Source organism: Platichthys flesus, chromosome 19, assembly GCF_949316205.1.
Source record: "Platichthys flesus chromosome 19, fPlaFle2.1, whole genome shotgun sequence".
NCBI classification, from domain to species: Eukaryota; Metazoa; Chordata; class Actinopteri; order Pleuronectiformes; family Pleuronectidae; genus Platichthys; species Platichthys flesus.
The window spans coordinates 15,845,873-15,967,768 of record NC_084963.1 but is presented as its reverse complement, the minus strand read 5'-3'; the positions used below and the strand labels follow the sequence as shown (position 1 = coordinate 15,967,768).

The window sequence follows — 121,896 nt, the reverse complement described above, 5'->3', positions numbered from 1 at the left end:
TGTTAACCACAAATGTGCCAAAGGTGGCCCAGATTTGTTTTGTGCTATTTAGGCCATTCACCATATACCACATGGCCCACCTATTTGGTGGGAAGTAACGAAGGGCAAATACTTTGTTAGAGTACTCAAGTATATTTATCAGCTATCTGTTATTTAATTGAGTATTTATTTTTCTGCAAGCTTTTCACGTTTACTACCTAAAAATACACACATTACATACATCATGGAGCGCTGGCTTTCAGATATCAAGACAGATTTTTACCTGGATGGAAAATAACACTTCTGTGTATATCAAACACAACATATGTTACACGGCGTAAAGAAGAGGGAGACTCATGCACAGAGAAGAGGCACAAATATGTCCGTGAACTACATGGAAGCAAGTAAAGAACTGGCCAACATTAGTGATAATGTCCATAACATCTCTGACGAAGCAGAGCAACACATTTTCCGTCCCCGGCCTTATTAATATATTTAGAATACTTCATTAAGTGACATTTCTCTGAGTTTGCTTTTCACAGATACAGCACATAGTTACAGGATATAGTTAATTTAACATCTCTGCAAAAAAAGAATACTGGGCCACATTTGCTATTTAACAAGTGGGCCACGTAAGTCCGGTGATTCAATTTGGACTCCAAACGGTATCATCCGTACCACTTTTGGAGTTATAGGCTGAAAACATGGTGTGGGCTTCCGGACAAATTGGATGAAACCACATGACCAACAGTTTGTTTCTGTTGTTTTTTTTACGTTTTAAGAAGTGGTCCCCATTTTCTTCAGCTGTATTGGATTTTGCTGCAACTCTGTTCACACCTCAAACTCCCAAAAGTGGTTTTGGGACTCACACACTTCACCCCACCCTCCATCGGCCCAGTAGTGGGTAGATAATCAGTGAATTTTCATTTTTGGGTGAACCATCCCTGTTGGGCTAACATTCATTTTGCACAGGGACCCCACTTCTTTACCTGAAGTGGCCCACATCTCCGGTGACAAGTCAACAACTGCAAATCTTACATCACCCAATGGAGTCATCCAAACCAAAGAAACGACTCCTGGCCCCCAAAGAAAAAATTATTCTGTGGTGTGTGTGTGTGTGTGTGTGATGTAGAGTATAGAGAACAGACCACTATTGTCAAAGAGTGTGCTGTATGTTTTTTGGGGGAAATGTTCATGACCCACTTAAATTGAGCAGGACTGGTGATGTTTTCTTCCACGTGAAGAGACCGCCCCTCTCCCAGTGGAAATGTGCGGACTGTGAGTTGGTCTGTGTGCGTCAGGGAGGGAGGGGGTTAACCCGGGCAGCTCTCAGCAGCGGTCTCTGCTTTCTGTCCGCTGCATTGAGCGGAAAACATCTGACTCCTGCTTCGTTTTTCCCGAAGCTGGCTTTGATTCCTTTTTTTTTTTTTTTTGCTGCTCACTTCGCACCGGGGGCCGCGGAGGCATCACGGGAACCACACGCGAAAAAAATCAAGCCACAAGCAGCGAGTCCCACAAGACGGACAGCAGGAGCCCACCATCCCTCCTCTGCGCGCATTCACACAGGTACCGTGTTTGTGTTGTGTTTTACCATCCGTGCGTAAAACCTAGGATTCGTTCGTGGTGCGCGTGCGAGATCCGCGGTGTGACTCGCACGTAAGTTTGAGAAAGTTGAGTTTAAGACCTTCGAACCGACCTCATCGCGGCGCATCATTCCAACTTTATTCGCTGTTTCTGTCTCATCTGTGACTCAGATCCTGGGTCTGTTCCTGCCTCCGCTGCAGAAATAACAAACACTTTCCCATTTTTATAATCACTGCTTCCACCTTTAAATCTATTCTACACTTGTGAGTTTGAATGTGCATCTGATCTGATATTCCAATTGTGTTCAGTGTGAAAGAGCTGGATTGCTCCCTGTCCACAGTGGGCCTGTGGTATTTCACCATCTCATTCACTCGCAGACTGAGTCATTCCCTGATTTCCTCCAGATGTGCACTAGTTTACGTTTCCTGACGGCCCTGGATTGTGACATTTCTGCCTCTTGCTCTGCAGCCGTTCTGCTGACAAAGAAGAATTCACACTTGTTCCTGTAGCCTAAGGTTTTCCTTCTTTTTTCTGACACTGGCTGGATTGCTGTAAAACAAACAAACCTTAATGCGGGAGCTGGAAAGGCCTCTTGTTAAAAAAAGTAACCCTTTAACTAAAATCTGCAATGAAGTGCTGACACTTTGCAGATTTTTATTAGCCTTTTCCCCCCAGTGAGTGGGACTCTAACACCACTGCCCTGACTGGACCAGTGCAGTCATGTGTCCTGATCGTGTAAATGGAGCATCAACAAGTGTTTACGGTCTTGTTTTTTCATGCTTGCTTGCACAGCAAAAAAAAAAAAAAACAGCACCAGAGCCTGGCAGGGATTTAAATGTCACCATGGGGATCTTGCCCCGAGTTTACACTGCTTCTCTCCTTCACTTCAAAACTGGCACTGAAAGATAGAATGAAGCTTTTATTGTTTTACAACTCAGCTGTACAGTAGCTCTTGTGATGGGGGCGGTGTGGCCAAGGGGGTAGAGTGGGTGTCTCCAACACGTAGGTTGCCGGTTCAATCCCCACTCTTCCCCATCTGCATGCCGAAGTGTCCTTGGCAAGATAGCGAACCCCATAGTGGCCCCTCATAAATGTTGAGTGTACTAAAAATGTAAGTCGCTTTGGACAAATGACATGTGATGCAATCCTCTTAAAAAACAGCGATTTAAAAAAAAAAAAGGTGACTTCTCGATTAAAAAAACATTTCCAGACACACTATCTCCTCAGCCTTGGTTTGGAATTTACAGTTCCTGCATAGTTGTATAATCCTAGCATGCAACCTAACTGGGAAGCACTGGTTGACCTGGACGTTCACACGTGTTATCTCATCCTGTTCAGCTCTCATTTCCTTTATAACTCAAATGAGTGGCCTGCTGGATTCATCCATCATGAGCAGCCGCAGTGTTTTTTTGACAGTTGTTCAGTCTTTTAGAGGAAAACAATCCAGAATTGTCACACAGGTGCCTTTGCACTTTCTCATGATTCCAAATCGCCATTGTGTCCAGTACAATGAGATGTCTTAGGTGTCTTGATAATGACAACATTATGAGTAAATGATCATTCCTGAGGCTACAATTTCTGTTTATAGTTAGCTGGGCATCACGGGACCTCTTGCTTCGCTAGCGTAAGATTAACCTCAGGTAATTGCTCAACCTTTGCCCACTGACAACCTTTGGTCTCGTCCCATACTACTCACAACCTCATTCCACCAGTAGTTGAGCCAGGGCAGCCGGTGCATGTGGTGCTAAAGGTATGTACGTCCCTTTTATAGTGCACTGGTTGTGCAGAGCAGGACTCGTTTGTGGCTTATTTTTCCCGGTCTGAATTTGTGTGATTGTCAGCATTTACTTGTGATGGTTTAATTTATGAAGTGAGCAAATGGCGATAGTGAAATATCAATATTGTTGAGTTTTATCGTAGCTGGGAAGAAGTAGGTGAATCTGTGACAGTGTCTAGACTTTCCTGCACATTCTTTTGTGGCCGTCACTTAAATTGATGATATTATTGTGAATGTGCAGATACATATGATTAGCATGTCGCTTGTTCGAGCCGCAGCTTTGCACAGCTCACTGGATTTTTACGGGGTAATGCATCACATGATGTGGCCGTATGATTTGCAAAATGTGTTTTCCTTTGTTCATCCCTCGCGTCTGCAGTGATACTGACTTGTTCCATGTAAGATAAATAAAGAGTTCAGTGATGTGATTCATGTACATTCACGAGGAGGTCACCGTATTTCGGGAAGTTTACTCCTTTACGAGGCTGAACAACTTGCCCAGCTTGTATAAAGCTGGGTTAAAGTGTGAGTTTTCTGTGCTTGTGTCCGCATGAGGCCATGATGTTTTATTGGTCATGTGTTCTGTTATGCTTCTCCCTCTGAAGGATGTTTCTGAGGTTGTAAATGTTTACTGTGGATTATTAAAGGAATATGATTCTGAGAAAATTAGCTGCACATCACAAACAAAGTATTTTAATTCTAGTTATTTACAGTCCAGCACCAGGAAGTATTGCGTATTAACCACACGTATTCTCCCTTTTCTTCCTTACTTCCCATATTGTCCACACTTCACTTTTTTCTCCACCAGACAAATAAAAAGAGAAGCATGTGTGGGTGTTGAGAGTCATCTGCTCCCTTTAACCTCACTGCCCCTGAGAACGCCTCTGTCTGCTCTACCTTGCCTGACCGTCCACTCGTCCAGTGAGGCTCACTCCCTGCCATGTCAGCCGAGGTGGCGAACAGCGTGCCCGTCCCTGCCGATGCCGGCGCCACCTCCCCATACGCAGGCTCGACCTCCAGCACTCCGCCGGCCTCCCCTGCTACGGCCACATCCAAGGTCCCGTTCAAGAGAGAGAAGAAGAAAGGTGAATGGTGAAAGACAACACGCTCATGATCATACCCTCTTCTATTTTAAACTAAGATCCGGCACAAATCCCACTTGTCTTGATTTTTTTCTTTTTAACAGCTCCAGAGAAGACAGATGAGTACCTGCTGGGCAGGTTTCAAGGGGATGGCGTGAGGTACAAGGCCAAACTGATAGGCATTGATGACGTCCCAGAGGCCCGGGGAGACAAGATGTGCCAGGACTCCATGATGAAACTTAAGGTGCTGCCTGAGACATTGCTTTACTAGCTTTAAGATTCCTAAAAGTATGAAGAATGGATATATAAAGGTGGTGTCTGTGATGTTTTCAGTTAATCGTGACATCTGTTTGGAGGGTATCATAGTCAATTAGAAAAACATCCACATATCCTACTGTTACCTGCATTTGAAAAATGTTGCTGATTCAATTCCAAGCCTGCTTTCCACATTTGGAACCATGTTTGCTGATGATGTGTGCTTCCTGCAGAGGGCGACAACGTGCAGGAACTTGCAGCACTTCAAATCTTCTCATGCTTGGTTTGCTTATATGTCTTTTAAAAACCCTTTTTATTCCAGGGCATGGCTGTAGCTGCCCGGACCCAGGGTAAACACAAACAGAGGATCTGGGTCAACATTTCCATGTCGGGAATAAAGATCATTGATGAGAAGTCTGGGGTGAGTCTGATCGTTTCCCTCCACGTCTCTTAGATCAAACACTGGAGATCCTGAGATTTTGTTTTCAGTGTTGATTTATACTAAAACCTCCTCACACAGGTGATTGAACAAGAGCACGTGGTGAACAAGATCTCCTTCATCGCCAGAGATGTGACGGACAACAGGGCGTTTGGATATGTGTGTGGTGCCGAGGGACAGCATCAGTTCTTCGCCATCAAGACTGGACAACAGGTAACACTCAGTGACAAAAACACAGCCGATAAACTCTGCTGACCTGGGACACCGCAACACCGCTCTGACAGGACTCTTGTGAATATCATAAAAAAAGATCGGGAAAGGAAGAAGGAAAAATGGTAGGAAATTTAAAAGGGGAAAGGGATAAGGAAAAGGAAACAAAAGGGGGGAAACAGCACTTACGCCCGTGCACACACTTAGGCACGAACACATAAATGAATTCGCAAAACGAAATTTCCCTAACATAACCGACAAGTAATATATGAAAATAATAAAAGCCCAGCAAAACAACAACAAAAAGTGATCGATAATGTTTTGAGAAGGATTCAACATGATAAAGACCACAACACAATATCATGTATTCCCACTCTGTTAAAGGCGTTTGACTCAGTGCTGTCTGTTATTTTCAACCCCAACAGGCAGAGCCGCTGGTGATTGATCTGAAAGATCTCTTCCAGGTCATCTTCAACGTCAGGAAGAAGGAGGCAGAGGCCTCACAGAAGGTGAGAGGCTCAGGAGCTTTTCACTTCACACTGGAAAAAGTTGCTTTTTTTCTTTTTTCAAGAGTTGGACAGTGAGAGCATTTTCTTTCTGAAAAGCTTTTATGTGTTCATGTGGGAGGACTGACAGGAAACACTGTATATACCTCAACACTGCCTCTCTGTGCTCTCTCAGGGAATCACATCTTCCCATGAGACGACATGAATGACACACGGCTCAGGAAATTACGAAAATAAGTACAATCATTAACAGTCTACTTGTGTTTACAGGGTGAAAATGGCACTGGGGTGGTTGAGGTAAGCGCTTGGAAGAACTGGATTTTCTTCAAATAGTTCGCTCCCTTAATTCAACCTTAATTTCATTTCTGTTTTGTTTCAGAATGGAAACGATGCCTTGTTAAATATGGAAAGACAAGTAAAAACTACCCAAGTAAGAGTTCCTGCACTGTTTTAAAGCCCAGCATGGAGTAACGTATCACTGTAATTGTGGTTTTAGTAGCTGGATAAATACAGTATGTTTCTGTTTCTTTTTGACATCCAGCCAGTGGAGCAGCTTGACCTTTTTGGAGACATGTCAACCCCCCCAGACATCCAGGCTCCAAATGTAAGTGTGGTGCCACAGTGTCAAATGTCCCCTATATCCATCGTGTAGTGGAATTATACTTAGCCAGTGTTGTGTGGCTGTGTATTAACAGTCTTATACTTACTGTGTTCTTTTAACACATCTGAATCATTACAATAGGCTTTTTATCCAGTGTTTTCTCTTTAGCCAGCAGAAAATATGTGATAATATTGATACAGTAGGTGCAATGGTAGAAATCTGTTTTGCTATGTGCGCCACCAAATAATCTCAGCAGATCATTCTTTTGTTTGTGTCTGTGTGAGTAAACTCAATTCTTAAAAGATGTAAGTTTTGTAATCAATATCATTCTTATGTATAAATTGGCAATTTTAGGATTAGGGCAAACAACTCTCTTAAGAATTGAGTTTATTCTTCATGTTTACCAATCTCATTTTTGTTCATCAAACCTTTAAAGCTGCTACAAGTTGAATTGAAAGATGTTTTCAGACATGATCTCTGTAGAAGGTCTGCGAAAAAGGGGTCCGGACTTTCTCCGGTGTTCAGGGTTTGTCTGAAAGCAACTTAAAACTGAATATTTTTGTTGAATTTGGGGACCCCCTCAGGTCAGTACTGGTATTGCTTTTGCAGCACTGTTGTGACAGCACTCCTTCTTGAGTTTTAAAGGGATAGTTCAGTTGTTAAATAGCATACGTGGCCCAGTTTTCTTTTTTCAGAGTTGTTCAAATTACACCCATCCTTTAAGTATACTATTTACTTCATTTGGATTGGATTTGGCTTCCATGCTGTTTTGTGGACTCAAACACTCCACCCCTCTATTGGCAAAGTGGTGATTTTCATTTTTGGGTGAACTATCCCTTTAAGGTCAAGTTGCTAGTGCTGACTACCTTGCTCTTTTTGACAGTATTCGTTCACTTAATTTTCCAAACTGGAAGAAAGTAAATTTCATTCCATCAATTTCAATTTAAGACTTATAAGAAATATTCAGGTAGCAGGTTTAAATCTTAACATCCTCTCACACCATGTGATTCGCTTTTCATTGTGATAACACATATGTTTACCTCCTTTTTGCAGACATGATTTATAAATCCTTTTTTTTCTCTCCCACTGTCCCTCACATATTAACCAGGACTCAAATGATATTCTCTTGCTGGACTTTTCCGCTGAAGTTGACAGCAATCAGAATTGCATAAAGGGGAGCTCCTTTGTAACGTCCTATGATCCTGACCATGGGCTGTATTCCCACACAGAGAATCCCTTTTCCTCCACCTTTGGTTATTTCCCAACTCCAGTCAGTGACCCTTTCAAAGACGACCCCCTCTCTAAATCACCTGATAATCCCCAGGTATTCCTCTCCAGCAGCCCCCTAAACGGCACCGCTGGCGGCACTAGTCAGACAATTATTAACGGTCCTTCGAATGGAAACTCTGAACACCTTAGTCAGCAGATGAATGGGTTAACCAGCAAGAATATGATCCTTGCTCTCAGTAATGGACAGTGGCCACTAGGGGGCAAAATATCTCAAGGCAGCACCACTACCATGATGGACGGAAATGACTCTGGAGTCCTCTCGACCAAAAACCCTTTTTTTGACTCATCTTCGAACACTTTGCCCGTCACTAATGGCGTAACTCCTCACCCGCAACCCCCTGTGACTCATAGCAAGGACTCAGTTGTCATAAGCCCCCCTCCGCAGAGCTCTAAGGCCGGACGAGGTCGACGGAGTGGAAAGGTGAAATTTCATAGATGAAGTATAGCTGCATGTGCGATGCCTGAAAATGGACTGTCTGTACGTATTTTATTTTTTTCAAGAGAACAATAATAATAGTTGCTAACAACTCTCACTGAGCATTTGGGTGATGCACTGATGTCAGACAGGGCTTGTTATGCTGGAGAATGCATTGGCCAAAGCCTGTAATTTCGACCTGCGGTTAGGGGCCTCGTTGTTTGGATCCGTTCTGTCTTCATGCATGCTCAGGTGGTCTCGTGCTTCTCTAACTGGCTTTGGTGAATGCCACTTTAACTTTGAATCAACTTCTCTCTGTTTCCTCTGCTCACAATCCCTTTTCTAACATTCATGCTACAGTGAAAAAAACACTGGTGAGTGAAAAAGCATGCGTTTGTATCAGTATTCAGGTAGATAGTATATATTTCTGACATATACATATTTATAGTAAAGTATTTGTTACTGTGGTTTATGAGTAACCATGTATATTTGCCATGCTGCTTCATATTTGTGTTGTTTTTATGGGACTAGTCTGCATCCAGTGACCTGTTTGGAGCAGAGCTGTTCGCTGCTCCTGCTCCATCTGAGGGTTCATCTGCCCCAAGTGACTTTTTCAGCAGTGCACCTGCCAACTCCGCTCCCTCCTCCTTAGCTGCCCTGGGTAACACACAACAGGGCAACTTATGCAAATGTATTTCCCAGGCTATATTTGTCATTCCCTCTTAATTTCCATATTCGGTTCTTTCCTCATTCAGGGAATCTTCATCTAAGTCATCCAGCTACCACAAGTATCCCTGCTGCAGGCATGTGGGGAGCCCCCACTACAGCGCCCTCCATGTTCCCAATGCAAGGAATGACCGCTCCAGGCCCTCTGCCTAACTTCCCACAGCCGTCTGCCTTCGGCGGTCTACCCATACCACCCACAGCCTGGGGCCAGCCAGTGCCATCCCAGTTTGGCGTCCCGCCCCAAGCCTGGGGCCAGCCTCCACCACCTGGCCAACTCGGAGCTCCAGGTTGGGGTCAGCCTGCAATGACCAATCCTTTCCACGCAGGCCAGTTCTCTGCGATGGGCGAGCAGCAAGGTCCGTCGCGCCCCCCTCCCAGGCCACCAGTAAAAGAGGCCCCTCCAAAGGTAGAGAACAGCGCCTTCACAGCTTTGGACCCTCTCGGAGATAAAGAGAAGAAATGTGGAAAGGACATGTTCAAGGACTTCCAGATTGCCAAGCCTCCAGCCATCCCAGCGAGGAAAGGGGAGCTCGGGACCAACTCTGCCCCCATCAGCAGTGAGCCAGGGTCTTTCGATCAATACTTTTCCAATAAAGTGGGCCTGGCTCAGGATGTTGCAGATCATGATGACTTTGATATCCATCAAATGTCAGCAATTAATGGTAAACCAGTGGACTAACGCATGGAGATGTACCAGTTGGTGTTTGAATGACCCTTAGATTTGTCTCTAATTTTTTCCTCTGCTGTATTGTGTTTGCTCAGATGTCCCCAAACCCGCTCCTGCTCCTGCTGCAGCTCTAGCTCCAAGCTTTAATGCTGGCCTCCTCGATGCCTTCTCCTCGGCCTCCATCTCAAATAACTCAGCACCAGCCCAGGGACAAGGCCCCAATCAAGACATGTTCGATGAAGCATTTGGGTCTCCAAACCCGAGTCTGTTCGGGGGGCCGCCTGTAACTTTGGTACGGAGATATTCACCTAGAGTCATATTTACACAATAACAAGCAGCTTGTAGTAATTATGTTTTCATGTGTCATGTTTTACTTTATCTTACAACAGATGGCCACTGTTGGTCAGACATCTGGTTCAACGGCTGCTTTCGGGGATCCCTTTGGAAACCCCTTTGCTTGACCGCAACTTTATTCCCAGGTAAGTGTTTTCCTAACTTCTTATCTCACTTCGTCTGCTTTAGTTGGTGACAATATTGACAGTTTTCTTTTCTTTCTCACAGAGGATTAAATGGAAAACGGAGATCTTCACGTCCCACCTTTGGGACAATCAGCCGAGACAATGCCCGAGACAATCCAACAAACTCTTTTCCCTGATGTTTTATTTCTATCCAATCAGTAGTGCCCTTATTTTTGAAGACCACTGATCTGAGAAGTAAATGTTGTGTCATGATCTGCTGAAGATGGAAACAAGGTGTGTGTGTGTATGTGTGTGTGTGAATATATGTCAAAAGAGGCTCACTGCTGAAGCTGTGTGTATTAAAGAAATAAAATAATTCAACCATGATGCTGCAAAGTGGTGACAACTTCATTGTTTCCCTCAGATTGAGAAAGTGACTCAGCAGCTAATTGCTTACCAATTGGCTTCAGCTATCAGGCAGATATACTATGTAAGGGAGAACAAAAATTTACGCCCCTACATGATATCAGCAAGTGTAATGTAAATGTAAATGAGGACCTAGCATTAGCTGAATACATGGAACCTGGCATGATTACTGGAAATGACGTGTGTTAGGTTCCCAGAAATATTAGATCAATTGGTCAGATGGTGGTGCCGTAAATAAGGATCCAACATTTACATTTTTTAAATGGCTATGCCCCTCTCCCTGTGTCTGGCTGGCTTGAAATTTTACAGATAATCCAGCTCAATGTTCTGTACAAAAAAGCTTCTTGGACAATAAGAGTACTCTAATAATCCAAATATCATCGAAAAGGCAAGGCTTGAAAATTGTTGGCCATAACTTACTACCTTCTGTTAAACAAATCTTGGTAACTAGAGGCTTTGGTTAGGAATACACCTTTTCAATTCAAGGATTGAAGACATTATTTTTGTCACATGCACAGATAGACAAGGTACAAAATACTGTGAGATGTAGGGGTTGCTCTGTTTCCGTGTGGCCATATCAAGGGATCAACAACAAAAGATTAAATAAATAAATAAACAAGATTAGAAAATAAATTATTATAGAATACTCGTGCAGGGGAATATGTATATATCTTTGTTAGTAAATGAGGATAAACATTTTACATACAAAGATAAAATGGGCTCTTCTCAATAAATGTTATGGATTATCAGCAAAGCTGCCCAATCAACATTAATTTATGGAGACATAATGAAAAAACTTGAATGCATGTTTTATTTTTTTCTCAGTATGCTTGTTATTATTTCCATTAGAAATATACCTAACTGAACCAAAGCAGATATGGTAAAGTATACTTATTAAAATAAGTAAAATAAAGGATGTACAGCATAACAAAAGCCGAGGAGTACTCCAAGAACAGAACTAGCAAACAAATTAACTTACATTGTTCATATATAACGATTGAACAAAAAATTTAAGAATACAAATAAGAATAAAATACACTAAAAAATACAATAAAATACATACACTGATTTAATGTTATTTTAAATTAAATCTCTAAATATGTCTCTAATGCAAAGCTCCTATAGACAGTGAGGACCAGTCTTACTCATGAACTGAGTAATCTTGCCTCATGTGGCTCTTTACAGCCAACCTGACTACATTTCCCACAACCCCTTTCACCCACGAGTGTAGCGCGTCATATAATTAAACATGGCGTCGGTATGTGTGCGTGAAGTCCGCTGTTTGTCACTCCTTGTTGAATGAAAGCGCATTTCTCGCCGCGGAGGACATATCGCGGAGCTGCTCCGTTATCGTAAGTCACACTACACACGAAGACGTGGTAAAAGAGGGAAATATGGCCGCCACAGCTGTCTCCACGTTGACACGAGCTCAGTGGGACTGTGGACTCGCAGCAGCAGCAGCAGCAGCTCGGGTCGTGTGTGTGTGTTTGTAATTGTTTGGTTCAGAATGAGTCCGTTCACTGCGTCTCGCCCTCGTTGGAACAGTCTGCGTCTCTTTGTTCAACTTGCTGATGGTTCCTGCTGATTGTTTTCTGTGCAGCCGGAGGTGACGGCTGTCAGCCCCTCTCGTCCTGTCACAGGTCTGCACCACGTAACGTAAATAACGTATCCTGGCTGGGGCGCCACGCATGAACCGTTTCTGGCTAACGTCACAATCACAGGGTGAAAACTTCTCTAGCACTTCTTGTACTGTGTGTCTGTGTCTGTCTGTCAGTCTGTGTGTGTGTGTGTGTGTGTGTGTGTGGGGGGGGTGCTACTTAGGTATCAGGTCGATTTTGGACCATTAAAGATCATTGAGGACATTCTGTCTGGTCCTCATAATTGAGGCTTGAGACTTGGTGGCAGGGTTAGGGTAAGAATTAGGTTAGGGTTAGGAATTTAGTTGTGATGTTTAAAGGGAACCTTCACCCCTACATTAAAAATCCACTGATCGTCTACTCACCACTCTGCTGAGCGAGGGGTGGGTGAAGTATTTTAGTCCACAAATCGCTTTTGGAGTTTCAGGGGTAAACAGTGTTGCAGCCGAATCCAATACAATTGATGTAAATGGTGAAATTATTCTCTGGAATTTCCTTCTTTATCATGCAATTTACTCTCATAATATTACTCAGGTTAGGGTCTTTGGTGCAGGAAACAGACGTTTTAAAGTCCATGAATTTCCATTCCCTCTGAAAACCTACATACCTGAAAGCTGCAAACAGACTTGATCAACGCATGCAGGCACTCGATGGACAGGATGGATGTGTAAACATTATGTCTCTGTGGTTTTTACATGAAGACAGCGAGGGCCTTAATCCACAGAAGAACTGTGGCAACGCCTCTAAGAGGCTTAAAACAACTTGCCTTACGATTACCTTGAAAAACTGTGCCAGTGTAGCTATAGGAGAATTGGTACTGCTATAAAAAAAAAGGTTGACACTCTTAATGATGACCTGATTGAGTTCTTTCACTGTCTATCATACATGTATAGAGTTATTGACTTATAGAAATGATGGTACAATAACTACACAGAAACAGCAGTGTATGCCAGACAAGTCATCTATCACAACATTTTAAACAGTTGTTTGCTGTCAAACAGCGACTCATTCTAATTTCGAGACTGCATTTGCCATTTCCTTGAAGTTATACTAATGGTAACAAGAACACATATTCAGTTATATGCAGAAGTGAATATTTAAATGTGAAGAATTTAGAATTACTTTAGAAAACCCTTCACGACAGTAAATTAGTCATTAAGGCAAAATAGGGAGAGCATCTTGTACTTCAGGACATTGTTCTTACTTTTGGAATACTAATGCAGCTTTTACATTTTTAGGTCAAAATGTTTCGTCGATCGAGGTTTAGTATTCGGCCTAATGTCGGTACGGCAGGGAGAACAGCAGCAACACCTCAGGAAGCACCTTCATCAAACCAGGAGTCCAGTGAGACCCCCAAAGACATCAGTGAGAGCATTGCTGTGACAGATGTCAAATCTGACGGGACCCCATCTGAAAAAACAACAGCCCCTGTGTGAGTAACAGACATTAAAGGACTTCTGAATGACATTACTCACATTAGGTATAACTAAAACAACTTCTCTCCCTGCTTTTTAGGGATGGCAATGACCAAAATGCGGAAGGGGCCATCTCCTCGGCTGCAGTCCAGAGAAGGAAGCGGTTTTCTGTCAAGCCTAAAGTGGCTCCTGGCCGCCCCTCCGCCCTCGCTCGGACATCGAGGTCCCTCGCCAAGGCAGATACTGAAACTCCTGTTGAAACCCCCGCCTCAGACCTTGAAAAGCCATCAGCATCCATCCAAACTGGGACAACGTCTGCCCCTCAAGGACTCCAGTCCCCGAGGCGAAGAAGGCGTTCGGAGGAAAGCAAGCAGCCCAAAGCGCAGCCTAAACCAGCCCCTGACTCCTCTGAGCCTTCAGCTGTCCTTCTCCCTGAGGATTCACTAGAACAAACACATCTGCCCGTTGACAGTGGCCTACAATTGAAAAGCAAGTCAGGCAGCCAAGTTGAAGAGGTTCCTCCCAGACCACCTGATAAAGTGCTCTTCTCTATACCAGACAGAGAAGCAGTTGAGTTATCCGAGAGGGCCAAGTCTCTCGTGTCATCTAAGAGTGGACATTCATTGTCCCAATCGGCGCTCTCTTTGAGTAGGCTCCTGAATGACCCATCCGATCTACAGAGGCTCGCCAAGGCCCAAAAACTTAGAGAGCTACTCAGACAGGAGAAGCACAAAGAAAAGGTGAGTTCACATTGTTCTTTACTTATCCTCACTCTCAGTTGATCATAAATGTATTCAATATCGTCACCCTCTTCAACTAATTTATATAATAATAATTGTCAATATTTTCAGAAAACACAAACAAATTAACATAATATTGAATATAAGATTTTTATTAACAATTTCACTCAAAAATGTTTTGACAATAGATGACTATTGACATACTTACAAAAATGTCTGTCAATTATGTAACATAAGAGGAATAAATGACTTAGACAAATTTTTTAATATGCATTTGTGACTTAAGCAATTTTAAAACTTTAACTCTCAACAATAAAGCATAACTAACAAACTAACTAAACATATTGCTGGGGAAACATGTGCAGCTCCTGTTGTAAAGAGGATCCTTTGTGATTTTTTAGTTATACACATGATTTCCAGCTGTTAGATTACAATACGGTATTCAAATCTTTCTTAATTAGATCATGTAACGTGGAAAAAATGAAACAAAAACTGTAGATGAAATATTGTTTGAAAGGAGTTAGTAGAAAGCCATCACTTGTAACAGCCACAGATTCTGGAGCTTTTCCACTCTTTGTTAAATGCTAGCTATACTGACCTAGCTATTTTGCTGACTAAAGTGCTTACTAACAAAAGACGATAAATATTGTCTGTTGCAGAAACTCAAGAAAATTAAGCCGCATGTAAAGGAATATACTCTAGATCCCACCAAAATGACCATGAGGGACCTGATCCATTATCTTCCGCTGTCCAACCCCATGACGTAGGTCTCTTCAGTGTCTCTATTGTTTATTTTTGATTAACATTTAATCCAGTTATTTGGAAAAATAACATTTGTGGTTCCTCATCTTATGTGAATATAATTTGCTTTTTTTCCAGATCGACTGTGGAAGACATTACTCAGGAAAATGAGACTGTGCTCCCACCCTCACCAGCAAGAGAACCGTAAGGATATCTCATCCTCTTATAAATACCTTTTCATTTTAAATTTTTGGATATTGTACTTATTGGGCAGCGAAATTAATGTTGGGTCCTTTCTGGCTTTCCCCGTTTATATCTAGCGATCAAAAATGAGTTGTTCTTTAAACGAATATAGCAGAAAGGATTCGGATACAGTATTTGTTTCAACGATTGCAGAAGCAGCATTAGCTTTTCAAAAAACTAATTTCAATATCTTCAGCAGTTCTAAATGATTGACTGAAAGACAGAATAGTCTGGATTATCTTCATTTATTGCACATCGCAATTAATGAGTACATATTGAAATTAGTTTTTGATTGTTTGCCTAATTTATAAAGCCCTGGATAAAATACAGAAATTATCTAGAGGTGCTGTAGGTGAGAACATAAAGGTCCAACTTAGAGGCTCCGTAAATACACAGTTTTTCCTTTCAGTCACCAAGTAAACTCCCCACAAGTGAGTGGATGTGTTGATGACGTTTCTAACACGTGAAATACTGAAACATACAAAAACGAACAAAAGAGCCATACACATAGAAGTCACCAACAAAGACATCAACTTGCAAGGAGGATGAGATTGGAGAGGTTTTGATAATATTGGCTGATGAAGACACATGAGTTTGCTGTAAACAAACTCATGTGATCGCCGCAGCAGAATTGACATGTTATGACCGGCCTCCTGCATGCTGCACCACCCCTCGCCTGAATGTTCTGTGTTGCTGTGAATGCGTCCGATAGGAGAATGTCCTGCTGCGTTCTTTATTTACGATAAGCAATCTCTGGACAAAGCCCTGACCCCATTGTCCAGACATCTTCAGCAGTTCTAAATGATTCACTGAAAGACAGAATAGTCTGGATTATCTTCAATCGTCAAAAACCAGTACAGGTTGCTTGTCCATTTGTAAAGCCAGACCTATCAGTGCTGTGTCATTGCTTGAGAATGGTGTGGCTGCCCCCATTATCTTTCTGCCTTAAGAGCAAAATATGGCCAGGCTTGTTTGTATATCTTTAAACCAATCACAAATGTCCTGGTTGATGCATTGATTCTGCCTTTGTAAAATGGTGTGGGGGGGGGCCTGTTTTGGTGGAATATTTGCATATAGGAAGAGAATCTGTATTATTAAAAGTTAATGCCAAATATCAAAAACAGTCAAATATATGTCAGCTCTGTGATTGCATGATTCAAATTGTTGTCAAAATATTGTTCAGATGCTAGTGGGGGGGCTGCTGTTGTTGTTTCCTGTACTGAAGTAGATTTTAAAGATTGTGAAAGGAGAGCAGAATGTGAGACCTGAGGCCAATGATGTGCACATTCCTTCTCTCTGATGTTTATAATTTATCGTCTGCAGGTCCCCAGAAAAAGTGCCGGAACCCGAAGCTCCCCCTGAACTGCCGAGCACTGTGGAGGATGAAGAGGAGATGGCAGAGGAAGAGGATGACTCACTCATGGTTCCTCAGGTCAAAGTAGCAGAGGACGGCTCTCTCATCATTGATGAAGAGAGGTCGGTGCATTCCCTTCATTTTTATTGACCCCTTCATCTTTATTGACTTATCTTGATAACTAAAAATGCATCCAAACTGTCCTCGTAGATGTGAATTGTGATTTTAGAGATGATGGAACCAATTGGCTGTTTAATGATATCCTCTTTACCTGCATCTCAGCTTGACGGTGGAAGTCCAGCGAGCAAAAGGACCAAACCCAGCACAGGATCGAGATCCCATCTTTGAGCGTGGCTCAACGACAACGTACTCGAGCTTCAGGAGAAGCAGCTATTCAAAACCCTGGTCCAGTGAAGGTTGACATAAATAATATTAAAGATCCAGAATTACAGTACCTTTTTATAACAAAGCTTTTTCTCTGATGCCTTGTTCATTTGTTTTTAATTAGTTGAATATTTTGTTTTCGACAGAGACAGAAATGTTCTACCTGTCAGTCAGTATGGTGGGGACAGACTTCTCCATGATTTGCCAACTGTTTCCTCACAGAGCTCGATCAGAGATAAAGGTCAGAGATGTTTACTATGACCAGGCTATGACTACACACATACATACATACATGTTTTGTATAGTAGGACAAAGAAGAAGACAGTTTCAGTAAATTCATTCAAACTATTTAAACTGTATCTCAACTTCCAGAACAAATTCAAAAAAGAGGAGCGAGAGAATTCCTGGAGGATTGACAAGGCGTTTAGTAAGTATTCAGTAGCACTTTATTTCGCTGGCTTAATATGACATTAAATGAATGGCCCCTGTGTGTATTTTGATGCAATATTTACTGCCAGTTGTTTTGTAGGAGAGAGACGCAAGCTGGATATCGAGTATTTTTCTAAGCTCCTCGAGAAAATTTTGGAGGTTCAGCAAAACAGGAAGAAACTCAAGACACTTGTTAAGAAGAACTCCCCGAAGAATTCAAAGAGAAAGGCAAAGGGTATTTATCTTGTCTTTTTTTTTCCCCATATTTTATGCTCAGGGTTGTGGATTACAGTCTGGAGTACAGCAATATTCTCATTCCCTCTACAGGCAAAAAAGCTGAAAGCACCCTGAGTGATTTGGAGGAAGAAAATGAGGACGATGCCAATGAAGTTCCCAACCTGGAGGATGAGGATGAGGAGGAGGAGGAGGAGGAGGAGGGAGAGAAGGAGAAGGAGAATCTCTGTAATGAAGGAGGAACCCCTGTTTCCAAGCCTAAGAAACAACGCAAAAGAAAGGCTAAACAGGCAGCTGTGAATGAGGAAGCAAATGATAAGAAAAAGAAAACTGGTGAAAAGAGCAATGAACAAGGTACAGTAGCGTTTACTTATTTCAGGAAAATGTTCACGATTTCTAGATAACCCGGTAGAATTAAATAATAAATAATGCTTTGTAGATCCATGGGAGATGCCATACAGTTTTACCTAATTGGTTTAACAAGATTTGTAGAAATGCAATACAACAGGCGTTTTTGACTTCCAGGCTGATCAATGTAAGATCAAGGTAATGTGTGAGTTACAGAAGAATTTATAAAGACTACCGCATGGACCCGTTATTTATTCAGATTTTAGAGAAAATATACCATCCAGTTTGTTCCTATCTGATTCCACAGCAGAGTCAACTGACATTCCTCTTTTACTCCAAAATTAGCCGGTATACTTTTTTGATTCTTGTCATCCTGGGTCTTTACCCTCGGGGTTGAATGCACTTATTGTAAGTCGCTTTGGATAAAAGCTTCAGCTAAATGAAATGTAATGTAATATATATCCAAGTTTTTTGTAAACACAAGTGAAAACTAAAAAATAGAGTGTTAATTTTCCTTTATCAGTATATGAGTTTGTCTTTTAGTTTTTTCTGAGTCTGAGAAGCTCTCTCACGTCACTCTCTTGCCAAATTGGGGCTTTCACCTTGGTTTCTCATTTCCATCACTGTCAGAGCAGATAAAACCTCGGCCTAGTACAGAGTAATCTGACCCAGGAGTGAATGCCAATTTAAATTATTCCCATTGTAGACAAAAGCCAACCTTTGTTTGACATGGGGAAAATGCACATCTTGGTTGTCAATAGAAATGCCCCATCCCAGTCCAATTGGGCGCTACTCTGTCAGTCATTGTATCAAATATGCCTAATTTTAGAGAAATGGTTGTGATTGGCTCAACCACTCTCAGAATGGATGGGAATCATCATAAACTTGCTGATTGATCTGGTTTCCAGGCTATAGAAAGGGGCCATGCAGCCCCAGAAAGTAATTTGTGATTTTTAATATGCTCAGGTGAGGCCTGCATACCTGAAGACCCTGAAGCCACTCTTGCCGAAGACCAAACAACTCCAGCCATGTAAGTAAACTGTAAAAATGTTCCCTAAGTAAAGAATTTTTATGTATATTAAGATTGAATTTAAATTCATTGTTTTTTCCGAATAATTAGGTCTGAAAAGACTGAGAATGTGAATGCTTCCAAGGACACAGCGATCAAGCCAGCTAAACTTTCCAGAGGCAGAGCGCCAAAACCGCTACTGCCTTTGGGACGAAAGTGGAGTAAAAAGCTTCCACCAGACTCAACAAAGGCCAAAGATACTGCCTCAGATAAAGAAGACGAGAGTGTGACTGATGAAGCCTCGGAGGAGCAGGTTATTACCTCAGTTTCAGTTCACAGTCCTCACATTTTGCGACATTTTTTCTTAACTGTATCTCACAAAAAGCTATGTCAAACCTTTAGGTAAATCAAGATTCATCAGCTTTAAGAGAGGATGATAAGAGGAAGTCAGACGATGTTGACATTTCCTCTGAAGAAGAGGATGTCACTGCTCCCCCTCCGAAACCTACCAGGTACCTTAATGTCTTGAAAAACACTCTCATTCAAAACTGTAACCAGAAACACTGACATTCCCAACCCTCAAAGAAACTAATATCTAATAAAATAATGGAGTATCAATATTAGAAAATAATACTTGTTTACTGGTTTATAATTATTCTGACTATGTTTTGTAGGTATGGAAGAGTGCCCAAGCCCACCAACCTTCTGAATTACCCTGCCAAAGAAGAACCCACCTCTGCGTCCAATTCCTCCCCTGCCTCACCAGTGATGTCTGCTGCTTCTGCTGCCAAGCCTAAACCCAAATGCACAGCCAAGAGGGGACGGTCCTCAAAGCAACAATCAGCCCAACAGTCTAAAAAGCCCAAACTAGTCACGCTCAGGACCTCTCGGTCAGATTTCAGCGATGATGATGAAGAGCAGCAGGATCAGGAAGAGGTAGAGGAGGAGGAGTACCCTCTGTGTAGCCCCGGTGAGGACAGCACTGCCCCTGTGTTTGTGCCGGCCAGCCTGCGCTCCCCGCATCCAGTGATTTCAGAGGTGGAAGAGACTATGGAGGAGGTACGTGAAACTGTTTCCCTTTCACAGACATCTTGGACAGCTACCATTCATTTGATTTAATTTGACATAATTCATAAAACCCGCATTTTTGTATTGTTTTTTGCATCCGTGTCTCTTTGCGCATGGTTTTGCATTCCATAATTCACACCCTCCACTCTGACTCCCCCCATCCCATCCATAGCTTGATATTTTGGCCAATATGCCTGATGTGTTGGGCCTCTCCCAAGATGTACTGTGCCCTGATTCCTCATTCGAGCTGGCACACACTGACACAGGATCAGCTGAACCATGTGAACATCAGTTGGACCTGCTGGTTGTAAGTCTCTCAAGTCTAAAATGTATTGCCGCTGATATTAAATCATTAAACCCTGTTACAAAAAACTTTTTTAATTTTATCTATATTGATGAAATGCAATTTTATATTTCTTTTTTTGCAATGTTTGCCTTTTTCAGTTTTAATTTATGTATTTTTTTGTTGCTGGATCACTATGATATTATGAGTTATGACCTCATGTCAACGTTTTGTTTTAGCACACATTAAATGAAGAAACTGATTCTTCCAGCTTTTATATTTTATAATTTGCTAAGCTGGATGAACATATTGCAGCATTTTATTATCCGGATGTAATCAACTTTTTAAAGAAGGCTCATACAATGATCAATAATAATCACACTATTTGTTTCCTTTGCAGGACGTTATAGATTTCCTCTCTTCAGAACACCCAGAAGGTATGTTGAATAGGTAGTATGACTACTTGCCAGTGGATTACTCATCATTTAGTTTTATTTCATACATTTTTTGCGGTGTCTTTTCTTTCAGTAACTGAAGACGAGAGCTACAATGAAGCTGCTCAAACTCTGTTGACCATTGGCAACCTGACTCAACTCTCAGAACAGAGTCAAATCGTCACAGAAGACCACACAACAGGTAAGAGACCGATGCTACAAGATTTCCACGAGTGTTTTTAATTTTTTTAGTTCAGTGAATTTAATATGTGCCATTATCTTAAAATGCAGGGACAACATCAGTAAGTGCAGAAGAAATGGAGCAACACCAGGGAGATGCTGACCAAGAGGAAAACTGTGAAATTCATATCATGTTTGATCATGGAGACACAGAAATATCAGAAATGATTGCTACTGTGGAGCCACAACAAGGCACAACAGACAGTGGTGACGCTCCAATGGTTGAAGCCAGTGAGCAGTCGTGTGGTGGGCAGAAGACTGTGTCTTATACAGATTTTGGCCCTCAGCTACAGTCAAGTCCAGAGAGTGCAAAGAAACAGTCTCCACAGACCAGGAAAGGACGCTTGTCCAAGGTTAAACCCAAGCCTAACCTAGGCCGAGGCTCCAGGACTGAACAGCCCAAACCCCGACCAGATACATCAACAGAACAGACAGCGGGAGGGACCAACATAGAAGCTTCCAACATTCAAGTCACTGAATCACTGTCAGCTCCTGAAGAAACAACCCCGAAGATACTAGAAAATACTCCAACATCATCAATAGATGATGATTCCTCTACTAAAGTTAAACACACAGAAGAGATGCGTGTCACTCAGGACAGGTCAGGTGCAGCAGCATTAGACCAAAGTGCCTCAGAACACCAGAGTCACTGCTTTTCTGATGCCCAGTTGGAAACCAGAGACACAATATCAGATCAAAAGCTGAAGTCTCATGCTGAAATAATTCAGAGTTTCTCTAGTAATTTAGCAACATCTGAAACATCAGATTCTGTTCCAGTTCACGAAGGGAGTCAACATCCTGCTGCTTTCGTCACACCTGTAGACGATGTACCTGTCGGTCAGAAAGAAAAGAGTGAAGCTGCATCTACTAGCCAGATCAAGAGAGGGCGATCTCAAAAAGTCAAACCCAAACCAATCCTTGCACAGACATCAAGAACTGCTCGATCTAAACCCCAAACTACAAAAGCCACAGTACAGAAAGACGCCAGCCCAGCTCCAGACCCCCAAATCCATGAAAATACAAGAGAAGTTGAACCAGAAGCAACCAGCAGCACCTGTCCTGAAAACCCAAGTCAGAGCACTGGTCCTGCTGCAGCTTTGATACCATCATTTGATTTAGGCTCTACCCATACACCCGCAATAGAACTGTCTACAGCTGAGGAGAAAAGGACAGTAGGTGGATTGGATCAGAGTGTCTCACAAAACCAGATCCTCTCTGAACCTTGTAACAGAAACACAGGGTCAACATCTGGATCCACAGATGAAAAAATGGCAACATGTGATGATGCAACTGAAAGTAGGGACAACCCAGCTACATCTGTCACAGTAAAACAAGTTGGGCAAGACTGTGCACCAGTCAAAGAAAGCAGTGACCATCCTGCTTCATCTGTTACACCTGTAGACGCTGTAGCTGTCAGTCAGAAAGAAAAGAGTGAAGCTGCATCTTCTGGCCAGATCAAGAGAGGGCGATCTCAAAAAGTGAAACCCAAACCAATCCTAGCAGAGACATCAAGAACTGCTCGGATCCTCTCGGAACCCAGTAACAGAGAAACAGCGCCAACATCTGGATCCACAAATGAAAAAATGGCAACATGTGATGGAACAGCTGAGAGTAGTGATAACCTGGTAACATCTGACTCAGCTTTCACAAAATCACAAGTTGGGCAGGACTCAGCTCCAAAGATCAGTGACCATCCTGCCTCATCAGTTACACCTGTAGACGATGTACCTGTCAGTCAGAAAGAAGAGAGTGAAGCTGCATCGACTAGCCAAATCAAGAGAGGGCGATCTCAAAAGGTAAAACCCAAACCAATCCTAGCACAGACAACAAGAACTGCTCGATCTAAACCTCAAACCACAGAAGACTCAGAAAAATACTTCAGCCCGACTCCAGTCCCCAAAGTCAATGAAAAAACTAAAGAAGAATCAGAAGCAATCTGTGGCACCTCTGATGAAAAACCCAGTCACAGCACTGGTCCTGCATCAGTCTTGGTACCACTGTTTGATTTAGGTTCTGCTCTTACAGCCACACAGGAGCTGTCTACAACTGAGGAGAGAAGGACAGCTGATTCTCTTGTTGGTCAAGTGTACTTGCAAAACCAGAGCATTTCTGAAACCAGTTACATAAACACAGGGTCAACCTCTGGATCCACAGATGACACAATGGCTACTGGTGATGCAGCTTCAGTCCAAGAGAGCACTGACCACCCTGCTTCATTTGTTATAACTGAAGATTTACCAGTCAGTCAGAAAGAAGAGGGGCAAGTGGCATCAACCAGCCAGATCAGGAGAGGGAGAGCTCAAAAAATCAAACCTAAACCAAACCTAGCAGCGACATCAAGAACCGCTCGGTCCAAACTTCAAACCACAAAAGACCCTGTCATGCAGGTGCAGCTTGTGGAGACACCCTCCAGCCCAACTGTAAAGCCTCAATCCACTAAGAAGACAACAGCAGAGATGGAAGCTCCGCGAATTTGCAGCATCTCGCTTCCAATTCAAAGTACTGACACTGCTACGGTTTCTGTACCATCACTGGAATTATGCTCTACTCATAAACCCTCAGAGGAATCATATGCAACTATGGAACAACAGACAGAAGTTGGACTCAACTCAATCTTAAAAAGTTCAGAACCAAATGTACCCCATAGAAGACAACAGTTTTCCAAAGTCAAACCGAACTTAGGATCATCCACCAAAACCACACGGATAAAAGTGCAGCCAAAGACAATCATTGAACCCTCAGTTATGGACACCTCTTCAAATGTAGCATCAGAACCATCACCTGTGGACAATTCCCAAACAGAAGTGAAACTGATAGAGGAGGACTTAAAGGTCTGGACCTCCTCGCAGGGTCCGTTAAATACAGACCTCAGTTTGAACAAATCTGTGCCTGCAGAGTCGGAAAAGCCAGAGGCTACATCTTCTGATGGTATTGTCATGGCAACATCATGCGTTGCTGATAATCAGCCCTTGTTGCCAGACACAATCACTGAAGGTGAAATCAGGGAAGTGTCCACGTTTGAGAGGAAATCCACGGGTGGCAAAATGTCAAATAATGACAGCGTGGAGGCTGGACCTGCTTCACAAGTCCCGGATCCAATTACGGCCTCAGAGTCTCAGTCTCCAGAAGGTGGCTCCACAGAGTCTAAAATATCGTCGGTTTTGGCAACGAATGTCTTCTCCATAACAACCGTCCATCCAACTGAGAGCTATCCTCAGTCATGTCCAGAAAGTGACTCTGAAGTAAAAAGTCAAGATGCAGCCCAGCAATGTTCAGAAACAAGAGAAACTCATCAAACGTCAAAAGACAAAACTCAAACTGCCTCAAGGTAAGATATGAGTTCTTTATTCCTGATTCTATGAAAACGTTTTGTCCTTTAATCCAAATACTACTTTAAGCCTTGGAACGTCATGTAATATATTTAAAGTAGAAAGTTATCTTGTAACTGTTTACTTCCACTTATAGAACTGAGTTAGAACTCACAGACTCTTCCAAGTCTACAAAAAAAGGCCCTCAAAGTCGAAGAGGAAGGCTTATTATTCCCAAACCCAACCTGGGACGCAGCAGTCGGCCTCAACAACCCCAACAAGTCCGGTCCCCAGCACAAGCACAAGCAGGTTTGAAACTCTAAAAGAAAAGTTTTCTTGTCTCCAATAATGGTGAGCAGTTTTTTTTAGAATTACTGTCACTTATGGTTCTTCTGTTTTCACAGATACCGGTGCCCAATCAGAAAGTTTGGACGCTTCAGTTTCCCTTAACCCTGTGTCTGAACTCCCACCCGACATTCCAGATCCAATAGGGGGAGCTGTTGAATCACATAGTCACCAAGAGTCCTGCCCAAATGATGCTCAGTCCTTGCTGGGTTTGACGCAATTGATTCATCAGGAGAGTGACTCCCATTCAAATGATGCTGTTTCCTCTATGGGTTGTGTGACACAAGCAGTGGACAATTCTTCTCAAGTAAGATATTTATCAACATGTTGCCCAGGAGGCGTATCATGTGAGATTAGATGTATGATTGCAGTGTCCTTTGTCTTGAAATGCTTGTTATATTGGTATTGTCCAGATATTTAACATCATGCTAATGACACATGCTAAAAACGTTATTCTTATTGTATAATTGTATGATACAGATTCCTTACCATGCTTGTACTCTGCAGTTGACAATTTCTTACAGTGTTATGAATGCTGTATTTTAGTTTAACAGTATCCACTGTAATATAAAGAATGGTGCTTCTCACCAATCAGCCACATTTAGAGGCTGATTTATGCTGCCTCAACATATAAAAAGACATCTGTCTGTTTTACACAAAACGTCCTTGCCCTCATAGAGCTCCTCCATGCATTCAAGGGAATAGATCACATGAATACATCCACTAGAGGGCAGCGCAAAGTCACGAGTGTCTGACAACAACAAACATGGCAATGGTGGAAAAGGTTGTGTGGATCTCCTAAGAAAGAGGCATCTTCTGTTGATCCATGTGCCCAGGAAAAGTAGCATCATATAAATTCCTGTAGTTTCTTACCAACTTGCTTTGCTCAGAATATTCCGCTTTCGTCTTGCTTGAGCGATTGGCTCCACTGCCCCTCAGGATTTCCAGTGTAACTGCTCCATTTCGTCTCAATCCATAAGCTTACAGAAGACGTTTACAAGATGAATGCAGAGTATAGATAGAGGACTACATCTAAATCTGTTTACGTATCCAACAATGAGTTTTATAGCCTTAAGGAATTATCCTGAAATACTTTTCTCTGATTCCTTAAATCCTAGAACACGTCCACATTAGGCACGGAGGGGACCCAAAGTCATCCATGTCTCACAATATTCCCAGACTGTAAGTCAACCATGGATCACGTTCCACTCACATCAGATGATTTGTGTTGTGAAATGTGTGATCATTATGGTATTTGTGAAAACCTCTCTCCCCCTGCTCCTCAGTTACGTCCGAGCCGATGCCTCCAGGTTCAGATATACCGTTTTTCATCCTTTCACTGAGTGAAATCCCAGTCTGCTCCTCGGGGGAGCTGATGGACAGTGCAGCAGGGCACCTACCTTATCTTCAAGATGGAGATGCACCAATACAGCAGCTGAGGTTTGTGCAAACCTTTCTTCAGCTTTCTAACCAGGCAGACTTTCAGCCTGTTTTGTAAAGCGTATGGATCCTCAACCGTCCTTTTACTTCCCTGCAGTGTTCCTGGAGAGAGTCTGGCACCAGCGGATGACACATCTCTCTCTAATGTCCCTGTGTCAATGCGGCTGGAGGGTAGTAGTGAAATGGGCTTCCTCGGTGTAAAAGATGATGAGCAAGACTCGGCTGTACATAAAGTGAGTGAAGCTGAAAGGTCCCACTTGTGTTAAATGTCAATTGTTATCTCACATTTATTTTTACCCACACCAGGTCTCGGTCATGGAGAATCCAGAGGATCCACAGGGTAGAGTGATTTCATCATATATATATATTTTTTAACAAGTGGTTCATCTCATGTATCTGATTTTTAATGTTGATCTTGTGTGTTTTTTGGAACAGAGACAGTCCAGCCCCCCACATTACCAGAAATTGTAGAGAATAATGCCAAGACTGAAACCCACCTTGCCAAGAAGAGGATATCAGGAGCTGGAAGACGAGGTATGCAGGGGAAACACAAACTCTTCATAAACTCATCCCATGCACTCTTAAATGGACACGTGTATTTCATCATGTACTTGTCTCTCTTCAAACCAGCCAAAGTGCAGGTGAAGCCCAATACTACAAAGAAGACTCAAGCCAGTAAGACGGTTGCTGCGAACACCAACCAGGAGTCAGGCCTTCCCGGGCCTTCCACGCAGACAGAAGCCTCGGATGCAAAAACAACCGCAGGAAAGGTCGGTGTCGCTGAGCCTCAGGAGAGAAGTGGTGAGCATGGGGACATAGGAAAGGAGACTCTGTCGGTTGGGGAGAGTCCAGAGGATGGAAGTCCAAGAGCACAAACTAAGACAAAGACCAGAAGAATGATCACTCGGGCAAGGTGAGGAAAAGACATTTAAAATAGTTTAATTTAACAGAACTAATGAGTCTGTAGCACGTGAGCAGCTTTGCAAGGCTGTAATTAAATGTCAACATTAGAATGATAACACAACATTACATATCATTGACAATTGTTAATATTGATGTTTAACAGGTTATATTCCAGGGGTGTAACTCAACAGTATTTATCACAATATGATTTGATATAGATTATTTCGATAATGTTATGATGTTTGCTGATATCACAAAATCTGCCACAATACAATTTAATTCAGTATGATTTAGGGGCATGTGATTGTAACGGGACGATATTTCATGTCCATTTTACAAATTTACTTACATATCAACTCGAAAAAAGCAACTGAAATATGATTTGAGTTCAGTTTTGACTTTGATTCCATTTAAATTAAAACCATGTCGCCTTTTCTGAGCATTTCATTGCGTCTGTTTCAAGAGCCTTTCCACATCTCCTCTTTGTCTGTGGTTACGAAGGTGTGAATCGATGTTTATCAATGTTTGATTGTCTCCAGGAATTGGGTCATATATCCCAGTATTGGCCAAAATTAGATGTCCTCATGGTGATGCTGGACAGAGAACAACCATCATGATAATTCGACATGTCTGATGAGGATCATTTTTTAAAGTTTTTTCTTATTCTGACAGAAAACCAGATGATTTCCCTTCTTTCCTCTCGGACGCCAACACCAGCGATCCTCCTTGTGGCAAAGCAGCTTCCAAGGGCCCTAAGGTCCAAACTCCACGCACAGGAAAACACTCCACCTCGACACCTGCAGCTTCAACCTTCACTGTCGCTCCCTCACCTGGTCAGACAGAGCAGCCACAGAAACTCAGCCGTTCAACCTCTTCTACCACATCACCAGCACTGACCAATCCCAGCACGTCTCAGTGCACAGCTGAGGTAAGGAGGGCTACAGGCTACAGAGCTACGTGGCCAGTCATCTTTCTTCAGTGGAATTGTTACATTGATTACAGCTGATCCGTTATTCTTCTTTGTTGTAGGTTTCAGCTCCACAGCAAGGTGACTGTGTGGAGAGCAGCGCAACAGAGGTGGAGCCCACCAGTGTGTCTCAGTACTTCTTAAGTGATATTTTTACTGAAGTGGAGTAGGGATGAAAGGGGGAGTGAGAGGGAGGACCTGCCAGCGGCTCAGCCTTTTCTTCATTTTGTTGTGTAAAGTTATCTCTGTAAAGATTTATTTATAACTAAAAGGCTTTTCTTTTCCCTGTAGTGAAGTCAAGCTGAATTTACTATGTTTACAAAAACGTTTTCACTTTCACAAGCATTTTGAACGTTTAAACATTATACAATTGTATGTTTACAACATTTAACTGCATATAAAGATTCATCTCCACGTCCTCCCACTCCAGAAACAAAGCTAAAATGACCCGGATCTGAATGCCACCATCTTACAGAGAAATGAGCACTTGGACAGTCATCAGTGTGACAAGGATCACCTAAAATGACAGAAACCATCTTTTAGAAAAATGTGTTCCATTCAGGAGTTGCATCCTTTCGAGGACATGGTCTGAGATGGTCTCGTCTACAGAGGATTTCGGTGCACCAGCCCGTCCCGCCCTTACTTAGCAACAGAGCTGTAGTTGGACGTGAAAGTGTCAATGTCCCTCCGTGTTTTAACACATGAACTTGTTGAACTTGTTGAGTTGAAACATGATACTCAAGCATTGGACGTCTGGGTACCATAACCTCCACGAAAAACATTTTGTCACTGAAGCTCAATGAATCCTGGGACAGTTTCGGCCGGGAGTGATACACCCATTACTGCTTTGGATTCTCATTGTTAAGGATGCATTTGTTGGCAACATTTGAAGGAGCCTCCGAAGTGAGACAGTTTATCCGCGCCGCTGTGACACAAACGCTCTTCAAATGCAGCCTTCGAAGGATGCTGCCCCTGAGAGACGCACTGTTTGACTTTTATTTTGGTCCACGACCTATCCATCAAAGAGGAGACGGCAGCCAGCCACCAGGTGGTGATCAGGATGCTTTGGCTTCACTTTGTGGGAGCTGCAGTGTCGTCCATCTTTATTTACTGTCAATGGTTAACTTATTCAGTGTATATACTACTTGTGCTTGCCAAGATCTGTTGGTCAACTACATTGCAAACATCCGTACATAACCAGTTTGAGGGATAGAGGCGGCAGCTTTTTCTCAACAATTCATTGTGTTTCGAGCCTCACATTTCTCACTTTTTTTATTTACAGCTATAATAATGTAAATATTGTAGAATAACAAAGAGTTCTTTAAATGTTTCTCCATAATGCTTTCCATACCACAACATGGGTGACACGACTGGATTAGGTGACAGTGTACAGCTGTACATTTAAATGCGCTACGTTTTTAATGTTTATGCGCATGTGTATTTTTGTAATGTTTTAATTTATTTTTATCTCAAACAATTTTGTCTTCGTATTTGATTTAAAAAGAAAAAAAGTGTAGCTTAAAACTTATTTCATTTAGAAAACTCTAGACAATGGATACAGAATGCAATTGCATTAATATATCCCCATTCTGAGCAGAGGTAGTCAAACTTTTTTAGTAATGACAAGTTACTTTGTAATATTGTGAGGTCATTACACACAGCGTTCAAAGTGCTTTTAATACTTGAATCAAAACACCGTGTCCTTAAATATTTCATTAAGAAATTGAAAGTAAAAGATTGATTTTTATAGCATGTGAATAAAACATTCTTCCACCACCACTGGAGTGAGAGTTTACTGTGATGCACTAGCAATATTCAGAAAATACTACTCGTATATAATACTATTGTAGACAGTATTGTGTATCGTATTTCTAAGATGATGATCACTTTGAGCTGTAGAACATGCTGCAGTTTTTGAAGACTGATTGTCAGTTGTGACCTGTTGTCACGGGGCTCACGTGAAAGGCTGACGTCACTCGAATGTTTTAATGATTCTGCTTTGAATGTTCACAACACCGCTTACGTGCTGGTTGTGCACCACATGAGGGATTTACACTCTGAGGGTTCAAGCTATTGCACCATACAATAACCTAATCGGATTCACGCCGTCACACCTCATGACCTCAGAAGCCCTCAGACACCATCACTTTATATGCTATAATCAAAATGTACTTTAATCTTTTACCGTTAAACTCTGTGTGAATCACTATATGTTTAACATTCACCGGGGCCAGTGATGGAGCTGCGGGACTGAGACACATTAAGGTCTGAGACTCCTCTAATCCCTCCTGCTGCAACCTCTTGTGGTGAAGCTTAAGACCGTTTTTTGATCTGTGTGTTGAGTAACTAGCGGCTCCGTCTGCAGGTCCACTCTTAACGCTTGTAGTCAGCTGTAGGATTAGTCAGTCCGCTCACTGCACCGCCTGCTGACTGTTCAGGGACTGGAGCCGACCTCCGAGGCACAGTGGAGAAGGAACATGAATGAAATCACTCAGGTCAGTGAAAAGAGATTTGCTTTCCCCTGTTTTGTATTTCTGATTAATATGAGCATTGTGCTCCAGTATAGAAATTCATTCTGGTGATGTCTGGAATAAAACTCAACATTATTCAGAGCTACGAGGTACATGTCAGATAACTGATCTTTGCATTGATGTGATTATGATTCCAATTCACTGAATTCTCTGTTTATGTGGGAAAAAAAACGTCTTGTAAAACATGTTTTTGCATATTTAACAACTAATATTAACTTCTTAATCTGAATTGTTGTTAATTTCTACAATAATGAAAAAAGAAAGAAACCAAAAATTAAATAAATTAAAGGTCAAAAGTAAAGCATAGGTTTTTGGTAATTGCTAATTCTTCGGGGAACTTCATAACAAAGACACAACACAGTATCGAGGCTTAAGCTCTGAATACTTCACTGAATTATGTAACAACCCTCTGATCCCTGAAGCTGAACTTCGACTCACGTGTGCTGTTTGGCTCTTTAATACATGGTAAGCCCCAAAACACTGTGTCCAAGTTTATAGGATCCACAAACAAATAGCACACTATCTAATGATATCCGCAGTGAAACATTTGCGCGACATTCATGTTCAGGCTGTGTTTATCATTTTAAAGTTTTCTTCCCAACTCTGCTGAGCAGCGTTGGGTCCCTTGGAAGGTGCAAAATCAATTCGACCTATTATTATTATTATGAAACTTTTATAGTCATCACATTTGAAAAGATTCAGAGGCTTACAACAGTTTGTGTACAAGACATAGTTCACTCATTTTGAAACATGCTACGATAAAGATAATCAGCAAAAAGATTCCACACTTACGCGGTCTTTGAAATCGTTTTTCCATCGCTCCGATTTCATTCTTGCTCACTTTATATCGTCAGAATGATGACGTAAGCCCCTTTGATCGATTGATTGATCTCCATCCAACTCTCCTGTAAGACAGCTGGGTTGTGTCCAGGGATTTAATTTATTGAACTTATTCCAGTGTGGTAAACTCTAATGTAACCTACACCAGTTCTGAGTTCTCGTAACCGTGCTGGCTCAGGATGTTCAAACCTACGTGCCAAACCATTCAGGAGCTGTCGACTTATTTAAGTCTGGACCAAAGTTCTGGATCAACTGACAGTCACTGACATCCCTATAGGTCTACAGTGCTGTAGCCTGGGCTAAGAATGCAATGTGTCCATGCTCTGACACCTTAACTGTTTGGGTCCTGAAGGCCTGATAAACCTAACTACCATCCTCAGGACACTTTGAGCTTCCTGTTTAGTTACAATAATATCTTTTTCCAGGACAAGGAGTTGCTAAGGCACATTGAGAGGGAGGTGCGGATGCGGGAGGGTGCCAGTAAGCTGCTGGCCGCCTGTTCCCGAAGAGAGCAGGCCCTGGAGGCCTCAAAGAGCCTGCTGGCCTGCAACGCCCGCATCCTGGCCCTGCTCAGCCAACTGCAGAAGAGGAGGAAAGCTCAAATCCTACGGGGAGTAGGACGCAGGTCAGATGGCGCACAAAACTGTATGCATGGGTAAATACTGTGGAAAATCGATTGGTGGGTGTAAAGGGAGGTTATACAGGTAAACAGGTATGTGAGGTGATTGTGGATATTGTTATGTCTGCTATCAGCCACTAGAGGGCAGACATTTGTCAATATTATACATTAGAAGTGGGGGTTTACCAAATTAATTAGCCTATAATTTATATGTAACATTACACATGTGCATGCAGAATCCACAAAGGTGTATGTGTGTAGTGAGACTTACTCCATGTTATTTCCCCTGACTGTTTGTGTGGGTGGTTGATCAGTGATCTTTACCTGCAGGTCATCTGAAGACGCAGTGCCGTGCACCGGAAAAGTAGCCCTTTCAGGTGAGTGGGAGCAAAAGCATCTTCCAACAAATGGACAAAAATAACTGATGTTCTTATCTCCTAACTACAATTTTCACTCTGCAGACCTTCGGGTCCCGCTCATGTGGAAAGACTCAGAGTACTTCAAAAACAAAGGAGGTGAGTCAGAACTCAATGATGTGAATTTCTGAAATCAATTTAAATATAAGAGATTAAAAAGTTAACGATAAAAACTTTAAATCGATCCTGTGACAAACGCAGCAGTTTTTTGGACGAGTTGCAGGCGTTGAATAGACGACTGGTCTGGACCCACGTAGAGAGGATTGCAGTAGTGAAGTCGAGAGGTTATGAAAGCATGGATCAACCTCTCTAGATCTTTTAGTGGGATATAGGTCTTGACATGAGTCTCAGCTTAAAGGACAGAGGAAATCTGCTAGTTTGAGTAACTTTAAGTTCATACATGATTTGATGTCATTTGGGCAGTCAAACAGGGGCTGAAGTCTACCTACATACGTGAATATCAACGATTTTTACTGAATATATTTGGAGATTTTTCAAAGTAAAGTGCAACATTTTCACTGTTTACAATTTTTCATAGGAAAGTCCAACATATTCACTGTGGAATAGATCATTTCAGGATACTGAAATGTCTAGCTAATTTAAGTGTCTCCTTTTTGAGTTTTTTTTTTTCTGGTGTATTGGGGATGATTTTGCTGTAGGTAAAAAACAGTTACAGAACCCGGACGGTAGATGGCGACACAAAGCCACACAGCTCATGATCTCGCCATTCTCTCTCCCCATTGCAAACTCACTCAAAGCAACACGTACTCCAATTACTTAATCTGATTCCTGAACCTCAGTGTGACCGTGGATGAAGACGATCTTTTTCCATTCATCAGGTCACATCACTGTCGCTCTGAACCCCTGGCATGGCAGGTTTTTATTTTACTGCTGGAGATAAGAGCAACTTAAACGAACACAGCCCGTCAATTTAGAAAATTATAAATAGCGAAAAGCCCACAAAGGTTATTTTGCATTGAATTCCTGCTTAAAGATCCATTTCAAATAAAACACTGAACCTTAACAAAATCACAATTTAGGCCTTCAGAGTTAATTGCATTGACAGTACTGGAAAGACAGTATTGTGAATAAAGGCATTACTACTGCGTAAGATTCACTCCTCAGGTTTGTATTCTATTAAATGAAGGACGACTATAAAGCTTAGGAAGCGCTTACGCTACCCCATTGTCCAAAACAATTAAAAATGAGACCGGGAGCAGCCAATGAAAACCATGTTTCAGTGAGTTCACCTCAGACTGTTAACAGCCGCAAAACAAAACCTTTTTTGTTCCTAGCTGCATTAAAGGAGCCTGTTGTCTATAATTCCAGTTGTAACACAGCAGAGAAACCTCAAAGTCCTGCTGAAAATGGAGCATTTTACCAGGTCTGGAAGTATTTTAACCTGGACTGAAGCATCTCGAACGACAAAAGGTTGGACCAATAAAATCCGGCTTCTTCCAAAGAGCAGTCATTTCGTTGACCTGTACACAACCTTCCACTAAGTTTCCTGGTAATCCGTCCAGTAGTTTTTGTGCAATGTTGCTGAAAAAAAAACAGTTCATGCAGACTGGTCCTTAATATCACTATAATGCAAAGTCTCTTTTTCTGGACATCATGGAATCTTTTTTTTAAATCTTTATCACCAGCCCTGACTTCAATGAATGAAAATTATTACAGCAAATATCTTTTGGGTAATTTTTTCGCCTTGTCCTCTTCATCTTCGTTTGCAGAGCTGCATCGCTGTGCCGTGTTCTGCCTGCTTCAGTGTGGCACAGAGATCTATGACACCGGCCTAGTGATGGTGGACAGGACCTTAACTGACATCTGCTTTGAAGACACGATCGTATTGTATGTCACATTCACTGGGAACTTCTTAGAGTTTCAGACTTTTTACATGTGATGCAGAAAATGTCTCCCCTCCGCTCTCTGTGTTTGTATGAGCAGCACTGAGGTGGATCCAGGCTTCCATATTCGTGTTGAGCTCTACAGCTGTTGTGTGGTGGAGGATTTCTCCCCCGGGGCTCTAGGACCCAGGAGAGTGAGCCGTCTGGGGGGCTCTCTGGGATGCTCCTCTGGGAAGAAGATCCGTGCTGCGTTCGAGTCTGCAGCTGTTTGTGGGTCTGCTTCCAGTGGAGGAGGCGTACACCAGGGGTACTCGTCGCCACTTTTATCCACTCATCTGTCTAAACTGTGAGGTTTGACAATTTCCCCTCAGAGCCACATTACAGAGGAATGGTTTGATGGATGAGATTTACTCACACAAAATTTTTTAATTAGATTTGTCCCACTGCTTTCTGCCTGAAGGGGCCCAAAGTACAACCTGCTGGCTCACACCACACTGAGAATCGAACATGTGCAGGAGGGTTTCAAGACCCATGATTTGTCCTTGGCGGCAGCGGGTGAGTTAAACAACCTCTCCTCTTCTCCTCCACTACTTTACTCTTCTTTTACTTTCATGTCTCCTCTCTCCTTCTCATCTCTTCCCTTTTTCTCTCCTCTGCACTTATTATAATTACGCCGTTGTTTCCTATCCTTGAGCTGATCGCCATCTCTTCTTGTCTCCTCTACTCCCCTCTCCTTTTTTCTTGTCTCCTCTGTTCTTCTCATCTCCTCTCTTTTTTATCTCCTCTACACTTAAATTACCTTTATTTCCTCTCCTTTAGCTCATCTCTCTCTCTTCTCCTTTCTCTTGTCTCTTCTCACCCACTTATCTCCTCTATAATTAGTCTCCTCTTCTCTTACCCTCTTGTATTTTCCCTGTTACAAATCCTTTCTCTCCTCTCCTCTCCTCTCCTCTCCTCTCCTGAAAGTCAATCCTTAAATCTGTGTTCTTTCCAGAGGACAGTCCATACTGGTTGCCCCTCTATGGAAATATGTGCTGCCGCTTGGTTGCTCAGCCTCTGTGCATGATTCAACCAGTCATACTTGGTCAACTGGATGTTAAGGTGACTACATTTTCTTTATATTTTCCCATCTGCTGATGTATTAGTGAACACTCACTCACAGTGTAACTTGTTATCCCGGCTCTCATTCAGCTTGGAGAGGACCTTGATTGCTGGGAAAACCTCTATGGGGTCCTCAGGGGACAAAGTCTCCTTTGCTATCAGAGTGGAGAAGAGCCGGAGTCCGAGGAGAAGCCATTACTTGTGATCCCCATCAGAAAGGTTGGTTCTGAACGAGCAGCACCTCATGAATAAAGAGAAGACATAACATGCTGAGGCCACCAGAGTGCACTTGTGAATTAATTAAGGATTTCCTTAATAGACGCTCACCATTGTAGTGGTGAGCGTCTAGAGATTGGAACATTGTTCATATTTAAACCAGATTTATTTATCTTTCTGTTACATAAGTTTAAAATAATCAAGTGGTGCTTTTTGACCATCAAACCATTCCATCATATTCTTTAAGGGTCTCAGGGAAACTGGAGCCCTTTTTTAGGGGACAGAGTTCAAGCATGAGAGGACTTGCTGGATCTTTGACCAAAAAATGAAATAAATGACTACTCTTAAGTAATAATTCCTCATTAAAATGTCTAAACAGTACCAGACCTATGTTATATATTTTATTGACATTTTTATTTACACACTCCAAAATGTTTACAACAATGTTTAAACCCGGAGAAATCCACAAATTGGATTCAAGTTACATTTTGGTCGTTTATGGCATCATATCCACTTCACTTGTGGCTTTGCGTGTCTCGGCTAATACTTCAGGTGCAAACGATGTAGGACTAGTTGTTTTGCTATTGTTTTGATTGAGAGACCCCTAGTGGCATATTGTACATATAACAACAAAACAACATTACAAATAGGGTGGTGGAAAGTAAATTGACTCAGTCAAATACTTCCCAATGAGAAATACTGTACTTTTTCCTTTTATATTTATTAGTGCTGTCAGTTTAACGCGTTATTAACAGCGTTAACGCAAACCCATTTTAACGCCGTCAATTTTTTTATCGCGAGATTAACGCAGAGCTGCCATCTCTCACGCTTTTGCATGTTGGTGGGTTACTAAATCACAATAATTTTTTAAAACATCATCGTATTAGGCCGTCATGAAGTACAAGAAGCGGGCGAGTGTGTGTGTGGTTCCAGATAGCACACCGTAGCCCCGCCCCTGCCCCGGCGCACTCACATTGTATAAGTTTCAGAAATACAAGGCATTGTTATAGATCATGTTGTACAGCTGAATTTGTGGAGTAGTGCGAAAAGAGCTCACTTATTATTAATCCAAAGAAGACAAAAGATATCATTTCTTGAACTCATATTCTCCACCGATTATTGTCCAAAGCCCTCAAATAAGAGACTTTTCCTCCAACAAATAGTTTGGGATCTATGTGGATGCTGCTTTAACATAGAGTTCACATATAGACAACTTTGAAAACTATAAGGTCACTTAGAGCAAACAAACACATTATGTTTTTGTTTTTTTTATCTTAGTGCTACACAACATCGAATCAGTATCTCCTCAAAGATGTGGGTCGACTTGATTCAAGCTTTCAAGCAGTATCCACCTCAACAATGTTGACACATCTGACCCATGTCATGTTCTGCCATCCAACCACTTTACAAGATACACATGTTTTATTGGGGCCTCGCATATGTTTCATTCCGTCTGCAGTGAACAACGCATTTGAAACATGTTGAACATGTTGAACACTAATCTTTTAGGTAATTACACCTGTCATTCATATAAAACTTCATGGCTGAGAAGTAATTATACTTTTTGTTGAGGCCTAGGTCTAAGCACGAACAGAATTCAAGCAACTTCCTTCTGTTAAAGACGTTGGATCACCTTTATTTATTTGACTGTTTATTAATCACTATATACTGCATTACTGATATGTTGTGGGGGGTTCATACGCACCCTCCTTCAACACGATGTCTCAAGAATGCCTCCAAAGATAAGTATTCAAATTTGCTACAAAGCCAATTCAGTTGGAGTCAGATATGCAGTGATTACAATTTCATGCTCAAAGGTCCAATGTCAAGGTTATGGTGACATTGCAAGCCCCCTGTGATTTAAGCCCTGTGAAAGCATTATCTTAAGAACACCTCAAGAGAATCCTTTCAAAATATCCACTCGATTTTTATGGTCAAAGGTCAAGGTCACGTGACCTCAGAGAACACCCTTTTGTCTTCGTGAACGTGATGTCGCAATTTCTTTTGACCAGTTTTCACTTGGACTCAAAGAGGGGCTGATTGGATTGGTCAAAGGTTATTGTATATTATTGCGAATGTAATATTACAGGAACACCTGAAGGAACCAAAACTGCTGGTTGGCTGAGGCATACAACAACAGAGCACTTATTCTAGTTTTGTAAAATGTACTATTGCATTTTTATTGTTTTTTATTGTTAAAGTGTTTATTGCAAAAGTGTCAGTTGTAGATTTACTCTGAGCTCCTGTTAAACTCCATTTTAAACTGTTGGATTATTCGGTCTATAAACATGAAAGCTGCTGATATCTGAGTGTATATCTGGGCTAACTGTCCTATTGTGGCTACATGTACAGTAATGTCTTAGATATGCGAATGAAACCACAACAACACTGACTCACTCCGACACTTTCCATGTTTCTGTTTTCTTATTTCTGTCAGGATACGCTTGTCTGTGCGTTGGAGAGAGATGCTGTTCATACCCAGAGAATACACATGACTACACAGTGTCAAGGAGAGGATGTATCCTACACACTGACCATGCACGTACCTGAAGACACGCAGCGCTGGAGCGAGGCCCTGGTGCAACACATCTACAACATAAGTGAGACCTGGTTGAACAACAGCACAAATGTTTATTTTGGCTCGTGACAGCACTTATACATTCATTTTTCCACATGTACTGAAAACCTGATGCTCACACTGGGTCTTTCATCAGGGCAGGGTTTAATTTACAGTGTAACATGAGGTTTATTTTTGTTCCCTTATTTTATTTAAAAAGTTTTATGTGTGAATTTAGGCAGCAGGGCCAAGTAATCATCTTTGATTGTCTTCTTTAATTGGAGTAACTAGATTATGCTTTGACAGCATGCAGAGTGTTCTGACAAGCACACAAAAAACGTTGGCACCTTTGTTATACTGGCAAACACTCGTACTTCAGCCAAGTTTCCACAGCCGGGTATTATTATAAAAAGAAGCCAGCTGAAGGTTGTCTTTGTTCTTCATCTGCATTGAAATGCATATGTACAGTTCAATAGTTCATGCCTTCGCAGTTATCCACAGTGATCCATATTGTCCCCCAAAGCACACAACACACCACACTGCTGACACCTGTTCTGTTGCTGAGACATGACCTGAGTTGGCAGCAGTTTTCACTTAAATATGTGGGTAGGTTTTTGAGACTGCGGACAAAAGACGACGGATGAAAAAACGGACTGAAACCATAAACTCTTAACGTTCAATAAAGAAATACAACTTCATAACTGACGGTCAGGAATTTTGATTCAACATTCTATATCAGTATGGAGCAGATTTTAGGAAATGCTTTGCTTTATTCATGGCTTTTTTTGACAAACCACAGTGACATCCTGGATGCTTGTGAAAACCCTTGTTGACATGAGAGCGGTATCAGTCTTCATATCAAGCTCAAGACAAGCAAAGAAGAGCCAAATACAAACACACACATTAAGACAAACACGCTTCTGAAATCCTTTGAGAAATACTTGAACATTAATCGTTTCTTTCACAATAAAAAGTATTTCACGATAAACCACCTTTTTATTTTTGCAGGGGATGTGGAATCTTACGCCACATGTTTCTATATGACCCCAGGAGAAGTTGCATACCGTACATCTTAACCTAATTTGTCTCGGTCTTGAATTGTATAATGTGTTGCAGAACGTAAAACAACATGTAACTGCAGATTCTCGCAAGACAACATTCTTACATGTTTTGTCTGTGGTGCAGTGTGGAATGTCACAAAGAAAATATTTGTCGTCACGTCTCCCCGAAATCATTTTTATTATTTAGCACTTCCTGATCCGCTCTCCACGAAACCAGAATTTAATTATGTCTCTCTCTCTATCTGTCCAACCATGCAGTCTGTCTCTGTGCTGGTAAAAAGTTTACACACGTGTGACACAGTCGTGTGGAATTGCTAAGATGAAATCTCTGAAGTCAGTTTCTATGTATTGCAGTATTAACTTACAATATTTATATGTATTTAAGATGTGTGACATCAAGCCATGTGGCGGAATAAAACCAAATCTACATAGAGGAAACTAAAGGTTAAGGGGAGTATGTGACATTTTGACATTTCAGCTAGAAACATTATCTTCTTGTGCTACAATCTGACATAGCTACAACATAAGGTAACATTTAGCGCCCTAGGCATCATTACACGATGTGTTGATTACTTTATTTGATTCAGGTTTTTACAAACTTTGACACTGACAAACTGGCCTGTCATCCCCAGGTTCATCACCTTTTTGTGACCCCTGGATACTCAGATATCTGTCTCACTTCAGACGCATGTTTTGTCCATCGTCCAAGTGCAATTGCAAAGATTTCTATTTGCCCTACATACCACCAACCTGTCGACTGACGTACAATCAGTCATTGCTGTATCACCCTGCCTCATGTTCCCACTCCCTCGCTGACCTTCGCTCACTTTAGACATTTTGTGATTTTGTGACAAATTTCACCATCACTAATCAGAGGTTATTAGGGTCTGAACAGTATTGAAGTTTAGTTTTTCAGTGTGTGATACGCTCTAGAGTTTATGAGGCATGTATTTAAATGCGTTGAAAAAAAGTCCAACATTTTGCACGCACACAGTTCACCTGCCACACACAACACGAGACGTGACATGGAGCTCATAGCCAGGGCATGTTAAAGTGACACACACACACACACACACACACACACACACACACACACACAAATACGCACACACACACCTACACCTACAGACAGGTGTGTGTGTACACCATCATTGCTGCAGAAGAAGCAACGCCCCATTTATCCAGGAACATTAATATGAATTCAGCTGGTGTGAGAGATTAGATAGGAGCTGAGAAGCATAGTCTCTTGTTGACCGGTGGAACCTCCTGGATACTGTAATGGCTTTAATCAGCTCTCACCACACACGCCTTAGTACCTTCATGTGGAGAGCATCAAAATAATAAATAAAAACCATCACATTTGATGTAAAATTTGTCGGGGGGGGGGGGGGGGGGCAGATTGTTCGTACATTCCGTACAACCAATCATCCATCTAGCTGTAGAAACATTGTAATATGTTTATTAGACTTTTAAGACTTTTTTATATCTTGTAAGGTAGCCTGTAACCCTAAATTGTGCTGAAGACCTTCCCGCAGCATGGTTTAGGCTACCCATACTAGCAGGATCCTATAGGAATTGGTATTCAAAGACAGTCGCCAATTGGTATGAAAGCAGCTCAACAAAAAATACCCAAACAGTAAGCTAGAGTGGGGACAGAAGACAACTCACTAACAGTCCACACGGCTAATGACCATCGAATGGAAATGACAAAGAGGAAGACAAGCACAAATCAAGAACCTCACACGACAGATTCAGACAAGAAGGCCCAGCTGTGTCCCTGTGGCTTAAGGAAAATAACACTGGCAAAGGACCTAAAAATAAACCAAGGAAAGAAGAGGTGCTTGATCGAATAAGAGCAGGGATCAAGCATTAATCAGTACTTTCAGTCTATTCAGCCAGGCCTACTCAGCCAGGATAACCAACAAGGGCGAAGAAACCTTTACAAAACAAGCCAAAGGTAAACTGGCCTGGAGCATCAGAAAAAGCTAAATGGGAGGCCATAAAAGCAGATCTAAGCACTGTCCTGGAAAAGATAAAGGAAGAGTTGAGACAAAACTCGAAAGGATGGGTAACGTCATCTATGACTATGGAGCGGAACATTTTGTAATGACACAGAAAGAACGGATCACACAACGAAGGAAACCAAGTCCAGAAGGCAGCTGGCAATAGAATGCCTAGTACAAGAGATGAGGCAACTTAAAAAGCAGTGGAAGAAAGCATCAGAGGAACAGAAGGAGGGAATGAACATTCGGCAGGAGAACATCAAGAACTGAGTGACAACCGTAAGACAACAAGAGCGCCTAACTACAGCCAGGAAAAGAAAATAGCTTTTTTTAAAGACCCCTTCAAGGTCGTGAAATATCTCTTGACCACAAAGAAGGGAGGAACCCTGAGCCCCTCAAAGCAGGACGCAGAGAAGCAACTGGAAAGAACAAACTCTGACCCAAAAAGTAATGATCCGATAGCTATTCTAATATCCCACCCATTGAGCTGCCAGTACACTCAATGGATGTAAGTCCTTCGAAAAGGAAAGAAGTGGAGAACACAGTGAGGGCATCATCAGCCCCAGGCCTGAACATTGTCCAGTCCAGGGTATACAAAAATGTTCCTGATGTTCTACGCTTCTTGTGGAAATTATTGAGAGTGGCATGGGTGAAGCAAACAATACCCAAAGCTTGGCGCTGAGCTGGAGGAGTACTGATACCAAAAGCGGAGGAATCCTCAAACATCTGCCAAATTTTGATCCATCAGTCTTCTCACTTTAGGATGCAAAATCTTCTATAGCGTCATAGTCCAAAGGCTGACAAGCTATCTTGTGAGAAACAAGCTGCTGGAAACATGGGTCCAAGAACAAAGTTATTGAGGTAGTGCAGTAGATCTACTAAGTGGGCCACATGGCTCTCATAGTACTACCTTACAAGCCAGTAGCCAGTCAGATTTACCTTTAGCTTCAGCGTCCTCTCAAGTTCGGCATGTATCATAGATTATAACCCCAGTATGTCCCTTACATCTGCTGGTGGCCACTAACACCTGCTTACATCTACTGGTAGTTGGTAACCTGAATTGTGCAGAAGACCTTTATTTTCAATAAGGTGTCCTCGGGTGTTAAGACCCCATGAAACTAAATTGATGGATACATTTCCTAGTAGGTATATTTAGGAGAATCATATCAGGTTACAGAGCAACTATAACTTTAGTGTATACAGGCCACTATACAGCAGGTTACTTTATTTAGTTGTCTTGTCTGTCTGTCTGCAGTCGTGTTTTGGATGTCTTAGCCAGCAGTGCCTCGATCCCTTAGGCTCTAAAGGCCTGTGCAGTTCTTTTATTTCGCCTTGCGTCATGATTAGAGAAGCTATTTGTTTGAAAACTGTTTCAGATGCTTCACTGTTGTTAATCTAACTGCATGGATAATCTTACCGTACACACCCAAAGCAATAATAAACAATGGTCTGTTTTACGAATATCAATTAAGTGTGTTTGACTTTTTTTTTATGCAAGAGACATACTTAGATACACACCCTTTGTGCCAAGGGTGTGTCTCTAAAGAACAAGCCTGTTAATGCTAAATGAATGAAATACTTTGCACCTTGGGGCTATTATTGTACATATAGGGAGTATTTTGGAATCGAATGGAGTCGAATGTTCTATAATGTAATCATTTGTCTTATAAAAATGAATTTAGAAAGTATTTCCAAACTTATTTTGTTGTGTCTTTTGGTTAACATTCGAGGAACATGTTGGAGTGTTTCTCTGAATCTGTAATGACAGCAGTATCTGCAGTATCTGTAATGACAGCAGTATCGTAAACAAGTGCTTGTCTGCGCACTTGTCATTTAACTTTGTAGAGAAATGATGAAGTACACTGATATTCAGGCCTTTACAAATGCACATTGACAAAAACGTGGGAGTTAATTCTTGCTATTTTTGTCCTTTGTATACATATCTTACATTGCATGATAGTGAATACAGTTCCCAGTGTATGGGAGCCTTATTTAGATTTATTATCATCCCTTCAACTGTGTTGAGGATATGTTTAAATGTACAGCTGTCTGTGTGCACCATTTTTTCAGGGATTATAGTTTATCCTGTGAAGTTAAAGAATCTGCTCAAAGTTCCAGCAGTTTTTAAGGTTAATGTTACTCAGACACGATCCCAAGGAAAACCGAAATAATTATCGTGCAGCAAAAGGTAAATTTCAATACGTGGAACGGTTTGTCGTGATATGTTATATAATATATCACCTCATTAATTAATATCACAGAATCTTAGACTTTACTAATTCTTGGGATTCGACCAGCTTGCAAATCATGTAAACACAATGTGACAGTTTAATGGAGTCAGAGAGAAGCAGGTTGTAAATCAATTGATGACAAAAGTTTTTTTAAGTCTCATGTGTTTTGAATCACCGCTCACACTGTTTGTTGCAGGCCAGTGGAGGCAGTGTTGTCATCACCTCATGAAGATTGAAATGCCGAGCCCAAGGAAATCCATCGTGGTGAGGCAGGGATCGCTATACCATGAAATAGGTAGTGTAACACAAGCAGAGTGATGCTTGACATATTCTCACACTGGCACCTCCCATCAAACGAAGTCCTAAGGGCCTTTACCAGCAGTTCCGCCTGTCAAATTTTATGTGTTTTACAGTTTCACATTCGTGTGAATTTAAAATTAAACTGCATAAATATTGATATCAGGGTGCAGTTAGTTGTCTATCAAAATGTGGTTAACTTACACCTGAACAACTCTTCACTATGCTAGTCAGACATCCTAATAAAACTTCAAATGAAATTTGTGCAGGCTTTGTCTTCCCCTGCAGAAAGCAGGAGTGATGCCTGGCAAGAAAGTCGACGGACAGGTTTAAGCAAATCACAGGATCTAAAAGCTATAAATGGCTCAACAACAACCTGGGAGAATAGGGCAGATGCTGCAGACGTTAATACAGGTTAACAAAAACATAGCTTGGCAAAGATAGCTTGAGAAATGAAAACGGTCAGAAGGAAGAGACGGCAATCTATGCAGTAAATCTAGTGATGTTTCTCAGAATCCCCTATAATCAGTAATCAACTTTGACATTCAAGTCAAAAAGTATTATTTGAAATACTCGATGAAGAGTTTGACATGATGTGTTTTACAATCAAATTAAGTGATTCAAATGATTTTTCTTTTTCTTTTCTTTTATCTAAGTGACACCCTCGTCTCCCGGAGACGGTCTCGTGGCCCCTGATTTATCTTTAGAGATCCGCACTTTGCTCTCTTCCTACTACAAGGAAAGGTAGGCTTTCATTCACAGAGCACTTTTCTTTCAGCATTCGTACATGAACATCTGCATGAACTTGGCAGTATGATTTACACGCCAACCTCACCTTCTCATTATAACACACATAGTTGACTGTAATAACTTGTTTGTTGTGTTACTCTAACAAGGTTAGCATCACAACATCTATTGTGGAAATAGTGAGGGATTGCCCTGAAAATAACTCTAAAAGTGAAATATCATAACTCAAATTCATTGTGTTATGGAACACACTGGCTAAAGTTAGCTTTTTCCGAGATACAATTAGCAAAAATAGAGGTAATGCTGGATAATCTGAGAGCAGATAAAGAAAAGGGGACATCATAAACTAGGAATGCAAATGGTGTGGAAATCAGTGGAAACATTTTAAGAGACCAGTCAAATTTGCTTGATTGAAAAGCTCTATAGTTTTTCTGTGAGTAAAGTAAACAGGACTAGTCCATTGGAGGCTGCAGCCAAACTCCGATGTTGGGAGAGGTTTTTGCCTATGACAAACCACATGGCACATGATCACAAGGATGGAATGTTTGGTTGTTTCACCGAGCTCTGCATACAGGCAGTATTGAAGAAAATGTACATATAGGACAATTGACTTTCTAATTGTTTTTTAATTTTAGCGCCAAACGTGGTAAACAACTAGCTGCTTCCTTGTAGAGAAGCTTAAATCAATGTTGAACAAGTGTGGTATTGTTGGAGCTGTGGATCGTGTGAATAAGTTTGTGTCAGAGACAGATAAACATTGTGTTTTACTGCAGAACAAATAGAGAACACCTTCTTTCAACTGAGCTTTAGTGTTTATCCAATGCATTTATGTCACTTTCTGTATGCATTTCAAAATAAAATCACTCCAGTGTTTCTGTTGATGGAATCTATTCATTTGTTTAAAAAGGGGGTTTATTGGGAAATATTTGCAGTAGCAGCTCCTCTGCAAAACACATTGCTGAACTGAGAAGCTAAATATTGTGCACTTAACAGATGCGGGAATTATGATTTGAATTGAATGCAAATATTGTGCATTGAATAGATAAAGTTCCATAACTGCCGTTAATTTTGAATATATTTAGGCTTGTACATTCAGCCGATAACAGAAATTGCAATTTTTTTTAAATATGACCCTCCTGAGTGGGTTTTGGGAAGATATCAGGGTGGTAGATCTCGGCTTAAGTCTGGAATTAAAAAGTTATCTTGATCTCTAAAAGGTTGGTGACCACTTCTGTAAACCATGCTGTCATATTTTTAAATTGATCTACTTTTAGTTTTTCCTCTTGATGCCAGTAGTCTTCTTTACTGATCTCAACAACCATCATCGACTTCTCTTACTCACCCACAAGGAACCATATTGGGCCCTCATCTATTTTGTCTATATATGATTGTAATAGATATAGATGTTTGATTTGATTAGAGACTCAACTATATACTGACAACACTGTAATATATTGTATGTACACAGAAAGCCAGATTGTGTTAACTAATGCGACAGCCCATATCACTAAACAGCTGCTGTCTACTACATCTTATGTCCAAAACCCTTAGCCTTTACTTCCCAAAGACAGCTGGCAATACATTTGAGCCACATATTGTTCTTGAACAAGACACGGAATTGACAGAGCCTTTAAATACCTTGAGATTGTGATGGATTCAAGCATCTCGATTATAACTGAGGTTTGCATAAGTAGAATAACTTTCAGTTTTCACCATTGAAAAATACTGTTAATCTTTGAGCTGGGACAATCTAATCTCAAAATCCAAATACATGTCTAATCTCTTAAATTGTTAGTTGCTTGGCCACTACCCCACTAAATTTGTTAGGCACTGACAATACAAGTCAGTGTCAAATACAAATTATTTCTAGTCAATTAAGACATTGGCTTCCAAGCCAATAAACCTGTCAGCAGTAGTACAGATACTGTCATCATCTAACAGATGGCTGTCAATATATAACTTAGAGGCAACTAAATGTGCTAAAGGTTTTGTTTCTGACATGTCTGGTTTTGTGTCTATGCTCATGTCTATGTCTGTTTTAGCAGAGCTGTTCTGTTATTTAAACTGTAACTGGTTGTTGCTGCTTTGTTGAACCAGTAGTTTTGCTGTCTACGTCTACCCTAAAAATGTCCCATGTTTTACAAGATTACTTTTATTTCAAACTTGTGTCTTGATTCTAGGCTTCCAACTTTTCACAAGGCCAAGTACAAAATACCTAAAAAAAACTATATATTGGCTTTAGGCAAATCATGGCGTATTTACGTAAATGTTTTTTATATGTACTGTACCTGAGATAAATAAACTGAACTAAAAGCAGTGCAACACTAATCGTTACATGCTTCTGGTTCCAAGGCATGGAAATAAATGCTGTCCCTTCAACGAAAAAAACAACAAAAGAAGCCTACAAGAATTTAACTCTCCAGCAAACACAAAGAGTGTTGAGTGAAGAGCTTCCCACCCACAGTTTACCTTAGAATCCCATGTAGTTTTTCCATTGCATGTTTTCCTCTCAGCATTTCACATGACAAAGTCTCAACAAAGGTTTCAGCTATATATGAGATAAAAGATTAGAAATATCTATTGAGATATCGCGTCTCATCTTTTACAGGATTTCATAATCGATATGAATTATTTTTCCATCGTTTAATTAGTTGATAATTAGTTGTTTTAACTGTTAATTGTTCAGAGAAATTGCCACACACAGCAATGGGATTACTCTGGGTGGTTAACTACTCATGATGTGCAGCTCTGAGTCAAGCTTTATTAAGAAGCTGTAATTATATATTTGGCTAGAATATGTTGTTTCGTCGGTTCATTCTTTATCGTGGAAAGAGCAGCATAAGTCACGCACTGTTCTTGCTTGTACCCATTGAGGTCAACAGGAACATGACTGCAGGTGACATCAAAGCTAAGCAAGATAAATACCGCTGTGACTCAAAATACATAATGGTCCTATTATATAATGTGGGCTGTGTCATCAAACATCAACTGATAATTTGATTGATTAGAACGGCAAACACACAAGGTTACAAGTTTAAGTCGGTACATAAAGCACCTGGGTGTCAAATGCTACAGATATTGTTCAGGAGTGTGGTTGTTTGTGTACAGAGGAAGGCAGGAATTTGGTCAAGAGATGTCCCAGAGAACAGGTTATGCTGGTGACTTTTTATATATGAAAAAACAAGCGAGGAAGTTGTCCGGGTCCAGCTTTTACAATGGTGGCTCTGTGTAACTTTGTCTCTGCATCTGTGTTTCCAGCAGTCGTGAATGTTTTTCTTTTTTTTAAACCAATGTTACCAGTGACTTATAGACAAGTCACAATAAGTAGATTGAACTCCTCAGGGCCGCCCTCATATTCTCCAACAGCAAAGGCAAGTCAGACATAGGAGCACGAAGAATACTCTCGTCTGATCCCTAACTCTAAAAAGGTATTCTGGAGCCTTTGTGTTTAACACTGTAAAAGTCAATCAAATCTATTGAATCTTAAAATCAAATCTGAAAGGAATTGATTCCCAGTGTGGTTCGCGTAATGTTTCCTCTTCTTTGAGAATTAGTTTAGTCTAGCAGCTGCATTTTGTTCTAGTGTGAGCCTGTACAACGATCTCTGATTAATCTGTTAAATGATCGCAGGTTAATATGGCCAAGACCATATTAAATTAAGCTAAAATATCCCTGAGACAGGAACTGTTATCTTTCCATTTTTACATAATTTGGAGACAGAGTCTGTGCAGAAATGTTGCCCCCATGCTATCTGGGTCACGCCATTAAACACGCTTCACAATTCACGAGTTAGTCTTGATCAAGAAGTTACAAACTGTTTTCAAAACAGCAAATAAAAATGATTTATTTGATTTGTTGATGTCCCATCCACTATCATGGAGGAGATGGAGTTTAGGACATAAACTGCAGCCATCCCCCAGAGGGTGAATAAGACTATTTGGCTTCACTCAGGCCATTAACCAGAAAGGACAGATCAGAGGTTTCATTATGTATTAAATAAAAATAAAATTGAGCTTCACATTTTATCAGTGCCAAAGGTGATACACTGACACCCAGGGTTGGATACTGAAATCTGTTGCCAATCAGGCACCGGTTCTTACCCTGTCTTACCCACCAGACCAAATCACAAGCCAAGTTTTCGGTGCCTGAGCCATGCACTGAAATAGCACCCTGTTTTCAGGCAATATAAGAATCACTACACATGTCAGGTTAACCTTACACTTAACTCTGGTGGGAACACACTCTCTACATGGCTCCGGCTGCACGTAACATTAGCCTGCGGTTAACTGGTAGCTCCCTCAAACAAGAGTTGAAAAGACAACAAAATGCCTGAAGTTAAACGTTTGAAAGTGTGGCAGTATTTCACGTTAACATGAAAACGGAACTAAAGTATAAATTAAGCACCAGTATGGGCACATCTAAAATAAGAGTGCAGCATTCAGGATTTTTTTGATTCCGAGAAGAGTCGTTTTATTTGTCAGAGTGTGAATTCTCTTCAATACCACTGTCTGACAAAACACGAGTGGAAAAGTTTCAACTAAAATTGTAATGAAAATTTTAAAGTGACCAAAAGGGTTAGGGTTAGTGACCCTAACCCTAACAAATATATATATATATATATATATATATATATATAAAAGCAGATGTGGGTCAATAATTGTTATCAATAATCAAAGCTGAAAAATATTTCACTCTTTTTTTAGAACTCATTGTGTGATTGCAGCAGTCTCTTTTTCTACTGGACCGTAAGTCGACCGTTTTCCCAGCGACGCTCCACCCTTCACCATTGTGTCATGGCTATACAGAGCATCTGATGAGTCACTGCCAACTTTTTTACCCTCAACGATCCACAAAGAGAGTTTGACATAATCTCAGATGTCAACTCAGTGAGGCTTGAAATGAACTTTGCAAAGACGGATTAGGTAGAGTTATGAAAATTACAATCAGCCCAGCAAAGACACATGGCTGAATGTAAATGCAACTAAAATACTGGAGTATAAACGTGTAAGCCTCCACAGCTTATCAAGGTGCTCTTCTGTTTCAATGTGTGAAATATATTTCCCTCTTCAGCAGGTGAATAAAACCAGTATCAAGATGTTTTCACACCCTTGACGGATACATGTATGAATAGTTTCAAATGCCAAGGGGGTGTGATGCGTGCTGTGGTTTCCAACTGGAATTCTAATTTGGCAGGTGTGCGTGTGTTACCAGGAAACTATGTCCATGGCAAGCCATTTTTATTGAAGACCACTTCTTCCTGGAAGCCGCTTCGACAGTACTAAATCTGATTGGATGTCACTTCTCTGCTCCATTTGCAAATATTCCCAGTCCTCAAATGATCCAGTCATTAGTCGTAAGACGATCTCAAATATCCAGGCAAACTATATTCAGTACCAAACATACGTCATCTCCCGTCACAAAGACTGATTATAGGTTTATCAGTCCGACTGTAACAGACAATGTGTTTGTGTCTGTGTTTGTGCCAGAGATATGGGCAAGGTAGGGCTGAGTGAATAAGTGTGCCGTACAAAGTTTAATAACTATTTAATTTGATTTAGAGTTGAAACTGTGTGAAAATGTCATACCACGATTATTCAAAATTATCACAGTTAACATTATTGTCATAATATTGTTCAAAAAGTACTTGTACAGAAACTAATTAGGTTCACAAAGTACACTTTTATCCTCAGGGCTCTTTAGAGCTGTCCACTTGTGACCATGATAATGTAAGCGCACCAGTATTAAGCACACCAATGTCTTTTTTTTTAAACTTGTACTACAGTTTTCTCTGGTTTTATTCTTCACAGTTATTGATGACCCTACCACAGTTGCACTGGGCGAGTGAGAACCCATTCTATGCAGTTACCATGCCTGATCAAGGAAACAAGCATGGAACTGATAAATGGTGCCATCTCTGAATCTGCAGAGGACGCAGCCGGACTCACTGTGACATCAGATATGTTTCATATCTCTTCCTCTCATCCATGAATCTTAACTATTTACCCACGATAAAAGAAGAAAAAGGAGTGACGCGCGTGAGTCTATTATCAGAACACAAAACTGATTGTATGTACATCGAAAAATCCAGAAGAATCTAACTGTAGCACTCTCTGCGTATATAGACAATACACTAATAATGGTTATATATATTGATGCAATACATTTTCAGCCATACCACATCCTCATGGTTTAAGTGTATGACTATAAAAATGAACCCACTGTCACTCTCAAATTGATCGAGATAGATAAATCCTTTATTTATTTAATTCATATTTATTTAAATCCTCAACAACATTTGAATCCAGGCATGCAGTGTTTTCTCATGGTGTAACTGCCATTATTCAACATTATTATGTAGGAATACATGTATACAAAACTTTTAGTCAAGATTAATCTATCTATATCTTACTTGACAGCCAGTCGTTAATAATTACATGCTGAAAACGGAGTCAATAGAAGGACGATGACCTTCTATTGACTGTATAAAAAGATGGTGGAGCCTGTAGCCAAATCTCCTGGATGCCATTCTACCTTTGATACAGTGCATGTAGCATCCTGGGGTTCAGCTGTCACAATCTGTCTCCTTCCAGCCGAGGTGTTTTGATCATACAGAAGGAAAACAATTGTTTATTGCTGACACACAAATTAATTATGGTTTTTCAAATTAAAGTTCTCAGTTGTGTTGATTTAACCTGTTAACTGTAAGTTAAGATGATCTGAGCAAACAGGAACGATTTAGTTTATTTATGTCAAATAAATTAAGGTATTTGGACCATTTCAAAATACACTGTAGTAATTTTATTATGTCATTATTTAAAATTACTGACACGTACAGTACTATGTATTTTGAAGGTTCTGATTATTGTTAAGTTTGTGTTGTTATTTTATAACATTTATTAAGGTCTTGCTGTTTCTAGTGGTTAAAAAATGTTTCCACATGTTTTCCTTTACAAGTGAGTTGAAGCCTAAACTACAGCGCAATAAAGAGCAAGAATTAACGTCACAAAGAAAAAGAGTGAACCATGGTCGTGATTAATTGGCTTAGTTACTATGTTGACGTCATTAAGTCCTTTTCATGTGGCATGTATTTATAATCATAGGTGGTCACATTAACCTTTACGTAGTTTGTGAAAAATCTGTACACAACAATGACTCAGTACTGTTACAGATGGGTGTGTCCTATTTGACCTTCATGTCACACCCTACAAATTCCATATAACCTGTTTTGAATCTGAGGACATGGTGATTATAGTAATTAGCATAATAGATAATAGATGTCTGCATATTTAACCTTCAAAAATGCAAAATGCAAGTAACAAACACAAAAAGTGATTTCTTGAGCACAGTTGGTGTGTCTTCGTTCTACCCGATGGTTTACTCACAGTAACACAGTGCCCATATCATGTTGTTTAAGACCAGGAGCAGCAACTGTGAGATTTGAATTTGGAAGGTCAGATGTCTCCATGATTATTAGTAAACTGCGTAAACCTGAAATGTGCCCCTCCTTAAGGAAACTAAATAACAGATGATGAATTGGACACGTCAAGCTAAGGATGTTTATTGTTTACTGGGATGTCGCATGAGGTTATCATTGATTCACCCCTCTCGTGTTGGTGACATGAGTTTCCGATCAAGGATTTTCAAGAATGAACTAAGGTTAACTCAGTCATACTTGTTGAGCGTTGTTTGCTTCCTCGTTTAAGGTTGAACAATTTTGGTAGAAGTCTGTACATGGCTGGACTGAATGGGTGGTGGAACATTTTTCAATCAAAAAAGTCTCCATCCAGAGAAGAGCACAAAAACGGCTACAAACATTCAAAAAATACCAAAGAAAAACGCTGTGGTCAAAAATCTCCCAAACATATGAAGTAGAAAACCATTAAAACAAGAGAGATTGAGAAGCTTGTATAAACAATCATTTGACCAGTAGAGTGATAACAGTGGGATCAACAAATGAGTCATGAAACATTTCATTTATTTATATATCTTAATTTATTTAGATTTACATTATTTGGATAAAATGTATAATAGTCCAACAAGTAGGAAATGTCTGTACAAAATTAATAAAAAAAGAATAAAAAAAAGGAACTGTGCATATTATACATGAAATAAAGTTTCATCTCATATTTAAATTATTTATTAAATGATCAGTTTATGAATCCAAAGATAAGTCATTTTGAAACAGATAACTTATGGTAAATGGAAAGCAACATAACATAACAGTAATGGTCAGCTTTAATGTGATGTTGGAATATCTGTGGAACAATCTGAACGGATCTTCATGATGAGTTCGAGATGATTTTCTTCAGCTTCATCACCTCTTCAGTGGTGAGGTGCAGCAGAGAGCTGGAATTCACCATTAGCAAGGCTGAGGGCGCCATCTCTGACCTTTCTTTTCCTCCCTTGGGTGCGTCTTGGTACAAGGACGTAGTAGTAAAGTCTTGCTGAACTGTGATGGGACTGGATGCGACTTTCCCTCGGATGTGGGCGGTGTGGGTCTCTTTGTCGTAGGTGTCCCAGCATCGTGAGACTTGGGAGCTGTACGACTGAATATTATCCTGCTGGTCTACTGGGTAGACATCTCGGCTGGATGCGTGCTTCAGAATGCCACCTGAGGGCAAAGGCTTGTAGCTGGTGATATGGTTTTGGCTCGTGCTATTTGCCTGGATGGTTGGTGTGGGGCTTGGTGCTGCCCTCGGCCTCAGCCTCAGATCCTCAGCAGCTGGGCTCCAGGGTTGGGGATCTGAGCGTAGGGAGAGATTGGTGGGGAGTATGTCTGGATCCGAGCAGTTCCTCTGTCCTGATTGTGCCTCCAGTGTAGGAGGTGACTGTAGCTGCTTAGCTCCATGAATCTGGGCTGAGGACCCACAAAGCCTGAGCCAGCTGTGGAACATAGACAGCGGTATCTGTATTTCCATCTTGCCTCCGTTGTCTTGAGGGGGGCTGGGCCGAGCGTAGCTGATATTAAGCCCCCCTACTTCTGGACTGCCCTTCCTGTCATTTTTTGGCCGGATTATATAGTCTGTTTCCAGAGAGCTGGGTTTTGGTGCCATAGTTGTGATGCCTTCATCTGTCATCAGAGAAGGTTCAAGGTTGGGGCTGCTTGAGTCTGTTAGAGCGTCGACATCAATGACATACTCCTCCCCTTCTTTAACAGGATACGAGTACGGTGTGACATTTGCATCGTCATCTGGAGCCTCGCATCCATCGTTTCTCACCACCGGAGGATAATGGGGTGCGTACAGAGGTGAGGGTTGGTTCAAAAACTTTGGGTTCTTGCTGGATGAAGGTGGAGCGAAGGATGAGGCAGGGTTTCTGTTGGTCTCCTGGCTTTGGGCTTTGACACTCAGGTTCAGGGGCTCAGCCAGCCCGGATGAGGTCTTGTACTGTTCTGCCAGGTGGCGCAAGTGCTCCAGTGGCTTCTTGACCCTGTCTGTTGGATTTGGATGAGGTGGACAGAAAGGGAACTGTGGCTCGGGGGAAGGGGGATTCTGCGATGTCAACATGGGGGGGGACAACGGGACATACGGGGTCAGAACTGCACGGTTTGGGCGATAGTATTGAGAGTAGTGGAGTGGAAGAGGGAAGATGTTTCCATGTGCATCTGACTGGAGCTGAGGAGCGCTCTGTGGAAAAGTAAGTGTTCCATCAGTGGTCGTAGGAATAGTTTTGGGAATTATTTTTGGGCAATACAGTTATTTGCTTCCTTGCCCAGCTTGTGAACAGCCAGTACAACAAAGACAGGAGAGTGATAACGAGATCTTTCTTACTCTCTGCACTTGGGCGAATGTATTGTTCAGTGCACTTATTTATTCATTATACATTTTTGGTGTGCAAAAGTGCTGGGTAGACCAACCTGTTGCAGCGGCACTGACAACAGTTTGCGTTTGGCTGGTCTCTGGCCATCCTCGTCGTCTTTGTTGAAGTTGACATCATGCAAGAGTCTCGGCTGATGCTGAGGCAAGGCATTCATCACAATTCCTCTCTTGTGACATTCATATGTCAGAAGTAGCCTGAACACGGATCAGATGAAACAGTTAGAAACAAACCACCCACACTCAACCTGATGGGTGTGTATACCCTTTGTTGCTCTCACTTTTCATAGTGTCTGCGAGTGCACGTGGCTGCACTCGTGCTTCTGGGGTTTCCTCCAAGCCTGTTGTAAACTTGCTTCCACAGCTGCTGCGCAGTTACCTGAAGAAGTGCAGGGTACTATTAGTTTATAATTGGATAATTACCAATTATTAACATGACCTTTATTTTATTTTATTTAAATGGAATGACAAATGCCCCACCCCACACCAGTTAAAGCCAAAGCATTGCATCATGTCCTTGTACGTCCTTGGTATGATCAATATTAGTCATAGACATTTCCAATGTAAGATTATTTAAACATTTAAATAATATATATATATATATATGTATTAAGACAAACCTTTGTGTTGCTATAAAGTGTAAATTGTTTATACCATTAAATCAAAAATATGTAGTTACCTGGTGGTATCCTCCCAAGTCCTCGACAGTCTTGAACATCACAAACAAGTCAACTGAAAAAGAACGAAAAATATACAAAATCAAATACCCTTCATTTTTGAAAATGAAGTCTTGTGGAATCTCGATTGTTCTTTCAGGTGATCACTTAATAGTTTCTTTTGTGAAATTTCATGAAATATAAATGTAAAAACACCTATCAAGATTACACAGAGCCCATTTAAAATGTTTGTATGTTTTATTTGTATCTATCTTGTTAAAACAGAGATTGCGCAGATACATTGACATAAATCAAAGACATGTTATGATAATGTAATGCTCATATTTGAAAAGCAGAAATTAAGGACTTTTCTTCTTTAAAAGTAAGTTTTGTAGCATTTATTGGCATCTAACAGTGAAGTGGCGGCTCTCAAATAACTCAAATAATATGTTGGATTTGTCCGTTCTTGGCTACTGTAGAAAAATGGAAGAGTGTGTGAAAGTGCTTCTCATAATAAATAAGTGATTATAAAGGGCTCAAACTAAGGAAAAGAAAACTCATTGATTCTTAGTAGCAGGTGATTATACACTAATGGAAATATAATGATCTTCCATTTCTGCAAATTAATTCTCCAAAAGCTTTCACACTGGTCCTTAAAAATGTACTTAAATGATCATTGATTATAAGCTGTGGATTAATTTTCTGTCAGTGAACTTCTCAGTTTTTACACTCAATCATTTAAATCTTTAATTCAATAACTTGTCATAGACATTAGTGAAGAATCACTGATCCTCATTCTTTCCTTGTATCGTGGATGCTGCTTTGCACCTGCTCATTCACCTACTACACATGCGTTGTGTGAACCATACTTTCTTTAGGCACATAACACAAATAAGACAAATTTAAAGCAGCTGAGTCTCACTAAAAAACGTTATGAAAATGTACCATACTACAACTTCTTATCATAGATATTTATTGCTGATTAAATATTTGTAAGTACTTTGTTTGAAGCCCAGATGTGGGATCCTCTCTATCGGCATGTCTTTCTTCCTCATGAAAATGTAGAGGTCTTTAAGAAACTGTTCCTCCTGGATCTCGTCCACCAGCTCTCTGGTTTTCTCTGTTTGTGCCATTTCCTTATGTGCCTGAAATGACCTGAGCAGAACGAGGAAACATGTTAAACAAATCATCCTCACGACAAATGTTTGATATCTTGGTACTTCAAAAATGAATCCTTCCCTTTTTTGAACCAAACTGAGAGGGCATGATTAGCGTTAGCGAATACACCGATACTCTGGTGACAATGCCTCAGTGTTTTCAGGTCCCATCATCTTTGACTGATGATTGTCAAACATGAAACATACATCAAACTCAACACGCATTTGCACTGGCTTCACTGGTGTCAACCTCGTCCCTTAAAGCAACATACCATAAATATGAGTCTCAAAAATGACGTGACGTCTATTCATTACCTCATTCTTTGTTTTCTATTTCTTCACAATAACTTAATGACTGCACATTATACATCAGTTTATGTCAGTGTTTATATATATTGAATATGGAATCAGTTCTTATTTTAAAAAAAAAGGTTTCCACTTATAATTTCAGTATTTACAGTACTATCACATTACTTCCATTTAGTTTTCATGTATTTCATTGTTTACCAACAGGTGACTTTCATTACATTTATGCTTTTTCAACACATAAATACAGTGATGCAAATATATAAATAAAGGAAAAACTTCACTATCCTGATTTTTGATGTTACAGAATAAGAGTTAAAGGTATAACCAGTGAAAGCAGCATATCGTCATAGAGCAACTGTGATATCTGATGAATGAAATGTTGATCCTCACCTGTGTTTCACTTGCAAAGAATATGGATAGAATATATTATATCTTAGCCCCGGTGATCAGAGAACAAGCTACCGCATCGTACAACGCCGGTGTTTCCTCCTGTGAATTTTGAAAGAAGTAGACGAGAAATCACTGCTGCCAGGTACTGATGCCGTCTCAGTCCCACACCCGTCCTCAGTGTCTGTGTGACAATGAGGCTCACAGGAGAGAGGGGGGGTGTTTACTTCACCGTCCTCCTGCTGAGAATTCTATTGTCAGACCGGTTCAACTTGCTCCTGAGCATGTGCCCGGAAAAAAAAATAGATACACTGATACTGTCCACATAAATTGGCACAATGACAAGGAAACTGCAGGAAATGTGTCTTCTTTTTTAAAAAGGGCGGACACTATCTTCTGATTGTGTTTGACCTGCTTTTGAGTCCCTTGTTTGATACCAATCAAATGACAGAGTCAACACATGGTCTAGCAGCTTTAATGAACTGAAATCTTGTTGTTTGTTTTGGTTTTCAGTAACAATGTGTTGAGTGAACTTATAGCAGCTGGTTAATCTCAATCAATCACACTCGAGGAGAGGAGAATCTCAAAAATTGGATATTTTGGATTTTGGATTTGCTTGGTCCAAATGACTTGGACACTGTGTATAGAACAATGAGGACGGCACTCTTTGCACTGAACACGAAGCTGAACAACAGAAAATATTTCTGAAGGTTTTTTAACTCTGCATATTATATTCATTGGTGCATTTGGCCTATTCAAAAACAGCCTCAAACTTTTGTTTTGAGCAATAACGGATAACTGTGAGTGTTTCAGCTGAGATTTAGCCTGATTTCATTCCGGAGCGTTTGGGCCCTGAACACACTGTCTCTCTGAGTTTTCATCATAGAGTCATGAAGTGGCAGCAGACCATTGCCCGGAGATTGCAATCCGTGCAGAGCTTAACAGGGAATTAAAAGAATACCATGTTTAAATCAATCAGAAATCAAACTGAGAGCCGAAAAAGAAAACACAGGTGTTAAGTTAAAAACCTAGCTAATAATCCATTTTCGATTGAATTTCCTGAATTCCCAAGATGCAGTGGCCGAATCCAAGGGGGCACTGGCCCAAGCTGAATTCAACTGTTCCTTGAAGTCCCGCTCTCCTGTCAGTAGTATTAAAAAAATAAATGAATGACTTATTCAAAAATTCTAAAATAAATGGGACATATGTTAAGATTGAAGTTAAAATCAAATCCTAGATCTTCCACTGCCGTATTGCCCTTCTGTTTGAAAACCATTTTGAGAACTGAGTTTGCAGTAAATGTTTTGTTGTAAAGTAAAATAAAATAAAATAATAATATTAAGGACAACAAAAATCCACAAGGAGAATCAATATTGTATATCAGCTACTGCGGAATAATTTTGATTGTGCTTTGTCCTCTGAATGAATCAGCGTTTGCAGGAATGTGTTTTTGTTGGCCTAGGACATCTGTCTGGAATAGATTCTGAGAGGCTCCTCAACTGACAGTCTGCATTGTTCCTGCTTCTTGTCGAAGGACCTCGCTGGGTGTGGTTCTGCCCTATCAAAACAGCATGGTGTAAGCTGTATTCACTGCTTCAGAACAAAGATAGAAACCTGACATGGCTACCAGAAGACAAAATGAATCGGACCAGTCCTCCTCAGCTGTGGATGACTGGAAGTCTAAGTTGTTAAATCCTCCCGTTGTAAAAGACACATGGGAGTTTAATACCGATGCCTGTAGTTCATATATACTTTTGCTTGGAAGAAAAGTGTTTCTATTGTTACTGCTTTCAAGGTAGTAGTAGTAGTAATAGTTCAACCGAATATAGAGGGAGACAAAACTTGAACCCACAAAAACGTGATAAGTTAGGAAAAAGAAGTCCTGGTCAACCTTGTAAAAATGGGCAAGGCACAACTTTTTTATTTAAACAGCATATTTCATTGTTAAATAGATTCAATGTTCTGAACGGGGACTGACATTTTTTAAAAATACATTCAAACTCATAGGGCATAATTCAATAAAATAAAAAGAAAAGGGAACTAAAAGACGTGTAAAAGAGCAGAATAAAGAGATTAAAAGGGTCAAACGAAATAAAAGGGATAGACATGAATGCAAAATTTAAAGTAATTGAAATAATACAAAAGCATAGATAGAAATATGTCCTGTTTCAAAGCTGCAATGGATGGACATGGAAAAGTTCAAACTTGTGGAAGATAACCACTTGCTATTTCTAAAGCTCATGCTAACCCTGTGTTAATTTTCACATGACGAAACTTGAGCTATTGCTAGACTATCAAGACTCTGATTATCTTCATACAATCAGAGAAATGTGAAGTATGTCCCCCGTAACTGAGTTTTGATGCTAAACTGAATATCTTCAAGGACTGTATGATCAGGAACAAAGATTACAGCGAGTAAAAACAGTTTCAATGTCTATGTAGGAACTTGACTACCGTGAACCATCCTTCTATAGACAATACGCAATGCCGCTCCCAATATAACGTAAAGCTCCATATTTTCTTCAGCCCTGTAGGCAGAGCAGAGGTGGGACCACTATGTCATCGTCAATACAATGACATAGTCTCAGTAAGAAGTTACCAGACCTTTGACATACAACATACTCCCTCATATGGTTTATTTTTCCTTTATTTTTATTTCTTTCTTTCGAAAAATGAAACCCATGAATGTAATATAACAAAATTTTGCATGGGGTGCAGTAGAAAACAATGATAGTTTAAAATCGCTTGACATCCACACCCAAATATAACAAAATCTTTGAAATAGAAAACATACAAAATCCTCAACACAGGTTAAATATTTGTATAAATTAGAATACTGGACATATATTAGCATAACAGAAACAATGAAGAGTAGAGAATATATGCTATGAATCCAATAATAATTATAGAAATGTATGTTGTGTCTTACGTTAGAAGAATCGGTCAACATTCACCCACACTTGCATCGGCAAAGTGGTGTGTAGATAATGAGTGCATTTTAATTTTTGGGTGAACCATCCCTTTAAGAGAGACTTAAAAGAGATAAGGGTGTTTGGAATTTGGTAGTTTTGGAACGGCGAGTCAGGTCTATATGCTGAGGTTACGACCGGGCAAAAGATATTAAAAAATGTATTAGAACGAGCCTTAAAAGTCAATAATTAAATATTAATATCTAAAATCAAAGTAAAGTAAATATTTTAGCTGATTTAGTGAGAAGCCTGATAGCTGAGTTTTGGACGAGCTGTAGCTTTATGTAAACTGTGATGGCTCAGGCAGGTGAAAGGAGAATTACCGGAATCCAAACGAGGGGGTATGAAAGCATGTCTTACAATCTAGTTTTTTTCCCTTTTAGATAGAAATATTTGATCTTCGGGAATTGCCTGAGCTGCAGACACAAAAATCGACATATTTATTTTATGTTTAAGGTTGGTTTTGCTTTTCTTTAGAATCCCTCTGCTCGGTGAGAAAAGAGCAGACCAGATCAAGCAGCCAAGCTGAGCTGTCGGATGAATGTGCTTGTGAACGCCACAGTGCCCACCACCAAACCTGACTCATGTATAAGCAGAGGCCCTTGTGCCTGTTGCCCCACCCAGGCAAAAAAAGATAAAAAATCCCCAGCCGTCACAGCGGCCCACATGTGACACGGTACAGTATCTCTTCAGGTGCGACTCACTCCTTCCTGGCAATGTTGTGTTACCTGTCTGTCAACAGGAGGAGGACCTGAGCACTGGAGCATATATTCAGAGCTGGTATGCTTTTTGTCTGGTTAGAATTCCAAGTCATGTATATAATATAATATTGACAAGTAGAACTTCTGGTTAAGACATATGGGCTACACTCCCTTATGATGAGTCATTCTTCATTCTTCTATCAACAGTTCAATTCTAACCAGTGGAAAAATCCAAGGTAGATTTTCCAAAAAGTTCTTAAAATATAGAATTTAAGATAACGGAATTAAATTGAATATTACACATACCTGGTTGGCCTTATAAGACCATCTGACAACACTACACAGACACACTCCCTTAAAACTACCACGTGTCATCTTTGGGTTTCACAATACACACCTTTACTGGGGAAATTTTCTGGTTAAGACAAAATGTTGTATTGGACAAATTGATGAAAAAAGTTCTTCACTTGTCTTTTTCCGTTTATTGCAATTCCCATCTACTGGGCAAAAACAGACCTGTAACAACTATCCAATCGTCCCCATTTCCCACATACACAGATCACTCCAGTGAGACAATGTTTGTTGTTATAGAGAATGATATCTGGTCTTAAAAGAAGAGTCATCAACACAACATTAGAATCATGAAAGTTTAAAAAAATCATAGGGACAAAACGTTTGAAGGCGTCTTGATGAATTGACATTTACAAGATGTTGCAAGTGGAGACCAAGTTGAGAGAGGGACAAACGAAAGTTATTTCTCTCTATTATTTTACATAGACAAATCATTACCTGATGTATGTTTTCTTTGCAAATTAGATATAAACTAGAATGGCACTCAGTGGAGTTCATTCCTCCACCAAGGCCCAATTTTACGCTTAATAAGATAAGATAAGATATGATACATTTATTGTCCCACACACATGCCCAGAGCAGTGGACAACATGCATGGTGCCCCGGGGAGCAGGTGTTAGGGCGTAAGGTGCCTTGCTCAGGGGCACTCAGACAGTGGGTTTGGGTAGGCACTTTGACAGTGTGGACAGATCCAGGTCTTGTCCAGGTGTTCTCCTTCCAGGTATGTTGTTGTTTGTTGTCACTCCGTGGATTCAAACCAGAGACCACCGTCGGATTTTTTCTGCCCACAGTCCAACTTTCTGCCACTAGTCCACCGCCTCTCAATAAAGCTGCACCAAATTGTGAACATGCAGAATTGTTTCATAAGAAACCACATAGGCCCTATCGTGCAACATTAAAGAAAGTGACTAACATGTTCGTTGATCTGTCCCTTTAACTGGATCTGTGGCAAACACTTAATTGTGTTCTTTCTTAACCTGCAGTAGGTCCCATCCTTCCACCAAGTTTCAACAAAATCAGTTAAGTAATCTTTGCGTTATCCTGCTGACAAATGAAGCAATGGAAACACAATCTCCTCGGCGGAGGTGAGTAGACACAAACTCACACAGATGTGTTTCAAATGAAAAGCTTCTCTTTTTTCTGCTCACCAACCCCGGTGGCACTTCCTATCATTTGTCTAGACGCAGTGCTTTCATGTGTCGTATGTTCAGTTTAACAAACACTCCCACAACTGGCACATGGCATGTGATCGCCGATGAAGCGGTATAATTCAGTGGGACTTTGTTGCACTGCTGACGTCTTTAGAGAAGCCAACCACTGAAAATGCTTTAATTAAAAACTGGAGGAGACCTTTTGTGTTTCCGCAGCAGGAGAAGAACAGGTATTATTAATCACATTAACCTCAGCCTCCTCACGCACACCAAAGTATAATGTATCCTCCACTAATAATTATATTACTTGAACCACCAGCTGGAGTCATTTAAGTTTCACCTGCCCTTTTGACACACAGCCGTGACAAGTGTCTCCAGGAACACTAGGCGCTTCCATCGCCTCTTCGTCCATTTCCAGTGGTAAATTATAGCTATCTCTCTGTCCGTCATTGTCACAGGCAACGCCTTTAAACCTTTGATTACTGTACATGGAAAACTAGCAGCATGTGTATGTGACCTGTAATGAATGGGCTAATAAGAGAGTCATTTGTTTTTACAGGGCAGTCTATCAAGCAGAGGTTAAACAAACAGACTCAGCTCAGCATTAATAGTGGCTAAGAAAACCAATATATATTCGGCAGCAAGAGATCAAGCACTGATCAGAGTAAAGCAGAACACATTTCAGAGATTTGCTTATTTAATTATACATGTTAATATGTTATTATATACTATAAATATAATACAATTAAATAAAATGTAACCTCGGTGCTGTTCAGTTGGACTTTGTTCTTCGCACATTTTAAAAGTCGGCCATGATGATAAAATAAAAGAATTAAATACAGACATCTCATTCTTATGTAAAAAGTCCTAAAGTGGAAAGAGTAGATCAATGTTGCTCATCACAGTCACTGTATTGCATAGCTCTAGCAGCCTGACTGTGAAACACAGACAGACAAGACAATATCCCTGAGAGGAATGCAGGCGTACAGCTTATAACGCAGACTAGGTGATGAACAGGTCACGTAATGACTAGAGTACAATGACACGTCATGTAGTCATTGCTGGTACTCGGATATCATCGTCATTCAGATACAAACACCCGGCTTCATAGGTTTGAGCACATTGCGATGTCTTCTGATAGGGTGTGGACCTTCACACTGGTGCAGCAGGAGTTAAGAGGGCACCAATTCAATATCAGTGATGGATACATGTGGGAAGATAAGAGGTTCCTGAGACAATGTTGTCTGTTGGCAAGTTAGTTGATTTATTGACAGAGACAGTTCTGCATTCCATGTGTGATTATAGGTGAACAACATGACATACTTCTAAGATTGCTTTCCAGAACTTAACCTTCTGATGGCTCCCTTCCTAAAACACAACTCAAGTCTTTTTTAGATGAAGTCATTTTAGTAAGTCATTATTTCACAGTGTTAACAAATGTGGCAAAACAATTTTGATCGGCCCCTTAGTCTGAAGCCAGCCAACCAACCAACCAACAAATCAACCGACCAAATACATTTCAATCAGGAGAGACTTAATTTCCAATTAACAGATTTTATTTATTTACTTTTTACACGCACAGAAATGTGAATGTTAAACAGTCTTTGGCATTTTAGACCCCTGTGAGATGTCATCAGGATTTAGAAGGGGGTGTAGCAGAACATCGAACAGGAATACCCCCGGGGTCTAGACACTGGTGGTGGTTTAATGTCTAATGTAAGTTTGGAAGGCAAATCTTATGCTCGTAGTCCTATTGAACTTGCTAGTGTGGCATCCTCTGCCCTCAACCCTCACAAGGGTAAGGAAAAACTACAAAAACCTTGACAGGAAAAAAGTAGAAACCTCAGGAAGAGACGCATGCAAGGGATCCCTCTTCCAGGATGGACAGAAGTGCAATGAATGCCACTAGTAATCGTATATTGATAGGCAGTTTTGAATATTCTTTGTCCGTGATCAGCTGCCACCATGATTGGGCGCTGCTATGATCCTTGATCCGTTGGCGTAATCCGTTGAGGTCGGGGTCCGGATGAGGTGAATGTCCTTCGAGCCGGGAGGAGAATGGGGTGGAGGAGGGGTTTCGTGAGACGCTGAATGATGGCAGGCTGAGGAAGAGAGGAAAGGGACTTTTAAAGTTAGGCAGCTGCTAGATGACTGGCTGACAGAGCCCGCGCCCGACCTGATTGGATGATAAGGCACACCCCCGATCAGCTGATCACTAGGCAGGCTAAGTCCTCCATTGGGCGTTCCTATGTATAGGAACACCCCTGATCAGCTGATCGTCTGCAGGTTAAGTCTTCCTGACAGAACTTACGCTAGCTTCATGACCAACCAACCAACAAATCAATCAACCAATCAACCAACATCCTGCAAACCAACCAATCAACCAACACATCAACCAACCAACTAACAAACCAATAAACCAACAAAGTAAAAACAAATAGATAGATAGATAGATAGATAATAGTTATATGTTCTTGAACCATCTGATTATCTTCTATCTTACAAACCGGTCAGAGGCGTGGCCCTTCGTCATCTTCTCAACGACTAATCCGTTTTTATTGTGTCTCACCTTTGTGATTTTGACACGCATGCTTGCATCTGTGGTAGTCGTGCTCAAGCACAGTGACAACAGACAGACAGCTCATCACAAAAGGACAGGAATTTGCACAAAACTATTTAATGTGCCATGTTGGTATTGGTATTCACCAGAGGGATTTATAATAATTGATGTAACATTAGGTGGTTTCTGAAAGGAAACAATGAGTGACTGATGCTGAGAAATGATACATGTTCTCATGTGGTGCAGATATGCAAAAGGGGAGTCTCAATACTGCTGTCAAATGAAGGTGTCAAGATCCACATACACAATAAAAATTAAAACCGTGCATGAAAATGTGTTTACAACCTGTTTGAAGCAGAGACTGTATGTAAAGATGGACAACGTGTCTCCACTTCCTCCTCTTGAACAGATATGAATCCAAAATATTGTGGATATGGGAGCCACCACCTTGTGCTTTCTTCTGGTTTTTGGAGCCAGAGGGAGATCATTCTAGGGTATCGACGTTATTCATTCTATGGTATCGACGTCATTCGCTGTCTCTGCTGTCATTAAGTTTCACCCTGTTATATAGCATCAAATAAATAATGGAAACCAAACTTAGCAGAAGAATTAAAACTTAAACATGCATTAGTGTGTACCTGCTATCTAAAATGACTGAAATCAGTTTTTAGACATATAAAAAAATGTAGTATATGTATGTATGTGTATATATATATATATATATAATGACTTAATTAAACATTTGCTTCTGAAATGCCTGTTCTCTAGAAGTGTGACAAAAAATAAGTGCATTTCAACACAATTGGCCCCTATGTCTCTGATTCAAATCTGATAAGAATCTAGTGAAAGCCTTCTCACACCTCCTGCAGTCGCCCTGCACAAATATGCATCATCCCTGCATGCCAGCATCTATGTCCTCAGGTAAATGAGGACAACCGAGTAATGAAAAACTCAAAAGTAATTGTCTCTGCAACTACTACACTTCCCGGGCTCCATATTATAACATTGACAATTAAATCACATCGTAACAATATATATACAAAGGTACATTTTCAATCACTTAATGTGTAAAACAAAATAGCAAAAAAGTAAAATAATTGGAGTACATCCAAATCATATATCAATCTCTAGTAAAAAACTATTTAAATTAAAAAACTATTTTGTCTGTCGATGTGTCGTTGTTTTCACCTCGTTCCAAGCGCACATTCCTCTAGAGCCTCACTTTAAAAAAACAGACAGAAACCTTTTGTTGTATCTTGAGAAATATAGACGGGCAAACTGGTCCAGCGAAATGTGTCTCTTGTCCTTGATGTTTTTTTCCACAGCTTTGACAATGCCCTTGACAATGTGGGGCTGTGGCTATTTAACATGAGTCTACATACATTTTTTAGAAACTGTGAATGTGGGTGTGACAAATTGACTCATCCTCTGAGTGCGGAACGAAGGAAGGAAACCAGGTGATCAGGGAAATAACCTGGAGTACGTCCAAAAAAACATGGTTTCCTGGAGTGTTACGTTACATGATCTTATTGTGGTAGATTAGAATAAAAAACATGTTTACTGTGTCTTTCTTTGTAATGCAATAGCCCTGGTGTATTGTTAGACGGGGGTGGGGGGGGGGGGCATCAGTGAATGAGGATATGAAGACAATGAGCACTTCTTTTCATTTTTTTATATCGCCGTCATTAAAACCTGTGGATCCACTTTTGCAGACAGTTGCTGGAATAACCTGTTGCCCAGGATTCGAATATGGTTGGTTCCAAAGGTAAGTAGTCAGCGCTTATCCCTGCAGCTCTCAGCAGTGACAACTTTATGAGTTTATGTGCTTAGACCCATTGAATTTACCATTATACAGTATATGCTTCCTTTTGACAATATTGTTCCATAAATGTTCATTTTTATGTAGGACATACTCAGTGAATCCAGAGAAATCCAAACAGTTTAAAATAATATTATGTTATAGAATTTTCAAGCATGCCCTAGGACATGAAGAATTGTATGACCCTGCAATTACACTCAAACAAGACAGAGGTTATTGTACTTGGCCTTAAGCTGCTCAAAAACACATGATCTAATAATGGCCATACCTGTAGATGGCATTGCCCTGGCCACCAGCACCACCACAAGGAATCTCTGTGGCTTATTTTTTACTGTTTATTTAAAACAAAGTTTCCTTCTCAGCCATGTGACATTGCAAACATCAGACACAGGTATATGCATTTGTTACTTGTCACAAACTTGGACTATTGCTATTTCCTATCTGCCTGAGAATGGACAGGAAATACGAATCTTGAGCTGTGATTGCAAACCACCCACTGCTCACATGATCCTCTTCAACTTCAAATTATTACTACTAAAATGATCATACTATACATCTCTATGAGGATCTTGCATTGTATTGTTTTTCTTGCCAACATCATCAAGTACTTGTGTTGGGTCATTCTAAAATAATATAACATATATAACAGAAAAACATGTATATTTTATATAACATATATGGTATGTTACATATTTTATGATTTGGTGATATATAGATAATCACTTCACTTGCATTGAAGGGCAAATATTTGTTATAACTCATACCTGAGGATCAATTCAACTTGAAGCCACGATCGTCTTTTTATAATTTCCATTCATGCATATATACTTATATAATACAGTTTGCTCAACACACTGGTAACGTCATCTCTAAATACCAGTTTAGATTTATCATACACAGACATTTGTGAAACACAGTGTCTCTCTCTTTGGAGTTTACATGTTGTCCCAGTGTCTACGTGGGGTTTCTCTGCTTCTTCCTCCTACAGTCCGAAGACATGCAGATAGGAGTCAGGTTGAGATGATGTATGGAGGGCGTATGAATTGTATTTCCTATATCACTATTGTATTTGCGTGTGACTCCAATACAAAACTCCTCAGCCTTGAAATTGCTGGTAGTTCAGGACTTCACCACACAGTGGAGCTGTGGCTCAAGCTTTCACATTGCTTTTCCTGCACTGACTCGCCTGTGAGACATGGCATTCAGATTATGGATGAATATAACATATAATATTCAGTGTGTCTAATCTTAAATCAGTGTGTTTTTAATATTTCATTGTGATCCCTGCATGTGTTGGTATCGATCTGGGGCCGGCAACAAACAAATGTCAGCCATGGAGAGGATTCTTATTACTCTTGCAGCTCGCGGTGCTGATTGTATTTTTCTGCTCATAGATAACATTTTGCATTTTCTGTCAAGGTTTTTTGACCCAGCATCTAAGGAAGACTGAGTCGGTGCACAGGAAAATGATGAGCATAGTTCTGCTGTTTCACATCTACAGACCTATTTTTAATGCGACTGCTCAGATGATGGAACCTCGCCTTTGTTTTGCCTTGACGCGGGAAGACGCTGCTGCCTCTCGCTCTGCTTCAAAAACGACGTTTTAATTTCAGAGGCAAACAGTTAGATTGACACGAGATGTGTTCGGTGAACTGCTGCAAAGGTCACGCCAAAGAGACTCCAAATGTCAGTCGTCTCTGAAGTTTAAGCCTTTGCAAGACCTGATGCATTGATACTCATTTCCAGACTTGAAAAAGGTCACTGCTGATATTCAAATTCGGAATAGACTTTTGCCTCTCCATATTGCTGATTGATCATCGATGGACATCTCTGGAAGACACTGGTTCACTGAGATGAGCTTCTGATGTGCACACGTGTATTTATAACTATACTGGAAGTCTGTTTTAGAGCAAACACCCCTGAACTTTTTTACCCTCTTAGTGCCCTTTCAAACCCAGATCGAATTTCTAACAGCGATAACCACCCGAGGCACTATAAACCAAAAGGGGAATTTTAACAGTTTGGACGTTATTTGCAATGTAGTAAATGTCACTATTTGCATGCTAGCGAATCTCTAAGGCAAGCAACTGCTCAACACTGAAACAAAAAAATATATTCTGGAGGTTTTCCACATGAAAATACACCAACCCCTCTCTGTTTTTTGTTCTATTGTCTATTAGGACATACTTACATAAATTGAGGTGCTGATATATTCAAATCACTGAACACAGTGCTGACCATTTTATTTAAACCTTAGATTCCCTTTTATGATGATTTGTAACTGTTGGAGGAGCATTCTGAAACTTAGTGTACGGTATATAAGGTCTATTAATGGAAGGTGAGTGCTTGCAGGTGAAGGAAATGCAATTTGTGCACAAAAGGCAATCTGGGAAACAAAACAACAGGTTCGGTAAAAGCTTTGCACCATTGAAGCTCAGAATTAAAGCAACCTTTCTGGGTAAATGTGTTTGTATGGCCAGAGCTAGGAGAAGTGAAGACATTTGTTTTTTAAAGTGGGGAAAGCTAAGGGTTGATTTGTTTTATTCTAGAGTAACCATGTGTAGAAAAGTTTCTGTATGTGGAAAAAACTTAAAATCCTAGTGCATTCATTATAAATTCTTTGTTTGATCTATAATCAGGGGATGAAGCCGCAGTAGTGAGGTCACATAACTTACTGGAGTCATTAGCACCTGAACATTTATCAGTGTGATGACAACAAGCTAAACTGACAGAAATCAACTTTGAAAAAAACTTAATTGACATATATTTTGTCCAGGTCCCATCCACTATCAGAGAGGGGGTGGGTTTATTACCTTATCTCCCCCAGCCACCAGTCATAACCTTATATATATATATATATCACATATATAAGTAGTGTGTTTTTTACACACACAATAATTACATAGCTAAGCATCCAAGGCTTAATCTTTTGAAGAGTTAGCTAAATATCGACTGTACGTTAAACGTTTAAATATACGAGTGTGATTTTGATTGCGTTCACTGCACCTTTTTCTTCATATAGTTACCATTTGGTGCTAAATGTATATATGCAGACATGTCCATATAAAAGCTATTTAATAAAAAAACGGTATATTTTCCTGATTGAAGCTCGGTGTTACAGCAATAGACAGGAGCGCACTTCTAAATGCTTTAATAAACAAATTTTAAATTCAGTAAATCGTCTGATATCACTTGCGACAAGAATACAAGCTGTAACACTTTCAGAAGTGTGACACAAATATCTGCTTTTGTAATGTCACCACTGACTGACAACCATGCTTTCATTGATTTATCGCATCTGTGTGTTTGGGTGTGTGTTTGATTAAAATGTGCAGCTCTGCCAAAGAGGCTTACACAGCGCTTACAAATAGAGGAAATCAGAGTAGGAAAAAGGTGTGTACGTTTTTGTGTGCGTGTGCTTGTGTGTGTGTGTGTTTTTGTTTGTGTGACTGTTTTTGATTTGATGCTGATTTGAGAGTTTCTTTCACCTTGGACAGAAACAAAGAAGGCACCTTTCAAAAACGTTTTCAACTTAAATTGTGTTTTGTTTAACTTCCCCCCCGAGCCGATGCATTTCTTTTAAGTCTCGCAGCGTGAAGAGAATAGTTTATATAATTTCTATAATTAGTTTTGGGCCTCAAGCAGAAATAAAAAAGCTTACAGGAGTTGAGTGGTAATGAATTTAAGTTTCTGCTGTTGAGATCCTTCATTATCATTGATGTGTTGCGTTGTGGGTTGAAGGGTTGCGTGAGAAGAATTGCATCTGTTATAAAAGTTGAAAGTTTGAGCGTTTCCTCCTCCTCTTCTTCCTGCTTCTCCTCCCACTTGTCCAAATATTTGCTGCACCCCCACAACCAAAAATGGGGCACAGATGGGCACAGAGAATTTGTGTTTTCAGTGTCAGAGAAATAAAGAACATTTTGAAAATATCACATCCAGGAAGTTTTGTTTTCATGCCCATCTGCCTGGGTGTTTAGCTATCGATTACCATAAAACTTGCATCGTGTGTCAGGGAGGAACCCAGTCAACCTAGCTGCAGATCCAGAATTCCATTTTTTTCACTTTCTTTAACATTGCGAGTTTGGACATTTTACAACATTTCTGGGGATTTTGAGAATTTGACAATAATCTTAGTTTAAAAGTAAATGAATTTTAAGATTAAGATACATTTATTAAGATACATTTATTTATCCCAAACACATGCACAGACATACTCATGCAATTGTAGGGAAATTTAACCTCTGCTTTAACCCATCTGCAGGACACACAGAGCAGTGAGCGACCATGTACGGCGCCCGGGGAGCAGATGTTGGGGCACTAGACAGGGTAGGGAGAATCCTCTTGGAAGCCCCCCTAAAATGTTCTTCAGCCCCCCAAAATAATTATTGGGATTTTTTTAAATTTTTTTTTTAAATTAAACTATTGTTTTACACATGGACAAGTTATTTATAACTCCAACACGCTACATATGTGAGTGCATTTCTGGTTTGTATGTTTTCTCCCCCTTCAAATTACCATCCAATAGCCTCTCATCATACTTAACATAAAGACCGGGCACTAGGACCTTGGGGAGTCTGCATCGCTGCTGCACTGGCTTTCTCACCCTGTCAAGTGACGTCTCTCATCAAGACAGCAGGATGACAGCCAAGGAGTTTAGCTCATAGTAAATGATGCACGGAGTGAAATTGTAAGTACAGGTAGTTACAGAATGTGGCTCTGTAGATGTTAACGATTGTTACCTTCTTAAATTTAGGTTTACTTGAAGCAAATGAAAGGGAATATTGTAATGAGCTATGTTAACACTAAGCTAGCTAGCTAGCTATTATGTTAGAAAATGTCTCCAGTGAGCAAGAGTGTGAACGAGCAATTTTGAAATGTAAGAAATAACTATCGACAGCTCTCTTTTCTTTGCATTAATATCTATCTCTAGTATTTTAAAACAATAATATCAGTGCCTATAGATTGTTGTTGTTTATAATCATTTCATATTTGTGTTGTCAAATTTCACAATGACCCTGAAATTCTGTCTCTTCTGTTATCTTATACTGAATGAATGCAAGCAAAGATACAGAGAAAAATCACACTCTTTCTGATTGAATCAATCTATGAACTGTCTGAAACAATGGATATCCGCAGCCCCAAATGAGCCCCAAAAAAATGTGTACGCGCAGCGTGCGCAAACATTCAGCATCCTTACGAGCTAAGCCCCCCCTTTCTTTCAATCCTAGAAACGCCCCTGGCCTGGTTGGAGGTAGCCTACACGCTTTCTCCCTTCAAGTACATTTTTTTCTCTGTTGACAAGATGAACTTTGCTGAACAACATACAAAATGATTCACAACGATATGTATGTTTTTCCCCCCTCTCTTTATTCAAGGGTGAGGGTCTTTCAGTTTGTAAGCAGGATTTATTGACTTCAGGTTCAGTTTCAGATTATGCAATGCTCAAAACCCTGCACTTGCTCTCTAATAGCCCCTGCTTGTGCTTAGACCCTCTGTAGTCCAGCTTCAGCTCTTCTCCTCGAACTCAAACTCGCCTGAATCGCCTGCTCTCAGATTCATCCTGTGCTCGTGGATTTTTTCTTCTGCCCATTATTTTGCCTGTCAAAATTTCCCAACCAATAGAAGTGACATTTTCCAACCTCAGTTGTGGGGTTCTAGCTTTGTGACTTTAGGAGTCCTGTACACGGGAAGAAATGTTGACTTTATGCATTTCAATTACATATTTAAGTTCAACATAACTGTATCGCATAGGTTCAATGTAATGAGTACTACATAGAGAAAATATAGAGTACGTTTTCAGTGGGTAACTTTTACAGTGTTCATGCACTCACGCCCTCCACCAGCTTCCCATCGGTACTTGCAGGAGTCCAGCAGATCCCTGGTCAATATGGAAGGACCAAATGAAAGATCTCAAGTTTTTTATGTTTTGGGATTATGTAAAAACGGCATCCTGTTCATCCTGTTCACCCCCCCCCCCCCCCCCCCCCCCCGTACTACACCATACCTGACATACTTGCTGTTTGGTTTCTATAGCCAGGATGCAGAAATACAGCACATCTATTAATACTTTTTGTTCACATTAATTTGAGGTGATGTTTCCAACTTTTCATCACCGAGACAAAATAGTCTCAAGTGTCATTTCTATTTCAGTATATCTTCTTAGAGATGTGTTAAATACGTACACAAACCTCAATTATTCAAATGTGTGTGTCTTATGATTCCTGTGTGGTACTCGGTCTAATCACCGTGAAGAAGTCGTGATATCCAGAGTGGTTTGTTCTGAAGAAGTCGATAGACCCTCGACAGACAAGCTGTTGACTTGGCCAGCAGGGGCAGCACTTCTGAAGGATTTAACAGAACTGCAGAGCTTCAAATTTGAGCCACAGCAGAGAGAAAGAGATGTTGAACATTTTGACAAAGTGAAACAATTACTCGGCAAATAAATAGTTTAGTCAGTGAGCAACAGAAATGTAATATTACATCATTGTTTGTGTCAGTCTGAGAGACTGTTTGTGTTTGGACTTTGTGCTATGCCCTCCGAATGTCGTTGTGTCTGGACTTTTTGTGTGTATTTGGATTTGTCTTTGTTTCCACTCTGAGCTCTCTTTACCTTGAATTGTCTCTCCGTGTGTGTCCCTCTTGCTTTACTTCCAGTCTTTGACTTGTTTCCTGCCCTTGTGATCGTTTGCACCTGTCTCAATGTGTTTCACCTGTGGCTCCCGTGTGTAAATGCGTCTGTTTCCCTTTGTCTGGACATCTGTTAGGTTCAGTTCTGTTCAACCCCCGGTTTCCCTTATTGTCCTGTGGTCTGTCCGTTACCAGAGTTTTAGATTTCTGACTTGCAGATGCACGGCTTCATACCATAGAATCCTGGCATTTAGTTGAGTACATATAGGCCTAGTTGTATTTCGAGGAGATGCAGTAGCTTGAACCAGAAACCTTGTGTAGCAGGAACGGTCAATGTGTGAACAACATACCAGCGCAAGACGCAACAGATCAGCAACGCAGCTGTCACACTCCGCACACACACACACATCCAGTGGGACCCAGACGTATGATGTTCCTCCCATCACTTCCTGTGACAGTAAAGGTTTGGGGCTCAAACCCTGATTTGTGAGGGGCCGTTCTGTGAGGAGTCTGAATGTTCTCCCACATCTCCAAAGACACGCAGGTCAATGGGTGTCTCCATATTGCCTGTAGGTGTGAATGGTTATTGCGTGTCAGCCCTGTGATGGACTGGTGACCTGTCCATGGTCTCACTCAATGTCAGCTGGGATTGGCTCGGGCCCCTGTGTGACCATCAGTTCAGCTAATGGACAGATGTAAAGCACATACCTGTTTATGGCCCTTCCCCTGTAAAGCACAATTTGAGTTGTGATATCCTCTTTCAAAAATCAGTTGCACCACGTAATAATAATACATAATGTCCGCCCCCCCCTCATTCTCATCTACAGCTGTGACCTATTCTAACAGTCTTCATGCAGTCTGTATATCAACGTGCACTTTAGTAGATGATGGTGCTGCCAAGGACACATTGAGGAAACCTCACTTGGCCTCATACCCTCAGCCACACGTCGAGCTCACACCATGTTGCTCTACAGCTGTTGGAAAAGTGTGAAAGTGTGTAACATGTGAGAAAGTGGTTAAAAGGGTTACGTACAGTACGTTGGGATAGTGTTGAATCTGTATTAACAGTACGTGTTGATGTATGAGTGACTGCATGAATTAATGGAATTAGAATGTGTTGCTCTGGGTAATTCTGGCACTCAATGTTTTTTTAAATGAAGCAAATTTTTTGTGTATGTTGAATATCAACTTGAGATGAGAGGTTATTTATTGTAATTTCATGTTGTCTTGGTGGGATGCAACAAAGTACATTTACTTCTTTACTGTTCTTAGATACATTTTAAATGTGCCTGTGGTTCACATATTTATTTTAAGACAAGAATCTAACTTGGTCCTTTCTTTCCTAAATCCACAATTTGTGTGTTGGCTACAAAGTGTACTGTTTATCAAACTGATGTGAACCTCAAGTTGTCGGTCCAGATTTCCTCTTTGACCAGTAACAAGTAGCCTAAATGCTAAAAGCATTAACAGAAACCTGCATTTGTGTTGTAGCTTTTGCATTCAAGTACTCTTTAATGCACTTGTGTGAGACGTCTCCGCGGACATAGTTGACAATATAGAATGTCAAACTAATTCAGCGTTTCTCTCTGCTTAGATCACCTAACAAAACCTTGCTTTGCCTTGTGGCTGAGGTGCAGACTCAGACCTCTCTAAAATGAAAATGTCACTCACTCCTGTCAAAGGAAGGAAAGGTCTGTCTGATGGATGTAGCCAACAGCGACAGGATTTATGTGCGTTATCCTCACCGGGAGTTTATCGCACTTCCTTGGTTCACACTTGCGAGCTGTTCCAGGTCAGTGCCATTTGAAAAAGTAGCACCGACCTGTTTGTCTGCTCCTTTAACAGGTTGGGAATGATTTATGCTAAATCTCAATAGACATTGATATATCTGAGCAATATCAATATTGGGCTCCAGCATTACAGCAATGTCTACAGTAGACTTTGTCTTCAGATAATATGACTCAGCCATATATTTCATTCATACTTTTATTTTTGTCAGTGCAGCAGTTTATTCAGTTTATCTCAACATGAGTCATTGAGACCTCGAGTAATCTCTTTCAGTCGATAATAATTTTCTTTTTCATTCAAACCTATGACGTTCAGTCTACTGCTAACACAACCAGGGGTCTTAACCTGACCCAATAACAAGTGTTGTTCTCCCCAACATCAATCAGCTCCTCATAGCCAAAGTCACACAATGCAAGTGGTGAAACATGAAGCAAATCTTTACAAATCTATTTTAATTTCATAAAATGTAACTTTTTATGAAATTAAAGCCACAATAGGGTCATTGTAGTCACGTCTAGTCACGTCTAGACTGTCAGTCAGTGGAGCGCATATACCTCTGCCAAGGCCCAGCAGCTGTTATGAAATCAATTGTTGTGAAATGTTAAAAATCGAGTGAGAATGAGTAATTTTCTCATAAGCTATTCATTTAAGAGAAAACAGGATTCAGGCACATCGCCATTGGCTTCATTTTCTACGTCCATTTATAAATGCAGTCTGTGGTCCGGGAGGACGATGAGAACATCCCCCAGGGCTCTCTCACAATAGACACAGTGTGAACGTCGTGGTTCAGATGACCACCGTCAGATGAGCAAAATATAAACATCTTGGTATATTTTTTTACCAGATCTCAGATTCTTTGTGATTCGCAAAGTAAAGAAACCACCACACGGAGGCTGCTTTCTCTCTACAGCGTACAGTACAGTCCTTTTCACTCAGGTAGACAGGGGAGAGTTCTGAGGATATACCATACATGCAGTAATTGCGTTCTCAGTAAAGTCCTGTTAGGATGGAAGGTCTCTGTGACACAAATTAAATTGGAAGGATGAAAAGATTCAGAAAAGTATTCTTTTTTTTTCTTAACCTTGAAGGGGGAGAAGGGACTGCTCTGATGGCACACTCACGCGGGCGCCTCTCTTGTATTCGTACCTTAATCGTGTTGGAAGGAGATATCTAATTAAAAGAGCTTCTTTTCCTCGCCCGCGATGTGTATTAGAGGAGGACAGCCTCATTATAAAGGCATTGAAGAAGCTAGCATGAGTGAACTGCCGACGCCTTTGTAGTGATGCCGCTTTTGACAGAAGGTTCGGGGATTGAGCACTGACTCGCTCGCTTTCCTTTCAATTATGGACCACGTTGTTTTAAAGTTAAGGGCTACGTGTCCCCTCCTTCTCCGTGTGTGTGCCTCTTTTAAACTTTGCCTTCTTCTGTCCGCCGCTTTCCTGCTTCCCCCGCCGCCTCCGGCTGTCAGTCGCCAGGAAAACACGTCGCTGTGATAAATACTGCTCTTTCGACGACTGCCAGTTAACCTTTGGCTGATATTTATCGTCTGTTTTGTTGATGTAAGTTGAGAAAAAAAAGGAGCTTGTTTTGAATGACAGGTACCTGCTGAGATGACGGTGATGCAAATGACTGTAGCTCTATTAGGTGTAATTTTCCAGACGCTAATAAATTGTTCTTGTCGTCCACCCCTGACATCAGGACCCAGCGATGCACATGTAGATCCATCCATCCATTATCTAAACCGCTTTGAGGGTCGCAGGCGTATAAAGATGTTTAATTATAAATAAGTGTGCAGTTTTTCTTCTGCCAGAGGACTGTGACTGTTATAATCGTTATGAACGCATAGTTTAAAACTCATACAATAGAAATCAAAATAGATTTCCTCTATATGGGGTTTGTTGGGGAGCAGAGTAAAAAGTACTGCTACAGATGTAAAACAGTTTACAGTTTGATTCTCTGTTATTCTCTTTTCTTAAACATGTCTTTAACTGGAAATCACATTTTATTTTTAGCAATTCTTATCAAATTAGACAAAGCCAAAAATGAAGTATCACAGTGATAAAGGTCCATGCATGAAGTAGACACATGCACCTTTACTCTGAGGCTGAGCTGTGTCTGTTTCCGTGTCTTTCCTTGTTCTGTACAAGTTGGATGCAGGAACGCGTTAGCTCTGAGTTGTGCTGAATTAAATTCTACATCTTCAATCGATGCGACAACCACACAGGCGGATGTTAACAGCGTTTGGACAACATTGGCTGTCAGACAATTATATCACACCCATCACCATTCATTTACATCTCTACACGAAGGACAATGAAAGAAGGAAATGTCCTCCTAGGCTGATATTTTTTCATATACATTATGAGCAACTGCAGATAATTTAAAACTGGCCAATGTTGTATCCATTATATACACTGCTTATACTTTGAGGGTCAGCATGGAGGCCGGAGTTAATTCAGCTGACAGCGAGCGAGAACCTTGGCATACATAGACGGGTCGCCAGCAAATAGCAGGACTGAAAGAAACAAATAAGAATTAACACTGACATCAACATTCAAATTAGAGTCTCCCCAATCTGCATGTCAAAGGTGGAAGCCGGAGTGGGAAGTGGGAGGAAACCGGAGTACTCAGAGGAAACTCCACTTAGACACAGGGAAAACATGCAAACTCCACCTTAACCGGTCTCCGATATTTATCGGGCACATTTACGTATCTTTTTGTGTCTGATTCCCAAACCTTCATTTAGAGATCCCAACACACATACTGTATGTTGTTGAGTGGAAAAAAACCGACCTGTGTTGAAATTATTCTTTTTGAGGAACGAGAAGCTTTCGAGAGAATAATGAAGGCCCACAGGTGACAGCCGTGGACTCAGGTGTCCAGCTGAGTCTTGCTTGTTGTTCTACCTGGGGAGTGTCCTCAGAGGTCATGTGTGTTTTATGAGTGGGCTTTGTGTGGCTCTATTGACGCTGACAACAATCTGACTCCACCTGCAGAGCTGTCCGAGAGGAAAGGCCCGCTCTGCAAACACTGTGGGTCACAGCTGGGGAGCCGAATAACAGAACGGCCAGATGCCTCCTCCTGATACTTTCACTCTCTGTGGTTTCGCTCGAAATTAAAAAATGTATTGTTTTAACTTGAAAGAATTAGGTGGCACCTTGGTGTGCTGAAATAAAGTTTCAGTGGTGACTGCCAACGTTCTGTGATGTTTCCTATCATTAAGAAAAAGAATATGGATACATAACAACAGGGTTCTCTATGTGATTTAAAAGGAGAAGTGAATGCAGGAGATAATTCATTGAGGAGCCGGGATTCAATAATACAGTTGACATGATTCTGTTTCTTTGCTATAGACATCTAAGGGAGCAGGAATGTGAAGGGTAGAGAGCAGCAGTTTTTATTTTACCTCAACCTTTTCACATTTGCCTTTCAGCAATACTGTAAAAGCAGCCTTTGAGCATCAAATGAGTGGAGACCTAGAGACCCTTACTGAAAACTGAGTTATTCTCAATTAAGTCGTCAAACAACTTAAGTTCTGCCATACACGATAACACCCTCACCTCTTTCTCTACACAAACATGCTGGACAAGGAGGATGCAGAATCCCCTGGGGCATTTTCAAAAGATCTTTTTCCTTTTTTAAAGCAGTTGGAAGGCTGAAGGAAAACTTCTTAGTGAGAAAATGAACACTTGCAACATGAAAGTCTTTCACCACGATGTGCTCATTTGTTTTTTACATGGATAATCTGGAGACAGAGACATTTTGGTCATCTAGTGTCTTTTTGTGTTGGTTGGATTTATTGGGCTAAGGTTAGGGTACATTGTTTGGATGAACAGGGCCTGTTCTAAACCAGCCTGTTTGGAATGTTCTGTTTTCTTGTTCCGTGTTAATGCTCTGGAGCTCTTCAGTCATTAGTGAGTACTCCTGTTCTGAAGTTCTACAATACACAATCACAGTCACTTTTTATTGTTCGTAAAAGCATGTTGTGTGCAGAGCTTTTTATAAACAGTATATGATTTAGAATCAGGTTAGAAAACATTATGTTGATCCTACCGGGTTTATCTTCAATGAAGATTCTATAGTCAGTTTTTTTCAGAGGTTTTATAAATTCATTTAGAATGATTCACTGAACAGCTGTTATTTCTTCATGCCATGACAGAGATCTGCCCCTGTTGAGGGTCAGTCTGCCTGTCTGTGTCTCAGTCTGATATGATGAAAAGGAAATAACCGAAATGATCTAGCTGCGATTGTGACCTACAGTTTGACCCAGTTGTTGACCACTGCTGTGTTTAATATTAGGATGTTAAAGAAGACACATTCAACTTGGTCCACAGTTCCACTGTTAAGCCCCACCCATACTGACTGCTGCAGAGTGCTGGTTGCCTGTTCAATACAAGTACTGAACATATTATTTCTCCAAATTGCACTGCACTTTCGCTGTCAATTTTACGATACACATGCGAAGTTGTGAAGCTGATAACTTGAACTGTTCGTGAACAATGCGTTTCCACACATAGACAGAGGTTTGTAGAATAAGTAAGTTGAATATATATGCTAAATATTATATGTTTTCCTTGTTACAATAATCTGCACATTAAGAAAGTAAGTTGAGAAATGAACCGAAGTGTCGGTTGACTCAGGAAGACTTCATGTACAATTCTCTTTTACCCCCCCCCCCCCCCGTGCCTAATCAGCTAGATGTTAGATGTGTATGGTAATCCAATCAGATTTTGCCATGATCTCAATCAACCGTGTTGCGTTGTTCAGTTAACATTTAATTTCCTCCTTTTCCAGAATAATACAATGGCGCAGTGTACATTCCTGTTAAACTTCCTTCCAGCAAACAATAATCCTCTAACTACTCTACACTGAACACAGTAACATTCAGTAATTCAGCCGGTGCCTATTTTACATGAACAAGCTGATCCTCTCAGCAGCCCCCTGCAGGATTAATGCAGCGGTACTCACCAGCACAGTGTCACTTCCCAGACAGGCGTTCTGCCAGGGCCTGGCACTGGAGCACATGTCGAATCTGAAAGGTCCCAGCCAGTTTCTTCAAAATGTCTTTTTGTTTTCCCATGTTGCAGTTATTATAGGAGTATTTCGAGATAGGCTCTGTGTGTGAGTGTGTGTGTGTGTGAGTGTGTGTGTGTTTGAGGGGCTGTGCATCAGCTTTAAAGGGTCCCCTGTGGATCCCTCCCTCCTTCAGAGCGCCTGCCACTCTTAAACACATCTCCACCGGCAGTCGTTCGGTTGCTAACCTCCTGATCTGACTTTCTCTCAGACTCTAGCTCTCTGCACCACTGCCATATATGAAAGTGAACCTTTACCATTTCCTCTCAAAGCTAACTTGTGTTTACCTTAATTACCCGACACTAAAACTACAGCCCTCTCCAGTTAGAATGTAGGTCTTTCTGTGCATAATGGTGCAGGTTTATCAAGCAAAGCCGTTCATCCTGAGGGACACAAAGGGACAAAGGCCCTTTTCCCAAATTGATCTCTCTTCAATAGCTCTTCACCCTCTCAGCTGTGGAGGGCTCTCCACATTAAGCGGTCATGTATTAATAAACAGGTAAACTGTGGGATGCACACAACGCTCTCCACTGCAAGTAGGAGGAATCAGTCGCCATGGATACTGATAGATACCGTGCTCACCCAACCGTTAAGGCTATTGTGTGGCGTGTCCCTGTGAATGTACTTACTGCTCTCCACTTGACAATGGAGACATGTTGTCTCTCATTTGAAAGATGAAGTGTCAGTGTGGTTTTAACATTGACTACGTTTATATGGACACTAATATTCTGATATTTACCTGATTAAGAGCAGTCTGAATAAGACCACTAGGTACACAATATTTATTAAACACCTTAACCGGTAAAAGTTCACATTCAGAATAAGAAAACAATAAATTAGGACATAAAGTATTCTGATCTAAGTCACATTATGTAAACGGGAATATGAAAGAAATATACTATTGGCAACTACAGTGAAAACTTTGATCAAAATAATGTCCTTTACTGAAGTAGTGTAGCAGACCGAATATTGGTGTCCATGTTTGCATATTGTTCTTATTCTTATTTAAAAGTTAGTTCAAATGGAGCATCTTACAAAGATGTTTGTCTTTGTGTCCTTCGAGTTTGGGCCTATACAAGAAAAATGTGTGTTTGTGTGTGTGTGTGTGTGTTTAATAGCAATTAATAGTTATCCAAACTCAAAATGAAAAGATAGGATAAGAAGTCCTTTATCAGTCCTTTATTAGTTATTATGGCAATAGGGAAATCTATAAAAAATACATCACATAAGTAGCATGTTGTACTTGGTTGAAGGAATATGATGTTTTAAATATAGAAGAAAATACTTAATTAATATACATAATTACAGCGGTATATAGAGTGTAAAGAAATATATGATCTGTGAGAATGAATATGGCACAGTAAGTATTGCACAGTTGAGAAATGTTAAAGTTCACTCTGTAATGGTGGGGCATGTAGTTTCACTGGGAGCAGAGCTTGCTGTACAGTCTTTCTGCTGCAGGAAGGAACGATACCTCTCCTTCAGACACCTAGGATGAATCCGTCTGTCGCTGAAGGAGCTGTGATGGTGTCCTGCAGGGGGTGGGACTGGTTGTCCATCAGAGGAAACAGCTTCGCCATCATCCTCCTCTGTCCCACCACCTCCACTGGGTCTAGGGGTAATCAGTCTGTCCAGTCTCTTCCTGTCAGCACTTGAAATGCTGCTGCCAGTAAGGGATATATTAGACAGTTTTGCGTGGCCAAAAGATCAACTGTCATGACTCTGCAGTTAAAGTGAACCTTTGAAGAAACTCTCTAGGATTTTTTGTTGTACTTTTTATGGAGCTTTTATTTATTGTTGTGGATATGTTGTCGGACTCCTGGATTGTTTGGCCTTGTTTTGATTGCACTTCGCAGTTTGTTATTTTCCCGTTTTGTTTTAGACTCACAATTCAGAGCACTTGTCTGTCCTCCCACCCTTCTTGATTATCTGCCCTTCCTTGTTTGGTTACCTCCGCCAAGGATGTGTTGTCAAGCGAGATTAAGAAACAGCTACAGGGAGGATCCCCACAAAACTTGCTTGATTTTCTTTCTTCAACATTTGGCATTAATATTGAGAGGACAGATATTTAGGAGCGTGTGCAATTTGGTGCACATCCAATTCATAATGCAGATCAAGTGAATTGAAACGTGTTTTTTTTAGTTGGGGACTGTTGGGCCTTCTGAAGGCCATTTCAATTTCACCTGTGCATTTAGCCCTCTTGTCAGTATTCTGTTTATGTGACAGTGTTTCTCCCGGTGTTTATTCCTCCGGTTTGTATGACCAAGTTAAGTTTTTTGACCTTTTGCTTTGCCTCTGTGTTTTTGGACACCGTTGCCGGATTTAATTGTCTACCCATGCAAACCCAGGCCCTGTCTGCATTCTGGTCCGTATCTTGCTATCCGTCCTGACCCAAACCCTATATGGTTTTTGCTCCCCATGCAAACTGTCAGGGCTCGTGGAGTGGTGTCAGCACCAGGGGGTTTAGTTGGCCCCTCACACTATCCGGTAGCTGCTTTGGATCATCTTTGATTCAGTTAAGCCTCCACAAATCTTGTAAATGGCAGCAGAATCAATCGAGTGAGGTCATGGGGGCTAAAATGAGCCATAGTGTTGCACTGTGAGTAAAGCTATTCCGTTTCTGCCAGGTGCGATTACTGGGCACCATTAGCGATAATTAGAGAAACTCTGTGATGTAGGTTCCAGGGGTTTTAGAAAAAGGGAAAATGCGTGGAATAAAAATGAAAATATCTCTGCTGCTGCATTCATTTTAATGCATTTTCTCAAGCCGTCCATTATGAGTCTCTTATTGTGATAGAAGTGCAATGCCTAATCAGATGAGTCCTCTTTTAATTACTCTAGTTAACAGTGCATTGAGCTCACAGTGCACATATTTCTTAAGATGTGCTTAATCAAATTTTCCACAATTGAGCTAATCCAGCCCTGTGCTGGATACCACGATTATGTGCGGAGGAAATCAGGGCTGATGATAAAGGTTTGGCTTGACCTTGCAACAAACGTGTTTAAATTTAAATCAAGACAAAGAAGTGTTTAACCTTCAGTTACTTAAGTAGCTTGTCAGTGTTAATCTTTGCAGAAAGCAGGAAAAAAGAAAACAGGAAGAGGTGTTTACGCAAAGATGCGTTTTTCACCTTGCTGTAACATTCAACCATTCTCCAGTGAGTGTGTGTGTGTGTCTGTCTGTGATATCATCATCTCAGAACGCACCATAATTAAGACGTTCCCATCTCCTGCTTCGCTCAGCATATCAGTGCAATGGGAATGGACTGCAGAGACAAACTGTGATGGTTTATCTTGGATGTTTGTTAAAATCAGCCTGAGTTGCTGTTTCGACACAAGGCAGAAAACACCCCCAGGATAACCCCAATTAACGAATGTATTAAAATACAGCTATTTTCACTAATCTAAGTATTTATCTAAGATTTTTTATTTTTCCGCCAGACTTTCTCTCATGAGGCTTCTGTCTTTATATTTGTTTCGCCTCTTGTGTAGTTTGTGTTTGTAGACTCACCTTGAAGAGGAGGATGAGGAGGAGGAGGAGAGGTACAAGGGTGCGAGATCCAGAGCTCATCTCAAGCTTATATCCCCCTGGTAGAATTTCAGTGAGCCAAAACAAACACTCAAAAAACTGCAGTATATGTTTGGGAAGATGCTCTTTGATTAAACCGAGATTAAAATGTTTGCTCGTGATGAAAATACACAGTAAAATGGATCAAGAACATCTATAGTCCTTCATCAAATATATGCCTCATGCCTGCAAGACAAACAGATTTTTTCAAAAGTAAATCACAGTGGTGGTCACTTTGTTTACCCCAGTGAGGTTTCGTCAACCTGATTATGACTGCTCGTCTCTCTCCGATATTGACCTACAACAACTAACCAGAGGGAGGCCAGGGCTAATCTTGTGTTTGCACTTTAAATATTAAACAAGCACACTCACCGTTAATTTTTTTATATCCCAGGGCTGGATTCATAATGCATCGTGCCGTGCTCCGTTTGCAAATTCGAATGTGGTATATTGTTCCTCATAAAACAACGTGTAATGTGTTCCAGGGGGGCCGATGCAATGTTGTGTACGTGGCTGAGTGAGGGGAGACAAAGGTAAGAGACAAAGATCAATAGTATAAGCTTATTATTTACAAAGCCTTGATTATGCCTGGACGTCCTCCGCGGCTTCCTCTGAATAGAGCGAGTTTCCATTATCGCTGGATCGTATGAAAATTCACGGCTAATGGTGGTGCTCGGTGTGCTTGGACGCTGCCAGGAGAGTGGCACCGCATTAGCATAACATCAATGTCAAGCTCACATGCCTGGAACCAGCTATTCAGTATTCATACTGTCATATAACCGTGGCACTCAGAATCTCAAACATACAGGTGTCTGGTAAAATCACCAGTCGAACATGCCTGTGTACAGTAGACTGTGCCGCAGTCACACTCTGACGGAACTACACCCAAAAAATGTAAAAAGGCCACTTTGCTGCCCACAGAGATAAATCATAAACAGGAAAAGGCTGGAAGAGGTGATGTTCTTTAATGAGAGTGCATTTTAGCTCCACGGTTGAGGGGGACAATGTCAATGTACAATATGTTCCAATGGTGCGCGCTAACTTTCACTCAGAGGCAAGCAGAGGTGCGGGGATGGTTCACCATGGGTTCTGTGAATTTAATAAATATGGAACACCAAGGTGGCGTGATTGTGAGCAGTGTGTGTTTAATACAAAATGAGTCATTTCATCGATGTGGGTTTAGAGCATGAGTGAATCACAATGAATATTGGTTGTATACCTCCAACATGACCCAACAGTCCACTTAAATTCGGACGGGTTTGGTTCAGGGGGTATAGTGGATCGTCCTGTAACCACACAATTGTGGGTTTGATCCTAGTCTTCCTCTTCCATCCTTGGGCAAGATACTGAACCTCAACATTTCTCTGACCACTGTACTGTTCTCATAGAGCAAGTGCCCCACATATAATGCACTGTATGCACATGCTTGTGTGAATGGCAGAAAACTTCAGGCTATAAAACGTTTTTTGATTACTAAATTGCTTTATAAATACAGACCATTACAATTCTGGTCCAAATTTTGGACACATAGAAGAAAACATAAACATCTTAATACAATGTTGCAGAAATATTAAACAAATCCTGGATATGTCTCTTTGTCTCGATCCTAATATTGCATGAGTTCCTCCTTGACCCATGTCCCATCCTTCCACCAAATTTCGTAGAAATCAAACAAAAGACAAAGAGAAGAACATAATTAAAAATAAACATCCTTGTGGAGGTATAGTTACCATCCTGTGGCCCAAGTTGCTGTATTTAATGGTGAACTAAGTCATGTGAGAGTGACTATGTTAGCCCTGGGATAATGTGCATATAATGTGAGAATGATAACTGAGCCCAGAAAGGTGGAAGATGAGTCGCGGGCAGCTTGAAAATGAATGCAGACAGGTAATATTAGTAGGTTTGTTGGATAAGAATATTACCTTATCAGATGTAAGGAGAAATACCACTTTGACTTAGGTACCATTGCATTTAAAATTATTTCTAACTGTGACAGCAGTAGAGATATATTTGGCGAGTTTCTTCGTGGTTGTTTTCACATCTGGCTTCTTTTGTCTCGTTATGGAGAAATGCTTGATTGCAGATGTTGACAAATGAGTTAAAATAGCAGAAATAATAAATACAAATACAAATAAATGACAAAAATGTATAATTTATAATTAATAACACTTTATGTAGTAGCTGTCCAGCGAACACCATGAATTCACCATATAAACTGAACTTACGAGTTCCTTTATGGGAAGAGAAAACTATCTCGCTTATTAAATAAAGTTGACAACTTACTTCTTATAGCTCATAAAAAGTTGATTTTTGATTCACGATTTTTATAAGACTTAAAACCTCCAATCATAATTCTGTATTCAGGAGCATACATGCTCAAATGGAAACCGTGTATATACAGAGCGGAGCTTTCAGCATGGCTTACTAAAACCACTAGAGTCTCTACTCTCTCTGTGAGGAGAACTTATATTTCACTCAGCTTTACTTCAGTGCAGTTTGTGATGAACACTTCCCTGGCCTCCCTTGAATGTTCATAATAAAGCTCTAAGTGGTCCAACAGTGATATTTCATTTAACGGGTTTATGCAGAGGTAGAATAAATGTGCAGCACATTCACACATTCCTCAGTCCCCATAGCTGCTTGTCAGATATAATGAATATGTACCTTTTTATTTAACTAATAGGAACAATGGTAGAAACATTCAGAGGTAATGATATCTGGAATTGAATATGAGTTTATGCTGCTGTTAATTCAGAGAGCATGTACAACTAAACTGCCCAGAAGCAGTTTATATATGTGCTGTGGTGAGTGACCAGCTTGTTTGCCCTAAGCTCCACATTATGCATGAAACATGCAGCAAATCCTCTGCAATTTATTCTTATGCTGAATGCAAAGCAAACACATTTACTCTTAGGCATGCTTATGCCATACAAATATAAAAATCATGTTTGGCATGATAAAATCACATGAGAGGAGATTCATTATGGTCCATGCGAAAAAAAGCATAAGATTTTAAAATGCTTTAGGGCCACTTGCAGAAATGCAAAGCCTTGCACACAGATGAGTCACATTAAAAGCTGTGGAAACCATATTAAAAACACATGTATAGGTGCACATTTAATCAACTCCCACCTCCAATATTCAATTTCACAGATAATTTAATAATTATTGTCTCTGCATTGTTTTTTCTGCACTGTTGGATTCAACAGCAGTGAATCCTCCAAATCATAATGCACAAACCCACCAGTATAACAAACTAGTGGTGAATTAGCAGCCTGAGGGCTCAGTCGCACCCTGCTCTGGCAGTTGAGTCCAAACCAACATAACAGGTGTGAAGTGTGCGTCACACCATGGTCCAGACCAACGGGCCAACATTTAGTCCAACCGACAGAGGTGGTCTGATCAAACTGAACCATGGTTTAATTACTTTGCAGTGTGAAAACACTTTTCTAGATGGTTTTGACTTTCAAACCAATTGCAGGAATTTGAGACAGTATTAAAAAGAGAAGAAAAAAAAGGAGCAGAAGCAGCGTGATTTTATGTCGTCTTTGCCTACGACGACATGTTTGTTTGTAATACAATAATGATATATGATTCTATTCTCTTGTCATAACTCTAGGACTCTTGGTTAAAAAAAGTGTATTTTGCTCTAACTGTATCTCTTAAAGGATGGCACAGTGGTGCAGTGGTCAGCTTTGTTACCACACAGGGTTTTCTCCGGGCACTGGAAACCTCCTACAGTCTAAAGAAATGCAGATTAGGTTAATTAATGACTGAAATTGCCTGTAAATGGGAATACAAACTGTGGACGTGTACAGGGTGTACCCTGCCCCTCGCTAATGCTAGGATTGGCTCCAGTCACCCTAGGACCCTCTAAAGACAAGTGGTCCAGCTAATGGATGGATGGATGTGTCTCTTAAACAATCTCTGACTCCAGTTTCAATAAAAGCAAAAAATCAATACACAGCAAAAAGGAGATAATAATACGATTGACCCCTTTTTGCAAGATGCCACCGAATCCTACGCACTCAACCTTTTAGGCATTTTGAATCTTGCTTGTAAATTCAGTATTCGTTTCTTCATGTGAGCAAAAATTATGACCAAAAACTGTTTATATATTGTTTGGTTGTTATAGGAACACATTGGACCACATTGCCAGGGTAATGATGGTAATATCACACGCATAAGAACACCAGTTAGTAAACAACATCATGTTACCTCCGGTGGGCTATCGTTGTTACCTTTAACGATCATGTGACAGAAACACGCTCACTTATCACACTCTTAATTCACACACATGCATAATGCAGAGCATCAGACTGAGAAGGGAAAGAATTACAGAGGTCCAGGACTCTGGGACCTCATATCTGGCTGTCGGGGAACACCGGACAACTTGTGTAAGGCTTCAAGAAAACAAGATAAGGGTCACAATATGCTGCAAAGCATGCTGGGGCAGTGCAGTGGTCAACACAATGACACGTCAAGCCACTTTGCTGCCTAAAAGGATCGAGAGCCACTTGTCTAACTGTCACTTGCAAGGCAGCTTTGCCCCCTGGCAGACAACGCTTATTGCTTAGCATTGTTTCAGCTGTCAAGAAGCTACTGTGTATAATATTGTTTGGCTGTTTGCAAGGCTCATTGTCATCGTGATGCTTAGCGATGTCCTGCCATATTGTTTTTCGCTGCTTGGCAGGCGTCTCGAATTATCTGCAGAATTTGTTCCAGTCTGCCTCCAAGCTTTGTATTATTATTTTCTCTGTGGGAGATTTTGTGATTTTGCTGCCGAGCTGCCTGTGGTGCCCACATTGTCAGGTCGTTAGATTCAGTGGAAAGTGCCCCCAATAGGCCACCATCAGAGAAACATAAACAATATACTGTGTTTGCAATGTAAAAACTATAAAAGGAAAACTTCTATGATTTTAAATAAAGTGAAAAGCGCAGATTTAATGGGCTTTGCAAACTTCCCTTTAACAAACTTAATTAGGTCTAAAGGCCTCAGTATGCTTCTCCGAGTCCGTTGCGGACTGACGGACAGACAGATCAGACGGACCCTTTTTGATTTATAGTTCTACGAGCCTTTTTGTTGTGAAAACAATTCACCGCCAGAACAGTAGATGGCGCAACTGAAGTCGAGCTTAGAGAAGCCTACCTCATGAGGTATATAGAAGAAGTCCACGCTGGTTTATTTACGTCCTCCCGGCTCCTCACACACAGTGAACGATGGCAACTAACAGAAAAAGGATGTTGATGACGCGACAGTTTTTGCTGAAATAAAGTGACACCCAGCGGGTCATAATGCTTATGTTATCGTGTCTTAACGCAGCGGTTCCCCGGTCTTGTTTCCAAACTGCGTTGCTAATTCAACAGCCTGAAGCTACACAAAGGCAGCTAGCTTCCCCCCCCAGCTTCCACACACAGTCAGCACGGACACCCGATACTAACTGCTACCAAGTGTTTGCTTCTAACCTGACGGTGTTTGAGAAACAGCCCGTTATGAAAGTTCGTTATAACCGTATGTGACCGTACACACATGCCGTAAGTGCTCTAACCAGCCACCGTCAGCCGGACAACGCCGCTGGCTTAACACACTTACTTGTCACATTAATCATAGAGTCGTAGTTGTGATTTTGGTTTATCGTGATGTAGGGAATGAACAGGAAGTTTCCATTCCGAAATGCTGGCGTTAGCGGACCAATCACAGCCAAGGGCTATCCGTGGGCTCTCTGCCATTTCGACGTGTAGTTAGAAAAATGAGAGCTGCACGAAAAGCTCTCTGAGGAGCCGCGGAGAGGCCCGGAGAGGGTGTTCCACGTTGGAGAAGGCGGTCCTATCTGTCCGTGTCCGTCAAAACGGAGAAGCATACATTGGCCTTAAGTTTTAATAATGTCCCAAAATCACGAAATTACAAATTTTGACCTGTGTTGAGGCGAGACAAGTTCAAAATGGGGTCTACAGAGCAGTTCTGCAGGGGATGTCATGCTGAGCCACCTCCCATCTCTCTTCAAGACAAACCTCCTCCAGTCCTTGGACAAGACACTGAACCCCATATCCCCCCTGGCCACTGTGCCAGCCGTGTATGAATGATGTGTGATAGAGAAAGTGCGGCATGCTGCATGGCTCCTGGTGCCAACCCCCCTCCCCCCTCCCCCCTTTTCTCCCTTCAGTGTTTGACTTGCCATTTTTTTGCTTGAGTTATGTGCGGGTGTGCGATGCCTCAAACTTGATTGGACAACACTGCTCCGATGTCAGATTTGATTGGATCATCCAGTCTAGCTCCCCAATCAAGACTGAGACGTTTAAAAGCCTAATCATCTGGGCAGCTGAAGCTTGGCTAGTCTGCCAGCCGCCTCGTCAGTGCTGGCTAATTCAATAACTGATTTTGCAGATCTCACTAGAGATGAGGTCTGTCTTGAAAGGAGCAGGGGTTCTGTTTTGTTGTTTGGTTTTGAAAGGTTCTGTGTGTAAGCTTTTGGCAGAAATTGAATATAAAATACTCCTAGTGATGTTTCACTGGCTTGTTTCATCTAAATTGTACAAATTGTTGTTGTCTATACCCTAGCATGGGCCCTTTCTATATCTTAATACTTTATATTCACATATAAAGAGTCCTCTAAGGAGGCAGCCATGTTTATTTACAGTAGCCCCAACTGGACAAACTAAACAGCTTATGAGTTGAAGTCTACCACAGGCTCTACCCCATGTTTGACCGGGGGTGTGGGAAATAAGGGTTTTTCAGCTGCAATCCGCAACTTCACCACTAGATGTCACTAAATTCTACAAACCGAACCTTGCGGAGATATCTGAGTTTTGTTTGCATTTTGTTCTCAATATAGGTGAATAAATGTAACTCTGTTAGTAAATGACTTTTTACCAGAAACACATTTACACGATACATTGTCATTTGATAAACATACGTGATATTGTGAGTAACGATTTTTACATATAGAATAAAGCATATAGAATGCACCGCACTCTGTTGAGCAGTGACATGAGAAAATGATCAAAACAAAAAATAATTTGTTTTACACAACTAATAGTGATTTTCCTTGAAGCTTTAAAATTAGGCTTAAATTACCAGCCTTCAGTTCAATGCCTCACTACAGTTTTAGACTACATTCACTTTTCCTCAGACCTTTAACCTTTGACCTTCGGCGTATGTTTGAGTCCAATTGACAATTGTTCAAAATTTGAAAAAGTCCCTAAGAGCGGACTTGAGGTGTGATATTCAAGTGGCCAAAAACGTGGTTTGGCCTTGTTAGATCTGTGGATCTCTGGCCGTGTACCAAATTTAAATACATTTCCTGGAGCTGAGAATGGGAGAGACAGAAAAACATATAAAAACATATGTCAAACCCCAAAACATAATGCAGCTGGCACGGAGGCATTAAATACTGGTGCTGTGAAACCTGGGCCACACTGGAGTAAAACCTTTTTTTACCGCAGTTTCAGTGTGTCAGAAAACGTACACTTCCTGGACCTGTTTAAAGCAATCTCGCAATTCTGTTGACTGAATCCATATTGAGCATATAGCCATATTTTTATTTAAGAAAATACAATAGTAATGACGGAAACCTTGCAGCTCCCACGCAGACACGATTCCTGTGTGAATAGACGATCAGGACACGCAGCAGCTCATGCAGACAGTGTGGCCTGGGGCACAAGTTCCCTTCATATTAGGAGTTTTCTTAACTTTCAAATGTGTATAGTGTATATATGTCTGTAGACAGGCTGTGGAGATATCAATCATCTCATCAAACTCACTGTGAGAAAGCAAATAACTTATTTCTCCCAAATGTCAAACTATTCCTTTTACACACTGGTTGAAATCCCTGTGATATTTTGTGCGGATGGTGTGATCTTTATCATGTGGATCGCACTGACATAGTAAAAATTATGCCTGTGTAAGAACAGCATTTAAAAAAAAAAATCTAGTCCAAAATATTTATATTTTCATAAGCTTTTCCTTGTTTAATACATATATAGTGCAGTCACACATAGAGCAAGTAGCACAGTATATTTCCCCAAATTGATTCATCATTAAAAAGTTTCATCTTCATGCTAAATTCAAAATCTGGAATAAAATATAGATTGTTTGACTGATTTAAAGAAAGAAAGTTCAACTAACACTCTGGATACAAACCCTGGCTGAGCATGTGCATTATTTTTTAATAACTGCACAGTATGTAATGGATCCAATTCAAATAGCTGCCTATCTGTAGACAACCCTGAGGCCCTGTCCCCACACTGCTACATTCTACCTTTTATGCTGCAAGAATATCCATGCTTTTTGTATAAGGAAAGTTTCAGAGGTAAATTGAGCGTATGATTCTCCCTGAATGTCTAATCACAGCTAGACGACTATCAGCAAATGGTATGGAGCCTGAGAAGGACCTCTCGCTGACCCCCACCTGAATAATTTCACCGCACCGTGTCTGAGCTCCGTCTGCCTCCTAATGATCAGACACGGACCGAACATGTGCGTGCACTAAGTGGAGTCAATCAGAGGCTTGATTCTTTCTAACCTGTGGAATCGACGGAGGCAGAAAGGCAGAACACACTGGATAGATGCACTTCAGCAACAGAAAGAGACGATCTGACAGCCGGTGTTTAATCTGTCCATGACGATCCATCAGCGTCAGACATCACTGTCACAGGCTTACACTCAGGGCGCATGATGGACGACGGAAACAAAATGTGAGTTGAGGGCAGCGCCTCACAAATTCAGCTCTGCTCAGAATCACAATGTGCATCAGGCATAATTTTTTTATGCGTTACATTTATAATATTTGAATTTTCTAGTGTCCTACACCGCATCTACAAAGTCTGAAAGAGTCCACTTTGTTAAATGTATCTTTTGGGTTTTAAAGAATAATTCTTTTTTTTTTATAAATGGATGGAAATCAAAGAGACTAAAGGAAATGACTGAATAAAGAATTCAGATTAAAAGGGTTAGAATGGATGAACTAATAATTTCAAAAACTTTTATCGAATATATATTTAATCATTTTAACGACTTGCAGTAAAGAGCAGGTTAAAGATTGAGAATAATAAACTAAAGAAAAGAAAATAAACAGCAAAAACATAAATATCGCATCAGCATACAATAAAATAAAAATAATTTGGTTGGTCTGTATGTTAACAAGGAGAACATCTGTGAACAGCCTTTTATAGCAAAAGACGGCGTTTGAAATAAAGACCGTAACCCAAAGTCAGTGACTGCGCCTTAAAATACGATGCACCAAGGTTCCAATTCTGTGCAGCGGCAGAAGCTATTACCTTGACCAAACAGAGAGGGGTGCAAATAAAAATCTCTCTGTTGTGTCAAACCGACCTCAGCAAATATGAAGATACGTTATAAGCTTTCGCCTAGTGAATAATTAGGCTGCAGGATGAGGCCCAGCAGGAGGTGATAGAGCTCTCAGCTCTGACAGTTTGTCTGAAGGGAGGGTGTGTGAGTGGTAGGTGCTGAGATGAGTCACTTTTGACCTGAGGCGTCTTTAGAACAAGGTGAAGACGTTATAAAGTCGTCTGTGTCGGTTTTTAAGTCCGTATGATTTAAAATGATCCATCATGGTAAATTGAGTGATAAAACTCGAGTGGCAACAGTGTTTAACTTTAACTGTTGTTCGGCTAACAGCCACAACATCGTCAACAATGAAAATTGTCCTGGGGCCGACAAAAGCACAAGATGATATGTGATTGTGTACCTTCGTTCCAAGGTGATTGCAGCGAAGGAACTGTCTTCAGGCTGTGTCTGGAAAGCTTCCTTTACATCACAGAGGGGTTTTAATTTACAGTCCTACCTTGATGCATGGCATAACCACACAAAGTGTATGACAGACTTCATGTATCATAACACATGATACAACCCAATCATGTGTGATGGATCTATTTTTTTGTTCAGAGGTGTTATCCAGTGAAATCTGAAGTATAAATCTGCACATTCGTCCGCATACAGCAGTTAACCTGTTAACCACTTCTTTAATTATACGTGCACAGTGACTGTTACAATAGGCTGTTTGTTTGGCTTGTGTTGTTGCTGGTCACTTCTGTCTGATACACTCACCCTCAAAATGATCACCAAAGCATCATGCTAAGCTCCCTGTATGAACTTTTGCTGCGGACATCCTCTTTTATTTTGAAATCACTGTTTCCATTTGTATGTTGTGTTTTTGACTTCCTTTCTTAGGGTGTTTTCCCTCCAGTATCCTGTTGTGCCTGAGTCTCATTAGTGATTAGTTGCAGTGTATTTAAACCCACCTTGTGTTTCCTCTTTTCGTCAGCGACTGGGATGTTCGCTGCGTGTTTCTGTTCTCTTCCTCCCCGTGTTTCCCTGTTTGGACTGCTCCCTAATTGCTTTAACATTCTGATGTTTCCTTTGGATTCCTGCGTACTCCATTTTGGATTTGTTGTGTTGCCTGTTGTACTGCTCTCCCTGTTTTTGACAACTGCCAGCCTTGAGCTACAGTAAGCCTTGTCATTGTTGTTGTTTAATACAAGCACTGACCTGTTCATCTCCGCCTCAACGCCTGCTTTTATGTCCCACTGTGGTTCCTGTGGAACAAGAAGATGAACTGTTGATTCATAAGAATAGGCTTTTATTTTATCACAGATTTCATTTGGGGGACTTTAAGTAAAGAGAACAACTGTCTAAATAGTATATATATATATATATATATACATTAACATACTGCATTAAACACTTAAGTGGGTGGACACCGTCACAGTCTTTTATAAAATAAACATCTCGAGTAGCCAGAACCTCAGATCCCGTTACCATGCTTTTACCTTTTTTCCCCCCCAGATTACACCTACAAAGGGCACTATTGCACTATTCCTCAATGATTATTTTGCGTTCACTTGACACTTCTAGTTTGTCTTCAAAAACGCACAGCTACATTAAAATGGAAACAATTTTGCTTTTGTAACCCATCGCTCGCTAAAAACATTAGTGGCATCTGCTTGCAGAACATAAAATGAAAATGAGACACATTGCTAATTAGTTTTTCTTTCTTTCTCATTTCTTGAGTGCCGTAAAGTGATGATCTAATTGCAGGTCTGTCCTTCCACGCTTACGCCTTTTCTAGTTTACTGTAATGGAGCCCTCAGTCATTAGTCTGCTGCAAATCATAATGTTGTTTACCATAAAAAATGCCATACAAACCATCAGAGCTGTTTAACTTGGGGATCTCTGCCAAATGGTTCAATTTAAAAAAAAAAGAAAACAATAAAACTCTCATATGTATTATATTACTGACATTTTGGCATCCTGTTAAAATATAGCACCAAAAGACTCCAAGGAAGTATGACTGTACGACGATGGGGGGGAAAGGATTAGTATGAAAAATGTTTGTACACAACAGTGTTGAGTGGATAATTGTCAGTTTAACAAAAAGCCCAAACAGCAGATGTTTCATTCCCGAGATGGAAAGCCTCGTGGCTATGATAATGAACATAAAACTAGGGGAAAAATGGAAAACGTACTAGCAAAAGCTATTTTGAAAATGGTGAGCTTCTTCTCGTTTCTGCGGAGGCCAGTTGGTTTTCACTAAATTACCATCAAGATAAGGCAGTGGTCCATCAGACCACAGGTGTTTCCAGGATAGTTTTCAGCCTCTAAACGCGTTATTAACATCAGCCATAACAGTCATGTGTGTGTCTGCCGCCTACATAACCTTGATTACTGAAGCCTTTGAAGACAGGTAGTGCGTTAGGTTTATTATCATTGTAAGCCAGAAGTGCCATGTACGAGTACTGTGCTAAAGCAGTTAGAGCACTGTGATGTAGGACAGCCTGAAGGTGTTATTTTAAGACCAAGGCCTAACATGCGCTTTAAACTCAAGCAAGCTGCACCACATTGCAAACACTCAGAGATACGATGCCCTTCATATGCCAGATTTCCCCCCCCATGAGGATCCATTCATAATTTTCGTCGAACTCTGGGAAAATGTTGCATAATGTTGTGTCTTGCATGTTGTTTAAGAAAAGTGTAGATTCCAGATCCCCCCCCGATCCAGATCCGCAACAAGAGGTAATGGTATCTTATCTGACCCATACCACATCCTTCCACCAATCTGCCCGGTAGTTTGTTTAATGCTGCGAAGTGACAGTGAAAGAAACAAACACAGAAGTGAACATAACCTCCTTGGTGGAGGTAATGATGAAAAAAGTAATTTAGGACTAACTCCAAGTCTGCATGTAACACTCTTCACTCTGCCCTGCCTCTCTTTTGTCAAACAATGAGCTGTACTACTTTGGTGTTTTTTGATCTGCTCGACACCTTTGGATTTCCAATTTCCTAGTAGTACCCATGCTATCAAAACACCACATGTAGAAGAACAATAAATCTGCATATTTGTGTGTTTTTTTTAAGGTACCCCCATGGTGAAATTATAAATAAGTTATGCAGGAGGGCAAGAGATGTCTCTCTTTGTTGAGTGCATACAAAACCTGGCGCCTGCATTACCTAGAACACAACTCAAGCTCTTAAAACTCAGTCAAAGATTCCAGTGTGTTAAACTAAAAGCAGCTAATGTCGCCTCACTTGAACCAATCATTCAATTTAGCTCAGCTCGCTTTGAAGCCACAAAAGGCTTAAACTGTTTTCACATATGCAGCGGTACACCCCATGACTCGCATGCCCACTTTGATGTGAAACTGGAGTTCCCCTTTGTCTGATGCTGCTGCCAGAGTTATAGAGTAAAACTGAGAAACAAAGTTCATCTTTGATGCAAGCTGCGCACTTATGGATTATGACTACAAATTGCTTTTCAGATGGTTCAAGTTCCGACTCTAATGTTTTTTTTCCATATGGTATAATTCCTTGTTTAGGTTGGCTTTGCTGCAACATTTGGAATATGAGTCACACGCGAAGATGGAAGCTGAAGTGAAATGTACACGGCACGTGACAGTGACATAAACACAGCCAGACAGTTGCCCAGAGACAAAAGCTTTAGGGGCCAGTGGCAGAATGAAAGCACACGATTCTCTCTCTACTTCCATGTTACACAAAGTCTTTCTCAAATGAGTCCTCTTCAGTGGCTGTTTCCCTGCAATCTTTTGATGTATGTTCAGAGTGGAGATCAAGTTCAAACAGCCAAATCATCTTCTGACCATCAACTGATACCTTATCTAGTGTGTAACTAAAAGGATTCAGTTGGGGGAGTGGGGGACCAGATAAGCAGGGTTGAGAATGGTGCAGGGTGTAGGCAAAAGTGAAAAGTGAGCGCACCGAATGTGTGAAATGAACAGTAATTGATGTTGAATAAGAGAAGCTGCAGAAGAAAAGACCAGCGCATGCTTCTTCCATCCAGCCTGGCTCTAATGGGAATATGATTGCATTCTGTCTTTTTTTCTCCTCATGAGGGTTCTTTGTCTAATTCAATCAATACTCAAGGCCGTTCAATGCGCTCTGAGTGGATTCTCTGAATGAGGGTCATCAAAGCAAAGCGATTCCGACAGCTAATGCAGGCAGTTTGACCTGTGGTCTAATAGTTAAGAGCCTGTTAATGCCGGAATGTTCTCAGAGATTGTGACAATCTGGTCATGAACTAAAAAAAAGTATTTTTTGGGGGGAGGGGTGTCACTGGCGTTTCTAGAAAAGTGTCTCCAGAAACATCTAGTCTCCACCAGGAGGACTGTAACCCCGTACTAGGGACGGGCATAAATTGGAGTTTACATGATGTGGTAACAGAGGTTGAAATTTTCTTTGTCGAAATGAATTTAATTGGTCCTGTCCGAGAAACCTGAGGGACAGGATCCACCATTGCCAGCTGCTAGAGTGCTTCTCAGCAACCTATTGCACCTCGTCTGACTCCAATTAACTTCTCAAGTCATGTAACGCAAAATGTTGACAGGGATGAATGACAAGTGGCCCAAAGGTCCAAACAGAGACCATCTAAGAGACTACATCTTCAATAAACTATAGTATAGATGTGTAGTAAAGTGTGTGTTTGTGTGTCTGTGTGTTAGTGCACAGAGGAATCAACTGTTTGGATAAAACTGAATTTGAATATAAAGTATTTGATTCCATCCATCAATAGTGTATAATTTAGCAGTGTCTTATAATGTAACACAAGTACATTCAATTATACTAGTGAGTTATTACTTTGTGTATTCTGTTGCTGAGGTCGTAACACATGTGCACCCACACCTCAATATCCACACCTCTGCTGCTTTGTATGCATTGTACCTGACACCCTCAAGTGCTGGAGCAGAGATTTATTTGCATCATTTGAGCAATTTTTACTGATCCCACCTCCGACGCCGGTGATCCTTAGTGTGCAAAATGCCAAGTGACACGCGCACTTTCATGTTCCCGGCCTGACATGCAGTGAGGCAAATTGAATAATGGATCGAGGACCATTTAGCATGATTGTGCCACCAAAGTGGAATTGACAAGCATAAAACTGTACGGGTGTGAAATGGCTGCGACTCGGAGTCCTTCGCTGTGAAAGAGGTCAATATGTTTTCCGCGAGGTGGGACCGCAGCCTCAGTCGATACAGAGTGGCCAAACAATTCTCACTCATGCACATCACTCAGCTGTTCTTCAGCCCTCCTCCCTCGGTAATTGTGTTTTTCTTTGCAGCAATAAAAATTGCTCCTGTTGCCTCTCCCCCTCCTTTTCCCTCTTTCATTGGCTCCAGATGTTTTATCAATGTCAAGTGATCTCTGGCTTCAGGGAGCTTGTGTTTTTTCTTCTCTCACCTTGGTTTAGATGAAACCACGCCCACCTCAGTATGAGTTAGGATAGGACCTCAGTCACATGGTCGAGGGGGGTGTGGTCTCGTCTCAGTCGCCAGGAAAACACTGAAAATCATGGTTTTACAAGCGACGGCAGGACTTTCTACAGTGCACTCGAAAAGGATGCACTTAAAGAGAATAACATTGGAAATAACCTGTGGTGATGCTGCAGGCGGAGTTATCTCATTATCGCTCAAGGCCGTCATCGGGTGCCATTTAATGCTTTGCTCAGCAGAGACGTTGTAAATGTCTGATAAATGTTAGTTATAACGCCTTGTGAATAAAGCCAGTAAAGGCACAGTGGATTTATGTAGACAACTTGATGTATGTCACTACACAATACTCTGCACTTACCATATCACACAGCCTCTAATAGAGTGGTGGCGGTAAATCACTCTCACAACCAGTGTTGCTGCTTTACTAACCAAATTACAGCCACAGCGTCCACATCGACCTCTGCTGAACACCATTCTCTGTCAGCGTGCAGGCACTGAGATGTAATCCAACATGAAATTCGGCGGCACTGTGTGACAAAATTGAGAGACGGTCCACATTTGGCAATTGCCCACTATTTTGGTCAATATGCTTTTATTTGGTTTAATATGAGCCGTACAATGAAAGCCTCTTCTGCCATTTTGCAGTGACCTTATTCTCTCATAGGTATGCAGCATATTTGATTTGTTGTGCACTTATTATCCTGCGACTGTGGTAGAATATCAACAGCCGGGTTAGCAGCTCTCGCTTTTAATTAGCCACAGCAGAGCTTTGAGCAAAATGAGAACATTAGCATCTTAACACGCTCAAATCGACAGTGCTAATGTGCCGACGTTAAGCAGGTAACAAGATCACCATCTTGCTTTGGTGTGTTAACATTTGCAACATGACTGAGTAGGCCGTTCAGAATGTCACTATAGGTTTGCAATTATTGGACATTAACCAAAGCTTTAGACATTTTTTTAATTGGACCTGATGATCACTGAAGTCATTAGGATTCAAACCCTTGGGACCATTTTATTTATGGTGCAAACTGAGACCTTTTCCAGTCTGGACACTGCCATCCTTACAGCCCTGTCAGTAGTTTGATCAAAACTACACACCATGACACCTGAACGTTTTGTGTATCTTGCACAGTTGTGAAGCCATAGCAGAGATATATTCTACTGATGGATGGACAGGGAGATTAGGATAGAGACACAGGGAGAAATGTCCTTCTGCCAAACATCTCAATATCACTGTCCCAGCTGGTATTAATGTAGTAATGCCTACTGAGTACTCATGGGTCAGAACGGCAACATGTGGACTCATTGCAAGGTGTTCCATGTGTTGTCTTACCGATCTTGTCTTAGAGTGGATGCAAATCACTATCACTGAAATACAGAAACAATTTTGGGTCAACTCTACCACCTAGATATCTTTATTTTGCCGAATGTCACACACCACTATAGTGACAACATTTGTCCAGACAGACAAGCACCTGACAAAGTACTTACAACAGCCTCTGTGGCCGTTGTCACAGGAACACATTTTGCCATTATGACACTCAGACAGGCCTCAGGGGTAGAGCGCGGCATCCGCCAACCAAAATATTGGCAGAAACTGAACCTCAAATTTCCAACGACAGCTGTGGTGGCAGTTGATGATAGATCTATGATGGAGAAAGTGCTGCACACAGATACACTGTATGAATGTCCGGTGTGAATGGATGACTGGCAAAACTGTCCTGTAAAGCGCTTTGAGTTGACATCAAGACAAGAGAAGCTGCTATATCAATACAGAACATTTACACACTCAAAACTATATCTAGCTAGCTGGCTGGCTAAGCAGATATAAATAGTGAACCTTCAACTTAGCAAGGAACTACACAACGCCTGGTGACACTCATCAGGCGGGAGCTTGTCCAGTCGGCTGGTAAAACCAGCAAAGAATGCAGGTCACACACAGGCACGCACACTGACACACACACACACACACACACACACACAGGAAAAAAACCTTTCACTGAATATAACCTCCATTGAAATTCCTGGCCATAGTCTGAGCTCTAAATAAGCACCGAGGTATAAGAAGAGAATCACCATCTCCATTTAAAGGGAGCAAAAACTTCACACCTCCAAACATCATTATGCTTATCCAAGCCCTTATCACAGCTCAGGCATTACTCAGTCTGGCTGCAGTCAGATCACACAAGGCCCCCAGATATAACCTTCCAAGAAAGGAATAAAATAAAAATAAGGCGGAATAAAATGCTCACTGCTACTTTACAGCCGTACTATCGGTGCTAAGCCGGCGCTTTCAGTTGGCATGCCGAGGGTGTTTTGTGCTGATAAATTTACCTTGTGTACATCTGTGTGCTGCAGAGGGAAGGAGTTCAGTGCCAGCCCTAGAGATTTGGAGACGCAGAGGAGGATTACAAACCACCACCACCTCAACTATTCTTGTCGGGGCCACAGGCCTTTATTAACAGCAATGAAAGAGAGACATAATGACTTAGAAAAGCAACAACAAGAATTAAATGGCTGTACACCCCCCACAAATTTGACCTTTATCATTTTGGGTTAGGGTTAGGGTTAGGGTTATTTTATGATTTATCCCTTGACCTCTACGCTAGTCCCTCCATGATTATTATATAAAATATTGGGTTGCATTATGACACTTAACACTCTGGGTGAAGGGGAACTCTTGCTTATATAAACCTGAGACCTTGCTAAGAAGCAAACTGCAGTATCAAATAATAATGTGATTATTTTAATAATAGTACTCTAATCACAAAATGTAGTTATTAACTGAAGAAAAAGGAAGTCACAGTAGGGTAGATTGATTCCATCCGTGCTCAAAGACCTTGGCTGCCAGGTAGGAGCAGAGAGGTGCAGAATATAAATATGGAAAAATGCTTTTGAGCTTCAGGGGTCACAACCTGAGACATTTTAGCCAAGGCTCCAATCAATTCTAATTTGTCACTGCAACATCACATTTGTGAGTATAAAAATGGGAGGAAATTGTGGCATTAGAGAAGGGACAAAGAGGATGTTCCAGGTCAACCCTGACACATTTGCATCCCATCAGTTATGCAGCAAAGCATTCTGGGTATTAGTCATAATTCTGTTTTTCACTATGTTGAACTTCTCCTAAGCACTTCAGCACTGCAGCGATTAATACAATGTGGCATGGATGTTGTAAAAAAAACAAAACACTGATAACTTTGCTGTTGCTGAGATATTTTAACCTTGGCTCTGAGTTGAATGTATTTCAGAAACATCCGTTCATTATTTAAGTGAGGGCTTTAGGGAGAATTGCACTCAGACCATCACCTTCCATCTTCCATCTGCCATCTCGGCAAAGTTACAAACACCAACATTCCTTTACCGGGGCTCAAAATGAGGTCCCAGGTCATGGCTCCACGAAGGAGGAATTGTATAGGCTGAAAAAAAAACGCATAAACAAACAGATGGATACCTCCTCTTTGACAAATCCATAAATGTAAACACGTAACACAATAAAAAAAAAGCATCGACAGGCCAAACATATTGGACGCACACAACACTTTTCACCGCAAACGCAAACAAACAAACCCGCCGGCAGCAGCACAGCATTGCGCGGATTAAGGGTCCGCTGTGGTTGTTTGCCTTTTTAATGTTGTCCTAATTATCATTTAACCCTAATTAACCTGCATGGATAGGAGCCACGCCTGATTATCCTGCACATTGTTGGTCCACTGTGGGGGGGAATCAACTTCCTCATTCAGTCTTTAATCAGCTTTCCGCCAAAAGCGTTGCACAGATGATGCATTTCGGTGCAGGCCAGCATGCTCACACAAATCCTTTCAGCAGCTTCTTTGTTGTGGGTGCATCACTCCACAAGGACAGAAAGGGTGTTACAAGGCTACATAGTTTTTGTTCCAAAGTTTTCTTACCTTCGTCAAGCTGTCACGTTTTTGAAAAAAGTCCTTCTGCTTGCTATTCTTAAGTAAAATCATAAATGAAAAATACATCATTCTCTTTTATCAGCTTTTCAGCTTTTTTTTTCTATTTTTTGATGTTATGCGAGCGTTTGAGTTGTGATATTGCTTTTCCCACGTTTCCACGTTGCCTTTTATATATGGATTTGATGCTTTCGTGAGCTGGTGGCCCTCCTCACATGTATTGGACTCTGCAGAATTGTTTTTCGTATCCGTTCCTGGGTGTGGAATATTGGGTGCATTTCATCTCCCTCTGGCTGAGGGAAGGAAAACAAATAAATAGATCTAGAACCGGACCAAAAACAAAATAACTTCTGCACTGATGTGGTCCTGTGAGACACAGAGCTCCCTATAGTGATGCTGGGGAAGTCCAACACGAGTTTGGACGGAAAGAATAGTGATGCATACAAATATCATAAAAATACAGTAAAAATATTACAGTGTTATTCCTCCTCCGTACTTTTTGACATCATTGGAAGACTGAAAGTATGTTTGTGTAAATTATTCACTACCTTTATTGGAGTAGTGAGTAATAATACAGATAACACTGTGGTTTTTATGTCTTATATATAGTGAACCCTAGTCTGGGAGTTTATGACTTTATCCTCAGTCCTACAGCACGATGTAAAGCAAAGTTAAAACCATTTAAATGTACTATATAAATCAATTTACATTTGTGAACCACTTTTTTATTGCCAACACGTGTCGAGATTTTAACGTAACTTTGAGGATGAAAAATTCCCTGAGGTTCTTGATGTGAGCTGATTTCTACATAATGAACTTGGTGAGAGCTTTATTTCAAACTGAACCCCCACTTTAACAGTTGACACAACAGACGCAGGTGTCAGTAGGTAAGGACTTCTGAATGTTACATATAGAACCTCTAACATGGTTTTGTTAGACATGTTTTATCATTCCAAAACATGAGCTCATTAATTACAATAAAATACTCCAGCGGGTGATAAACTGGCCAATGGCTCTCTGGCACTCAGTTACCCACCATCAACCTTTCATTTGTATGTGGTTAAACTAACCTGTAGTGTGTTTGTAAATATTGTAAATTATAGCATCACTTACGCTGTAGTCCTCTCTTTCCTGCAATTATCTGTAAATATAAAACTGGCCTTGCACCTTTGGTTAGATACAAACTGCATTTCACTGCTGCTGCCCTTGTACTTTGCATAAAGCTGAATGCATCTAATCAATGACTTGTAGAGTTTCAGTTAATTCATGTCAGTCTGAAGATCAGTAGATTTTAGTTGATTTGAAATCAGGTAAACAATAGTGATTATATTTATATACTCAGTTGTCAGTAATGTAAATCAATTAAGTGAGATATTCTCTTATTATCACACTTAGAATACAATGCAAAACAAAATAAAAAAGGTTTCTGATGCTTCCTTCTTATTATTTCAATAAGACTTCACATTAACTTGTTATCATACAGAACAGAGGCATCGGGTGATATTTCAGGGGAAAACTGAAATTCATTACCAAGCAATTATTTTCCAATCATGGGCTGACATTATCACCACATTGTGTCCTTTACCTGTGAAGGCAATATTCTGACAATGACACTATCTTCTCCCATATACCTTTTCCTTTGCTTATCTGTCTTCCATTGGTTCAGCCATATGCAGAGGTTCTGATACATTGTGGTCCACTGCCTCATGCTTGATAAGCTAACCCGGAAAGCGGGCTGACATTACTTATTTTCTATGTAAGAAATATTTTTTCTTTTTTCCATCCATCCTTCTATCCATTCATTTCACGCCACTTATCTGGGGCTGTGTCGCGGTGACTGCAAGCTAAACAGAAAAAACGCAGACGTCCTTCTCTCCAGTCACGTCCTCCTGCTCCTCCAAGTATATCCCCAGGTGTTCCCAGCCCTGATGGGGTATGTATTCCCTCCAGTGCGCCCGGCCCTGCCCCGAGGTTGCCTTCGTGTTGGACATGTCCAGAATGACCTCGCGAGAAGTTGTTCAGGACGCATATTGATCAGATGCCAGAATGACCTAGAGTGACTCCTTTTAACACAAAAGAGCTGCTTTTCCTCACAGTAGCCATCATATATTCATAGCTTCAATGTTCAATGTTAATTGAAGCTATGATCTTTCATTAACGCATTAAAGGGATAGTTCACCCAGAAATGTAAACTCACTCTTTATCAACTCCCCCCTATGCCCCACACGGTGTAAATGACCTTGTTTAGAGTCGAATATCAGAATCAGAATCAGAATTATTTTTATTGCCATGTATATTTGCACATACAGGAAATTGCCTTGGTGTGGTTGGTGCACTTTACAAACAACAATATAAAAACAACAATATAAAAACAACAACAATATCGAACAACAACATAAACAGTAAGAGAGTTACTTGCGGTTCTAAGGTGCAGAGATTGGTGATAGTGCCAATAATATAGAGTTATAAATTATGTGCGGGGGGGGGGGGTCAGCAGGGTCAGTGTGATGCAGGGGGCTTGTTTGTGAGCCCCACTGCCATCGGGAAAAAACTGTTCAGGTGACACAAGGTTTTAGTCCTGATATCCCGGAGCCTTTTTCTGGACGGGAGTCTCTGGAACAGGTTGACCAGGATGGGAAGGATCAGCAATGATAATTCAGACACCACAGGAGAGTTGTGGAGGCATGTTGTGTTGTTGTTTTTTTTTGTCTGAAGATAGTTCACTAATGTCTTTAATTGTAATGTATTTGGCAAAAAGTGTTTTGTGGACTCAAACACTTCCCCCACTCCTCCATCGGCACAGTGGTGAGTAGATAATGAGTGAATTTTCATTTTGAGGTGAACCATCTGTTTCCTCTAAACTGGTTTTGAACGGTTGAAACATCAGCACCAACTTTCTTCAAATAATCTGCAATTTAATAAAAGTGCAACTTCATTCATTTAAACAATTATTAAAAGAACTTTACCGGGGGCCAGCAAAAAACAGAACATATTCACTTTTGCTGTGAAGCTGAAATCAAATGTCATCATAAATCTCCTGAGCCCTTTGACAGATGAAGCCATTTAAACTTGACCTTACCTTGAAATGGCAACTCTCTAAGCAAACATTGCTTTACACTTTTTGATATTTACCCTCACACAAACAGGCAGTTGAACTAGGCCTCATATCTACTTAACAGATCTTCTGAAGTAAACAAACAGTAAGCAAGCATAGTCCAATAGTTTAAGAATGTCGGTCCAGGGACAAATGGTAAATCTCCCCCTTTATTTACAGCACATGTTTGATAGTTATATATTGTATACAATATTTCATAATCCTATACTTTCTGTGGGCCTTATGTGAATACAGTTCTGTAAGGTCAAAGTGAATATTGCTCTCCATCAGTATAATAGGTCTTTGACAAACAAAATAATGAAAGACAGTGCTGCATCATGATGCTGACAATTCAAGGTGAACCTATGCTGTTTTAATAGGTGCAGTAGATGCTGTGAAATCACTTTGGTGGTTATCAAACCGAGTCGTGACACCGCTGCATCCTGGACCCCCTGTGTGTTGCATGTGCTGAAAAATATTCAGCCAACGGAGCAGAAAGAGCAAACTCTGGTGTATCTCAGTAGGGAGGGTATTCCACAAACTGGGACTGGCAAATAAGCCGGAGCTGATAACAGTTACATTTAATGTTCAGCTCACCACATGCCAAGAAAAATCCCCATTTGAAACTGTGCAGGTTTTGCAATCAGTCTGACCAGATTCATATTTTTGTAAAATATAGTTTTCCAGAAATTATGACTTCTTTTGCCCATCAACAATTCCTCCTAAAATGTATTGCAAAATTTAAAAAGTTGCCCTCTGTCCATCTCTGGATACCTGTAGTTTTCCACACGGCGGTTAGAAAGGTATAAATAATTCAAAGATATTTGCACTTTTTAATTTGTATTTTCCTTGGTCAGTAATCAGTGAGGCTCATTAAAGAGGAATTCAACTGAATCGCAGTTTATCCAGTTTTAATCAAGGTGAAGGATTTACACACAGAGCAAAATTAACAGCTTGTAAATTCATATTTCTCAACGTGTAGGTATTCACAGCTGCGTATAGGTGACTCGGATATCTCCCCCATCTCCCTGCAAAATGGGGAGAATTCTAAATCATATTATTAACCGGAAATAATAGGAATGTAATGTACATTTCACATTATAGTCTAACTCAATACTCCCATCCCCTGTCAAGATTATCATTGTTCGGATGAGAGAAAAATGTGCATAGTTCATTCTCTGTTCATTCACCAAAATTGAGTCTGCGGCTGTGCAATCATGAAATCTAGATGTGCGATGTCCAATGCAATCAATTCAAAATAAAAGATTAAGTCTATGATTAATTAAAATGTTCTTCCGTGCGCCCTCCTGACTACCGACTTGACAATGACCTCTAAACACTCTAACTTGTCCACCAGTGTCAAGATTAGACTCATTATTGTCACTTCAATATATCTTTCCCCACCAACACTAACCTTTTCTTTGCCCTCTTCCTTTTTTCCTTCCCTTCCATGCTTCTCATTCTTGCTCCGTCTTTTCTGCCTCTCTCTACAGGCAATTTTCCCCCATTCACTTTTCCTCTCCTCCTCATGACTCAAGTCACGAGTCATTAGAAAAGCCTGACCTTCTGGGAAAGGTCTTGGGTAAGCAGTGATAAAGTAGGGTTGGCCCACTGAAGAAAGCTATGGTGTAGCACCATAATAGGTGTAGCTATAGTCCAGGGAGCGGACTAATGGTCCTTAACCTCCATGTGCCATTAGCCTGAAATAAAGACCGGAGGGAAGGCTGCAGACGAGAGGGAGGACAAAAAAGTAGTCACCATCTCCTCTAGTCTGTCTGACATGGAGACGTGGGTGATGTGACCATTAAATACACTTTATGTTCTCTGTTTTGACATTTCTTTTCATAGTCACCCCGTCCACTGAGGACATATTATTGATTGTTAGCTTGAATGTGAGTGTAATACCTTAGCAGAGAGACAAAACAGATTATGATTTGCCTTATGTGTCAGAATGTTGGTCAATGTTCTGAAAAGATAGAAAAGAAAGGAACCTTTCTGTTTATCTCATCGATAGATAGCAGAGCCACACAGGCGTTGGTTATTATCACCAAAGACTTTCAAATAAATATTTCTTCTACCTGTATGGTTCCTCTTTTTCATCCTGTGATATTTTTTGATTTTTTTTTATATTACTTCAGTTTTGCACCTGTCGCATATTATATATGTCTTCAATGTCTTCAATTCTTACTCTCTCAGTGAATCCTCCGGTTAATCTCACAAGGGCTCATTATCCAGAGTTTTTACCATGGGGCTGGCAGGAGAAACTCCAGAAAATGTCGGCAGCAAAGGGATCGGAGGGTGTGTTTAGAAAGTCCGGATAATCTTTTTTCCTAACCACTACTCCTTGACCCCGATGAATACATCACAGGGTCAAGGAAAGGTATGAAGGAGCAGGCTAAGGAGTTAGGAAAGGAGAACCATGGTGCAGAGAATATTTAAACTCCACTCACACTTGGCGTTTTCTTTAAAAGCAACTTTGTATATAACGGATGATGCTCACAAAATGGATGGTACTCTGTGCTGCAGGCTAGTTATAATAAAGTTTCCTGTTTAAAACAAGAGGACAAGTCCTGAGAAAGATGTTTTCAGTTTATACAGAGGGAACATTTAAATCTACACCCGCTCTCAGGAAATAACAACAAAACGTTTAATTGAAAATGAAGATAAAACTAACAAGACTAAATTGTTGAAATAAAATAAAAATGGACTAACAGCTATAAATTCATTATGTTGACTATATATTATGAAGGAGGTGACAGAGAATAAATCTGCAGTCATGTGAGGAATCACATCAGTTGTACTGTTTTTGTTATTTATGTGAGTGTGTCCAGGTGCAGCTATACGGGGTTGTGCCGCTTTAACAGTTACTGCCGCAGAGAAGTCTGGGGCAGCATTTTCTCTCATTCATAAAGGATGGTCCGATATTTCCTAAAGGAGATAAGTTAGGAAGCACTGATCCTCCTCTCTTTATCATTTAGAAAATCCAAAGTGCTCGTATTGTGGCGGCAGCTGATACTTCCAAGTCATTTCACTCATTTTGAAAGGATCCTAAGCAAAATTAACTTTTCAAACGCACACAGACCCGAACCCGATCCCTCCAGATAATTTCAGGCGATTATTCGGTGTTCAGTGCCTCTCTGAAAGCAGCGATCCAGAGAAAGTGCTTCACAAACATTCACACCTGTATAATCATGTGAACATGGAAAACCAAAGAGATCTTACTTAACTTTAATTATGGGTCAAGCTCCAAATACATTTAATCCGCTGGAATTGCATTTATCATTATGTAACCCGATGGTGTTTATGATTACATTATTTTTGCCTGATAACTTCCTTCGTCAAACTCTGTCCTGAGCTTTGTGCAAATTCATCATGGCTACAGTGTTTTTTTTAAACAACCATCATTTTGAAGCATAAACAGTTCTTTGTATCAAAACACAGCAAAGTGCATCTTAAAATTTGCATTTAAAATTCAGTTTTTAAACACACATGGATGATGTGATGAGATTTCTCACAAATTTATCATTCATTACCGCTTGGAGCAGGCAACTATTCAAATGTGTATCGCTTACCAAACTGCATTTGAAACCCCCCGAAAAATAAAAGCGCTTCATTGTTCAGAATGTTCAAAATATAATGACTCATAAATTAAAAGAATTCTTTATGTTAACATTATTTCAGTTCTTCAAGTCTCTGTAGTATTAAATGCGCCACAGGTTATTAGTCTGGAAACGATCCACTTGCCCAGCAGCTGTAATTTGGGCCAATCGGTGAGCTGTGGAGGAACGCGTCAGGTGATCTCATGACGCATCTCCCCTCCTGACGCTTGAGTACAAATATTGAAGAGTAACTTTGCAGATCCTCATATTTATTAAAAAAAGAGAAGAATGGGTTCCATTAGGAGAATAAAGCTTTCAAAAGAGCGTCCATATTTTCCTGTTGGCCTCCCACACACTGCAGATCAGTATTTGGAATCTGGTTGAAGGTTTTTTTGTTACTTGCTAAACTTGACTGTCAGAAATCGAACCCAGAGTTTCTTAATGCGGCTAAATGCAGCTACTGACTATTGTTTTTCAGTAAGTCGGCGTGTGCCTATGTTCAGCCGTGATGAATCACACCACGATATGCTGTGTGTCCTCAAACGTGCAAGAAAAAACAGCTATACAGGCGCTCATGAATAAGCACCTGTGTAGCTTAAAGCTTGGCTGTAATGTTCTTGGGAAAGTGTGAACAGAATTGCTGCTGTGCCCTACACACAAAAGCGACAGTGCTGGGAGATCTTTGTGCATTCATGGGTCTGATTCAAAAGATGAATTTCATCCCAGGTTGCCTGGAACTAATTCATCTTGGTATCACAACCGGCCCATCCACCCAAGGTCAAACGTGAGGAAGGTGCAAATCAACAACAAGCAAACGGCTGATGTGCTGCTGTACAAGGCCATGCATTAAGTGCACAGGTGATCACATGACTTTGTTATTCATTTGAAAGTAGCAATGCATCAGTGACAGGTGAGCAAGATGGAAAAAACAACCTCTGACGAGAGGTAGTGCTTAACACACTAAAACATTGCAACCAGGAAAAGTGTGAATCAGTATTTATAATGTAATTTACTTCCAGCTTTATATGAAACTTATTTCCATGTGAGTAAGTTGTTTACATGCTGCATTTAAAATCATGGAGAAATTCTCTTTAATCCCAAGATAGTATATAAAAAAACAGATGGGGCCAGCTGCATTTTTACACTTTACAATAATGATTTTAATCAAAAAGCATTGACATTTTCTACTAAAACTTGCTTCTGTTTTTTATAGATCGTTCCTTTCTGTTAGTCCAGAATATTTTAGGTGAATTAACAAATTTAATTAAATGCACCAGTTATAAGGTGATTTCAAAAGAATTACTGTCGCAAAGCCTCCGCTGATGGAGAGGTATCTGCACTTAAAATCAGAGAGTTCTCCAAATGAATCACCCCCCACATCCCCCTCTAAACCACTGGCAGCCAGTCTGTTTAGCATGTTACGACCAATCAATTAACTGCTGGGTTGATTAATTGAAGTCTACGTCAAACCTAGCAGACCAGAAGTGGAAGTTAGAGGCCTGCTCCCATGACTCTATTGATCGTATCAGGATCAGCTAACATCCTGCGGCAGCGTAATATGTCACGGTAGCGCTCACAATGAGCGAGAGCACCTCCTGGTGCCGGCCGCCTGCTCTTATTTCGAGGTGGATTATTGAGTAGCTGTCCATCATAACAGTACTGGAGTAGACCGATCTCCTGTGCAGAGCTCTGGCACAGGCAGCGAGCAGATGGTGCCATTTTTTATTAATGACTAACATCTACATTATGCTGTGTACACATCAAAAGAGGATGCAAATACCACATATCACACCAGTGGGTGGACACATGGAGCGCAGCCCCCAAGCATAAACTATACATACATCACCGTATGTTTGTATTACATAGTAGCTGAGATACATGGTGGAAGTCTAACTGTAATTTATTGTGTAAAATAGTGAGTTTAGTAAAGATACAGTAAGAATTTGTAATCAAACCGTGTTTGTTTGCTTTTAATATCCAACAGTTGTTGCACGCTCGCCATCAGAGGGCAAGAGGCGGTGCGGAGGCTCAACCCAGAGCCAACCCCTTCAGGTCACTCTCTGCTGGTGGAGAAGACAACCCTAAACCACGGGATTAGTTTTGATACTCAGGTATCGACTACTGCTGCCTTCACAAACAAACCCCTTTCCAAAAACTTCACTCTGAGTGCCTCTGTGTTTTGGATATCAAAATTCACTGAGGCCCATATGGATCACACTCGACCCCACATCTTCCAAGCAGCCAGTCTGCTACCCAGACTTAGAGCTCCTCATGTTAGGTGCAGACCCTTCTTTCTTCCGAGGGAATTCACAATAATAACCATTATGGCAGTTTTCCCCACAAGCTTAGGCTCAGGTAGGGCTTGAAAAGCTGCATGACGTCATCTCAACCTGTTCAACTGCCTAAACTTTATAAAAATGTCTATTTCCCATTGATTATCTCATTGTAAAGCATCCTACAAACAGCTAGGTCTTATTCTCTCTCTTTCCAAAACAAATTCACATCCGTCTGGGCCGAGGATTTTCCGACAGTAGAAAGTTAAAACAATTGCTTTTGTCCACAAAGGCAACTAAATCAACCAGCCATAAATGATTTGTACTAAAGTGGCCATATTAGCCTACAATAATTATAGCCTATACATTCATTTATAATCTATACTGCATAGATTATATACTCAGTTACTAATTACAATTTTAAAAGTGGTAAATGGTCATTACAGTAGTATTACTCTTAAATACAATATGGTGCTCAAGGAGTACAACTTTTTAGAATATTTGTCAAAGCAGTATTTTTACATATAAAAACTGTATACTTAACTTCTCTTCTTATCTTATTGGTAAGGGGCTAGCAAATACATTTGCTTAGATAGAAGTACAAGCGTGTGTGCGTGCGTGCGTGCTTGCATGTGTCCGCGTGTGTGTTTGTGTATGTGAAGATTAAAAAGCAAGCATTTTTGAGTTTCTCAATCTCTCCTGTGATTTTTCCTGCACTGCACCAAAACAATATGCGGTCCGGATATCTCACATTCTCTTTCAGCAGTCACTTGGCAGATCCAATCAAATATTTGGTGAAACACGCTTCATTGGCTACAAGATGAGACAACGGTTGTTAGGATTTCAATATTTTACCTATAGTCTCTGTCTGACTGAACTCTAAATGAATAAAGATAGAAGCAGTTTGAGCCAGATATAATGCCTTCTATACAAATGATTAATAAATAACCTTTTCCTTCCTACTGTGTAATCTTGAAATTAGAATGTGTGAGCGTCACAGTTTTGTTTCGTTGTTTTGGTTAAATTGTTTTGAATGTCTGTACAAACAGAACATTGTTTTGATATAGCAAGAACACAATAGTCTTTTCTCCAATTGTCAACACCATTGGCCCACATGCCATCAAATTAGTCAAGGCCTTGGGAGTGGCTCCTTGTCACTTCCTTATTCCAATACCAAGAGGATGGCCTACACTTGCGCACTTTCGAGGAGGAAGAACCAAGATCTACTGTTATAAAATGGACAGGCGCCGGATGATTGATGCGTTCTGATGGGTCTCGTGTTCTGATGGGTCTCGTGTTCTGATGCAACTTGTTGGATGCCCATTGCTTTGCTGATTGTTACCTTTCATTGCTTATTAAATAAATACTTGATTGAACAAACCGAGCTCGGCTCATCTTCTCATATTTAGGATAAACCAACACGCCTGACACTTAATAAACATGGTCACTGGGTCTTAGCTTTGTGAAGATTTGTAACCGAAAGCATCGGTAAATAAAAAGACGCACAAATTGTACCCTAAATCTCTGTTAAAGTAAATAATTTCTGTTATATATAATAGAGGTATTTCATGTGAAATCATTTACACATTAAATTAATATAAGTCAATGGCATAGAGGTAAAATGGGATCAGCATTGTGTTGTCGATGTACGATAACAAAGATAAACTTACACTTTGTAAACAGACCTAACCAAACACAAAACCAATAGGAAAGAATTGAACCCCTTGCCTACATATAGTCCAGTCGATGTAAATTGAATTCTGATATTGTTTTTGAACTTGAACAGGTTAAAGAGTAATTGCTTGAAACATGTCAAATGACTGTAGAACTGAGTTGTGGAGTTTATGTTTACGATGTTTTTGTGAAGGGCAGAAATGATGGTTTGATGATAAACCCGGAGCCATACTTGGCATAACCTTCTCTCAAACTACGTTTAAATATTAAAGCACTTTAGCCTCAGGTTCTTTTGCCCAATTTTAAGCTACTACTCCGAATTCAATTTACCCTTTCATCCCACAAATGCATCTTCACTGGATGACAGAATAAGCAGTAAAGCTTTTATTTGACAGCCATTGGAGGGCAATATATATATCAGAACCCAATTATGCAATGGTAACAATGATATTATAATAACATCACTTCATAATGACTTCTCAATGAAGTCACTCCATGTTAATTCATTTATTAACTGGACGGAATTGGCCCGCTATAGTGATTTAGTCCATCACAGTTTTTTTTACACAACGTGAAACGTATGTATTTGTGCACTGCTTCATTGTAGAACTTAACAGATCAAATCCAAAATGTAGTCGTCTGGAGAAACCCTCCCAAGAAATAAGCCTATAAACTTTGTTGGAAATTTTTAGTTTTGTGAAGGCAGGGTTTATCACCTGTCCTGCTGCGAGCCACCAGGGGGCATCAAGATAATTTGGCTGTCACTGTCTAACAAACAGTTTATGTGTTGCACATGTTTTATTTCAGTGATTTTCGTATGTATTTAAAGTGATTGATCAAGTTAAAACAGTATGTTAATAAAGTGTGTTTTACATACATTGTCAACTTGATAGAAAGCATATTAAATACACGTACTGTCCTTTTAAACTGGATAAAAAAATGCATATTTTTTCAAGTTTTCAAGTTTCATAGTTTAAAATGTTGAATATGCTTAACAAAAACTCATAATCATTTTATGCCATATGAGGCAGCAAAAGCAGGCTAATAGCAGAGAGTGTGGCCTTGGCCCTGCTTTCTAAAACACAGACGTAGACTTCAATTAATCGGCCCTGCTGTCGATATTTGTCATACAAAGACTCAGTGAGTGCCGGTGAAAATTACAGATCAAAGACTGGAGCTAGGTTAATTAGAGACTTCAAAGGCTGAACTCATAGGAGAGCAGCTTCACATCATGCAGTTGACACGTGCTTCTCCTAGCTTGAAACCCTAAGATGCACACGGACCTCCTGCAGAGCAAAGATTTTTCATAAAAACATTCATGTTTATCACAGTGGAAAACCAATACATCACACTGTGCTCGTTCTCTCTCGGCCTGGTTTGATAGAACTACAAGAAAGTCAGCAGCAGCTCAAACATTACAGGCAGGCGGTGAACAATCTTTCACTCATGTAACACAATATAGTGCTTTTATAAACAAAAATACTGCTGCTGCTTTCTGCATCACTGATCAATCTAATGAAAACAAGGTACGGCTTCTGCCCACATGGTTGCCACATGACTTTATGTAAACTCCATTAAAACAGCAGCAAAAATGTAATTAGTGTTAGGCATCACTAAGCATCAGCTCAGCAGTAATACACTAATTTTCTCGGTCTTGCCCTCCCTGCTATCAGAAAAGGGAGGGATGAAATTTGCACAGGATCCAGGCATCCAGCGTACTGTGGGCTACACAGGAAGCATGCTGCTACTGGCATTAAGTGAGGCTTAGGTTTCAATACAGTGCATATATATAGATATAGATATTGCTCCCTGGTGTTTTGAAGAACAGAATTATAGAAATAATATATGCACCCCCTAGTGCTGCGGTCATTTATGAAACTGTAGCTCTCTCAGTGCTTATGAACAATTTCATTAATGTAGCTAATATTCCGCCGGCAATCATCAATATATAAAGCTTGAATTAATCTTACTGTGTCGCTCACATTGACCGATTGCCTATTCTTCTATACACTGAGTGAATTAATTATGTAGTCTCATGTCAGCTTAAACACCTGAGAGGAGAAAGGGAATTAAGAAAACTGATAAAGATGCGTTGTACAGTCCATTAGAGACAAATCAGTTCCCCGTGATTTAAATTCTGTGATTAATATGCACGCGGACGAACACAGGAATATTAAGGAATATGAGATTCAATTTTAGAAGCCGTGGTGTGTGCTGCATGAATATCAAGTAATGACGATGAAACGTTCCGTTGGCAGGACCAAGGTGGTGAAGGTTTTCACCATGTGCCTACACGCATCCTTGCACTCTTTGAAATTCATGACAGTGTTAAGGCCCCTGGATTTAATTAAACCAATTCAGGCGCGGTGGCAAACTGGATTGGTTAATGCAGCGCTGTGGAACAAGAAGAAGCAAACTGTGTGTGTGTGGGGGGGGGGGGGGGGGGGTCACAGCAGGAGCAGCAGCAGCAGGGAAACCTTTGGTGCTGTGAGGCTCTGATAAAAACACAGTTGATGAAGCTGTGGCTCATGGAGAAGACGTGATGAATATATGACTATCGTTACTGCGTTGGACCCATAACAGAAAGAATCAGTTTGCTTATGTGTGTGAGTGTCTCTCTCCATGGTGCTGAAACATTTAAACCAAAGGCCTGGCCAAGTGCTCGCACTTCATCAAGAGCCAGCCCGTGTGATGTTTTTCCACCAATTGACACCAGGCTCAAGTATCCATTAATACAGCAAGTGGGATTTCAAAACAACAAAGGGACACACTTAGTTAATGAGGTCACCTTGTCATACACACAAATGGATTGCTGTTCATCAAGTCTCCGTGAAATTATCCTTGGTAACCCTTAAGACGTACACTGTAATTAGTCTGGAGTTATAGCACAGTAGATACCAATACATACATGTAGGTACTGGGAAACAAGGTGTGCTGTTTTGAAATGAGAGGGTAACAATTCTGGCTTTTACAAATAACTTACACTGTTATTTTTCAGCTACTTGGTACCTTTTCAATTATTAGAGTTTGTATGACCTACTGAGCAATAATCTTCAAGCTTGAGAGGAATGTATACTCATTATCTAGCTACTAGATTCCAATTATACTATGGTAACACTTTAGGTTACAGCCCACATACCCTTTAGTTACCCTGTAACTTATGGAGGACCATACATGACATAAGTAAAAATAAATAAATAAATAAATGTATAAATAAATACAGAAATAAATAAATAAATGAATAAATAAAAATGGAAATAAATACATAAATACAGAAATAAATAAATAAATATGTTAATACCAAAAGAAATGTCAAAAGAAATGTCTTAAATATATTTTAACATTTATTTTTTCCCTGATACATTTCCTTTGCATTTGCAGTGTCCTTATGCTAATGAGAAAGGCGGGCCTAACCGCAGTCTCATGCAGGATTGGTCACAGGAGTGTAATGATCCAGCCCTACTACTTCTGCCTTTCAATGCTGTTTGCAGCGTTGAGCCAGTTCACACTTAAAATGAACTAGTTCAAGTTCAGAGGGTTAGTTAAGGTTATTTTTTATTGGGATGATTTAGGTGTCAGTAGTCCTGACTGTGAGCGTCACGTCTCGTGTTGTAATGAGCACAAGGAGCGAGCCGAGAGGAGGAGGAGGAAACAGAAACTCCAGCTCGGTACAAACCACCTGCAGCTTCTGCTGTGATCATGAAGCCGCTGATCTCTGAGCAGATGTGACCAGAGAAACTCTGTGTTTCCACTGTTTCCACTGTTCCACAGAGTCACTAACTGGCTGTTTCACGGTGAAGAGCTCAAGTCTCAGTCACTGCCCGTGTCTCTGAGCGAGTGTGTGGCACAGCGCAGGGGCTGTGTGTGTGTGTAGCTCAGTTGACCAATCCTGCTCGAGACTGAGGTTAGGCCCGCCTTTCTCATTCGCATAAGGACACTGAAATCGAAAAATAAAAGTTGGAATAAATGTGGAAATAAATAAATAAATATGGAAATAAATGCAGAATTAAATAAATCAATGACTTTTATTTATTTCCACATTTATTTATTTCCACATTTCAGTGTCCTTATGCTAATGAGAAAGGCGGGCCTAACCTCAGTCTCGAGCAGGATTGGTCAACTGAGCTACACACACACACAGCCCCTGCGCTCCGTCACACACTCGCTCAGAGACACGGGCAGTGACTGAGACTTGATCTCTTCACCGTGCAACAGCCAGTTAGTGACTCTGTGGAACAGTGGAAACAGTGGAAACACAGAGCTTCTCTGGTCCCATCTGCTCAGAGATCAGCGGCTTCATGATCACAGCAGAGGCGGCAGGTGGTTTGTAACGAGCTGGAGTTTCTGTTTCCTCCTCCTCTCGGCTCGCTCCTTGTGCTCATTACAACACGAGACGTGACGCTCACAGTCAGGACTACTGACACCTAAATCATCCAAATAAAAAATAACCTTAACTAACCCTCTGAACTTGAACTAGTTCATTTTAAGTGTGAACTGGCTCAACGCTGCAAACAGCTACTGGACACCAGCATTGAAAGGCAGAAGTAGTAGGGCTGGATCATTACATTCCTGTGACCAATCCTGCATGAGACTGCGGTTAGGCCCGCCTTTCTCATTAGCATAAGGACACTGCAAATGCAAAGGAAATGTATCAGGGAAAAAATAAATGTTAAAATATATTTAAGACATTTCTTTTGACATTTCTTTTGGTATTAACATATTTATTTATTTATTTCTGTATTTATTTATTTATTTCCATTTTTATTTATTCATTTATTTATTTATTTCTGTATTTATTTATACATTTATTTATTTATTTATTTTTACTTATGTCATGTATGGTCCTCCATAGTAACTTGCCTGGATGGCATGGATGGAACGTTATGCCATAGATTACAACTGCCTGTGTTCACCCTATAATTGGAATGTAAAAAAGGGGGAATCATCACCACATATCCCTGACAGGTCGCCAGTCCATCACAGATCCAACATACAGAGAAAAACAACTGTTCATGTTCACATTCACACCTGAAGTCTGCATGTGTTAGGACTGTGGGAGGTGGCTGGGGAACTCAGAGAAAAATCCTTGTAAACACAGGGAGAACAAGCTCAGTCCAATCTATTCAGGAAACATCTCGCTGTTTTGCAAGAGTGCTTACCACTGTTTAACCACCAAGCCTCCCAAGAGGAAAACAGGTCGTTTCAATTATACTTTTTTTGTGTATGTCTTTTTGGTATTGAAAAACTGTCATTTACAGAGATTGGCCCAATGCTTCAACATTCGTTTTTCACAACAGGGTTTTGACTTGTCATAGCAGGTAAAGCACCTTCCCTTAACAAGAACTTTGTTCCATTAAATGTTCAAGTAAGCCATGGCAGTGACCCAGCATGAACCAAGAGCAGCAGCCAGGCATTGCAGATCACCTAATTGAAAGTCAGTCCCTTTATAAATAGTATAAATGTACGCTTTTAAAACGGTGCAGAGAAATACAAAGGTTGTGTTAAGGTTGCTATGGTAATTTGACAATCGCTTTGCAGGGTAAGAGTCTCAGAAGCCAATTATAGGCAATAAAAAAACTGATGTTAATAACACTATAAAATCATGCCGGGATGTTTGAAAAGCTTCACTTGCATCATCTTTCAGAATGATTGATTTTGAATCGAATCAGAATTACAACAACGGAGATCACTATTATAGTTATCTATATCTTTTATCACCTCTCTAGAAGCACCTCTGCCGCCTGAGAGTATGTAGCATTACCCATCAGCACCCGAGCATGCCACGCCTGTGTTTACTGCCTTACTGCCATTAACCGTTGTTAGTCTTACAGGCACAGTGGCAGTAAGGCACTTCATATTAAGCGATGCACAGTAGAACACTGATGCAATTTGCAGTAATTGCAAGCGACATAATCTGACAAAGCAAAGCTCCAAACCATCTCAACAGATGTTTCACTGGAGAACCCTTTGGTGTTTTGTGCGTTGCTCACTTCCCGATGAAACCTGCCGGGTTTGTCTGATTACGGAAGGTGATGTCAGGGAGTAAAGGTGGTGATTAGAGAAGGTGCAGACAGAGCACCAACGAGTGTTTTCGGTTTACAATTAAAGCCCTAAAAAACAGTAATTGCCCCCTAAGGTATGCAGATTTGCTGTTGCAAGACTGCAAAATGACTGGGGAGTGCAAATCTCTTTCCTGCCCATGAAGGGTTAAAACCAATCCCTGGTAACATTATAGAAGTTACTTAGCTATTTGTAAGGCAATTAAGTTTAGGAATTCAGAGACCTGAAGATTGCCAGTGGCTGCTGAAACCTCTGGTAGCCAGTGGCTGACCAAACAACAGCTTACCTTATCATATAAAGAAGGGAAGCTTCCAAGTTTCTAAAGCTACAAATGATGTATCAGGCATTCCCATGACTCAGTAAATCCCCAAACCATGAAACTCAGCGTCTCCAGTTTGTGTCTGCACAGGCACCTTTGTTGCATATCTCTCTCCCTCCCAGTCCTGGCTTCTCTTTTGGGTTGTCCGCAAAAAAGGCACAATAGTGGCTTGATGAGCATTACTGTACATTGTCAGTGGAATGGTAAAGTGTTTGCTTCATGAATGAAAAGCACCGATTTGTTTTTCAGCTCCTCTAAACAGTATATCCAGATATCCTTAAAGGGCGAAAGCCTTTTATAACATTCCAGTGGATGTATAGCTAAAGCTACCAGCCTTAAGGATGTTGCAATAATCTGACTGTTGCAGGGGAGGTCATAGATTGTATATAAAGATGGATGTCATTATCTTCACTTCATCCCACTCGCCAGAAATATAGCAAAAAAATTTCCTTCACCCTCCACTAAGATGGGGGAGTTATCAACTGGGACCTATACTGCCTTTATTGATAACATATAGTGTAGAACAAAGTCAGTGATCTCCCTGCCGCCGTGATTTACTGACAACTTGGTGCGTGAGTATAGGAACTCTTAGAGGAGGGAAGAAGAAACAAAGACATGAGATACTCTGTCTTCCTCCCACAGACATGCTCAGGTTGGGTTAACTGGTGACTCTAGATTGCCAGTAGGTGTGACTGTGTGCGAATGGTTGTTTATCCACGTCTGCCTTGTGGAAGACTGGTGATCACTCCAGGGTGGACACCGCCTCTCACCCAACGTCAGCTGGGATTGGCTATAGCCTCCCCTACCACCTTCAAAGGATAAGCATCATAGATACCAGATGGATGGAGAACAGGTTTTAGAAGCAGATTGTAAATAATGCAAGCAAGGGGATATATAATTTATCTTGTTAAAGCACCAATAACATATTTTTGGGCTAAAGTCTTGTTTTGCGACAAAGTATTAAACCCAATTAAAACAATGACAGTCAAAGTCAGCCGCACCAAATTCATATCTTACATAAGATTGCTTCAGGAACAACAGAGATGTTGTACCAACCTGTTTCACCGTAACAACACCTCTCCTATACAGACCTGCAGGGAAATATGGATTCACGTGTGGCTGCGCATATCATGTTTACATTTACTCTCCTTCATGTCACCTACAATGCATTCTGCTGTATTGTGTGCAGCATTTATAGTCAATACACTAGGTAGCTTAAACTATTACAGTCCTGCAATTAGTCCAACCTACATCAGACAGCTATAATGTTCAGTTTGTGTGGAAACGGCGTGAGAGGTGTCTCAACTACTCTCTTTAATATGAAACACTTCAACAGCAGCAAAAACACACTCCACAATGACCATACAGCCGAATCGATATCTTTCCAAAATAGTTTAAATGAAAACTGAACATTACTGGAGGACCGTTGGATTAGACTGCATCTGTTACTGCCAGGTGCCGGTCATAAACTCCCAGCTGAGTGGATGTCTCAGCTGCCAATGCTGAAACTGATAAACACAAAGTGAGTAAACTCTAAATCCAATCTGCTGAACGTGCAGCTATGATGTCATTGTAATAGTAAAACACTGTAAATAAATTGTTATCTATATATCTACAAACTGTCTGAAAAAACTGTTATGTGAACGTTAAGACACTAGATCTCAACCATAATGGATCTCTTGAGGGCAATACTGATATGGGGGGTGTTAGGTTAGGGTTAGGATTGGATACCAATATATTGGCCGATATTATAGTGCTGTATAACATTTGGCAATGATTGCATAGAATTGATGCTTGATATTTTACGGTTTAACCATCATCATGAATGAAAAGAAACACAAAAACAGCCAAATATGTAGATTGAAAAATAGAAAGGGAAAAAAAGAAAAGAAACTTGTAAAATATGAATATAAATGAGTCTCTTTTCTGCATTGTTTATTCTGTAAAATAATCGGTGTATATCTGCAAATGTAAACACATTAATACCAACGTCACATATCGGCTGATTTTAACGCATATATCAATCAGGCTCTGATAGTCATTTCTACTGCTGCCGGAGACTCTGTTCACCCACCAACTCCCAATAAACCAGTGTTTAGTTCCTTACTGCCAGGGAGAGTGCTAAGATTTACACATACTGTGGCAGTTCATATCAAGCATTGCACAGTTTACAGTATCATGTCACTCATTTGCTGAGTGACAAGATCTGACAAAAGCGCAGCTCTAAACCATCTCCACAGATCTTTTACTGAAGTAATTTGGCTATTTATGAATTTATTTTCTAAATACAACAACCAGGTCAACAATATAATACATGATACAGTAGTTCTGCATATACTGATAATGAATAGGTATATCGTTATATGTAGACATGTAGAGACGATGTGAGACATCCTACATTTTCCTGTTATTTTATAAAACAGCTCCACAGAGTAACATTACTCAGTTGCAGCCTTTTCCCATAAGAGGTGAAAGGCATTACCCAGCATACAATGTGCATCCTCAGAATTACATTCTTCTGGCACACAGGGTGGGGGGGTGGGAGACTTTCCTTCATACCTCGAAGGTGTGCAACACTCTGGTGGCATGCTGCATTTTTTAAAACCACCACCATTAGTCACAGGATGCCTCGCTGACTAATGCTCACAGGCTTGATCTGATTCAACCATTTTTTTCGTCTGACTTCTGATAAAGGAATAATTTATTGAAGTTTCAATATAACATTAGAATATAGAGACCTCATTATTTGTTTTAATGTTCATTTGGTTAAAGACATAACCGAGAATCATGATTCACGTTGTAAATCTGACCCTTGGTGAGCCTTGTCTGGTGGCCCAATGAGTTTTCAACACTCAGGAGTGAGCTGAGTCAATCTCTCCTCTGC

At 40.6% G+C, this 121,896-nt stretch overlaps 4 protein-coding genes across 6 annotated transcripts; 3 read left to right on the top strand and 1 right to left on the bottom strand.

Annotated features, from left to right (window-relative positions):
• The first annotated feature begins 1,284 nt into the window (after positions 1-1,284).
• Positions 1,285-10,376, top strand: dab2 (DAB adaptor protein 2). Of its 3 annotated transcripts, none has more exons than XM_062412422.1 (15): positions 1,285-1,545; positions 4,149-4,425; positions 4,527-4,666; positions 5,000-5,098; positions 5,198-5,329; positions 5,752-5,835; positions 6,103-6,129; positions 6,212-6,262; positions 6,374-6,436; positions 7,542-8,144; positions 8,670-8,799; positions 8,894-9,526; positions 9,627-9,823; positions 9,921-10,010; positions 10,093-10,376. In XM_062412422.1, exons 2-14 carry the CDS (start codon positions 4,281-4,283, stop codon positions 9,990-9,992), a joined length of 2,376 nt encoding a protein of 791 aa, XP_062268406.1. In that variant the 5' UTR covers positions 1,285-1,545; positions 4,149-4,280; the 3' UTR covers positions 9,993-10,010; positions 10,093-10,376. The 3 variants fall into 3 exon arrangements, with proteins under 3 accessions (XP_062268406.1, XP_062268408.1, XP_062268407.1); XM_062412423.1 differs by lacking the exon at positions 1,285-1,545 and adding an exon at positions 3,160-3,313; XM_062412424.1 differs by lacking the exon at positions 7,542-8,144 and having other exon boundaries at positions 1,291-1,545.
• Positions 10,377-11,580: 1,204 nt separating this feature from the next.
• On the top strand, positions 11,581-28,107 carry zgc:162472 (uncharacterized protein LOC553495 homolog). The gene is made up of 28 exons (XM_062413294.1): positions 11,581-11,767; positions 13,291-13,484; positions 13,568-14,207; positions 14,867-14,970; positions 15,087-15,152; positions 16,515-16,667; positions 16,828-16,961; positions 17,076-17,170; positions 17,302-17,356; positions 17,459-17,593; positions 17,686-17,946; positions 18,907-18,970; positions 19,061-19,262; positions 19,352-19,461; positions 19,624-20,008; positions 20,190-20,324; positions 20,701-20,737; positions 20,829-20,936; positions 21,026-24,302; positions 24,440-24,591; positions 24,687-24,836; positions 25,914-26,067; positions 26,165-26,291; positions 26,374-26,407; positions 26,503-26,601; positions 26,698-26,980; positions 27,643-27,898; positions 28,000-28,107. Exons 2-28 carry the CDS (start codon positions 13,297-13,299, stop codon positions 28,105-28,107), a joined length of 7,512 nt encoding a protein of 2,503 aa, XP_062269278.1. The 5' UTR covers positions 11,581-11,767; positions 13,291-13,296.
• Positions 28,108-30,414: 2,307 nt separating this feature from the next.
• LOC133974638 (rhotekin-like) lies at positions 30,415-52,431 on the top strand. Its single transcript, XM_062412282.1, has 13 exons — positions 30,415-30,432; positions 31,734-31,933; positions 32,258-32,304; positions 32,389-32,442; positions 34,074-34,191; positions 34,288-34,533; positions 34,648-34,742; positions 35,182-35,288; positions 35,379-35,507; positions 37,942-38,104; positions 43,553-43,651; positions 44,310-44,397; positions 50,208-52,431. The coding sequence occupies exons 1-13, from the start codon at positions 30,415-30,417 to the stop codon at positions 50,212-50,214; spliced, it is 1,371 nt and encodes a 456-aa protein (XP_062268266.1). The 3' UTR covers positions 50,215-52,431.
• An 8-nt stretch (positions 52,432-52,439) lies between these two features.
• arid6 (AT-rich interaction domain 6) lies at positions 52,440-56,887 on the bottom strand. The gene is made up of 6 exons (XM_062412279.1): positions 56,728-56,887; positions 55,872-56,026; positions 54,895-54,947; positions 54,497-54,594; positions 54,257-54,413; positions 52,440-54,026 (listed from the first exon to the last, which is right to left on the bottom strand). The coding sequence occupies exons 2-6, from the start codon at positions 56,002-56,004 to the stop codon at positions 52,680-52,682; spliced, it is 1,788 nt and encodes a 595-aa protein (XP_062268263.1). The 5' UTR covers positions 56,005-56,026; positions 56,728-56,887; the 3' UTR covers positions 52,440-52,679.
• Positions 56,888-121,896: the final 65,009 nt, after the last annotated feature.

Excerpts from the sequence above, each read along its gene's own strand:
- zgc:162472 (XM_062413294.1), top strand. The coding sequence starts at position 13,297 with ATGTTTCGTCGATCGAGGTTTAGTATTCGGCCTAATGTCGGTACGGCA. Across the intron at positions 14,208-14,866 it reads AGGAGAAGCACAAAGAAAAG|AAACTCAAGAAAATTAAGCC; the intron begins GTGAGTTCACAT and ends TGTCTGTTGCAG. Across the intron at positions 20,009-20,189 it reads TGGAAGAGACTATGGAGGAG|CTTGATATTTTGGCCAATAT; the intron begins GTACGTGAAACT and ends TCCCATCCATAG.
- dab2 (XM_062412422.1), top strand. The coding sequence starts at position 4,281 with ATGTCAGCCGAGGTGGCGAACAGCGTGCCCGTCCCTGCCGATGCCGGC. Across the intron at positions 6,437-7,541 it reads CAGACATCCAGGCTCCAAAT|GACTCAAATGATATTCTCTT; the intron begins GTAAGTGTGGTG and ends CATATTAACCAG. Across the intron at positions 8,800-8,893 it reads CTCCTCCTTAGCTGCCCTGG|GGAATCTTCATCTAAGTCAT; the intron begins GTAACACACAAC and ends TTCCTCATTCAG.
- arid6 (XM_062412279.1), bottom strand. The coding sequence starts at position 56,004 with ATGGCACAAACAGAGAAAACCAGAGAGCTGGTGGACGAGATCCAGGAG. Across the intron at positions 54,595-54,894 it reads ACTTGGGAGGATACCACCAG|GTAACTGCGCAGCAGCTGTG; the intron begins GTAACTACATAT and ends GCACTTCTTCAG. Across the intron at positions 54,027-54,256 it reads TGTCAGTGCCGCTGCAACAG|AGCGCTCCTCAGCTCCAGTC; the intron begins GTTGGTCTACCC and ends ACTTTTCCACAG.
- LOC133974638 (XM_062412282.1), top strand. Across the intron at positions 34,192-34,287 it reads TTTGAAGACACGATCGTATT|CACTGAGGTGGATCCAGGCT; the intron begins GTATGTCACATT and ends TTGTATGAGCAG. Across the intron at positions 35,289-35,378 it reads TTGGTCAACTGGATGTTAAG|CTTGGAGAGGACCTTGATTG; the intron begins GTGACTACATTT and ends GCTCTCATTCAG.